Below are 141,356 nucleotides of genomic sequence, written 5' to 3'. Positions count from 1 at the left end.
GTAAAACCAAGCTCTAAAAGAACTCCTTCAGCAGCAGACAGAAGAAAACTTAACATAAATTTTTGATAACCCAAAAAATAATGAGGCCTTTTGAACTTTGCTGACATCTGATAGAAATATGTGGCGGGAAAAGAAAAAGAAAGAAAAAACCAAACCTAAATAGAACCTAAATACACACGATTTAGAAACATTTCTGCTTGATAGTCAGAGTAGAGTGATGTACACCATATGAAGGAGTTTAAAGCTCTTCATTTGCCAAGAAACCTACAGCCTCCTCACTTGTTCCACTGTGAAGATACAGGATAACCCAGCAAAGATCATCTGTGGAGCCTTGCACAGGGCAGAGCAAGATTAATGGTCATGTGCAGAAATCTTCCTGAGATATTGCTTAGCTGACTAGAAAAAAAACACAACACGGAACTCAACCTGCTCTACAGACCCTGCAGCAGCATATTTGTTCTCTATGTAACCTAGAATAGCTTACAAAATACACACTCTTGACAAATTTACTGGCCCGTACTTTATCAGACAAGATTTGGAATATATATTACTTAGAAGCTGTGTCATTTCCCAAGGACAGCTTTTCAGCCAAGATCTGATGCTGTCTAAAAGCTTCTGTCAGCTCAGCTCGAACAACCACTACTCTGCTTGAAATAAAAAAAAAAAAAAAAAAAAAAAAAAAAGTTCCTAGTTGAAAGCTTTCCAGGGTACCAACATCATCTGCCAGCTCTTGTTTAGCAGTCTCCATTATTTACTCCTGTGATGCTTTTTCCTTTTTCACAACCTACTTTCTCACATGAGGACAAATGCTCAAAGAAAAATGAAATAAACACATACATATATACATATACACAGACACAGAGCCTAATCTTGATGTTGCTGCAACCCTTGTAGTTTTGGGTAAAAGGAGACCAGACATACTTTAATCATGAAAAGCCGGTTAGATAAATTTGGCCTGATTTGTTGTTTATATGATAAATTGTTCTAACAGTTTCACCTACTATGGCACATGGCCAGTACAGGCCCAGAGTGGATGCATCACCTCTAGTTAGCTCATGCTCCCTCCTCAGTATTTATTCCAACAGTCATTCCTTCACTCTCCCTGTTCTTCCAGGACTGTGGATACTCACTGTCACAGGAGCATAAACACATAAATGTTTGAGGCTTTAATTTTTGTTTCTTTTACAGCATTGTTGTTGATCTTTGTTTTGTTTAAAAAAAAATAAATTCTCTGCTGTTGTCAGTCCATGCATTTCAGCAGGTTTGTTTCTAACTCCCAGACATGGCTTGATGCCAGCATATTGCTTCAGGAGTCAATAACTGCTCACTCACCCCTAAGGAAGGGTCAAAGAAATGTCCAGCAATCAAGGGGGAAATAGAATCACTTATCCCCTCCTCACAACTGCCAGGCCAGAGATGTGGAGCTTGTTGTCAGGTCACACCCTTATAACAAGGCTTTCAAAACCAAACCTCTGCTCAGCACTGGCCAAGTAAGTAGCTAACCCATTTCTCCTGTACTCTGACTTGCTATCAAAGTTATGATGTGTGAAGATAAAGCTGATCAAAAATTAGCATGGACTTTATGTTCAAGTCAGAAGTTATTTCTAAAGCACTGCAGTAAAAAAAATAATGCTAAATATCAGTTGAAGATTATTATATAATAAACTACATTCTGAAATATGACTCAAAAAACTTGATATATATTTTGCAATATTCCTAAAGAAAAATACATTATAGGAGCTTAAGTCATCAAGTCATCCTCTCAGTACCATTGTAAATTGTGCAGCATCGTGCCTTACTCAAATATACAATAAAAGCCACTGACAGAAAACACTGATGGAGATGGGCCATTCCTCTGCCACCTGAATTATTCCTATACTACATATTGGTAGTACATCTTAGCTTTTAAGTCTCAAGGAAAGGAGCAACAGTTTTATTTCGCCAGTAAAACTATCCGACATTTTAGGCTGACTAACTCTTTTCCTTGTCTTCAACAGATATGAAATTCACTTCCAAATTATTCCCTTTCCTGGAACTGGCCTAGATGTCATTAATCTAAGGAGAGAATTTTGTCACAGCTGGAGTTAGTAAGCATCAGCTGTGGACAGCAAAAAGAAGTAATTTCTAAAAGCTCATGTGCAGACATTCTGGCACCTAAATGCAAACTAAACTATTTCTATACTGTCCTTTCAATCTCACTGTATTTCTTATATTTCACCAAAATAGCTATAATTTTCTTAATCTCTTGATTTGTAGGACTATTTGTGTCTCTGATATCTTCACTTGTGCCTATGTTATTAAGTTGCCCAATAATTCTATTTCAAAGAATAACCAAACCTGCAGAGGCTATGAATCCTGTAATCACAGAACCATAGAAAATGCTCATGTCAGGGACTCTAGGGACTTCTCTTCTGTCCCACAGCAGGATCAGATCTACCTGGCAATCGCCTATTAGAGTTGCACTTAAAAGCCCAAGTGACAGAGATATTACACACTTTCAAATAAATGGTACATTACCCCTATCTAAGCATTAAGCAAAGCAAAGTAGAATCTACCTTATCTACAGCTCTTTATTTTCATATCAAAACTCGAAACTACACAATTCTTTTTTCTACTTTGCTGTAGTTTTCTAGCTATTAAGGAAGGAAATTTTGTTCTCTCAGAGAATTTAGCTTTTTGAGAGAGCACTCTCACTACTGAAGATGAAAGAAACATATTTAGACCTTCTGGGAGCTCCAAAATACTGGTTTCTTTCCTAGCATATTTGACACAGCTGTTTCTACAGCAAGCATTGTGTAGTGACCAAGTAAAAATTACATAATTCATCTTGACCACGCCAGAATTTCAGAAGTGAATCACTGGCCCTTTTCCTTCTATGCAATTTAGAAATTAGTATCTTCTACTTTGTTCTTAACTGGGGTTACTTGTGTACTGGTCCTTCTGCACAAGTCAGAAAAGTGCATTGTGTGACAGTATTACAGGGTTCTGAGGAGCAGCTGGAACACCTACAGCTGCAATTATACCTTTTTTCATTTAACTCCTACCCTTTCTCATTCTGATCAATATAAGGATCAGGACAGAGAAATCATGGTATCAGAGAACTTTGTGCTGGCCATCAGAGCGCAAAAAAGAACTGTTTGGGGAGAACATAAGAACAACAATACATTTGTACACTCTGCAGTTGAAATCACATGTACATAGTGAATCCCTCTAATTTTCCTATGTCATGATTTATGATACATGTCATTCCAAGAATGTTAATGATTTCAAGCCTTTCAAGAACCTAAACAATAAAGAATCATTACCCTGACTGTTTGTAATTCAACCCAACAGATGACAACTCCTTGACAATAAAATGCTCTCTGTGTAGCTATGAATACATACAGCAAACAGGGAGAAAACTGTTCTCAAACCCTGTCCAGTGTCAAAAGAAGCCAAGTCACAGACAATATCCTGTAAAACCCCAAAACTGCAACCACTGGCTCCTATGCCACTCTAGCAAGAATAAACATGTAGTGTTGTTCTCACAGAAAGAATACAAGAATTAAAACCCAACTGCATCTCAAGAAATTGCAACAAAACACTCACATTGATCAGCAAAGATAGCAATAGCATCAGGGAATCAAATTCAGTAGCCCTGAAATTAGTGACAGTTACTCAATTGCAGAGCCAGGTTGTAATGTTTATTTATATCTTTAAAAAACTGAGCATCTGTAACTCGCTGCCCTAAAATACTGTGAAGCTTTACTGTATTAAGATAAATAGTGACCTGGAGTTTGAAAAAATAACTGCTTTGTGGAGTTTAAAGGAAGATCCCTGCTTTTTAAAGGCAAACATTTTGATATTATGGTCTTTCAGTAAGAATTGGCAGTATATTGAATGGGCTAGGAAACACCTCTAAATAAATGCATTAAATTTAGGGAAGTTTGACCAGGAGTATTACTTGTAAAATACATTAATAGAAATATCACCACGCTGCACTCCAAATGGGATATTGAAACACAGAAATTGCTATTGTAAAACAGGCTATTGGTCCAGCCAGATGTGCTATTATTTTTCCTCTTACTGTGACTAATGATAATGCTTTGGAGAGAGACACAAATCCAGCAGATCTTTTGGCCTCACTGACATCTGACAGTGACAAGTTTTACTGTTCATTGATTCTTTGCTCTGGCACAAAAAAAAAACAAAAAAAAAAACAAAAAAAAAACAAACCAAAAAAAAAACCATTCTAAAAGCAATGCATTCCAATCTATGAGAATGTTCTTGCCTGTGTGTTATAGAAAAGGTGAAAAGAAACACAGGTGGGCTATTTCAGAGCATATCAGTACAAACACACCAGTTAGGACTTTTCTCCTCAACAATCACAGTCCTATTTCCCTCTTATGTGTGTCTTTCTGGGACTTGAGGTCACTTTGGTCCCTTTTCATTTCCTCATAATGCATGGGTGCGGCTTAACTTAAAACATTACAAGCTCAATATTGCTTTCTGGCCCTTTCTTTAAACTCCTACACAGGTAGTTTGTGTCTCTGATTGCTGTTTAATGCTGAACAAATAATTTCATTATTTTCATTGAGTCAATGATACTTCATCTTTTTACAGCCAATTTACACAATTGGCTAAAATTATTCTTTCCACTGCATGTTATTGAGCATTTGACAGTTCCACATGTTATTATGGTGCCTGTGACTTCATTTTGTATGTGCAAGTCTTATACAGTTTTCTCCAGTGCTGTGTATTTCACAAAGCATTTTGAAACTTCTATGCCAGCTCTATGCCCCATTCAACTTTCTTCCTTGAGTTTCTTCAAAATACCAAGTTTACAAAAGCCATCTACAATAATCCTGAGATAGTTCTTTAAACACCAGATTCAATTCACTGCCAACTGTCTGCATTCTTTTCCCTAGAGGATCTTCATTCTGTTTTTCAAACTATGCAGTATTTATGGAAAATATAATATGCTGTGCTATGGTTTATATTCAAATTGTCAAAATATAGCACCATTCCTCAGGACTTCAATCCTCAGAGGAAGTTCGAATATGACCATTTTAACAGTTCAGAAAACTACCCATAGTGATCTTTTATTCACAGCACTTCAGAATGTGTGAAGGTGTCTGTAGGCTCCCAGAAAGCTCTGTGAGGGCAATCACTCCCTCTTGGCAGCTGCTCCACTGCTTTGTTATTAAGCAACTGGACTCTGCATCAAGACTTCTCCTGCTTTACTCCTATAACTTCAGATAATTTCCTTCTCTTTATCCTTGTTTACATCAGAGAAATTCCTTATTGCTGGTTTGGATGGATGTGATTGCAAGCTAAGTGCAGACTGTGCCAGATTGATGCCAGTTCCCAAAATGGTTCTGAACATTCTGTCCTTGTATATGCTGGCAGCAAACTCACATTTATCTAGGATTCTGCTGCAATGCTGCTGACAATTAATATCAGCAAGAGATAATTTTCCTAGTATAAACATGTATTTTTTTCTTGCCAGACATGAAACTTGTGTCATTCATAATACTAGGGAAAGCCAATTTGCCACAGAACCCATGGGAATATTTTTGACTTGAAGTCATTTTGCCTCCCACTGTTGAAAGGCTTGAAAATAAGTCAATGAAATAGAAGGCCAAATTTGTCAATGGTTTAAATCTGTGCATTTCTGTTGATGATGTTGATAAGGCCATATGTGAGCATGAAATATATTTTAAATTAATAATAGATAAGTAAGTGTTATTTCAGGGTAAAACACACAAAAAGATTGTTTGTTTCAAGACAAAAAAATATGCTTAGAATTACTTAAATATTTTAAAATTTTGAAAGCAAATTTTGTTGAAGAGGACTAATGAGAGGAACTATAAGACAAGACAATACAACTGGAAATCTAATTCTGCTCCTATTAACAATAGAAAATAACTTCCCCTGGTGCAACACTTATTCAAAGCCTAGCTGACTGATGCTGAATCAAGGACTCAGGGACCTCTTCCCTGTTCCCTAGATGACAGAAAAACAACCAGTATCCACTGTTCAAATGAATCCTGGGAATGAGCTGAGTTCAAGGAAGTTCTTTCCAGCTTTACTATCACACATGAATGACTGCTTTCCCAGAATGGGAGAAGAATGGGAAAACTACCGTTATCTAGCTGATCCAGATTGAAAATACAACAAATTATATATATATATATATAATATATATAATAATTATACATAATTATTATCTTCTTCCAACAAAGTATCATCACATCCTTGAGAACTGCACCAACGGTACCAAATACAATTCTAACTGAGGAATGGCCTGCTTTGATAAATTTGAAGATTTGATAATTATTAATAGAAGTGGAAAGTACAGTGTAAAGATTAGATTGGGTTCATGAGCCAAAATACTCAGCTCTCCTCCATTCTTGGCCAGGTAATTTGTGTGTAATCCTAGTCAAGATATTAGAATACGTAAGAGTAATTCACTGATTTTGGAATTGAAAGTCTAAATACTGTGAAAATTCAGGTGTGGAACAATTGGCAATGTAGGAGAAGGAAGCACAACTGATACAGCCTCACAGCCAAACCCCAAATATGTCATTAACAGTTTCTGGAATGCCTCGTACCAGTACCTGCAGCAGTCAAGAATGTTGGTATGTTCATAAGAGCTTACTCCTGCCTTGCAGTCTCCACACATTCACTTCACAGTTATTCCTTTGAAACTGCTGGGAGACTATCAAGAATATCTCAGATATTTAAAGAACAAATGTCACCATTATGGACTTGGCTCTTAATCTCTAGGAAACTTGAAATGGAAGAAAAAAATACTTTACCTTCTTGTGGATCACTTTGAGGGGAATGCCAGATACAATTAAGTAATTTTTTTGTCTCTCTTCATTTCTTCTCTAAAGCTTGTCCAGTCTGATCCTGTCTAAGCAACAATAGAAGTAATTGCAAAAGGACTGTTGCTGTTACGAACAACTGTCACTGTGCTTGAGAATAACAACAATAACCAGTGCAAAGAAAAATGCTCTGTAAATCTTTAGCAGTTACCTGAACTATTGCTTGGCTCTAAGAACAATGTTTTATTTAAAAAAAAAATTACCACTAAAATTTTAATTACACATTAATCTCCCACATAATTTACTTTCCATTTCCTTGATTCTTGACACTGAGATCAGTGCTCTGAGTCATATTTCATTCACAAGTCTAGCATTTTGAGTATGCAAGGCCTTCCAAGGGAGAGTTCCAAAAGCTTTCTGTTTTGGTCCTACGTGCTGTGCTCAAAGGCTGCCTTTAGTGCTGCTGCTCCCAATGCTCTTGGACAGCTTCCTCCTGAACAGAACCAAGATTCTCAGAGTACCTGCCATTGCCTGGGCAGGAGATAGTGAAATCACACAGACGTGCCTGATGTTGGACAAAACGTTCCAAGTGTAACAAAAAAACCTGAACCAGCATCTAACATGCTTTTTATTCTGTTTCTTACTCCCCCCCACCCTGTAAAATATCTCAAGTTTTATAAGATAGCAGAATTTATGGAAGGACATGGAAAAGACATTACTATACAGTATTAAGCAGAGCAGTGTCCTTGCACATGTATTTATGCTTTAAAAGAAAAAAGCTAAAAGAATACTTTGAGAGTTAAGAGAAAAAAAAAAATCTAGCTTCTTTAAAATAAATTCCTTTACACTCCACTTTTCTTCTTTCACACCTTTCCTTATTTTCTCACTTCATTAAAAGAAACTAACCAAATCAAATCAAATCAAACCAAACAAACAAAAAACCACAACCACAAAACCCCAAAGAACTCTTTGAAGGTTCCCTGAGACACTGGGTAAGCAAATAGAACAAACTTTTTCTTCAAATCCTGCAAAGTAAGAGGAAGCGAATCTTTGTTCTTTGTATGTGACAGCAACCACATGAGCAATTTTTGAAAGCAGGGGAAAATAAATAAATAAATAGGTTTATATGGTATAATAGACAGTGATTTTCACGTCCTGTAAGAGGGGAAAAATGCAATACAGTGTCCCTGAAACTTTCTATTGCAGGGAAAAAGAAAACTAACCAAGGGAATTTTAAAAATCTGTGGAACCAGCCTCAGAATTTCAGGACTGGCTTTGCCTTTATTTTTGTTCCTCACACTTCCAATATCCAATCTTACTGTCTTTGCAAAGTAAAGGTAAGCCTGTTAGTTTCGGGGCAGGACCCTTATGAAGATTACAGTTTCTCACACATACATTCAGATAAAGGCTTTAGGCTGTGATGCTACTTTACCTTTTCCTGTTCTCCTGGAACTGGCACTATGTACTCATTTACTAGTTGTCCAAGTGGGACAATAAATCCTTCTCATTCATTTATTGAAGCCTCCTGAGGAGCTATATATAAGTATTGAACAGTTCTTGAAACTTTGCTTGGAAATTTTCAGGTAGAAGCTCTAGAATGAAGAATTTGGAAACAGTTGAAAATCAACAGTAAACTCAGGGGAACCCTGCTAAGCAAATCATCCTGAAGACAAAAGCTGCAGTCCTTCCTTTGCTGGGCTCAAACAACTACTGCATGACAACTGCAGTTTTTAGATGTATAAACTTAAGTTTTTTTTCTGTTCCCATTAGTTATTTCACTGAAGATGTAGCTTCAAAGCCAGTTATGGATTTTTAAAAAATAGGTATTTATAAATCACACTGAGGTAAAAAAGAGATGACAAACAGAATGATTTATAATCCAATGAAAAAACTGTAAAATGGTGGAAGTCTAAGGATCAGAGTCTTCCATACTTGCCTAAAAGAAAATTGCAATGGCTTACAAGTGACATGTCACAGTCGCTTGCCTATTGAGTGGCCTAATGTCCCAGTGCAAAACTAGTTTTCCTCTTTCTTTCACTTTTTCTGAGTTTGTTCTAGTGTCCTAAATGGCCTATATGTCTGTTTAATAACCCTGTCTCGGATTATAAACTCTACAACTGCTTGGCCCCTGGCTCTAAACAAAACAAAACAAATCATTTTCTTAAGCACTGTCAGTAAATTTAAGGAAACAACTGCTCTCAAATCCCACCAAAGAAGAGAATATTCTCTCTTGTGGTTTCAAATCTGAAAAGTAGAATAAATCTATATCATCCATGTTTATCATTTATATCAAAAAGTGGTTCTGCTTTGCTGTTTTTTGTTGTTGTTTCTTCTTTTTCTTGCAAAGACAAGTCTGAATGTAGGACTGGTTTTGTGCTTTAAGAAAGTACTTAACATCCATTTTACAGTTGAAATTTCTTTGCTGAATGTCAAACTCTGCTTTGGGGAATCAGCTTTATGGAACACATACCTGATGTGTGCATACAACATAGCAGTGCTCTGCTAAGTGCCTTTTTTTCTTTCTTTTTTTCTCTTTTAAGGGATATCAACAGGAAAAAGCTTCACCAGCCTAGAAAAGTTGCATACTGTAAAAAAAATGAACAATTGCAGCAAGTTATCCAGTGAGCCATTAACTTAATTAAGCTAATCAACTGTAGCACAGGACCCAAACAAGGGAAAGTGGATGCAATTTTTTCCTTCCTCACATTTCACATTCACAGATTCATACACATACATGGTCCTATTTAATCAGGTTCAAGACAGTTTATTAAAGCAAAAAGGATTGCAAGTGATAGGCACCAGGGTGAAAAAACCCAACCCCACCAACCAGTCCAGAATTCAGAACCCCTGGAAGAAGAGTTTCAGACTTTCAGACTTGGAAGTGTTTTAACACTTTTCTGTTTAATGTCAGAGCAGGAATGTGGATGAAGTGTGACAGGTTTTCTACCTACAGGATAAAATATACCTTAGAGATACTAAAAATGTAAAATCTCCACTCTTTGGTTCCTATCCTAATGAAGTTTAATGTTGGACTTCTCCTTTATAACACCAAAAACCAGAAGCAATTCCCAAATGCCACTAGCTTGAGCCATCAACACGCCTCCCACCACACATCAAGCTCTGCTGTCTCTAGTATTTTCATTCTTTCTAAAGAATTTAATACTTAATATACACAATTAGACAACTCTGCTAAATATCTGAGCTAATACTCAGTAGAAGTAAAGGTAGTAGTTCACACTTCCCACTATTGTTACAAGCTCTGTGCAAACTTTTGTCTGCATCACCTACATCCAACTTCACATACTTGAGGTTTTCTTTGATACTAAAACAGCTACAATCCAATTTTCTTTAAAAGAAGAATATCAAAGCTGAGGCTGAGGGGAACATAGAAATCTCAAAGATTTATGTGGAAGCCTCCTGGCCCTTTTCAATTCCAGATATAGATCGAGCAAATGAGACACAGACAGAAAGCAGCTCTCTGCAGTATTGTCTGTGCTTAGATTCTCGTGAAAGCAAGACATATTTTTAGCACTTGCACCTCCACTAATAATAAAAACAGAGCACTAGCAGTGTTGTATTTTTATCACACAGTGTCCAAAATGGATGTTGTTGCAGAATCAGCCAAATTTCAGCAATGCTAAAACCAGCTGCATTCTCCAGCTGTACAATTGTAAGGACAAAGTTATGGAGTATCAAACCCAGCAGCAACATCCTTTCAGTAACTGCATGTAATCCCACATGAAGATTGCTTCATATTGGTCATTGATTTTAGTTGCAGCTCCAGACAAAAAGAGTTCAAACAGACTTAATGCCAATGAAGTAGCATTTAAATACTTATTTAGTGTAGAAGCCTTGGAAAATCTTGAGACAAAACCCCTGTACAGTATTGCAAGGACAACCCCCCACTTCAGGATGAAAATACAGCTTCCTTACCAGCTTGGTTAAACAAGACTTAAGATTTTTGTCTCTGTATCAAGAGTGTTGGCCAGACCACACTGAAAAGCAATATGAGTAGATGTTGATGAGAAGACAAAGAAATCAATCAAAAAAATTCAGAAATCAAAGAGGCCAGAAAAATGTATCAACCTGTTTGATCTATAGCCTAAAGCTCAAGTCCTGCCAGAGAAAATACCTTTTTTATTTTTAATATTTGGAAGAGGCATAATGGAGTAAAAGTAATATTTTCTATAAAGTAAATGGTCTATTTAAGAAACATTTTAGGCCAGTTTGAAGATTCTTTGCATGTTTGTCCCTGATTTTCCAAGCCACCACATCAGTCAGTATTTTCAGATAGGATGCCTTTGTTTTGCACAGATTTGGCTTAAGGTCAGCAATCTTAGTGAATCCTGAAATAACAGACCATCCTCTACAATCCCATGTATGAGGAAGACCCTAAGCAATGCTGGCTGATTAGGGAATGATCTCTAAGTCAACATTAAGAGATGAGTAGTCCTGTTCTGTCCTTAGACACTAATATAAACCAGCTCAAACCATTAAACTTTTCCCACCCAAGGGAAATAGGTGTCTCAGCTGGACCCTTCCCTGCTACATATCTGGAAAGGGAAGAGTCAAGCAGATTTGTAGTGCATAGCATTTACCAATAGAATCTTTTCTGCTCGTATCTGAAGAGCACCAAGGAAAGATGTCTGCTGACAGCCAGCTGCTGTCACTCACAACTTCTCAGCCACTTGCACCGCTTTTCAAATTAGGGCTGGGGAGACTCTATCCAGCTATGACACCTTTTATCTCTGCAGAAAAGATCTGCCAACTTTTCAGCAAAAGCAGCAGATGGGAACAAGCTGGTGCCCCAACAGAACAACTGATCTAGCCTAAATTTCTCTTGAGCTTATCCACTCTAACACAGAACAGAACTACGAAAACACCTTCCAAGAAATGTATTAACCCTTTAAAAGCAGTGCAAAAATAACTGCTCCTCTAGAAAATACAAAGATGATGAGTGCCACAGACTTTCATGAAAGCTCAGTTTCTGGTTTTCATAAGAGGCAATGCTGGGAATGGCTCTGGTGGAGGACCAGGAGAGAGACCTCACATTGCAAGGATTATCAGCACTGGTCATAAAGGATCTGTAAAGGGCCTATCCTTTCTAAATTGAGACAGGTATTCATATGATACAGCTATTGTGTCCTTTTATACAATGATCACTGGGTATTCCTGAAGTAAATAAAGGAGTACCAAATACTCAACAGTGATGTAAATCCATGAGCTGACACAGGCCGGAGGAATTCTCTTTTAACACAGCCTGCAGAAAGCTGCCTTGTGGAATGCACTGGGAGAGCAACCAAAGAGAACAGTTAAAGAATGTTATGAGGAAAAGACAAATGTTCACTGAGGTTGGGGTGCACATATTTCTCACTCAAAATTAAAGAGACCTGCCAAGCTCTACAGACTTGAAATCGAAGTTGCAATCCTGACTCCCAGCTAACTCATGCTTGTATCTAGCTCTCCTTCACTCCACTGCAGCACTGCAGGCCTCCCTCCACTCCACAGCACTGTGCACCAGAGCCAGCTGGTTTGACAAATTCCTCATGCTCTCGAGAAGCCCTTCAAAAAGCATTATTTCTGAATTTCAGACTGCCATTACAGTCCCTCCCTATCTCATAGCCTAAAATCCTCTACTCTTGCCACCCCCCATTCTTCCTCCACTTCTCAACTCAGAGAGGTAAAAATGGAAGACCAAAATTACAAATTTTGAGCTAGTTTGCTCCTTATCTCCATTGCAGCCACAAAAATAACCAGTTCCTTCACCTCTGTATAATACGAATGTATCTAAACTTGCAAATGCAGCTGCAAGAATCCATGGCCTTTCCAAGATCCTTCTAAGAAAGAAATAATATGAGTTGCTACCAATGCAGGCAATAATTTCTCAGATCTGAAAGTAGATGCAAATTTTCCAAGAATCACAAATTTTCCAACAATCATTTCCAGGAGATCACTCTGGAGTTTGTCCTTGCCAAAATCTTGATCCCAGTATCACAAGTCCTGCCAAGAACGTGTTGTACCACTAAGCTCTAATTGTCTCTGATGTGAAGACTGATGTCATCACACAATGCTTGAACAAAGGAGAGTCCACCAGCATCTGACATCATACTACTTTAATCCAGAATTATAACAAGCAAAACAGTTACAGTCACCAAGTTAATCTCTGGAACATTCCGTAAATCCTTCTGAAAAAATGTACTTCATGAAAGAAGTAGTCTTGAGCACAGTGCATAACTGTCTTTTGAACACTTAAAGAAATAAACCTTTGAAAACTTTCTCCAAAAGAGATGAAAAAATTTTATCCAAAATTTAGAAAAAATTTTATTTTATTTATTTCCAAGAACCTACTAAAGTTTTGCAAGATTTTTAGCTGTACTGTCAACTGTAATTTAAAAAAAAATAATATGCTGCAAAACCAAAAGCCAAAACTTGGCAATCTTGTAGATTTCTAAATATTCCTGATTAGGAATCACTGAATTGATAACATTCTAAAACAAATGTGCGTGAAATAATCGAGAGTATGAGACTCCTCTAAATCAACAAATATTTCAAAGAGATATTAAATATTCAGCATACAAGTTCACACAAAAATACCTAATTTCAGTGCATTTTGTCTATGACAAATTCTACATATGCTATAGGTATAATGAGAGATCCCAAAACAGTGGCATGATTTCTCCCTAGGACATAAGACAAATTAGTTTAAAAAATAAAAATAAATAAACATGACCTGCGACTGTTACAGGTGAATGTCCTGGTTAGTGGCAGACAAGTTAGGGATTCTCTCATCTGCTGGTTCAATTGAAGTGAGAGCAATAAAAAATTCTTTTAAAAGAACCAGGAAAAAAAAATCCCACTGAATTTCACATTCCATGATGTGCTAGAACTATTTTTCTTCAGATTGACAGATGCCTGTACCTCCAGCATGCTTCTCAGCCTCTCCACAAAACACAGCTATGCCACTTCAGCTCTATACCAATAACTAATGCCACTTAAGCAACAGCCTCCCTGATGCTCTTCCCCATTGTAGAGTTTGGGAAAAGGAAAAAGCTGTCTGAGCCTGCCTTCTGTGGGCCAAACACTGAAGCCACAAGCAATGGTGACAGTATTTGCCTTAAATAACAACTGAATTCACTGCTGCTTGGAAACAAAGGGTGGGTAAAGTGAGAGTTTCCTAAGTGGAGTATGGGAGGGGAAATTAAGGAGTATTTGGCTTCTTATAACAGTTCTCACACCTCCAAAAGTACACAAGACTGCTCACTGTGCAGCTGCCCCACACTTAATACACAGTATAGATGAGATAAACAGCACCTGGCTGCCCTAACACCTTTGTCAGCTCATTACCTAATGCAACAAAGTGTTTTTCTTTCACTTTTGCTCCAGTTAAAATGTAGGTCATGAGGGGATGATCCTCTTCGAGGTATGGATTTTTATCTTATGGTCTCCTCTGAATACCAGTTTGAAGGAATTTAACCTGTGTAGTTTATAAGAAGGAGTCTCTGGAATAAAAACTGAGAGCTAGCCAGTAGTAAAAGTCCACAGATGTCTTACACTAAACATTCTTAACATGAGAATCTTTACAATTGACATTCATCTGCTCCACAGAAAGACATCAAACACATTCATAGATTACATACTGAGATGCACCTTATCAAAAGGCTAGTTTTTCCCTGCAACATGACAAAGTTTGTTGAAGTGAGGTGCTGATGGAAGGTGTGAAAATGTGAAAAATTACTAATCTTAGATTGCAACATACGTTGACTGGATTTGGAAACTGCCCTGAGCACACCTACATCTATTAAAGTATTTTGCTGACACAGACTATAGTTAATCCCTGAGTGAGCTACAGTCAGCATCATCAAACAAGGGCAAAAGTTCATTACCAACAAAGAAAGAGAAATAATACAATTTTCTCAGACCACCTGTGGTTCCATTTTGGTTTCTTCTTCTCTTCTTCAATGAGACACACATTTGTGCAATTTTAAAAACAATCTTAACAACAAAACTAAAGGATCCTTCACATCTCTGAAGCAATTTTTCTTTTAAATAAATCTGAAAATACTGAGAATGATACTCTGCAGAATTCTTCAGAAGAATCTGGTCAACAACTTGAACACCCATATTATCTGCAAATTACCTACTTTCTTCACAGTTGCCCAGCACATAACAATCTCTGAACAGGAGACAGCAGCTCCCTTGCAACCAGTGAGCTCATCACCAGAGAAATGGCCGTGTCTAACAAATGAGATATCTTGGTTATTTTGACATGTATTTCTGACTTGTCACAAAGAACATTTAACATATTTTGCAACACTTTACTACTCACAGACATATGCTATTGCACTGCTTTCAGTGAAAAAGCAGTTACCTACTGTCTAACAATGCCTATGCCAATTTAGTCTCTCACCCTACCCACATAGCACTCTATCCCTTTGGCAATAAACACATTCAAACCAGCAAAGGAGGGAACCTGTGTGCCAGCCCTCAAGATCTTTTCAGACAAAGGGACTTACTGATCTAGATTTCACTGAAGTCTAGCATGCCTTGAGGCATGCAGTTCTCAATTTGGAAGTCTAGGACACTCAAATTTTACCCCCAATCCAACTAGAACCCATATTTGTTCATCTTTAAGTGGGCTACTTCTGTGGGCTCTGGCTGGCTATGAGTTCCTAACCTAGTTGAGGTTCTAATCTGAGACCCAAGACACAACTGTTATCACCATAAAAAAATTTATCAACATAAAAAAATTCTGTCAAATCACTGGGAACCTTGCAACAACTTCAACAGCATCAAGGTTTTAGCTCACATAGATTGTCTAGTTTGGATTTTCTGGTTTTGATAATGCATCCTAATAAAGAGCATGAATCAATGCAAATACCTTTAAGAATCTTCAGCAGCTTGTCAACTTGCATCTAAACCTTGAATTAGTATGTCTGCAGAGGGGACTTACACTCAGCCTCATGGTCAGATGACTGGGAGGTCCAACATAAGCATTTTACCCAGGATACAAGAGTTGTATGCAGCCTAATATACTCAGTTGTCAATACTGAGTTAGAAACTGAGAAAAGCTGTATTCTCTGCTTCTTTCATCACTCTTCAGAATGACTTCATTTTATGAGGAAGCATAGATCATAGAAGCCTAATGCAAATAGGCAGCAAATGTGCCACATATCCAAATAGAACATAAACCACAGCATATATTGTGTCACAGTATAATTTCTTAGTGTCATATAATAGCTAATCAATGAACTCAGCATTTTTTATCACTGTAAAGTCACAGCTTCTCTACATATTGCAATAATTTCTTTTACTGAGTGTGATGTGTGACCACTGTTATTTGCATGACCAAGTAACATGTCTAGACTATGTAAGCATGTAGGACAAACATCACATTCACAGTCACAACTTCTTTACTACTGTAGTCAGAATTAATTTTACAACCTCTTGTCTAATGATATATTTATAAATAGATGGAAGCCATTATCATTCCAGGATATATTCTTCTGTTAAGAATGAAGATTGCACCCAAGATTTTCCTTAGTATGCAAGTACCTATCTAATTGGGAAGATTGCAACAAAAGATGGGATTTAGAATTGTCATGCCATTAACCAACACAACTGATAACCAAGAAATATGATTCTCTTGTCTTGATTACATTATTTTATAGTGTACCAATCAACCAAAGCCCACAGCAATCAGGAAGCCATCAGTCTGGATTTTCCAAAAAGCTGGATAAAACTACTACTCATAAGAGCCTCCTCAAGCCAGTGTATCAGTAGGAAGGACTATGGGGTTACCTTGTACACACACATTTCCTGGGCATGCTGGATGCTTCTAATGCTGGATTTGATATAAATATTCTAACGTTCAGTTTTCTACTTTTTCATACACTCATTGTACTTACAACAGTCAAATTTGTTTCTGCTTGTAACACATCTATCCATAATTGAAAAACACCCCACCAAAACCACACAACTTAAAATTTGAGAAGAGGCACTTTTTACCCCATTAAGGTTTCTCAGGTCTTCACCAATGTTTCCTGATGTTTGATATAATAAGCAGAAGTATCTGCCCATTCCATCTGTACAAAAGTATGGCATATAAGGCTCAAAATACAGCCTGTAAAGAAATGCTGTTTTCACCACAGCAAACAGAGACAAGAGTTCCTCCAGATGAACTTTTCCTTCTTCCTCTGAGAGCAGAAGCCTAGCAAAGCTTGCCAACAAAGTAAATACTTGGGCTGAATAAACAGTCCCTTAGATTCAAATTTTAGATCATGCTCAAGAAAATCCAGGTCTGAGATTATGTGTGTAAGCAGATACATCTCAGCTTTCTGAAGGATTGTCTCAAGTCAGTGTAGCCCACACTAACCCCTTTTTTTTATGCAAAAAATAAATCACTTTATATTCACTTTGGAGTAAAAGCCACCTTATCAGACAGTCAAATGAAGTGATATCCAGTCTCCTTCCCACTCCTTGTTCTATACATATATAGCAAAACACCACGACTTAACAAATCCCCTCAGCCTACATGAGAGGATCAGTCTACTTTGGACAGGGTATCAGTGAGATATTAACAACATCAAATTTCATTTTTATGCAGCATGTAAAGGTTTCTGAAGAACAAAAAAAATAACTGCTTTCACACTGGAAGGTTTTATTAAAAGGTCCCCATCTTCAATATCAATTGCTATTTTAACTCATCAATTTACACTTGTAACCATAGGAAGTTCATATATGTGGCATTTAAGTTTCAGATCTAAGAATCTGCTGCTTATATGACCTTCAAATTTTTAGGCACTTGGGAACTCCTTAATAAACAACTACAGGAATATATCTCATGAGTCTGTATGAATTAAGAAATAATTTGGGTAACCAGAAAAACAACATATACCATGCAAAAAATTTTTAAATCCTGCATCTGCTGAAAATTCTATGTATTCTTAGGTCTAACATCACTTTAATCCATCATTTGTTTCCTAAAAAGAATTAGTGAGAATGTAAGTTCCTTTTTTTTTCCTTCTGCGTTTATGTGAAAAGAACATACGAGCCTGACTTTAATCTTTTCTTCATTTATAATAGCTGCCTACCTACCCTAACTTCAGCCATTTAGCAATCCTGTTATGAAACAGCTGCTATTAGTGAAAAAAGTCCAAACTGGTAGCATTCACAGATCACTGGGAATACAGAGCATTTTAAGATGTTTCTACAACTCCCCATCAATACCCTCCGATTATTTTTTTCAAGACTGTACCTTAAAGCCTCAAACCAGGATTATGCTTCTAAAGCCTCAATATCAGAAAGTCTGGCTTTTCTCTTGATTTTCCCATGGAGGACTTCCTGTTCCTCTAGATCAATACAACCTTCTTAAAACATTTTTTTCCACTCTTTTACTGCTGCTGAATCTGATTCAAAAGGGGCCCATCTGTTCCAGCTACATCATCAGGAGAGTTCTGCACTTTCACACAGCTGCTGAGGTTTCTACCCCTATGCAGAAGCTGGAATTGCTCCACCCACCCCCTTGGCACAGAAATGATGTAAGGTAAATGATAGATCCAAAAACTTATTGCATGACCATTTCTATACTGGCTGTTTCTCCAATGTAAAGTCTCATTTTCTCACATTTTGCAGGGCCCTAATTTGTTCCTTTAATAAAACTTGAGAGTGCAACTTTCCAATGGAAAGGAAACAAAAATCCTGTCAAATAAACAAATCTTATAAATTCCATGAAGCAGTTCAAAAAGCCCAGATAGGTGATTGTTTCTATTAAATTCTATCAACTGCTGGAGCAGTTTCTTCAGGAATTCTAACACTTCCTCAGAATTTAAGTGACTTAACTTCCACTACATTCTGCAGACTGAAAAGCAACTACCTGCAAGTATAACATGGACCAAATGGAAAATTGCTTTCAGCAGTACCCACATCACTGTTAACCTGTCACATCCTCTGAAATAGGATCCTCTCAGCCAACATGGATGCACCAGCTTGACCTGAATGCAAGCAAACTGTACTCTCCAAAATACCTGTGACCACTTAATTCCTGCTACTCATTCAAGGCTCAGGGAGCTTGGTATGTTCAGCCTGGACAAGAGTCATGGGAGACCTTAAAGCACCTTCCAGTGCCTATGAGGGCTCCAGGAGTGCAGGAGAGGGCATTTGAACAAGGGCATGTGGTGACAGGACATGGGGGGATGACTTTAAATGAAAGAGGGAAGATTTAGATTGGATAGAAGAAGAAATTCTTCCTGTGAGGGTGGTGAGGCCCTGGCACAGGTTACCCAGAGAAGCTGTGGCTGCCCCATGCCTGCAAGTGTTCATGGCCAGGCTGGACATGGCTTTGGGTGGTCTGGCCTGGAAGAAAATGTCTCTGCCCCGGCAGAGCACTAGAACTAGATGGTCTTTAAAGTCCATTCCAACTCAAGCCTTCCGTGATTCCTTTATTTTCTGGGCATAAAAACTCATCAAACTGTATCTGCATCTCTGCTTTGATAGAAAATATCTTCTAGATAGAGTTTAAAAGTAAATTTCTTTTTAAATAAAATAAAGGTAGGAAGTTTTCTTTCGTTTCTTTTTTATAAATAAGCCTAAGTAAAATAAGAACAATTTTAAAATGCACAAAGATTTTGGACTGGTTTAGTTAAGATACATTAAACGGCACAACTTTCTACCTGCATCTGAATGCTATCCATGGCAATCAGCTGGACTTGCTAACGCTTCCTAAATTCAATTTCTGGACAGAAGCTGGCAAGCTGTTTCTAGTAGTAGTTACTGTACTACGGAATGGGGTTTTTTTTCTACCCATTCAGTTGATTTTGGGGCAAGTTGTGTCTCATCTCTTCATGCAGCATTAAGGAGAAGGCTTTTCTTTGCACACAGTACTTCTTTACAGTATCTGTGAAAGGTAAAAGTGAAGAATTTATTTTTATTGATAACATGAAATTTTCACACAGTCACAGAAATTAATTACAACTGAATAGTAGTTATCAGTTCCCTACCAAATGTAATGCATGCATTTTAGCTCATTTGATCTTGGCAAACCTCAGAAGTTCTTAAGTTAGTAATCGATAAATAAAAGAAAATATATTAACACATTTTAACAAAATAAAAATAAAGCTCAAGTGAGTATACCTTGGAATCACATTTTACCTATAACAATTCACATAACTTTATCAGTGAAATTAATGAAAAATATTTGAAATTAAATTAGGGCAATTTGTTCAGTTGAGAACTAGGCTGATTAAATGTCATTATTCTAAACATTCTCACATGAAAAAGTATTCTATAATCTCAAAAATTAAACAAAAATAATAAGTCTTCATTGAGTTCAGGGTGTAAAAATAATTTATTAGCTTCTGGCCATAAAAGAACTAGCTACTATTCTTGGGTTTTTTAAACAGCAGCAGACAAAAAAATGACAATTGAAAAGTATTCAATAAAAATAAGGCAAGTTTTGTCAATTTGTAATGTTCTTTAAAAATCAACGCTGTAGCACTACAGAATCAAGGGTAGCAGAAAAAAATAAACAAGAATGTGCAAAACAATCAAGTCATTTTTATGCTATCACTTTAGTTAGCCAAGGAAGCACTGGTAAAGCAGTATGAAAGTAAACTTTTATTTCAAAACCATTAAGAGTTAATTAAGATTTAAAGGCATCCCTTCGGGGGAGGAAGTGAAGTATGTCCTAGTGATGCTAATTTAATATTCTATTGGTTTATGTTTGTAAAACATGAGAGAGCAGAGAACCAAAAGCCTGCAAGACAACACGCCTCGCCTCTACTGTTTGTGATCAGTGATCCGCTGGAGGCAGAGCTTCATGTAGGAGTTTTTATTGCGGATTTCCATCACCGCATCTCGGACGAGTTCGATGAACATCTGAGGCCACAGCTTCTGCAACGACTCATTCTTCATATTGATGTCAGCTGCTTCTTTCACTAAGTTCTCAACGTATGTCTGGCAAAATGCTTTTCTTTCTTTGATTTCCTGCATGACAGAAAAATTACACAATGTATAAGAAAGAGAAAAAAAGGCAAAACAGGAGCAAATCCAAAAAAACCCTCTCAAAAATTGAATGAATTAAAGAACATAAAAATAAGCAGGAAGATGTTACTGTGTACTTCCTCCCCTTGGTTTTAAGTTGCATGGCCCAGGGTCTACATCCAGCTTCTATGAGTGTGTCCACAGAACCTTAATGTATTCATAATATTCATACTATATTAAGCCAATAATTTATCTGCAATTAGCTTTCAAGTAATTATATAAATATCTGTTAACAGCATTACAAATCTGAGTTGCTTTTTGGCATAGCAGTGAAAACTTACAGAAATTATTAAACACTAAACTACTTTTCTTTCTCTCCCTTCCCAGAATTTCATCCTTATAATACAACAATTGAAAAGTATGTGTTTCTCTACCTGCCCTAACAAGAACATTGTCATAGAAAAACATGCCAGTACTCATCCTTCTCCACAGGCACTCTGGCAAGTGCTGGTTCCTAATGTGTGTTACATTAGATACTGAAGTAAGCTGAACCTTTAAAAATAATAAAAATATAATGTGCTTTGTGCAACTACTAGCTCTGCATTTCAGGAACTCAAACTATATTAATCCCTGCTTCTGCAAAGCTTCTATAAATTGCCTTAAGCTTTGAGCAGTAAGTTACACTGGAGCTAAATATCTAACTAGTTTAGATGGTGGCATTGTTAAAAATGTTAGATCATGCTTCAGGCCACCAAAACAAAGTTTTTAATGACTAATAAAGGTGAGAAAATGCTTTCCAGCAGTTTCAAAACCTCAAACTATTAATCAAAGATCCAAGACTGTCATCTTTATGAACACACTTCTTCAGTCACATTTCTGTTAGTTTACTGCAGCTGGAGAACTGGAAGGTGCCTTTTTTTGCCAGGATCTACTCTTGTGGCAGTACCAGCTGCCATATGCACAATGCGACAGCAAAGGACAAGGTGGGAATTGCTGTACTGGGAAGAGAAAACAACACATTTATTTAACGGACTGTACAAATACTAAGCTTATTTTATTTTATTTATAATAGGGCTGGTTCCATGGTAAAGGACATTAGGAATACTTCACTGTCTTACTCCATACAATTCAAAGATTTAAGAGCTACTATCACAGCTTTTGAGCCGAAATGTTTTCTTAATTTAATCTCTCCACACATGCAGTCACTGTCTCCTTTTTATGCTGTGGATCTGAGTTAACAAACCACAATGGAATAACAGAATTCAGTGATTACTGAGCTTGATTTAATTTCTTGCACTAGAGGATTTATATATTTCCACTTAATCGAAAAGCAAACAATGGGACAAATGTGGAAAGCAGAGTGCCTACAGTCAGAACTCATGATGATTACTCAGAAAGGAGACTGTGGCTGAAAAAAATCATATTCTCCCTGGGAACAATTTCCCTCTGCCCAAGCAAAAGAGTTAGCAGATCAGAAACAAAAACTAAAACAAGCGTGACTGATGCCCTTGTCTGAAACAAGCCAGCTTGCAATTTTATTAATAATTAAACGTAATTCATTGCCTATATATTTATTTTCCTGTAGTTCACTTAAAAGCTAGGAAGCAGCCTACACTATCTCACGTGTTATCTGAAGGTGCATTCAGGGAAAATCTAACATGTGCAATATATACATTTTTCTTCCTAAGAAGTTGTGCTCACTCTATGGCTTGTAGGTGAAAATGTATTTCTGAGACTGTAGCACTGTTAAGGAATCACTTCACCAAAGACAGAAACAGAGCATTTTCCAGTATTCTGATAAAAAGATCAGTTAGATAAAATGTTTGATCAGATATGTAAATATGTTAAGCAGTGATCTTAAAAACCACCATTCCCAATAGCACAACTGAAACTTGACATACTGATAAATATTTTACCTCAAGTTTTTCCATATGAAAATCCTTTGTCATGTAATTCAACGTTGCTCGAGCTGTGCTTTCCCCTCCACTTCTTCTGTTATCACTACTTTCCTCACTCCCTACTCCAGATTTCTTTCCCTTTCCCTCCAGCAGAAAATGGAATTGCTTCCTCCTGTGAAATTAGATTTACAGTCCTAATTATCAAAAATTTTAAGTGCAGATGTTTCTAGCTATTTTGGGGGGCTTCTCCTTTTGAACATACACTTTTGAGCTTTGAACTATATTGCATCCTCAAGTTATTCAAAATACCTATGACTCTAGATATCCCTTCATTAATTTGCCTCTAAACAATGGGCTTCAATATCTACCACATAGCATCTCCTAAATAGGAAGTCTTGCAGCTTTAACTTATATTAAGTATTTGTCTATAGAAGACTAAAAATAAAGGAGTTTGGCACTCTTTTTTACAGTACAACTCTTAAATCTGTTAACCGTTAATTACCCACTGTAAAATACCCTCTAAAAATAAACAGTTCTCATCATGAAGGTCCACAGGTCTTCAGCAATCCCAGTACAAATGAAGAATTGAACATACAGATCATTTGTGTGCGTGTTCCTTTTCATCTCCTCAGCAGATTTCATACAAGTTCATACAAGAGTAAACCTCTGGCAACATGAACCAGGAGACGGTAACACCCGTGCATTACACAGAGAACCTATCTTCTAGAATATGATATCTGCGGAATTTTTATCTAAAAAGAATTTATCATAACAGCGTACAAAAGAGTCAAAGAACACGTTTGGGACAAACTCCAGTTCTGTTCCTTGTATTTTACCTGGATTCTCCAAATAATGAAAGCATGCGATAGTGTGGCAGCTCCGAAGATGCCACATATGCCAGAATGCCAAAAAGCCTTTCTGCCTTTACAATATCATTTTCAGTAACCTGTGAGAGAGTGGGAAGAAAAAAGAAAAAAAATTACATTTCAAATTAGCACATTCATATTTCATTACATATGTATATTGAGAATTAACTGAAATTTGTTATACGGAACACTGCACACAGATCTGCAGGCACATCTTCAAAACAAACTTGCTTTTACTGGCACTTCAAATATATTTTTTTAAAAAACAAACGCAGTTCTGGTGCCTGTTTTATTTCCTGTCCTTCTGGATATTTTAATGCATATACAAGCTGACCTGCACCTCATTACAGTCTTCCTGAAATGAGGAATTTTATAACGGTTTCTTACATTCATTTTCTGGAGGCCAGACATATTAATTCTGCTCCATACAGCATGCACTTACAAAAGGTCTACTGGAAAATTTCTGATTAAGTTATGCTGGAGAAACAGAAAGATTCTGGGCATGCACATGTGAAAAGATAACTTACAGACTCTCTTATTTTGGCAGCATCATGGTAAAGGTTTCATAAAAGAGAGGGTTTAGAGGGAAACATTTTTCTCTGCATTTTTCAGGTCCTGAAAGTAAGTGTTCACTCATTATATTTCTCTAAATGTCTACCATACTGTTGTTTCAATATTAAGTTCCAGTCGTTACTTTAAACTAACTTTTAATGGTTGAAAAATTTTCAAGATTCATTTTATACAAAAGTCAAAACTGTAAAGAAGGTGTTCTTTTGTGGTAGTTATTATTTTTTGTTTGTCTTGGCTTGTAATCTCTGGAGACCACGGCCTGTGTTTCTCCTACCCTGATGGCCAGACTATGAACTGACTTCAACTGCCAAAAGTTTGTTGGCACAATTTCTGGACTCCTGGCTTTTTACTGAGTGCAGAAGCAATCTTTATGATCACTGAATCTGACCTGGTAACACTGGACAATGAAACTTACACATTGACTTCTTAACTTCTGGACAAAATTTAATTTCCATTCATCCTACAACATATTTTGGGAAAGCAGCCCATTATTTAATACACTTCAATACTCACAATATTTACTAAGCACTTCCAGAAAAACTTTGAAATGTGTGAGTAAAATGGAATTTTGATCCACATTAACAGATTTTTATTGTATTCTTGTGTAATGTTTAAAGACTATATAATCTACACTTGCTTAAAGTACAGTGCAACAGCATAATGCAGTGGTAAATTCAGTGAAAACACAGATCAGGAAATTAGAAATGTAAAGTCAATTCCATTTTTACAGTGGAATTGTTAATTTTCACTTAATTTTAAGTCTTACTTAGTAGCCGAGGAGTACATGACCTTGCTGAACAGTCGGTAACAGAAGCAAGGTTTAAAACAAAGAGCACAGAAGGCAGCTAGGGAAACAAAGCCCAGCACAGGCAGAAATGCCTGCTGAAGAAATAAGTGGTTTTAATGTATTTATTTATGTTAAGAGAAGCATAAGGACCAGGTCAACAGAGACAGTAACGCTGAATGCAGTCTCCAGCTCACATAAGCCCATGTTCTCTATCTTAGTGCAGTGCATTGTTTGCTCCATTAATCACAAAAAGATTATAACGGTAGTATCACATAAATGTAAGGCTTTATGGCTGCTCCTTGCCAAGGGCACAGAACAGGCACCAACTGTGCCAGCAGGCCCTGCTCAGGGAAAGGGCTGCATCTGTCACGCTCTATTCCGTACCACTGGGTGGACAGCAGTCTGCAGGGCTTGGTAACTTCAAGCCTTGACAATTTAGAATTAATCTGAGATTACTATCACCGGGAAAAACTTCAAGTGATATCTCAATAAACACAATTTGCTTCTTCACAGTTAGTAAATGTAACAACTGGACAAGGACATAGAATCATTGTTAAGGGAAGACCAACACTCAGCTTCTAGCCTGGAATATAAACTGGAATGGCAGGGGAAAGTGGGGGAGAAAATAAAAGGTTTCTTAATGAGGTTTTTTATAGTTTAAAAGTTCTAGAGTGATGCAATTTATTTAGCTCATTCATTTAGTTTATATTGCTTTTACTTTGCAACTTGGCATATCTCAGAGCTGACAAGACAATATTCTCCACAGACATTGCACACAAATGGTAATCAGAATAGCAGAATATGCACATTTCCCTTTCTGTTATTTAGGGCTGATCTAAGGTCTGAGAATCAGTTCAGGGGTTGTGTTCTTTCCATTGAAACAGAATTCTCTATTACTCATGTTAATCCAACAGGCAATACACATCTGCAAAACTGGGTATCATGACTTCTGCTGTAGGGTAATGAAAAACAGCAACCAGAGCTCATCTCTTTCTTCTGCTTAGCAAAGACACTTCTCAAATGATTAATGACACTAAAAAAAAATAATTCTGTATGCAAATCTTCATGTAGTGTGGACTGGCTGAAAAAGTTTGTTGAGGACAAAAATGCTCTTGTCATACATACTGAAGATCTTCTATATGTCCTACATGAAATCATGCTGAACTACATGTACTCCATCTACTAAATTAATCCCCAAGAACTATTAAATAGAAAGTTTTCCCTCAGAGATTGAACTTGCTGACCTTGAGATTGTAACAAAAAGTCATTTTAAACAGTTGTGTTACTTTCTTCCTCTGAAGACCAAACATGCAAGATTTATCTTTGTTTACTTTTCATCTGAAACATTAATGCCGATTTTGAAAATACAATGCAGTAAAAAAAGAAACTATATTTTAAAAATCAAATTCAAAGAGCATTTTTTCAGCAACGTACTAAATTTGAAGTTATTCTATATTTTTCATGGGATTACCAATTATCACTATATTTTTTTCCTTTTCAAGATACTGTGCTGTTGGAGTGAGTCCTATTTCCATTCGTCCTTTCCTTGTTAGTTAATTCATTTAAGCTCTTTGCCCACTCTCACTCTTCTGAGCAACTAATACATGTTTTATACAACTAAAACCAAGTAAACTGCAACACCCAGCTTTGGCTGGATCAGATAACAAGTATATCTAATCCAAAACATATGATGATGACCAAATTAAAATACCAGATCTAAATGCTAAAGCTGTGTATTATTTTTGCTCTAATTAACTTCCATAACATCTCTTAAACTTATTTAGCATTTAAAATTGAATGTGCATTCAAACATTGCGTTGCATTGTAACTATTTTCACCCCCTTTATGATCAAAGCCCAAGTATAAAATAGCTGTTTTATATGCTTGAATAAATTTATTTTCAATTGATGTAAAGGGGAATACAAAGAACAGCAATATTAGTGTCCTAACTTTAAACATAAAATGCATACCCAATAAAAAATGAAACAAAATACTCTAAAGATCTTGTATATAGCAAGTTGAAAAAAGAAACAAACAAACTATTTGCCAGACTTTTCCTGTGACAAGCTTAAAGCAGAAAATAGGATTCTACGATAATTTGTAACATTGGCAATTGTGAATAATCATATACAGTAAATGACTAAGGAGTCCGTCAAACACATTTTTGTGTAAGAATTCAATGTTGGTGCTGTGATTTTATAAAAAAAAATTAAAAAGTGCTTCTTAAAATCAAGTAAAATTGTGCAGTTCTTCAATAATAATTTCACATAATTTTATTAAATAATATTAATTGCATAAGAAGTTACATGGTGAAGTCTACTTAAATATCTTCCCCCTTAATACTGAGAAGACACTGATAGGATTGTGCTCATTTCATTAGGAATTTCATCTCTTTTGAAATCAACACTAATTTACCCTGTAAGAACAATTATAAGAACAACACCATCCTACCTTCACTCCATTTATCTTCTGTAAATTAAAATGGTTCAGTCTGAACAGAACATAGTATTTCCACAAAGTGAAGTTGACAACTGGATTTCCCTGAGGATCAACTGTCAACTGTTCCATGCGATGCATCTCAGCCAATGCATTGAACTGCTGCAGCGCCACAAGATTTGTCTCCTTAAACTTCAGGTGCTAAAAAAAGTCAAACCCCAATAAATTAAATAAGGAAACAATAAAGAGTGAACATAGTGATTCCTATTCTGTGCCATTCAATTTTCAAATTGTAACAGTCATGTGTCTGATGGAGCAACTGAGCTCATTTCATTTGAGGTCTGTGTAGCAAAACACATCAATGTATCAACCCAGTCCTGTATTACATATACTAAAAAACAACAACACTGCAAGCCCCAAGCAATTTGTAAATTCTTTACTTAAAGCAGGAATATTTTCAGTGTTACATAAAGCAATAACATAGCTTAAAAAATGTCTACTTTAATTCTGCAAGTAAAGCACCTGCAATACCTACACATAAAAGTAAGTACAATAAATGCTTTTAAAATATTCTGCTCTTTTTGGGCACAGGGTGCCAGTCTAATTCATAGCCTGCCCTACACTAAAGTTCCTATGAGCATGGTGTATGCTACATAGTAGCATTATTGTGGGAAGAAGAAGGAGGAGAAAAATTTATGGTGAAGATAAAAATTTAGTTGTGATTCTGCTATCACCCATAAATTCCCCTCCGCCCACAGTGAAACAATTGTTTCATTAAGACAGAAAAATTTGTCTTAAGCTCCCCAAAAAATTATCAGTCTTAATTAAACCTCTGAGTTTTGTTAAACTCAAAATCTTGAGAAGCAGCAGGGAGCTCCAGAGCCAATCAATCTTAGCTACAAGTTGTTTATGTTTGTTATCTCTATTTTAACATTTGCATCAAAATGACTGATTTCAATAACAAAGAAAAACAAAAGAGAGACATACTGAAGAGACTTCTCATTCATGTTGCTTTTCTTTATCAACAACTGAGGAATTTTATGAACTGTGCTGATTTAGTTAGCTATTCCTTCTAATCTTCACCTTTTTATCCTGTCAGTAATTTGCTCTTTGAACTCATACAAATGAAGTCTTCATGATACCATGGATCCATAACAATAGTACAGAACAACAATACTGTATTTACACACAAGTTTTGCAACTTAAAAATAATTAGGTAGGTCAAAGGAATTAAAAGAAATAAAAACCAGTCTGAAAAGAAATTCAAATTTAAATTATTGATTTTTAAGTATCAAGGTTAGCATTATAACATAAGGAAATATGCAATTCTTAACTGTATATTTACATGAAAGCACTTTGTGGGGGGGCTATGCCAAAGTAAGGTTCTATTAGACAAACTATATTTCATAGCTGTTCAGAGCTGAAACATGAGGCATGCTTACCACACAATTAGGAAATTTTGTCTTCAGTTTTGCTAACACTTGAACAATTTCATCAAATTCTATGAACATAAAGGAGACTGTGGCAATAATGCCAGCTGTTTGAACACTCCAGTTTCGATCCAGGCACTCCAGTGCCCCAGCACCATACAAGCCAAGAGTGTCTCCTTCTACTTCCACTAAATGAGACTCTAGAACAGACAAGCCTTGTACTGCACTGCTCAGAATTGTATCAAGAGATCTGTAGAGGAAATAAAAACACAGTGATATAAATGAGATGATGTTGAAATAATATCATCACCCTACTGAATAACAGTCCTTTCTTTTACCAAAACTCAACTGTCAAATACAATGGCATTTCTCAGCATTCATTCATTTTCAGTACCCCATCTGGTTCAAATACACTAAAGGCTGGAAAATCCTTCTTCCATCAAGTAACACTGTATTTGTTCTACTTTTTCAGTAGAAAGGCTCTGGGTGTATTTAAGTTGGTGGTGGGGTCGAATTAAATAAAGAGTCCATTCATATTTGAAAATCAGCTTTAAAATTTTAGCTCAGAATGCTAATCTAGTATGTTTCATGTTGCTTTAGATATCTAAACAAAACTTCAAACAATGTATTTATTTAAGGAATGTCCCCTTCACATTCTGTTTGCCATATGAAACGTAGAAACAATAACTCAAGCACTTCCTTCAAATAATGTGACCTTTCCAATTCACGAGAGAATTTTTAAAATTAAGCAATAAATTCCTGACTCCTCTTTTTGTCCTACTTCCAACATGATACACTCAGTTGGCTGGACCTAAAGTCTACAGAGAACCCAAGATAAGCACATATTACAGGTTTAGAAAGTTATGTAATGATTGTTATTATTTTATTCATTACCACATTCTTAGTCATCTTAATGTATTTTGACTGGTAGCAGTCACTTGACTGAGGCTCTCTTAACAACAATCAGAAATCTAAAATTTCACTCAACTGAAAATGTTGAGCCCGCTGCTTCATATGTGAAGCTCTAATTACTTATCTATGCTGAATTTCACTTGCAATTTTATTGCTTAGTAGCTCACCTTGACATTCACTATGATAAAACACATACATCAAAATAGCATAAATGCTCAAGCAATTGGAATTTGCTCATTAACAGAACAACAGTCAAACTAACATAGTAACATGGACTTGGTCATGGGGAAGGGATTACCAACACTGAATTAAATGGCAAACAAACAAAGCAAGCAAGAAAGCAGTGGGTGAATGCATTCAGGGGAAAGTTTTGGAAGTACAAGAATAGAAAAGATGATGGCAATTTAAAAATGCTAAGGAAAAAGTGTTTCAAAAGATGTAGCACTCGACTGGAGATAAGAACCAGCCGTAACAGACTGAAACTCTGATGCATTATACTTGTGAGAGACAAAGACTTTCCTGAGCATCCCTGATATTTCCAGCATTGACCAGGGACAGCAGAAAGCTGTACTTGCTATTGAATTTGTGCAGACTATTTTTTCAGGCATTTGTCTGAGCTAACGAAGGCTGAAGTGCTACACTGGTTTTAGCCAATCCAAGGTATACACTGTTCATTAAGTTCTGCAGTGGGCTCTGGCCACATGGCCACCTTTTAGATGTAAATAAGAAAAAAGCTTTAGACCAAGACTAGTAAAATTTTCTTGAGAACAAAACTAAGTCTGGTAACTGTTACCATTAAAATAGCATGGGTGTGAAAGCAGTCCAATAAAAGATGCTGCAATTCAAACTAAGAGCCAGAATACAACCATGAAACCTCTTGATACACAAAGAGATTACAAATCTTCATAATGCTCGTACATCTTCATTTCATTCATTTAAACTGAAGGCAACAATCTAAGCTGTTAAGGAAATGAACAGCCTCAAGAAGGCTCAGGAATTCACATTTAACATTTCTTGTAAACATGAAGTTGTCCTTTACTTAGCAAAATCACATAATAATTTAGTTTGCACTTCTTTAGGCAATGAGCTGCTGTTCTATTTCTTTTCAAACATGCTTACTATTAATGGTCAAAAGCAAAGTAAACCATCTTTTCAGGGTTGATTTGCATATGTAGCACTTTTGATAATGAAATACAGCAAGATCTCAGAGGTGAGAAGTAGTAACCTGGAACTTAAGACATGAACAGCTAAAGTATCACCTAATAAAATACCTGCTTTCTTCAGGAAATACATATGCAGCACTGCCATTGATCTGGCAGGGCTCATTTTCTTTATCTTTGTTTAAAGAAGCCTCAAGAGCAACTCGGTTCTGCTGGATCTCCCATTGCCGAGCAATGTTACCAATTGTTAACCTCTTCTTTTCCTGAAACAAGATACACAAGTCATCATAAGGCATGACAGGACAAGATCAACATGTTTGTTCTGAAATATGCTGCCTAAGCAAAACATTTTAAATGCTTCAAATTGAAGGAACTGTACTAGTGGTTGGTGGCTATGCATTAAAATCAATGCATCATTCTAGTGCTATTTTGCATACGGCCCAGCAAATAATTTCATAAAATTTGCAATAGATAAAGAAGAAAAGTAACATCATAAATCCACAACTTATGAAAGCATGACATTAAATCCTATCTCTAAAAGAAATTATAAAATTGGCAAACCCAAGTCACTCCATGACAGCTACCAAGGACATGGAAACTGCTATTCCTGCAAGTTTTTCCATTTTAAAGAACTCAAAACTCCAGTTCATGTTCCGGTTGCCCAGGGAGTTTTGATGCTCTTTGGTTAGAGAGCACAAGCAGCTCAACACTTACAGACTTCCACAATGACTGAGCTCCATGTCACAAAAATGGGGGGAAGTTGAAATCATCAGTGGTTTTTATCAGAAAAATCTTTAGAAAATTTTGTTTATTCTGGAGGGTGCGGGTCTCAACCTTAATTACTGTGCAACTCTAGTGCTCTGTTAGCCCTCAGATGTGGGCTGCTGGATTCCTACAGAACTTCAAAAACTTCCATGAATTCCTTTTACAAAAAGCAAATTTTACTGCTAGCAGAATCTTCACACTTGTAACTTTCTCTCGTTCCAGTAAATATTAAGTTCAACCACTGTTGGAAAGGAATAACATTCTCTATACATTTCAAAGCACATCTCAAACTTTCCCAGAAGAGTGGGTTGGAAGCAATAAAAGAGAAGTCTGGAAAAAGAGATTAAGAAATTCTGCTGTTTGGGCAGACAAGTATCAGCAAGGGAAAAAGAAGAGCTGACATTGCTGAAATAAACATTTTCAATGCAATGCATGTAGGAAAACAACAATTGTTTGCTACTGAACAAGTGCCTATAATTTCATTTACACTTCATATAGTGTAAGAAGTGTTGGAAAAACACGATGGTAAAATTGTAGAACATAGTTCTCTAAATATTTTTTCAGATTTAACTATGTAGAAACCTATAGTTGACAATTTTTTTGCTGGACATTGTATCTATAAGCATATTTGTTACCTCAATTCAAATGAGTGAAACAGGAAAAAAGCTGAGTCATAAGAACCCATTTACAAGGGAAAGATCTACAAAATCATCAAATCATATGAAAAATATTGCTATTTGATTGTTATGCCACTCAACTATTTGAAGCTAAGAAATATACTTTGATTAAACTGAAGTCTAAAATGTAATGTTGAAATTGGGTAATGATGGCACTAGGTGTTAAAAATTTTTTTTTTTCTAAGGGAATTTTCCACTAGCCAAAAGCACCTCAAAATCTAGGCCACCAAGTCAAACTAACCCTTTGTTACAAGGAAACATTACATCAATGGCTAAGAACATGAACTACAAATAAAGACCTACTTTTTTTTTTTCTAGTCAGAGAGACATTTCCAACAGCATGAGACAAAACCATGTGTGAAAGTTATTTACTAATTTTCCATTTCTTTATGCTACTAAGATCTGGCACCAACACTTCAAATCTGAAGAGACTTCAAATACATCAATGTCTTACAGGGAAAGAAGAAATACCAAAACCAAACAAAAACAATGCTTTAAAAAGCCCCCAAAACACTCCCCAAACTGTATCTAAGTCTTTTTTTTATTATATCAATTTTTTAAAAAAATCAAATAGAAATAAACAAGGATACAAATATACAGGAAATCAAAACATATTCTTAGTCACTGGACAAGAATTTTTTTCCCCCATTCATATGTTTAGGTCCTTGGGGGGTTTTTGATATACTTAAAACACCTTTTAACATACCGTTAACATTCTGTTTGTGTCCTTTTATTTTTCAGTTATAGGTATTTGCTACACTTCTTATGGCTTCCTGCAACTAATCCAGTCTAATCCCCTTCATGAAATATGATTTTACCTAGGAAACTTAATATGGACATGAACATTTTTTGTTTATTTGACTTCCAAATTGAAAGAGACATTACTGGCTGACAAAAAAATTTAGGCACTTTTTTCCTCAAAGAAAAAGGATTTGGAGACAAATGGTGATATTCACACAGTAAATGGAACATAAATACTCTTCAGATTCTTGAACTTTGGTCTCCTACTAGGAGCAAAGCTCATGTAGTCAGCAGCCCCTTGAAGAGCATTCTGGAGGGCTCCTGGGTCTCCCCTGGTGGGTCACTTCTGTCTCATGTGTGCCAGCACCAACCAGGCCAGCTGGACTGGGAGATAAGACAGATCAGAGTTCTGCTGACAGAGACACAGCTGGAGTCTGGCTCTGGCCTCAGGGTCCCTTCGCTCTCCCCACAGAAAGGAACAATTTCAACAGGAAAAAATGAAGGAAAAACTACTTCAGAAGACCCTGCATGGCTGCAATCAGAGTATTCACCTGAAAAGGGGAGACCAAGGAATGTGAAATCACTGGAGAAGTCCTCTACTTTATCCTGGATTTATGAAAATGAAGTTTGCTTTCTACTGACATGTATCACACTTGTGTTCAAAGTGAGCTTTCTGCTAAAGTGTACCTTGCATATTTGACTGAACAGAGTTTCAGTCATGGAATGCACTGCTGAAGCTGTAAAAATGGATAGAGGCATATTGGGACATATAATATATCTGCAGAAAAAAAAAAAAAAGGATATAAATTATTGCTGTAAACTGGTTTACAGCAAACTTTGAACAGCCACAGACAATACCTTAAGCAAGGTCTGTCTATGACTTTCACGCTTCCTTTCTTCCTCTTTCCTTGCTGCAATAGATGCCATACGTCTTTCTTCTTCCTGGATGAAAAAAAAGAAAAATAAATGCTTGAATCATAATCCAGGATTAATTTTCATTATTATAAACTGTTTCCAGGGCATGGCTTTTCTCAATCAGCAACAGAACTTGAGAAGAACAGAACATTTTCAAAGTTAGCTATTTCATGACCATTATGTCTCATCAGTATTATTGCCTAATCACAAAGTCTCAAGAAGAAAGCCATTGATTTCTAAACAATGAAAGTGAAGCTGTTTCATTTTCCTGGTACAGCAATTTGATACTGCAATACACCCATATTAGGTTGGATGCCCCTTGTTTACAAAAGTCTGAACATTCTCACAGCACAGTATTTTTAGCACATATATTTTCAAAGTAACAAAAGAAATGTTCACTATGAAGCAAAAAGTGTAGAGTCCTTCCAACACAAATATTTGGGAAGCATACTTTAACTTATTTTGATTTACTTCACATGCCATTTGGGCATTTCTATTGAAGTGTCTTCCCAGAACATATGAAAAGTGTTTCCATTTCCTCAAAATAGAAAGCTCCTGTCCAAACCTTTTCATTTTCTGGAAAAAGTTATATGTTAACAAAATTAACAAACAAAAATGAACAGAATGCACCATCAACCAGTAAGACATACTGACATGTCAAAATTTCTACATAAATAAAACATGGTATGTTTAAAGCATTGTAAGAAGCACTAAGCACATGGGTGAGTGCTTACTGGAAGATAAAATAAAACAGGAACTTCACACTTAGCATGGCCACTACATTTTTAAGAAAACAATTTCCAAAGCTTTAGAAGTTCAGTGCATGTAGCAGACTTACTCTGATTTGTATGCAGATCCCCCGAAACCCACTGACACATCATGAATTCTGGCATCAGTCTGAGAAGGGGTTAAAAAACAGGTTTTCAAACTGTTCCCCCATGACTTTATCCTAATATCATACATTACACAAGGAGTACCTCAGTGCACAATAAGGCATGAGGCTTTGGACAGAGTAAGCTTCTCTAACACAATTGTATGCAAGAATTTCCTTGGAGTACTAACTGGAAAGCACCTAATTTTTTTTCCTTTAGATTTATTTATTCTCAAAGCAACTTGTCTTTCACTGGTGAAGTTTTGTTGGCAGGTTCCTCTGCTACTGGGCTTTAAAGCTATTCCTAAACAGGGTATTTCCAAGGGGCTAATGTCATGGAATTACAGCGCAATCCAGGTTGAAAGGACTTCTGTAGGTCACTAGCACACATTAAAGCAGATCACTAGTAACTGAAAAACAAAATAAAAGCACACATGGATACAGAAGGCCTTCTAGATGCCACTGCAACAAAATAACACACAATGAAATCCAACACATGAATCAGAGGATTCAGGGGCAGGCTGTGAAAATCATGAAATAAACCCCATGCAGGTAATATACGACAAATATGAATGCATCATTACTAATCCAAAATAAAAATGTACTGTTCCTCAAAATATAATTCAGAATTTTAAGAACTGCAAACATTAATCTCATTGTAGCTGTTTATCCCAATCATGTATTACATTATTCTCTTAATGTTTTGTGCAAAAAACCACAAGTCTTAAAATAAAAAAATCAACACTAGAAAACTACATTAGTGATATCTTTCTGTAGGGAGCACATTAGATTTGTTTCAGGGAATTTTTATTTTTTAATTAAATTGCTTCATTTGGCTGTGTATCTATGCTTTTAAACGAGCATAAACTAGCATTTTCCTAAAGAAACAAGCTTTTTACAATTTTTTGTCCTCATCTTCTCTAATGACTTTTCAACACATTGAACATATCAAATAACAAAGTATGTTTAGAAGTCTTAAATTAAGAGACTTTTCTCATTCCCTAGGAGTTTGATTATATTAAATTGCTATGTAGAAAGAAGAGAAATGTAAGCTAGTTTTACCACCAAGGAAGAGGAAGCAGAAACTATCCATTCTATTTGGCAGAAAACATCTGGCCATTCATCAGAGCCTCAGTTTCAAATGAACTGTGCTGGTGTTGTGTTTCACACTGGGAAAGGTGAGAACTAGGCAACAAAACTGCATTAATAGAAAATTAGCCTTCATTAATTTTATTTGTTTCAAAACAACTTGCTGTAGTTTTTTCTCAAGCTTTAAGGCAATCATCCATAAAGTTGCCTAAATCAGTTTTCTTTCAGCTTCTACAAATCTCTTCTTATTCCATGTTCCTTCTCCAAGCTTTCCCTTAGGGCTCCACTGCCCCACCGAAGTCAGCCCTGTACCTTCCCTACCAAGATCAAAATCAACCAATGCTAATTACATTATTAATTGAATAAGACTTCTTCCCTTGATCAAGAGTTTGTCCTAATTACAGACATTTAAATAAAAACACTAACCCTTTTCTAAAAGAAATTAGCTCAGCCAAAAAATAAAATACATCCTTAGCTTTACTCAATACTCATAAAGGCAGAGTGATAGAGAAAATCTCATCTACATATACATTTCTTGATTAATCTTACACAACACGTGCAAACAAGCTCAAGAAACAGGAATTCACAGAAAAACCCCCAGAGCACCAAAAAAGTCAGGAAACAAAGCCCTACACAACCTTGCCACAATTCATTTTTACTATCACCGCTTCTCTTTAAGGAAGGATTTGCGAGGAACCGGAGCGCTGTCTCCAGGCCGCTTTTCCCGCCGCGCTCCGTGAGGGCTGTCCCGTGCGCATGGCGCCCCCTGCCGGCCCGCGCCGTCCCGCCGCTCCCGCCGGGGAACCTCCCAAACCCGCGTCGCAGTGCGCGCATCCTCCGCACTGCTGCTCCCCAAACCCGCATCGCAGTGCGCGCATCCCTCCGCACTGCTGCTCCCCAAACCCGCATCGCAGGGCGCGCATCCTCCGCACTGCTGCTCCCCAAACCCGCAGCGCAGGGCGCGCATCCTCCGCACTGCTGCTCCCCAAACCCGCAGCGCAGTGCGCGCATCCTCCGCACTGCTGCTCCCCAAACTCGCAGCGCAGGGCGCGCATCCTCCGCACTGCTGCTCCCCAAACCCGCAGCGCAGTGCGCGCATCCTCCGCACTGCTGCTCCCCAAACCCGCAGCGCAGGGCGCGCATCCTCCGCACTGCTGCTCCCCAAACCCGCAGCGCAGGGCGCGCATCCCTCCGCACTGCTGCTCCCCAAACTCGCAGCGCAGTGCCCACATCCTCCGCACTGCTGCTCCTCAAGCAAGCTCCTTTCAAATGACACCATTTAAGTGTCATTTTATTTCCAGTGGAAAGAAAAAAAAAGAATTAGGGACCCCTCCCTAAAAAAAAACCCCACAGAACACTTTATGGTAGTGATGGAATACAGTCATGAATTATATTCTGGATAAAGCAGTAGACCTTACTCCCTGAACAGCAATGAAATGTCTAAGTAAATAATCAAAACCAAACACAGCTCTCTTACTTTACATTTCTAAACATATTAAACCTCAATAAAAAATGCAAAGCTTTTCTTCTAAAAAGACACAGATTGTCTTTCAATCTGGCAACATTTTAAAAAATTGCTTTATATAATCATATTTACATACACATACAGGAATACATACACACTTAGCAAATTCTCTTGAGGAAGTCTGTCTGAAGTGATCGATAGCAAATGTTCCTTGTTACATAATTCCTTAACAAGGAATATGTATACATTTCAATCATTTTAAATATTTTATATCGTATTTGCAGACAATACCTGCTTATTATTACAAAAGAGGGGAAGAAAAGAAATAGGCCCCAGTCAAACTGTAAGCACCATTGGGCAGGCCTGCTTTTGAAAAAGTTCAAACTACGAAACAGTGAAAAAGCTTCAGTGCCCGAAAAACAACCATAGTGCTAAGTTAACCAAGGTAAATAATCACAAATGCAAATGAAGCCTGCTCTGGCTATAAGGCTCTGCAGAAGCCCATTGCATGGATTTATCCATCCAGCCCCATCACCCTGCAGCTAAGGCGAGGGAAAGGTGAGCTACTCTGAGTTACTGACAGGAACACAACAGGAACCCAGCCAGCCATGGTAATCCAACCTCCAGCTCAGACTTTAAGCCTTTAGAGTGAGCTACCAAAAGTCAAGAAAGCAAAAGACTTCCATGGTGCTGATGTTTTAGATACACAACACCAAGAGGTTGGGTTTTCAGCTGAAAATCATCTTGTGTGGACAATGAAAAAGTGAAGAAGGTTACAGGTGCTTAAACTCCACTGATTTCACCACAACTGGGTCTATGCTACAGTGGTTCAAGAGCATGAATCTTACATTCAAAAATGGCTTAGGAATGAGGTAGCCTTAGAAAACATCAGCTTCCACACAGGTCAGGGTTTAAGAGTTGTCATAATGCAATGCAATCTCTTGCGTAAAGGCAAATCTACCCCAACTTCAATGGTATTAGAACAATTACAATGACAAATGCTTTATTCCAAGTACAGTGTCTTTGGCTTTCATGGCAGCTCTGTGTTTCTGAATAGTGCCCTAAGGCAGAGACAGCTGCCATTAAATTTCTCCATTCTCCAGGGAATCCTATGGAAAAAGCCTGGCACCAAAGAGCATGTATCTTCTTGAAACCAAACATGAATGAAGCTTCCAAGTCTCATACAAACTTTTGGAAACATCCTTCAGTAAAAGAAAAGTTAAAATCAGAACTAATGATTGGGTAAAACCCAGTTCTTGAGAAGAAAATTTTCTGAACAAGTTACTGAAGAATTTCTAGTCATAAAAAAACCCCCAACAATCATCCAACTCTCAGTTTGTTACAAGACAAAGCAATGCTAAAGTTCAAAATGGCCTAAATGTTCTTCAGGCTGATGAAGAAAAGATTTTATAAGTGTAATTACAGTTGAGTTTAGTTTCTTACACTAATCAAGAGTGTAAATCACATACTCAACCCTGCAAGTCCATTCCCCCACCAGGTTAGATCTTACAATGATGGCAAAAGCCTGCTGCAGTGCTAGGCAGAGTAGCTGGATTTGGGATTTCCAGCTCTTTCATTTTACCACAAATCCCATGATACTTGGTATTTTTCTTTAAATCCCAGTTTCTTAAGTCATACAATTACCTGGGTAACAGTTTTTATTGGAGAAAACATATAGCAGCCTCTACATGGAGAAAAATGTTAAAAGGCTCAAAAACCAGAAGGCAAATAAAGAGTGTAAAACACATTATTTTTACAAGTAGGTTTATGAGCAGCACAACTGGTGAAGCCTGGTTTTCTATGGCTTTTTTTCTTTGTGATAGATTCTCTGATGTTTAACAAGGTGCAAACCTAGATTAAGTTCTTCCCGTGCATTTCTGACAACTTTTCTCCCATACAGATCTCATAGAGTCTAAAAAGGAGTTTGAGCTCTTTCTACAGTTTTTCCCAACAATGATACTTCTACCAGGATCCATCCCCTCTTGATAAGGGTAAAAGTGGGGAGATGGAGAGATATTTTCTTTATACAACTCAACTTCCTGAAATAATACCAAAACAACAAGTTTTTAAAAGCAAAGTAATTAGAAATTATTAAGTCAGTATAAAGTCATAAAACATAAAAACCCCTGAAGCTTAGAATATTGTGAACAAACAAGTATTTAGCATTTTCAATGATGGCAGCAAAACTACCATGTCCTAGAGCACTTTCTTTTTAAAATTAAATTTTTCCACATACATGTTATATTTTTCAGCCTAACTGGCTCTGTGAAAAAGCAGCAGTCACAATTTACAATGCAGTACAGCTTTTGTACAAAGCAAAATTTTAAAAAAAAGGTGTATATATCAGCACCTGATCCAAATAGTTACCACTTAACACTGTTTCTTGCTGCTGGACAGATTCCTCTGGTAAGAAATCACATCACTTTTGAATAGACATAGAAGAATTATCAAGACTATTCCTATATTAGAAGACAAGACCCTGGAGATTGTCCTTCATCCTCTGGAGTGGATTTTCAAGAAACCTGTAGGAGACTGAGTTGTGTGCAAGCCCTCTCTCCCTTATGAAGGTTACTTGAACTTGAGCAGCAGAAACAGAAATTCAGGCAGAGTAGGTTAGGAAGCAAGAAATACAGACAGACACACAAACTGTGTGATCACCAGATCTCCCTAGGGAGGCTGATTAAAGAAACCAATTAAATTCTTAAATAAAAGATACCAATTATAGCAGTTTTAGGGCAAACAGACCACTCCTTTGGAAGAAAGGTGCTTTTCCTTCTCAGCTATACAACAAATTAGCATAGACTGTTAGGAAAATTCTAACCAAAAATCTTTGCAGCCTCTCTCATGTCACATGGCAGCTGAACACACAGCATTTGCTGCTGAAGAGCTTTAACACTTCAAAATAAACATGTTAAATGAAGTAAAAATGCAAACCCTTACTTTATACTGAACTAAAAAAAAGGGTTAAAGTTTTAAATATTGTGATGTCTATTCACCATTCAATTCCATACTAAATTAAGAAAAAAGTTCGTATTTTTAAAATATATATATATATATATATATGTACACAGAAACCCCTGCATTTTACTTCTGATTTTAAGTATCTATTAAATTTGATGAAAACAGAAATTTCTTACTGTGATTCTCTTCATATCTAGCTGTCGCAGCTGCATCATATGATGGAGAACAGTGTGTTTGTACCATGTCTCCTGAGCTATTGGATTGCCATCAAGGGTGATATCTGACAAGGATGAGGAATCAGCAAGGCACAGAATATCCTCAAAACTGTAACCAAAAGAGTTTAAAGTTTTAATGTCATGGAATAGGAATATTTTTGAGATGGAAGATTTCATTTCTTAAGGACAGAACATAAATATTTAACTGTACTGAAACACTACAACCATCAACACGAGTATTCCGAAATATCAGCAGCTGCTAGTGGTAAACTTTTTATTCCCTTCATATATAGGTAAAAAAAGATGCAGATTAAGGAGAACTATGGGAGTATTTAAATCAAATTCCCTGCTAGAATATGAGACATTAAATTCATATTCAGAAATATAATAGGTGTATTTGCCATCAAAGGCAGCATGAAAAACCTGGAAAGTACAAGGAAAGAAAGCAAACCAAAAATATCACAGAATGATCCTAGGTGTTTGCATCATCACTAATACTGGAAGTAAAACAACTATAAAAGCATCATAATCTTCAAAACAGATTAGTCCATTACTTTGAGTTCTATCTACAAACTCTAACTTGCTGGCTCCTTAGAACACACAGATTTGATTATCTGCCAAAAAATAACTGACCCGTGTAAAATGCATTTAGACATGTATAACCTCTTTAGTGTTCCTTTCATTGAAAATTAAATGCGAAAAAAGCAGCTCAGATACTTATTATTTTTAAACAACAAAGAACTATTTGACTCAATTTTAACAAAGAAAGCTGAACAGGTATGGTAATAAATAAAACTCCCTAACGTGTTTGTGAAGTATGTGCGACACTGCACCCATCCTTATGTCCTTTGGCCTCCAAAAGTCAAGTCTGCCTTAAGTCAATTCAAACCTTAAGTATGCCCTAAACTCAGTGATCAGAAATTGTACACAGCACAGATGTTCATTTCAAAGACTACCATTGATTAAAGTTACAATAGTATTTTTATACAAGCAGCTCCTGCACTGTACACTCAAAGGGCACAGCAGAAAAGTGACAGTACAAAGGAAGATATTACTGCTTTTGTGCTTAGTGTATGAAAACAACCTAAAAACCAACGGAAAATGAACTATGAGTAGATTGTAACAAAGACAGTGAAAGTTCTTAGAATATCTGAAGAATTGGCTGTTTTGTACATGCAGTTAAATCTTGATTACTATTTTCTGCTTCTTTTTATGATTCTGTTTCCTTCCAGAAAACATTTATTTATGCATTTTTGGAAGGTCAGGCTGACATATTACTTAAAATACACACTAAAAATGTCCTAAAGAGAAAAGAGAATCTTCCCAAATGACACACAAGTTAGTAAGGCAAACTCAAACATGTTAGAACAAAAAACCCTTGAGTATGAATTTCCATTGAGCTAGAACATATCTTGCTTGAAAAATATGAAAATCTTTGGTCTTCAAAATTATTTTTAAGTGCAAGTATATTTAAAAGCATTAAATATATTTATTCCAAGTAATTACCACTAAATAGTCAATCAAAAACTACTTCTTTCATTACATATGATTTACAGATTTTTAATAAAAACAATTTCTTCAGGAAATGACAGAAAAGTTGAAAGCTTGCTAGTGTGTTTTCAAGACCTTCCACTTACACATACTGCTGTGCTTTGAAATTCTCACTGCTTCAGCATGCAGAACATTCATTCTGGACCTAAAAACAGATGTGCTTGCTTTATCCTGCTTTTAGCTGCCCTATTAGCAGCTTAATTTCAGAAATAAACAGTAGTGCAAAAAACACATCTTTGTATACACAAAATACCAGAGCTTTAGAAATCCCATGTAGAAAAGTTTATATACTGTACTCATCACACTGGTATCCCAATCCTAAACTAAGTAAAGCTTTAATGTGCTACATTCCCAAACAGATTGCACAGTTAACAACCAAGCTTCTGTTGGCTTCCCAGCATGCAGACTGCTGGGACAGAACCCCATGGTGATCATTTGACAGCAATCAGAGGCCACGTCTCAAGGCTCTCATTCTGCAGCCTCTGCTCACCAGAGAGCCTTTAACCTGCTCAGGAAACACACAGCAACTCTGGGTGCTGCTGTGTCAGACTGCCTCAGGCAATCCTCTCCAGTCTGATTCTCTTTCCAAAAGACCTTCTCCTGCAAGAGACAACCACCTCTCATTCCTGTTCTTCTTCTTACATAAATTATCTTTGCTAAAATTGCCATTTCAGAAACACAGAAATAAGTCACAAATTTGGGCTAAACTATCGGAAAGTGTTTCCTGGAGATCTTTTCAGAATAGACCAGTTTTCCATCTTGTGTGCATGGCTCCAAGTCCTGCATCCACTTCTCCCCTCTGCCAAACCCACTTCTGCCTCACATCAGAATGTAGCAATTACCTAAGAGCAAGGCACTCTGGAGCTCAACCTGGTCCAGTGATGCACATTCACAGGACACAGGAATATTTATCTTCTGCTTTAACCTGCTTTTTTTGGGAGACAATTGTTCCTTCACTATGCATTTGCATCCATTTTTAAAAGCATGTTGCACAAAGGGGAAAAGTTCTGGAATAGAGAAGGAAGGCAACATACTATAGTCTGAAGGAACACCTGAGAGGGAATTGTTCAAAAATACTCCAAGAAGAAAACTTGTGTCTTTCCATGTTTCTAACTACTAAACTATCTATGAAAGCAGATATAACTACCATCAACCTTTCATCCCCCTTTACCTGTTTTTGTTCAAGCATTTAACAATGCATTTATAAATTTTCATCTTGCTGAGTGAAAAGGTATTTTCTTGTTTTTATTAAGCTAAGAACATTGCTTCTCTCAAGTTTCCAACTCAGCAACCAAATGAAGAACAAGAATTACAGGAGCTTGTATCCAACTTATTTCGTATGCCTACACTAAATGAAAAACCCAACATAGTGCTGACCTGGACAGCAGTGTAACACTGAAAATATGTATTTTGTTTCCAAGACTAAAAACTAGCCTTCCCTGGCTTTACATGTTCAAGTATGAGCAAGAACTTTCTTTCTGAATCTATGTGGCAAACCTTTCCTGCAAATGTTACTACAATCTCTTCCCTGTGACACATGACAAATTAAAAATGGGATTTCTCCCATTTCTTTATAACCAGTTCCATATAGAGATTCTGCCTTCAGCCACCAGGAATAAATGCTTTCAGTGTGTAACTGCTAAGATTTTTTGGGCTTAAGCCAGAAATAGGACTTCCTTTTCTTTTCTATCAGCATCAAGTTCAGTTTTAGCTTACATTACCTTGCCAATATATACTTTTCTACTAAAAGTTCTGCAGAGAAGCAGCAGCATTCTGAGCCCTTCTCTGAAGTATGAGGTAAAAAGAACATAGTGATTAAACCCATGGTAGATCCTCATGCCCAAAATAGTGACAAGTTTTAATGGAATTCCTGAGTCTTCTACTGAAATATTAATTCAATATGTCAGGATGTGTCAATTTAAGACTCAAGGATTTGCACTGACACAAAAATAGAAACAAGAAAATCTTTCCATGGAAGCATCACCTCAAAAAGGCTATTTTAAAAAATTAACATTAATAAAATATTGCAATGAAATAGCAACAAATATATTTAAGTTCTTTACATTTTGTCATTTATTTTCATTTACAGGGGTTTTTTTATGCACCTACAGATAAATTAATTAGAGCATTTGTGCACCAGTTTGCTTGTCAAACAAAATTCAGTTGTATAGACAGAGCTGGTTTTAGGAAAAATAATTTTTTCAAATTACCCTACGGCCCAGAGTAAATGGGGTAAGTGACTCAAAAGCATACAAAACTGTTTAAAAGGGTGTAGGAATGGTCAGAACAGCAGTTCATTGGTGATATGGTTGCATACAGCTTCCTCAGTCAGTCCAAAGAGTATCAAGTCAAGCATGAGAACACTGATGGTCAAGAATATACCTGTAATATTTAATCACTTCCATGGTAGAAAACATATCTACTGCATAACTATAAATAAGGAATTACAGGGAGTTTAGCTTTCAGAACTGCTATAGCTAGTAAGAATTAAAAGAAAATTTTTATTTGCTTGGTCTAAAATAAAATTATAGAAAATATTTTTAATAAATAGAGAGTTAAAGTTATCCATCAACCTATCTACCCATATGCCTATATACAATTTATAGAAGAGCAATAGCTTCTGTTTAACATTAAGTCTTTTTATACCTATTCCAACTGTAACCTCAAACTAAATTATATATTTCTATATATGTTCCAGATAAGTATTTGTAGCTTACATGAAACCTAAGACTAGATGTAGCAATAGACCAACCAAAGCCCCCATGAATAAATGACAAAAATTTTTATATAGTACCAAGAAGCAATCTAGTGATCAGAAGCTTTGAGAAATATATCAAAATCTCACAGAAAATTCCAAACATTTTTCCTTCTTTGAACACTGTAAAAATAGTATGAATTTGCATAAAACAATATGAGAAAGCAGTCAGAAAGCTACACAAAATACACCAAATCCATAAAAAGACACAGCAATTTCCCTGACTGCAGTGATGCTCCCTGACAGCGAGGGAGCCAAGCTGCTGCAGTCCCCTCCTTGCTCCTGCCAACCTGAGACTTTTTTTAGAAAGCCAGAAACAAAGGCAAGTCTCAATTCTGGAAATGATCCAAGACAAGCAAAATGCTAACCCCCTCTGTTCACTATGTCAATTAAAAACATAAAATAAGAAGACTAGCAAATTAACTAAGGGAAGAGCACAAGAAAGACTCCTGCAGTTCATCTCTGAACTGTTTTTAAATGTTTAACAGCCGAGAGTATTTAAATGTACTGCATTTGTACTTTAAGACCCTAAGGAACACAGAGAAGTAGGTTGGAGCTGTCTGTAAAAAACATAATGCAGGTCAATATAAAATATTTGAGTAGCTACTACAATAAAAGCTCCTACTAAGTACATTTTACAGAGAAAGCAGATACCACAAGAACAGCAGGGCATTTCCAGTAATTAGAACATGAAGCATCTTCCCCTACCCCACATTTAATTATTTGATTCTAAACAAAGAAAGCTGCTGGTGATCAAGGGATTAAAAAAAGGACATACCAAACTGAAGATAATGCAGGCACTTGGCTTTTTTTTCAAATACTGGCACGAGTATAAAGGCAGACTCAAAAATGCATTAATATGAAAAGGCACGGAGGACAAACCTTTCTATTTATAACAAAATGCTCTTAGTCACTTGAAACTATAGAAGCCCAGCTTTGTGAGTTGAGCTATTTTGCTTCTGCCATCTGGTCTGAAAGGGAACCATGAATATACCTCTCAGACTTTTTTAATATATGGAGAAGTAAAATACAAGCATGAAATAATTTACCCATAGCAAGTAGAATCTGACTCAGCAGTTTGCATAACTCCAGAAATACAGTCATGGAATGTTGAATACAATCTGCACCTTGCATAATGCTGCTTTAACAAACAACTAGCTTAACAGCAAAACAATGTACTTACAAATCCACTTTTAATTTGGACCACTACAAACAGTAGGATAATCAATTAAAAATATGTTTCTTGGTAGAATACTCATTGTACAACTACATTTAAATGCAAAGGGTTTCAAGAATTTTTACACTTAAAGTAGAAAATACACAATGGGTTGATTGTACTTTTATCTGATATGTTAGGGAAGGAAAAAAGGATCTGTACTCACAGTGTTTGAGTTCAAATTTTCATGACATACAGGTCCAGTAATATACTTCAAATCACTGATAGCAAACAAACTACTATTCCCCTTACCTAGATATATTGTTGAAGCTGAGGAAGAGACGCTGGAGACAGGGCAAAGTATCCACATCTTTCTAGAAGAAAAAGAGACATAAATTCAGCAGCTGAAAGTGGCTTTTGAGCCTCTTTACTTGGCCTGATGAAATGTCTTCATTTCTGAGTGCTGTAACCTTGCTGCAACATTGATTTCCATTGAAGGTGCAGCTCCATCTGTCCCTAATGCAGCCTGCAAGGGAGTGTTCCAGCACAGACCCTGCTCTGCAGAACGCACTGCATCACTGCAAAGCAAATGGTGCTAAAGAAAAGGAGGCTACGGCTGCTGCTGTTCCCTGAACAGGCTTTTGGGAAATAAGCCAAGGTGCTGTCTCAGCATTTAAGCTGCAGGATAAACATGCTTTTAAAAAAAAAAAAAAAAAAAAGCTTGCTGAAATAAGGTTTTTGAAGTGCAATACAGCAGTGCAATTAGCACAGCCAAACAGCAGCAAGTCTCCAGTCAGAGAATGATCTGAAGGACTCCGTCACCTTTACAACCAACATTTAAAAGAAGGTATGAGCTTACAAAGAAACTCTAAATTTAATATTGCCACTAAATGCCTTTGCAGGAAAACTCTAAACAACATACAGCTCAAATACTAGTAAGATGAAACATAGCAAGTAAGATCAAGCTTCATTTACAAAATATAAATCTATATCAGACAGACAGAACAGTCTGCAGGGATTCACAAGCCTTTCACACCTAACCCTTCAGTTCTAACTCTGTATCTCCTTACCGTAACTTGAAACCAGAGGACACAAACCTGGGAAAGGAGCATCAGAGCTCAGTGCCTTGATTTTAACCTACAACTCTTCCACCCTTCATCAGATTTCTGACATGTCTAATGTCTAGCAGTCCAGAACAGTTCATTCCAAAGAGGTAAACAAAGGCATCTCAAAAAAACCCTGTTGCTCCTATTAATGCAACACTACTCTAGCTAATAAAACTTCTGAGAGTCACTGCTGGGTACGATGAGCAGGGCTTATGTGATCAAGTCTGCAGTTACAGAGCTCCTGGTTCAGAGCTGTCCTGAGTCCTCCCAGATCAGAACATGGATAGACTGAGTTCACAACAGAGGTACATTTGGGTATGCCCTCTGTCCCTAAGGCTCCTTGGTATTGATGCCTAAAAGGGTGGGCATGCATGATACAGGTGGATATACACATGAAGACAGGCATTACAGGGCTCTGCACAGTAACGCTTAAGCAGCAATGATTTCAACTGATCACTGGGGAACACAAAGTAATTACCCCTCAAGATAAATTTCCTAGCATGATGTGCTGCTGTCTTGTAAAACATGTTGCAAGTCTCATAGGTGTGGCAGGAACTACTAGACAAGATTGTTTCAAAAACCCCCCAAAACCTCCAGTTACTTCAATGTTGATGCAAAATCTTATAGCAAGGTGGACAGAGGGCAGGAGCTCTTTCCCGAAAAAGTGGTGAACATCTTGACCAGTTCTCCTACAAGTCTAAGATCAAGCTGCACATGACAAAACCCAAAATGCTAAATTTTTAATACCTCAAAGCAAACAAGCAGGTCAGTCTTTCAAAGAAAAATATAGATCATGTTCCTAACAGAGGCCAAACTCACAACTGGATGGAAAATAAATAGATATTTCATAACTCATGGTATGTATAGATCTGTGCTTTTGATGCCATACAAGACTCTTTGTAATAATTTATTCTGTTTGCTATTCTCCTGAACAGTCAGACTCTCCGAATACACTTCAATCCTGTTAGATGCTTCTGCTATAAACCAAGCCCCAGGACTGCCTCTGTAAATCCTACAGCTTTGAATCAACTACAGTTCATTCCTACAAAACAATCCACACTCACAAAACTGCTTTTCATTAGAATTTAATCAGAGTAAAAACCCAAAATGATACCAACAACCACAAGAATTAAAAAAACTCCACAGGCCAAACAAAATAAATATTTCCCTGAAGAGAACATCATCTTCTGAAACTCTGCCTCTGCCAGGAAACACTAAAACATTGAGACACAGCAGACAGCTCAAGCCTGTAAGTCACTAATTTAAATTTCATGCTGACTCTCCACTTATGACAGCAGAAAGTACAAGCTGCACCTGAGAGGACTGAAAAGGCAGAACCTACATGCAAAGAGAATTCTAGGTAACATCACTGAAACAGAGGAAGGTACAGTGACAGAACCAGCAATGAGCAGAAATTTCTTATTTTTGAGATGTAAGACCACTTCCTATTTGGCAAATAGCAAAAACTGAAGAAAAGAAAGGCTCAGCAACAGGGGACCAGGACCTAAAAGAATTATGCAGGCCAGAAGAAGGTAGCTAAGTTAACTGCTTTATTTTAAAAACTCTTGTTTGAATAATCCACTTGCCACATCTGAACTACAACTCAAATTTTAAAGTGAAAAGCTTCATTTTTAGAATTTGAGGACTTAAAATGCTGGGTTAAAGCTTCCATTAGAAAACTCTGCTCTTACCTGTTTTCAATACCGGTTTCTCTGCATTTGCCCCAGCAATATTCCTAAATTGAAATTAAGGATGGTCTTATGGCTTAGCTAACCCAGAGAAATCGAGATGATTTGTTTCTAGAACATGAACTTCTATGGAAGAGTATCTAAATTTCCAGGTAAGAAACACAAAGCTTTTCCAAAATCTCTTCCCTCCTCCCCAGGGGACATCATAAGCTTTCAAGATTTGAAACACTACTAGTCAGAATCACAGAATCACAGCATAGTTTGGGTTGGAAGGGACCTCTAAAGGTCATCTAAGTCCAGTCTCCCTGATCACACTTAAAGAAAATGACACCAAAAGTGAATGTGTTTGTTTCACCTTTATGTTGTAGAATTAAGTATTGCAGCAAAACAACATAAATAACACGATATAAGGAAACACAAGATGTTAAAAATCTGAAAACACATATGGTTTAAACAAGTTAGTTATTGTGCATTTTGTCAAAAAAAAAAAAAAAAAAGGAAATTAAAAAGAAAAAGGAGAAGAGTTTTACTCCTTACTATAGCAGAGACTTGATTATGACGGAGGTTGAGCTCTGTGAGTGAATCCAGTCCATTCAGGTTTTCTACAACAGTTAGGAGGTTTCTGGCAAGGTTTAACACTCTCAGTTCACTTAAATGACTGATGTTTTCTATTTTAGCAATCTGTCAAGAGATACAATAAACATGCACACTGTGTTTTATATGGATATAAAATATATACATATATGGCACACAAGTTTTCTAAAAGCATACATGAACTATCAGCTTCATACAATAGTCTGCCTGTATTTCTCTAAACTATGATACTCAGAGATCCAGAACAAGTATTGATCCACATTTTTCTTCATTTTGCAGTAAAACTCAGCCAACATTTCCTTCTATCCCATCAGGAATCAGCTTAGTCCAGCTGTGCTGCTCTGTAGCAGCAACCTCGAGGACATAAAACCAAGATAACTCTGATGGAATCATGGTATGCCAAAATGGGGGAATTTTGTGCATGGATGAGCCTTAATTTGTCTGCAAAGACAATCAGTTCTCTTCCTGGGATTAGAAAGGGGAGGGATCTAACAAAGACTGAACTACAGTAAACAGGCAGCTGGCAGATGCTTTTTTTCATACTTAATATCCTATTTTAAATACTCAGGTGATAAAGACAAAGCAAAAGAAAAAAGGCACAAATAGCTAATGATCCTTAATTTCAGTTGTTATTTCCTCTTTATTTTTCAGTGTAAGTGTGGCCATGCCAGCATGCAGAAAGTGTCTAGCAGCTCCTGGAGCAGAAGAGGTAAGGCAGCTATTATTTAACAGTTTGAGAACGCTCCATTTTGTTGGTAATTTCCATATATCCGTACACATATGTGTACATGTAAGTCTGTGACTGGAATATGCTGCTGTAAGAAATATTTTAGCAATTTCTCAATTAAAAAGCATACAAAAGTAGATAGCAAGATCAAAATTAAATAACATCTTAAACCTTTGATTCAAGGTGCTTAAATTTTTTATTCAATTGCTAATTAAACTATCCATTCATGTGCATTTGATACAAAAATATTACAACAAGAAGAACAGAAAATACCACTATTTAAAAGAACATATTTATACTGAGAGACTTTTAAAAGGAAGCCCAAGAGCAGACAGTTGGCATGAAGAGCACAGACCTCTGCTGATGCCTGCCCAGCTAGAATTACAGACCAGAATGCCACCGTCTACAATATTAATCCAGGTATTTCACTGCTATTGCAAAAAAAAGATTTCATCAGCAACATGCAGAGAAACTCTTTACCACTTTGTTAAGCTTTAAGATTAGCTCTACTGAATTGCCTGCTTCAATTAGGGATACACACATGAAGGTACACAGGCTTTTCATATGGCCTATTAGGTAAGAAATAATAAAAGCTATTATCACTTCTTTTTTGATGTTTCAAATAATACTTATATAATACCAAAAAGAAATTAGTACACAAGTCAAAGTCTACTCGTAAACAGTGAACAAAAACACTATTTATTTTCTCATTTGCTTGCATCTTTGAATACCTCACTATGAAATAGAATTCAGAAAAAGGTTGTTATGCACCAAATAATCACCCATCGATAATTAAATTGCACAAATGAAAGTTCCACCTTTAAAAAAAAAAAATTGTGATAAATGAAAAGAAGTTCATACTTGAAAAAAAAATCAGGTTGCATAAATTTACTTAAGTCTTGAACTTCTGGAAAGAAAAATAATTCACAGAATTAAACAGAACACAGGAAATTACTCCAACGACATTTCATATTTGAAACATTCTAATGTAAAATTCATGTGTAGAGTCCTTGAATTATCCAATTCTAGGTGTCTATATTACTGTGTTAATAACAGTTAATCTAGTGTATTTCCAATACCTTGCCTATAACTTGTACACAGATTTAATTGTTCAGTGTTCACCTGGGATCACTGGTAACACATAAGAGATACTGTACATAATTAACAATGCTCAATGATAATTGTCCTTTTGCTGAACACCACTGAGATAAATCCAGCTCTAATTCCCTGATCTGTTGTTTAAATTGCTACATTCTTGAACATGAGAACCCATATTTTGAAGTTCTCAAAGTCAATTATGTTGCTGAAGTCTGTTCTTCGGAAATCTGCAATGTAGAAGAAATACCTCTCAAGATAGACTAGAAGACTGCCAAAAATAAAAATCCCACAAATTTAAATAGTTAAAGGAGACCTCTTATTCAGTTATATAAGCAAACAACAACAAAACCCAGCCTCCAAAACAAGGCATTAATCCACTAAGATGTATCCCAAACACAGCATTTCTTCCCTTCATCTCCTCATTAAACCTTCAAAAATAACTAATGCTATGGATGGCAGATTGGTGTTTTAAATTTTTAATTCCTCAAAGACAGGGGGGAAAAAAAGAACTCTAACAGGAAAACTTGTTTATATTTGAGCTGGAAAGGAAGAGAAAGATGATTTATTTACAGAAGATAAGTTCATGGTCGTTATTTGGTCTTTACACGAAAAATACACTAAACCTACCAAAAAAGGAAATAATTAACTCCATTTCCAAACATTCATGCCCCTCACATTTACATTTATGATGGAAATATTTTGAAAACAAAAATAACTTACTGAACTCCAAGATTTAATGTCAGTTCCTGACATAGGGTAATTTGTTACATTTTCTGGATCAAAGTAAGCCTATCATTCTGAAGGTGATCCAGCAACAACCAGCCCAAAACTCCAAGTAAAAGTGCAGTTAATGTAAAGAGAGTTATATACTTGACAACAAAAAAAAGACCAGATCTGCATCACAATCACTTGTGCAAGATGTGCTTCATTTTCATTAGTGATTTCTTCACTTGTGCTGGGAAAGTGTGCTGATTGCCACAGCTGCATCATTAGTGTGCAAGTATTTTTATCAAAAACATAACCCCTCCATCAAATTTCCAAGAGCAATACAAAAAGGATTGTGTTGTTCAAACAAACACTTGTGAATGAGTATGTTTGGAGATGGCCAAGACTCCAAGGGCAATGCCATCACCTGGTCCTAGGCTGCCTCTGCCACCATACAATGTGCACATTGTTTGACTAATGGGATTCAGAGCAGCCACAAACTGATCTCATCACAACAATAAGTCTCTACAGTGCTAACTTGTCCTTTTTTTTTTTTTACATGTATGTAGGGAATCTGGTTTTGTCAGACCACCAACAGTTGCAATCAATCATAACTAAAAATGTTATAGCAGTTCTAAGACTATGTTACTTTACTACACCACAAGTGCTTGTGGTAGGTTACTGTTGTGTAGGTGTGAGTGCCATTTTACTCAGCTAGTGCAGCATTTTAATCACCATAACCTTCCTGAAGTACAGCACTGAAAGTACAAGAGACTGATACAAAGATTCAAAATAAACACCATTTTAACTGACTGATTTCTGTGACCTCAAGAGCTGCAAAACTTGCCACCAGTTCCCTTTCATGAAACAATGTGTCTTTCAGTAAAAGACACAGCAAATACATGATGTCTACACAACAAATATAAGCAATCAAATTATCGTACTGTACCTGATTTCCGTGAAGATCTAAAACATCAAGGTTTTTTAGGTTCTCCAGATTTGAGATCTTCTTTATCCTACAAGATTACAATTATGACAATTATTTTTAATATTAGGTTAAAAGTATCTTTCATTTTCCAGCCAACACAAAATTAAGTCTTTTTTACCTAACAAGGGTAACAGAAAAATAACAAAATTTTGAACCATGAAAAAAAAAAAATTCATGGATAAATGAGTATGATTTTAAGACTATCACCATTTCTGACTGCCAATAATTCAATAGTAGCAGAATTCATGTGGCTCTTCTAGAAAGAAGAAAAGGATGGAATACTTGCTCCACTAGAAACCAAAGTCAACAACTTCATTGTCTTAAAACTTCTCTGTCCTGTCATATTTTGTCAGATTCCAAACCTAAGCTATTGTACACCCAACAGCATCATCTACTGGCTGATGACATTAAACACATGTATTAAACATTTGCTCCCAGAGTAATCAAAGATCACACACAGATCCAAAGCCAAAAAAAAAGTTGGTAACAACTCTGTCTGATGTGTAACCACTCATGAGCAGGCCATATCCTGGCTACCTCAACACCACATTTCTAAGGTAAACTGCACTCAGTGTGGTTATGATAAGGAAAATAATTCCTCAAAGCACTTTAAAATTGTAGTACCCACACCCCAACATTTTGCTATAAATAAAATTGATTTCTACAGGTGAGATTCTTTAATAAAAAAGCTCTTAGCTCTAGTAACATACTGCACTACTGAAACTTGCATTTTTGAACACAGGCTGAATTAGGAGGTACGTTCTTTATTATCTGCACATAACTGAAATCTGGTCACCAGTTCTCACTTTACTGAATATAAGAAAATGAGGAAAATTTTAAAAGTAAGAGCACAGCCTTTAGATATGTAGAGTAATTCCATAGATACATGTATTAAATTATTAAAATTAAAAGCTACAGGACTAGAAGCAATAAATAAGCATTAAAATTCATGACTCATCTGTCTGGTATTTTTCCCAGCTAAATGTATCAGGCAGAAATACTTTTTATAGGTTATAAATAATCAATTAATACTACATTTGATCTTAAAAGACATCCCACAACATGCCACACAAATCTAATAGCACATATTTAATAATCAAAATAGAAGATTAGATGGAAACACGTGAAGTACTTTGGAAATGTTGCTTAAATTTACTAAGAAAGGAAGTTTTGAAGAACACAACACAAAATCTGTGTGCTTCCTCAGTGGGATGTCTGACACTTAACTAATCTTAGGGCTGGTCTCACTGGTATGACAGTAATATCACAAACTGAAAACTCTCACAGAAACAATGGGAAATCACATTGTTACACCATAGGATTTAGAGTGCCTTAGTCAGGTTTTATTATTTTTACCTGTTCTTTCCCAACAGAAGCACTCTCAGGGATCTCAAAGTTGAAACCCCACTTATCTCTTCAATCTGATTATCATATAAATCTAAGAAAACAAGATGGTGGAGATTAGAAATATTTTGGATACGAGTTATAAAGTTATGCTGGAAATTCAAAAGACGAAGGTGATCTTCCCCATCAATAATTGGGCATACTGTCAATTTTTGCCTGGAAGAAAAAAGAGAAAACAACACATAAGTAAGTACCAAATCAGTAATCCACATTCTGCTCACCCACTTTGACTGAACAGAGAAAAGTATGTCATTCATCTTTGTTAAGGTAGCATTAATTAGGCTTGCTAATTAAAATCTATAGATAAAGCAGAAATTCCTACCTATTAAAAAATTAGCCTGAAAATACAGCAGAAATAGTTCCAAAATTTTCTGAGCACCTCTCCTCTCAGAGATTTGCTTGTTACATGGAAACTACATGGAAATTTTGACCACACTAAAACTCCAACAGATGCAGCCTCACAATCTGTTAAGTTTTCCTTCAGCTATCCCATGAACAGCCTGCTCAGATCAGAAATCTGCCTGCCGTAGATGTCTGCTGTATGAATCTGTCACAAGACACTCACAGAGAATTTCTCCATGGAACAGAGCTCTTCTCTCAAAAGCACACACACAAAACCCAAGAGCCCAAGGCCAGCACTGACTGCAGCCATTAGTGGGGCTCTGGTCACTCTGGTCACTTCAGACCAGGGCCCTGAGGCTGTGGCACATGCACTCCCTCTCACCTTTCCAGGGTAAGTCTATCTGAGTTCAGTATTTTTTCTTCAGCAGTACGTTGCAATACAGGAAAAGTTATTGATGAACTGCTCCCAAAATTCATGTTATCTATAGGAAAATCATACAAATATATGAACTACTTCTCTACAGATTCAAGTAATGAACTACAGGTGATAAAAGCTAAATTTTCTTTCTTACATAAAGTAAAGTATGAAAGTGCTTTTTGCCTCCATCAGTACTATGATTTATCAATTTTCTTTTCTGGTATTATATCCATTTCTTTGAGATTTTTTCAACAATTTGTTGTAAGCAAATATTTTGCAAATGCCTTTATTTTGATTAGAATTACCTAGTCATATTTTACATAAGATTGTAAAATTGTTTCAGTATCTGAACTTAAAGAAGGTATTACCCAACTTAAGATAAAGACATAGATCAAAGAGATGTTGATAGAAGTGGAAAATAAAGCATCAAAATATTGAAACACTCCCACTGAGACACAAATAAATGCAGCCTTTCAAAGGTAAGTGCACATAATACCTAGTGATCACTGGTATTACACTCCATTATCAAGAAACAGGCAGCCCTTGAAAACGTATTTATAAACCTATTTATCCTTATGCATTTCATTAATATAAAAGGAAAAAAGGGAGGATGTCTAAAAAACCTGCAAAATTAATCAACAAATGAGTTCTGTGAGCTTGGCTTATTTGGAAAATGATCCACTGACAAATATTAGTCAAAAATAGATCATTGTGAATGCACAGTACCACAAAATATAGGTTTGACTTCTGTGTGCTTGCCCTTTTTTTTTCTTCTTCCTTCAAATAAATATGTTATTATGAAAAACATAAATTCTTGAATAAACAAGACAACTGTTTTTACTACTATAGCAATGAGTCCATTGTTGTCTGAAACATACTATTAGGTATCTGTTTGAGTAAAACAATTTGTTGGTCAACTTAGAATCTTTTCAGCGCTATTTTTTAATTTTATCATTAGCTACTCTAACAATACCCCCTATGCATCCTTCAAAATCAAAATGCTTAGAAAAAACACCAAAAAAATTAAAATCAATTAAAATTGTTGCAAAAATCTTACTTTAGTTGTGTCACATGTTTTTAAGCCAATAAGCATAAAACCAGAAACTTAAAATTATCAGTCTGAAACATGACAGGATGTCAGTAAAGTAACTTTTTTCCCCCACTGTCATCCTCCTAAAGATATGTAAAAGATCCCTATTGCTGCTCTTTCACTAAAGTAAGATTTATAAAAAGCATTCATTTAAATGCCTGTATTATGTTTTTGAAAAAGATTTCAAGTGGTTTCCTGACAATGATCTACTGACCTCCTTAACACCCCAAAGGGAGCACTAGGAAACACCTTTGCTAAGGCATCCAGTAAAAGACAGAGAGACCAATGAGAAGTCTCCACTGTTACCTGAAGCATGTCAACTAAAAATGTGGTTGTTTTGCTGGGCTCTGGATTTTGTAGGAGTATGAAAAGAAGTCTCCCCAAGTCCTGATAAAGAACCTGTACTCTGCTTCAATGCCAAACCAGAAAATTGTCAGACTAGATGGTACTAGGAAATAGAGCTGCTTGTTAATCACTAAGGACTTAATACTCTGGTCTCCTGTGCAGGGAACAAAACCAAACTGCAGACTTACATTTACTCCATATGTTGTATAGTATCCCTAAAAGTAAGACTTGTGAATGGCTGCTGGCCTTCAATTTTTACCAGAATGAATAAAGAGTTGCCATAATAACTAAATGGGTCTCTTACTCACTCCAACCACAGGCAAGCAGCAGCAACAAGGCAAGAAGTGCTATTTCAAGTCTCTTCCAGTCCTCACCACAGTTAGCAGTGAGATCACCAATATTTTGCTTTGCAAACCCAAGAGCACACAAGCACAATAGAAAACCTCTCTCCTAATATCACGGCTCTGAATTAGAAACTAATTTTGTCTAAATATATTAAAATGTTAAACATCCAGTAAAATGTTACTTTAGACAATTGTGTAGCTATTGAGGGAATTTACAGCAGGGCACCTGACAGGTTGTGGCTTTGTAAGTAGCATGTAATTACACTGAATTACTGTAGCCAAGTCACTGTTGCACATTTTCTTATTGTGATACACTGTTTCTTTACTTTTAAAATAATTAAACAGATACAAAAGACAAACCAAACCCCATTGAATATTACCTTGTCTTCCTGAGTAGTTTTTTTCCAGATCATGCTGCAGAAGTCTATTGTGGAAAGAGGACTGTTCTTTATTTATCCTGAATTCCAACTGCAACACAATAATATAGACAAATGTTAAGAGTTTTCAAATGCAAAAAATGTCTTTACATAGACAAACACAACCTCAATACTAACAGCAGTTCTCAGGAATTTCTACAAATGCTTTGAAAAAGAGAAGAAATAATTTCTCCAGTAAAAGGTGTATTCATTCTTTTAAGACACTAAACTAAAAAGCTTCACTGTTGGAAACCAAAATGAAAATATGGAAGTTACCAGTACATTTATATGCAGTTGACTGAATAAATAAAAATCAAACCCCACCCTGTGAAGAATACTGCAATTACAGAAGAGAGGTAAAGACAGAAGATCAAGATATCATATATACATATATATATATATATATATATGTACATATATATTAAATTTGTGGCAAGCTATAGTACAATCCCATGTTTTTATGTTATATGTTTTAACAGGATTAAATAAATTAACATAATACTATTAGATACATTAGATACTGTAAGTCAACAGATGAATACTGAAAAGGCAATTCCTATTTGACAGCATGCAAATTTGTCTGTATCATACATCAGTTAATATAACTATCCAAGAAAAGGTAATAATTACTGGTTTGCTTTTTTCTGGTATTGACGAGGTCTGGATGACCAGCTGGAAGCCACAATTATTAACCTGCAAATTGGAAGGAAATGAAATTAAATGCTACATTTCTCAGAAATATCAATGCAATTGTTGATTGCAATATTGATATTGAATATCAATACAACTGCTCTTTAAACAATAAAGCTATTTTCAACAGCAAAATCTGCCAAGAAAGGTACTGTTTTGCAAAATACTATGAAGAATACAACACAGCTCTAAGGAACCTAAATTTTTAGTTTACAAAAATCACACTGTTTCAGTTTTAAAAATACACTGAAAGCGTGACTTCCATTGGGCTACAACTCTCAGTATGAAGAAAACAAGTGTTTACATTAAAATACGCCTTGTATTTTCAAAAGGAAAAACATGCTGGTCTTTGAGCTCGATTTATGCGACAAAAGCGAAACGCCTCAGGCACGCAGCTCCCGGCACGGCACAGACGATGCCGGGGGAGCTGCGCCCGCCCGGCGCCCCCGGCCCCGGCAGCACCTACCGCTGCGGGCGCGTTCCGCGGGCCCCGGCCCGTGCGGCCCCTGCTGGGCACCATGGCCGCGGCCCCTCGGCCCCGCACGGCCCCGCTCCGTCCCTCGGAGCTCCGCGGCCACAAACAACCCCGCAACCCGCACCGCCGCCGCCCTGTCGGAAATGGCGCCGCCGTTACCGCGGAGACCGCGGCTTCCGCCCCGCCCGTGTGGGGCGGCGCCAAGGGCGGGAAACCGTGAGGGGACGGACGGATGGATGGATGGACATGGTGCTCTGTAGCCATCCTGCTGTGCCCGGTGTCACTCCCAGCACGCTGCCCCATAGTAAAAATCCGCTATTATGACTGTATTTTTCTGAATTCTACAAGCAAGCGGCTGTGTGTGAAAAGCCGTGACTGATGCTTTTAAATACACACATCAAGAAATTGGTGGTTAGAGAAGTAACAGCGTGGCTGTCAGTCCGTGGAAGGGCTGTGAATTGCTTGGGTGTCTTCCCCAGTTAGAACCATGGAACCATCAAGGTTGGAGGAGACTTTTAAGGTCACCAAGTCCAAATGTCAACCCAGAACTGCAATTGTAGCCCCTAAACCATAAACCACACACCATAAACACCTCCCTGGGCAACCTATTCCAAATCCTGACTACACAAAAAAATAAATATTCTAGGTTTTAGTTTCCATCTGCTGAAAGGCTGACAGAAGAATAATGTAATTACAGCATATTTTGTGAGAAATGCAAAATACGTGGTTGGGTTTTCTTGGTGGGGTTTTTTTGTGGATTTTTGTTGGTTTGTTTTTAATTTTTTTATGGTATGTAGACAATGCTGTACCAACAATAAACGCACCATAAGAAATCTGTGCAGATTTTGGTCATGCAGTTGAGGTTCATGGGTGTATGATGTTTACTGGGTACCAGTGAGCTATGGGTTTCCCTCTAAGGGCCTTGTCTACATTAATATATTTACTCCTAAGTTCTGCTATGTTTGAAAATACTGCTTTGTCTCTACTGGAAGTTTAGCATTATAGAGCACTGTTATATTAACAGGAAAATAAAACAAACCAAACAACCCAAAAACATTAGTCTGGTAATTTCAATGGAGATCTAATCAACACAATGTTTGAAATTACATCAGTCTTCATCTGGCCAAAGAACAGTTCTGTGCTACACCACTGGTAGAATAAATAAACACATCTAGCATCCTTTGCTATAAAATCAAGTTCCCTTCAACTTGACAGAAAGATATACCATATAAACTGGAAGATCTCTCAAGCATCATTTGAGTTAGCTGTAGCATAAAATAGTTCTTTGTTCGTAGTCCTTGTTTGTGCCCAGGGAGACAAACAACCTCCATGAACTCATACAAAATCTGACCCACAGTCCCTGTCCATATTCTTGCCTAGAATGTGTAATTTGTGTTTGCAGTTCTGTGTCTGCTGAAATAAATAGCAAAGTGATGCCTTACGCAAGACATGTTACAGAATGTTCCACTAGCAGAGAACTAGAGATTTGCTTAGTGATGCTTGTAAGCATATTTCATAAACAAAATATTGTGTTGCTTAAGGCATATTTAAAAATCAGCCAAAGCCTGAGGCAGGGCAATATCAGAATGTGTCCATGCCAGCAACCCTGACTCATGAGGATAGTTTGCCTCAGTGATGGGAAGAACTGGCCCTGACTGCAGTCTCACTTTCTGTTCATCCACATTTTTAAGGAAGTATTGAAGTAATGCAGACATAAACAGGGATGCTACAAATGAAGTTGTAATTTAAAGATCATTTAGCGGTTTGGGCACAGAGTAATAAAAAAAAGACCTTCCTTGAGTGAAGAGTAAGTATTTACATAGCAAATCGAAAAGCCTTTGATTCTAGTATTTAGCACATGAATGTTAATTTCACTTTAGTAGCTGAAACAGTCCACTGAAATATAGTGAAATAGTCTAAAGTTCAAAAAAATCATAGCCTAAGTGTTTCAGAAAAAGGGCCTCTAATTAAATTAGTTCTAAGGGGGAATGTTTTTATTCTCTGTAAGTGCCATGTAGAACTATAGAGGAAACTCCTCTGCAAAACCAACACGTCCTTGTTGACTCGTGTATCTTATTTCCAAATTTCACCCTCGGCATTTAAACCATACTTACCCCGGTAAAACCTTTCTGACTCGTAAAACGCAACGCTCTGGTCAGGGAGCAGCGGCGAAACCCCAAGGCTGTAGCAAGAGAAGAGAAGCTAAGACGCTGCTTCCCGGCGAGGAGCCCGCTGTTTTCTGAGGAAACCGAAGCGGTCTCTATTGGGCCGCCAAGGAAAGGGACTCAGCAGCTGCCCGGGGGCGGCAGGGCTGGAGGAGGGTCGGACCCTCCCGCTGCCGTGCGGGGGAGTGGAGCTGGGAGCGCCGCCCCAGCGGGAGGGGACGGGGGGACAGCAGGGGAGGCGGCCGGACGCTGTCGCAAGCCGGGGCATCGCTGGTGCGGCGGCGGGCTGAGCCCGACCGGGCAGCGCCATGGCCCAGCCGCAGCCGGCCGAGCCCGGGGCCGCGCCCGAGCTGCGGGCGGGGAGCGGCCCCGTGCAGATCCGAGTGGCCGTCCAGGACGGGGACGAGGAGGACGAAGAGGAGGAGAGGGGCGGCGGAGCGCCGTGCCCCAGCTGCAGCGAGGAGGATTCGGGGCGCTGCGGGCGCTCCAGGTGAGCCCCCGGGCAGGGCCGCGGGCGGGGCCGTGCGGACACCCCCGAACGGAGCGGGCCCGGCTGATGCAACGCCGAGGGGCGGGTGGGAGACACCGGGAACGGCAGGGACACCCTGCGGGAGGAGCTGCCCGCAGCAGCGATAGCTCCGCCCGGGCTGCGTCCCAGAACCGCCGGGCTGCGGTGCCCGCGACATTTTCAGTTCACTGCGTTTTACAGAAGGATTTTGGGGGTTAATTGTAGCTGTGTTTTGGAGTTTGATGTTTTGGGGGTTTTCTCCCTTTTTGCCCGTTTTGGCTTGGTGGCCTGAAATAGTTTTGATGCTTACCAGAATCTCTTACTTGTAAAACGATCATCCAGGATTTTTGTGCCAGCAAATTGCAGAGAGACAAAGCTCTACTAGTTGTAGTTCATCCTGTGGTTTGTACTAAAGCTGCAGATGGAGTAATAAATTGTCACATAAAGATTTAGGTACAGTAGCAAGAAATCCACTATCTTGTTTGAACATTTATTGTTTCTAATTGATTTTCTAAATTCATACCAAGCCTTGACTTAGAATGAGCTGCAATATATTATTTTAAATTACAGTGGGGTAGTAGAGGAGTGAGAAATTTTCTGTAGCTGCCAAAATTGTCAACTGTGGACTACAGTAACAGGAGATGAACATAGTTAGCCACAGTTAAGGTTTTTAAATTGAGTCAGTTATTCCACAATCATATCTGACTGCTGCATTTTTATAAATACGTACAGCAGCCTACAGTATTGCTTTCCAATTACTGATTTCTTAAACTCGGGATATTATTTACATTTGTTATCTATGATAGTATTACTTCTGAAGAGCTTCTAGAACTGGCGTAGACTAGGGAAAAAAATTGTTATTTTTTCAATCTTTGAAAGACAATAGCTGCTGTTAAGTGTTACTTATTTAGTCCTCTGCAGTAGGTGATGTCTTCAGAAATGTTTGCTGACATTGTTGATGTATATTCAGTCCTTGTGGAGGTTGCCTTTTTGTAAATGGCCCCTTCCTGACCTAGGAAAGGCCAGAGGTACAGCCATGGAGAGAACTCTAAAGACTGCAGTAAAAGTAGGTGAATGGAGTTTACACTTCCCATTTACATATACCTTGTATATATACATATACACTTACCATTTACATATAACCTTACCTAAGGATTTCCTTTTTGGGAATGCAGCATCTGATAGGAAATTGTCTACAAACATTTGGAAAATTATTAGGGATGATCTAAAACTGCTGGGAAAGAGCCATCTCACTCTCCAGCTGAAGCCTGCAGACAACTTGCCATCAGTAGGCACCCAGTACTGTATTCATGTTTTTGTTGACAAATGTGGATTGCCTTTGAGTGACTGTACTCTTGGAAGTTATAAATTAGATTGCTACATAGTACTCATTAATACAATACTTTATTCACTTGGAGACTCAGCTAAAAATTTTCAGAAGGTTAGATGCTATCCAAATAATTTAATATATTATTTGTGAGTCTTGATATTTAAAATTCCAAATCTGCTCTTTCTGTAGATGTGTTTAGTTTCTTGTGTGACTAATGGCCAGATGAGTCACCATGTTAAAAGATTGTTTTTCATTCTGTTTTATAAGCACATCATAACAAAGCTCTGAATAAAAAAATAAAATTGTGAATAATTACTAGGTTTTGGTTCTTTGTCAATGTCAACTGAAATTATTAACAACTACTTCTGTGATACAGTTGATACCCTAGACGTGCTACCAGTTGATCATTATCACAAATTAATATGGAGCTAGTTAGAAATTTCTGCATTTATTGTAGGTGCTATTTTCATACAGCCTTTAATGAGGACTGTTGTAACAGCCCACGAGATTTTGTAAAAGCTGGCTTGTCTGCCAAACATAGAAATAGCATTTAGGTTAAACTGTGACCAATATTTGAGAGGTGAAATGAGGCTCGTTTCACCCTGAATCAGTGTGTTAAGGCTGTAGGTAGGGATGGTGCCGATCTCTGCAAACGTGCCATTAAATTTTGTTGTTTTCCAAAGCACAACACCCCTTTTTGTCTGTAAACAAACACCTGCAAATATCTGTGCTAATGAATCCCTAAAACAAAGGCATCCTTTTCCTTGCAGAGTGTGGATATGTAAAAAGGCAGAAATGTTCCAAGCTTCTTGTACCCAGACTGATTCTGAATGGGTAGTAAATGAAGTAGTGGGATGGGACTATCATGAATGAAAAATAAACACCATTGGTTTTTGCTTCCTTCTGAAACCAGAACCCACAGCTGGGCATTAGATATTTTTTACCATCTTAATCATAACTTCATCTATTATCCTCCACTTCTGGCTTTGCCAAAAAACATAAATTCTTTGTCCTGCTCTCTCATTCTTGTCATTCCTTTGAACCGTACCTTATTAAAGGCTACGGAGTTTTTTACCAGGGAGACTTCTAGGATTGTGCAAGTGAGTATCCACATATATCTGATGTGTTGTCCTATCATCAGAAGAACCATAACAACTGAATGACAACTAAATAACAACAGAACTGTCCAGGGCAGGGGATACAGCAGCTGCATCCTCCCTGCCAGACTGGCCTCACAGCACTCCAGTGTGATGCCTGCTCCTCTCCCTAAGGATTTCAAAGGCTGCAAAAGCCACTTAAGACAATTTTGGGGAAATGCATGGCTGCTTCTTTTCATTGCTAACATACCTGGGAGACCAAACTAATACATTATTTATGGGGTACTTAGTGGATGATTTTATTTTTTAAATTTTTTTAATGATGATCCCACAACAAAACTAGACCACTAACAGCTTAAAAAATGACTCTGACTTAAGAAAGACTTTTCTATTTTAGTCATCTCTAAATGGAAATTTCTATTTCAGCAACAAACATGTTGCTGTAACTGCATGTGGCAAGACGTTTATCTTGAATCCATGGCTGCAGTATTTTTAGAGGAATAGGAAGCCCAACAGTGCTCCATTTTGCCCAGGAACCCAGACATTATGATGGGAGGTAAAGAGAAGAAATGAGAATGATTTCTGAGGAACCTGCATGTGTGCATATAAGCCTGTTCCTGAGCTACATGAGCTGGCAGGTTTAGCCTCTGTGGTAAACTGCTGGATGGTTATGTTACTCCATCACTCTGGAAGTGACCTGTAAAACATGCATGTCAGTCCTTCTTACTTCCTGGATATCAGCTCCTGCATTCATGCAGTGAAGAGGCTTAAGAAATCATGACTGCATCAAATTGGAATATCCATTCTCTGGTATGTGACTACTCACAAAAAAAGATTAGGCCTATGTTTAATAGCATCATACTGAAAAATATAACACTGTCACAGGAGGAACTTTGTATAGTACCAAGTGTCAGTGCATCTTCATTACATGTTTTGGTGGAGGATTTGAGTTGGCAGTGCTTTCAAGCTTAGGGTAGATGTCTCATTGTTCTGCACTGAGATCAGCTTTTGGAATGAGCTCAGAAACTTGACTCCCCATGCTGACTGGAAAGCTTCATCCTCTGAGCTAGCCTGCTGGCTCAGCTGGGGGGTTATACCTGTCCAGTGCCCACAGCTAAAGGCAGCTGGAACCAGCATAATGGTTATGGCCTTTCATTTTTGAAAGGCTATTTGAATCCACTAATAGAAGATGAAGAGCTGTTGATAAAATGATTTAACTGTTTTCCAGTGGTGGGGAAAATGATGATGACTCTGACCAGAACTGGAAACCACCAGAAAATGACCTGATCCAGAAGTTAATAGCACAGATTGAATATTACTTCTCAGATGAGAACCTTGAGAAAGATGCCTTCCTTCTGAAGCATGTGAGAAGAAATAAGATGGGTTATGTCAGTGTTAAACTCCTCACTTCATTTAAGAAGGTAAGCTAATTTTTTAAGACTTGAAGGGTCTCATGCAAGCCTGATGAATCTAAAAACAGTAGAAGAGATTAAAGTAATATTTTATACAGGCAATTTTATAGTCTTTATCTGCCTGGTTTTGCTATGATGGTTAGGTTTGTATTCATCCAGAACCTTAACTGCTGAACTCGTTGATGACTGGCTAGGGAAATAACTGGTTTAAAAGCCTGTATGATTTTAAATGAGCATTCTTGGAGACAGGAGGATATTAGATAAAGTTAATTTCCATGGCAACTACTCATGAACAGCTGGGTAGTCCTGGTAAAGTTACATTCCTTTCTCTAAGAAAGGACAGTGGACTCTCCAACTTTTGGACGGAGAACCAAAAATGAAGTGTAGTATAAAGTATCTGGTAACTGAAGGCCCTTAATCTTGAAGTGAGTTTTATTTATTTTTCTTTTTCCCCTCCTTACATTAGAAAGACCTGTGTAAATCTGTATGTAACTGATTTCTAGAATTACACCAGAAACACTTTGTCAAGATTCTAAATCTCATAGTCCTGCAGAGTTATTCAGTCTAGAAGTTAAGGCACTCTCAATTTCTTCAGACTACTTCAAACAGATTATACTGGTAACAGATAAAACTCTTTATAAACATTTAATGAAAATTGAAAAGTTTGAGGTGTTTTTTAGACCAAGATTTTTGAGGGAGGAAAGATAGTTCAATACAATGAAGGCCTAAACTTAACAAGGCTTCTTGCTTGGCAGACATAACCTCCCTAGAACACACATTTTGATCATGGTTCAAGTCTATGTAGCAATGATTTCCAGTTTGAGCTTTAGTGCCAGTTCCTGTTTTCATTAGTTTCAACAGGACATGAGCTTTATAGGAGCTCACTGATGCCCATAGTAGCATGAAAACTGTTAACTTTTTCACTAAGTCTGCTGAATGAATCTTAAATCCAGGGTTCTGTTTGTAGACTGAAGCCTGTACCTGCCTTAAAATTCAGTGATTAATTTGATTGGGTTGTTCAGTTGTGGTGCTTAACCTGTGTCTGTCCCAAAGGTGAAACACCTTACCCGTGACTGGAGAACCACAGCCTATGCACTGAAGTACTCGAACACTCTGGAGCTCAACGATGATAACAAAAAGGTTCGAAGAAATACTCCAGTTCCAGTGTTTCCAAGTGAAAATATCCCTACCAGGATGCTACTGGTATATGACATCCACATGATTTCTGAGCTGCAGGCCCTGAACAAAGAAGAAAACGGATGCATGCAAGAAAGGATAATGGAGCATCTCCTCAAAGCCTTTGTAACTTTTGGTGTAATTTCATCAGTTCGTATTCTCAAGCCTGGCAGGGATCTCCCACCTGATATCAGGAGGGTCAGCAATCGATACACTCAGCTGGGAACCCAGGAATGTGCAATTATAGAATTTGAAGAAGTAGAAGCTGCCATACGTGCTCATGATTTCATGTGTGCTGAAAACAAAGAGACCAGCATGAAAGTTGTCCTAATAGGCATGAAACCACCAAAGAAAAAAGTTCCCAAAGACAAGAATCGTGATGAAGATACCAGCAAGAGCCTTAAGAAGACTCGATCCCTTAACAAGAGAGTTGAGGAACTTCAATTTGCTGGTGATGAATCTTCAGCAAACAGCTCCTCTGACCCAGAGAGCAATCCTACATCCCCACTGTCAGGACGCAAATGTACCACAACAAATACTACGAGGAATTTGAGCCCCATCGTCCACCCAAACAACCATTTGAGTCCTAATTTGTCACCCAGATCAAGTCCTTGGAACAGTCCATCTTCACTAAGAAAAGTAACCAAAAAATCTCCGCTGGCTGAAGACAGCAAGCTTAACCCAAGCACTAGCCCTGAAATTCCAAGGAAATACACTGATTATTCCTCAGATAGCAGCATCACTCCTTCTGGGAGCCCCTGGGTGCAGAGAAGAAAATCTCAGAATCTGACACAAGAGAAGAGTCCTGTCTGCAGTCCCATGATGGCTCGGAAAATACAAAATGCAGACGGTCTCCCTGTAGGGGTGCTGCGGCTGCCCAAAGGTCCTGATGGCACCAAAGGATTCCACAATGGCTGTGAAAGAAGGAAGGCTATGAAGGGTGAATAGACTATTCTTTAAAGACAGTTTCACAAATCAGCCAACTGCTGGTGACCAAGCCTGGTGAAAAGTTGTCGCTTGAATGACACAGTTAAGTCAGTATTTAATTTTAAAAGCTTTTGTATTTATATAGAGACTTTATCATTTGTATATTTGTATGTTTTCTTCACAGAACAGATGAGGTTGGAAGGCATCTCTGGAGATTGCCTAGTCCACCTCCTTTGCTAATAGGTTTGAGTATCTGCAAGGACAGACTCCCCAGCCTGTCTGGGTGATGTGTTCTCATGTTCAACCACCCACACAGAACCAGTTTGTGCCCCTTTTCCTGTTACTGGGTATCGTTGAGAAGTGCCTGGCTCCATCCTCTTTACTTCTCATTAGATATTTAAAAACCTTGATGAGATCTTTCCCCAGAGCCCTCTCCACTCCAATCTAACGAGTGCCCACTCTCTTGGCCTTGCAGGAGGGACGTTCCAGCCTTTTAATCAGCTGAATCACTTAGCTAATGCAGGGCCCTTACCTGCATCCATTCTTTTTAATGTATTATTTTGAAACACCTAAATATTCAAGCAAGCATATAGATCATTGATGTAAGTACATTTTTTGCCAAGCTAGGATCCTGAGGAACAGTGTGTACTTACAGTTTAGTGGTTGTCTTATGAAAAGCTATGGAATGTTACTAGTCTCACCATGAGGAACTGAGGTTTTGAAGACTTCCTCTGTTTGCCTGAGAAGCCAATGCCACAGTGAGCAGTTGTTCTCACATACATCACCAAAGCAGTATTGTTCAATAGGACCAGTGTGCATTTTAATGAGTAAGACACTGAGCACTGGAGACTGCTCTGTATATGTTCTCTTGTATAATCAGATGAAAATAAAAATATTAACTCTAAATCTATTTTGTTTACTTTAAAAATAAGTTGAGCTACACATGAATAAATAACTTAAACCTCATCTTTTACCACATGAAATTCTAGTAGCAATTATTTAAAATTTCCATTGCATTCAGGGAAAAAAACCTTCTCTGCCCCATTACTGACGGTTAATTCTGTGGTCATGCTCCACTCTGTGTGTCAGAGTCATTTTTATACAATATTATAAGCTAAACAGTGGTTATGTCACTGCTAACTCAGAATGTGACAAGCAGGCTCAGCAAGAAGTACTTAAGTTAAAATTAACTATAATGTTACATGAAGTCAAAGAAAGAAACTGCAGTTTTACTTACAAAAGTTAAACTCTGGAAAACTAGCCCAGGGATGGAAAGAGCGTTTCAAGGTGCAATCCCAAGTCAGCTGGGGAACTGTGCATGACAAAGGTCTCGTCATATGGTGATTCTTCATTCCAAAAGTCCACATCCTGTCCAGCTTCCTAAGTGTAACATTTCTGCTGTGTAAATAACTGTAGTAACACACAGTTGACTCCTATATACAGAAATCCCAGTTCTATGTGTTGCTCTTCAGCCACCCACATACATTCCTGGTTCTTTTACTGCACCCAAACGGAATCCTCCAAGTGACCTCCCAACTCCCATTACACAAACTGCAGCATGTGCACATTCACAGACTTTGTGAGCTCTCAGCACTAGGACACACAGGCCGGTGCTTGGAGAGGGCAGAGTGAACCCTGTGGCTGCCCAGGGCAGGGAGAGACAGGGGCTGCCAAAGCAGCAGGGGCGAGGCTGGCAGGCAGGACTCACCCCACAATCCTGCTTCTCTTCTGCAGAGCTCAAACACACATGTGCACACCTTGAAGTGGTTGTTTCAAAAATGGAGCTTGAGGCTATTTTTATTGCTTTTTTTTACACAACAAACAGCAATTCTAAAAAGCATTTTAAGAGTGAGACCACTTTGCCAAGTAGCTCAGTTACTGAAGGCATTCAAGATTTTTAAATGCCTACACACTGCCAGTGCCCAGAGCTCTAGCAGAGATCTCCACGTGCTACTCAATCCACACAGCTTCAGTCATATATGTACAACAATAAAGCCAGATACAATATTAATTCCTTGGGATAAATATTTTGTTCTCCCTGAGTTTGTTTCTGTCTTCACATTCAATCAATAGCTCAAAACCTGAAAATAATACAAACCCCAAAAATACACACCACACGTTCAAACTGCTTGGTGGACTGCTGACAACAGAGATGTTTTAGACACCAATAGCTCTGCCTTCATTTTGTTCCAGCCCTCAAATGTTTATATTATGATGACATATTTCAACTCATTGTTTTTTAAAATGCCATATCAGCTCAAGAGAAACAAGGTGACAACACATTTGGCATTGTAGTCACTAGTTGAGTGCCCTTCTCAACTACCAAAAGGACACTTACTTCTGTCCCCAGTAACAAGGAATGCATTCCAGTTGCCTTAATTTTACACAGGCAGTTTATAGCTGGAATTAAAACCCTGAGGTCTGAAAAAAGCCAGGGACTTCATTTAAAAAAATCTTATTAACTCAGCTAATACAACAGAGCTATTTAGGACAACAGTTTGATTACTCAAACAGAGCTGGCTTCAGCTTACACCACTGTTCCCTTAACTTGGATTTTACTGCATGTGAAGCAAAAATATAGTTGATTGATTCGTAGGAAAGATCCCACATCTGTGATTGAGTCAGATTAAATGTTTTTGCAACCAGCTCATATTCTTGCGATAGATCAGTTGCAAAGACGCCTTTATCATCAGTCTAGAGTTAAATTGAAAGGAAAGAAATAAAAAAGTTTAAATTAGTTCCTCTATTTCAAAAAGGTTTTTTCTATACATACAAACCAGTTTTACCTTGCTGTCTCACATTTTATTCCACTGTTCTTTTATCTGTGCATAGTTATTTTATTCTCTATTTGCCCTATTTTCACTAAAAATTAAGAAATTATTCAAACATATAAGAAAACTTCTTAAAATGATAGCATGATTTATCAAGGAAATAGGATTTCTTACTAAAATTGCTAGAAAGATGGCTAGCAAATGCTGCATATATTCAAGGTATGTCAGTATGTGCAGGTCCTATTCCTCTTTTCCCTTTCCCCAGATCAGCACATGTTTATATATACATACACACACACACTTGGACAGTGCTATGGATTATGGGGGTTAAACTAACAGGAAAATAGTAAAACCCTGCCAATAGCAGCACAAGTACTTTAATGATTAAAGACCTTAATGAACTATCAAGGGAACTTAGGAGCTCTCACCCAACACAATGAACAGTCAGGTAATCACAGGTTCATATGCAAGCACTGCAGCCATGGCTTTTAAGAGAAATCTGCCATTGTGCAAAGAGCTATGAAGTTCATTGCTTGTCCTACATCTTATCCTACAGAAAAAAGGCCTGGCTTTACAATAGAACAGTAGCATACAATATACAGTAGTATAATTTACAATATACAGTAGTATACAAGATAAATACTAGCAATTCCCATTTGAATTAAAAGCACTTCTCAAACAGAATATTATGATTTCCTAAAAGCAAATTATTTGCTACAAGGTTAGAAATTGTAAGTCAATTCTGATCCATAAACAGATAAAGACTTCTCCAACTTAGTAAGTTTAACCCTTTGCCTAAATACCTGCTTAAAAATCAAAAAACTTACACAAAGCACTGCAGGATGGCCCATGTTGTACCAGTATCCAAAATGGTGTTTGTCACAGGAAGGCACTGTCTGAGATTTTATGTTTGATGTCATGCAAAATTCTAAAGGAGAAACAGAAAAAGAAATGAGGACATATATTAAAACAAGAGACATGCTAAAATTGATTTAGAAAGGTCCTGAATAAAAATTTAAATCAGCTACTGTTGTTTCCTTGATTTTCTATGCTTCTTTGGTAATTTCTTTAGAGGAAAGTTTGGCAACCAATTTCTTTGGGGTATAAAACTGCGAGGGAGCTTGCAAACCAGATACAGAACCACCACATAGTCTTGTAATGACAGCTTATGATTTGCTTCCGAGACATCAGCTGTTGTCTGCTGCCATAGAGGTGCCAAAAACCCCACAAGTGTCATGAGTGTATCTTTATGGGCAAGTCTCATTGTCACATTTGTCCAAGCCACCTCTAGTCAGAGACAAACTGGTGTCACTAGATCAGCAGTACAAATCCTGTTCTGATATCCAGAGATCAAGTCATGGTAAATATGTTTTCCTTACCAATAGGTATACGATTCTGCTGAACCAGTGACACTATCTCTTCAGAACCTGCTGCTGTAGAATTGAGAAATGTTCCATGTCCAATTCTGTCAGGAGGCAGGCCCAGGAGAATCCTGGTCTCCTCTTCTTGATTTGGAATCTAGAAAGGATATATGTCACATTCAAGGCACCATAAAACAGCACATTATATAATTACAATGGACTTTCAGTTCTACCTTCACAGCATCTCTTTCAGATAAGAGTGTTAGTGAAATAGAAACAAGTATAAATATGCAGATGACATCATAGGTCCTGCTTAATTTTCTGAAAAAATAACTAACAATCTTCAGTATTTATTGGACTGCTTGGAGCTAATTCCAGCCACCATTTGAGGAGAAGGTCAAGTCTTCCTACTCATACCAGTGGAACTAACAGAGCTTGCTGTTCATGAAACTGTGGATTTCACTACACATGATTTCCAATAAAATACCAGGAAGAAAGCAGTGAATCTCTCAGAAAGCTCCTAACTTCAATTTCACACCTAAACCCACAATAGATATAGTACAGGAAGCAATAATCTGGCTGTTCAGATTTAGAACAAAAGGTTGAAGATTTCTGCTTGTTTTCTTGTCTCTTGTCAAATGCCCCGAACCATTAATACTTTGGCCTGAGAAGTTCAAAATGCACAGAAGGTAATTTTAGTTTCATTGAGATTTTCACAAAATGACCATCACAGAGAAGCACCAAAATAAACAAACCTTTTACCTCAGAAAGATGCAGTGCCAGCTTTAGACCTGCTTTTTTTGCTTCTGAGAGTGGTTCCAAAAAATCTTGACCACGTCCTGCCTGGAAAACAGGAACACATCACTATTCTTCAGTTTATTTGACAAAATCCCCGTCATTACCGTAAGAAGTCTAGCAATATCCAAACACTACACTCAAATACAGTTGCATTTAGTTATTCCACTTTACCCATTACTTCAGTTTGGAATGCAGCAAGTCAAACAACCCTCTGCCACATGGTTTAGACCAATGGATCAAACACCAGTAGCTCAGATGATGCCCAAGACTTACAAGCCAATTGTGTTTAATTTTATACTTTTACACAGCTACCACCTAGAGCTAATTTCACTTCAGCTTGACAGCTGTCCTCAAATATTTTTGCTTTCTTAATACAAAACAAGCTAAACAAATTTAAACAACTTGCCTCCACCCAATTAATCTGACTGGCACAACTCAGGTACAGACATTTTCCAGATAAACACTGTTTTTCAGTGGTTCTTTTCTCAGTCACATATTAATCTAAGGATTCTTTGTTAAGAGTATCTAGCTCTTACAGCAACAGGGATTAACCCAGTATCAATCCATTCCAGGCAGGCAAAAAAATTAGACAAAAACTTGTGAGAAAAAACTATGGCTAGAAGCACCTGCTGTTACACAACATTATACATTTATCTTCTGAACAGGCTAAAATAAAGCAAAAACTTACAGTGGGATCCCCACTGAGGTCAAGTCCTACCAAAACCCCATCACTGGAATGCAGGAACTCTTCAGCAAGTTTAACAGTCTGCTTAGCAATTTCTGGGCCATCTCTTCTGTTTATTGCTATTAACAGCCTGAGACAGAAATGTATTAAATTATTAAATTATATACAAGCTGTAATAACAGGAGCTCAACAGATCTGATATCAACCAAAAATGGCACTTCATATCCTTCATGGCTGAGTATAGAGAGTATTTTTATAGGAAACTGTTCTAGGAATCAAGGTACTAAAGTGCAGAAGGACACAAACAGATAAATAGTTGGCCCATGACATGCAATACCACACATGAAGGATGAAAATCCTTCAGCTTTCACAAACAGATCTAGTAAGGGTTTCTAGTGAGGGTATAAAAGACAGGAGAGCAAACTGACTCCAAACAATCACTGACACCTTCTGAAACTTCTCTGCTGCTCAGGACCAGCTCTTCTTTACAGCAGGCTGCTTGTACAGCTAACCAAACAAAATCTTTGCAATGAAGCTAAGATGTGAAAAAGGAGCCAATTCCATGAAAAACACTTCTTTTCTGAAAATGTTGCAAAGAATGGACAGTCTTAGAGATGACAGGTTTCACGCAGTTCTCTTCTTCAGCAGTAAAAAAGAAGACAAATAGTCAGGTTTCCATATGAATTATCTGTTTCCACTTCATGTAATCTGGTTTAAGAACAATTTTCTTTCCTATACTGATGTTTGTAAACCTCTCCGCAAACATAAGCATCAGACTACACAAAACCTTGAAACAGAGATATTCAGATATTCCACATGCTTTATTTACCTTACATCTATATCCAAGCCTTCTTCTTGACACTGCTTTATACCCTCAAGTACAGTTTCAACATACATCCTTTTGGTCATACCTGCAAACACATGCACACGTTTGGAACAAACATATTTTAAATAATTTCTATCATATTGCACACCCAGGTCTCTAGTCTCCTAGGCTGCACCTGTGATTTTAGACCATATAGTTTTCTAACTCACATAATTCTAATTCTATCTATAAATATAGCTTTATTGTGAAGCACACATTTGAACTAAGCCTCCTCCTAAGTATGTGGAAAAATTAAAATGACTGTGTGAATCAGAGAATCTCAAGAGGACTTCTATTATGTGTTTCTGCTAAAGCACACCTAGAAGAAAAAAAACCCAACAAAATAACAAAAGTAAAATATATCAGCTATTAAAAATATTAGCAGACTAAGATGGCATACTCAAGTGAATAACCCCATCTTGTGGGTCTTAGAGTTCTTATGACCAACATACTTTTGTCCTCAAAAACCTAATAGAAAAGTGATATGCTTTTACATAGTTAAATCTTAGCTTTCATATTTAAAGTATATTTTTATTGAGCCAACTACATTTTACTTTACTTGTTATTAATATAGTCTTTAACTAAGTTTTATCATGCAAGAAGATCACGAATTAAATACCAGAACAGACTGTACCTGTGGAATTTTCTTCTCTTGGAGTGCTTCTCAATTCCAGATACTTGACACCATCATCAGCAAATTCTTTAATGACATCTTTAGTTACCTGATTAAGTAAAAGTGCATTCAACATAATAAAAGTCATACTTATAATTAGTTATATTTTCCTTCACAACTAAAAGACCCAGTTATTTTTTGTTGTGAAACACTTTCAGTGTTTTCAGGCCCAATGTGCTTTTAGTCATCCCTTTTAGTCCTTTTTAGTGTCTGTGGAAATACTACCACACAGAAGCACCTTTGATTCCTTCAGGGATAGTGAAGAGAGCTAGTGAGGATAGTGAAGAGAGAAGTGTTTTACAATAATTATTCTGACCTTCAATTGAAAGGTACTATTGTTGATATTGTAACTTAGAATCATCTGGATTAAGAGCATTGAGTTCCAACTGTGTGTATTGCTTGCTTGTTTTAAGTGAACTTTCAATTAATTTACCAGTAAAATATCTTCAGTCCTTGTGGTAACCCGATAGATGATCTGAAACATCTGAAAACATCTAAAATAAAATTTTAAAAATTAATTGGAAAGACACTGAATGAGTATTTAGGAAAAAATCTACATTTTAAAAACACCTATCCACTGAAATCAACTAATCAGATTGCAGCTTGAAATACAAAGAACCATCTGAACGGAAATTTCTAATTTTAGATACTAAAAAAGCATTTGCAACAAAAGTTGTTACTACCACAAAGTTCTTTGAAAGAAAACATGAAGTTTCCATAAAAGGAAACTATGTGAGTCAATATTCTCTGAAAAGCCTATGATCTAAGAGAAAAACTTCAATCCTTTAAAGAAGGAATTAATCAATGAGACTTCTCCTTCTAGTTTGCAAGCACCTGAGAAATTACTCTGTAGACACAAATATCAAAAAAATCTATGAGATTCCTAAAAACATATTTTCTGCAGTTAGTGTATAAAACCACACATTTCTGTTTTCAACGTAATTAAAAAACCTTTAAATGTCCATCACACATATGCATATACTCACTCATCTAAAGTTCTTTTCTTTCCTTTGTCAATCACAGTCATTCCATTCTGGATCTGAAGGTTTGGCTTCTGGGCCATGAGTTTCTTCATAGTAGCAGAACTGATACAGCCGTTCAAATGAGCATGGAGTTCCTACAGAAATAAAAATTCTATGGACTTACAAAAAGGATAGCTTCTGCACCTTGTTTGTACTATTGTTCTCAAATCCTACATCAGTGTTTCACTCTGAGTTTGAAAATAACAGTTATCTGCATTTTGGCTAATAATAACCTCCTTAGGTTTTTGCAAGCACTGCTTCAAGTGAGAACTACTCTATTTCTTTTCTCTAACTTCGTGGCTGCAGCTGGCACTGGTCTCCATGGGAGCACAGCTGGTTCAGCAAAGAGCTCTCCAGACAATTCTTTTGGTGGTATGACCCAAGGTGAGGAGGAAGCCAGCAGGTGCCTCAGTAATGCAGAAAGTGCAGTAAGGATTCAAGAACCCTCTCCATCCACTGCAAGTTAAATTGCACGTCCATCACTCAAAAAATAGCAAAAGGTGTCTACCCACTCCCCTTCCTTTTGTTCATACTCTGAAGATCAAACACACACCAGAGATGCAGCAGGACTCGATCATGAACAGCAACTGCAGTAACTGCACTCCTTTGCCTGAGGCCTCTTTCTGCCTGACTTCCTATGGACATCCCGACTTTGAGCTCCAAGCCTATGATCCTCAGCTCCATTCCTTACTTCACCTTTCCTCATTATCTCCTGACTTAAGGAATAAGTCTCTAGTGCCCTCCCAACTGATTCAAAATGTATCTACAAAGCATCTACTTTGTTACCCACATCTCATTTCCCTCTACACATCCATTCTCAATAGGAAAAGAAAAATTCAATACTTCTCTTCAAGCTTCACATTGGAAAACATGTTGAAATTGTAACTCCAAGCACCAGGAGCTGTGGCTGCTTACAGTTTCTGGTGACTGAGCCAGATACACAGTGCTACAACTGCCTTACATTTTTCACAAGCTTACAATTAACTCACAGAATTCCGTCAGACATTAAACATACACCCTGAAAAGCAACACAGTAAAAAGGAACACTGGAATGCAAGGATGATGCGGCCTGGAGCGGGTCTGCGGTGCGCCCGTGCACCGCCTGTGCGAGATCTGTGCTGGAGGACGTGCGGCACACGAAGCCCGATAAATCCGCACGCACTCCTGCGGAAGGCTTGCACTGATATGCCACAAGTACGGCACACCCCTGGAACATGGAGAAAAGCGTTATCTGAGCCAGACTTCTTGGCTAGACTGAGGGGAAATAGGACAAAAAGAGAAAATGAAGATCGCGCTCAAAGGATTTAATTGCAATTAGATTAGTCAGCAAGGTCTGTAAACAAACCGGACAGGCAAACACCCGATTGCATTTTGCGGAGGGGTGAGGCCCTCAGCAAACGCGCGCTGGGGAAGAACCCCGAGGCAGCAGCAGCTTCTGCCGCTCTGTGTCTCTCCGCCTGCAGCCCGAGCCCCGACCCGGAGCCTCCGGAGGAGGGTCCGGGCCCGCCGCTCCCCGCCGCTCACCGCTTTGGGCAGCCGCCGGTAGAAGCGCAGCTCCCGCTCGCGGTCCCGGTCCCGCTCTGCCGCCATGGTGGCTGCTGTGCCGGCGGGGCGGGACGAGCCAAGCCGGGCCGGGCTGGGCGGTGGCACCGCCCCCGGGCCCGCCCCCGGCACCTGCACGGCGCGGGGCCGAGCCGAGGCCACGGCAAACACTGACAGTAATAACACCAGGAAAGCTGCAAGGCGCAGTTTATTCAAGCGATAGCATTTCCAGCCCCGACAGCACCGCAGTGCTACAGCAGCGGCGGCTCCGGTCCCGGGCGAAGGGTGTGCACGGCCGGGCATTTACCGCGAGTACACAAAGTTGGCATCCTGCAATGGCACTACTCTGCTACATTATAGCGTCACTAAGTCCTAAGTGGATAAACTCATCGATTATATTGCCAACCCTTTTTAAAAGTAATTTGGCAAGCCTGATAGCACAAAAATAGGAACTGTAACTTTCACTGATGTGTAGGTCAAACCCAACCAAAACAAAGTTATTCTGAACAATCAAAAAATCCTGCTTCATTATTTCATATTTAGCCTCTACTGTTACTGCAGTCTAATTCTAAACCCCCCACAATTTAAAGTCGAGTCCCTAAGCAGATATTAGCTCTTGGTATGTTACAAACCAAGTTAATGTAATTAACATCATAAAACATGGTGATTTACATTCTACCCACATAACTCTGGCAAATAAATTATCCTCCCACAAATACAAAAGAAAATTACAGACATATTTAGGGAAGTTAGCTTTAGAATTAAATTCAAGCATAGAGATATGAAGTAAACAATTCAATATTCAAATAAGTTTGCAGGTCTTTGGGGGCCTTACAGATCATCCAAGCTCAAGTGGAGAATTTGGTTAGCTGCTCAATTTTTTTTTCATAGAAAAATACCATGTCCATAGAAGAAATGAAATTAATTTCAACTTACTCAGTGATCCACTCTTTTATTTGACCTTAGTTAAAAAGGCAAACCAAGTACAGATACTGTACATTAAAATGTATGCATATAGAACAAACAGCTGTTCTTCATTCTACCTCAAAGGTTCAAACCTCCACTCTTGTTTATTTAGAGCCCTTTGCAGGCAACGACTCCTCTCCGAAACACAATGCACCCACATTTAAATATAGAGAGATCCATCTGCAGGTCCCACATAGCCAACACCTATTAGCAGCACATCAATTAGTGTCCATATTCCAAGTCCACCGAAGCTGAAGAGTTTTCCCAGACCTTCCCGCCACTGACCCAAATAGAAACGATCGGCACCAAATCCACCAAGGGTGATGCTATAAGAATAAAAATATGATTCATTATTATTATTTTTAGAGGAACTGAGCTTTGGTACCCAAGTGTTTTTCTTTCAGCTGTGTCTGCTGAAGACAGCCAGCATTGCTGCCTGTGAACCCTCATGCATTCTATGCCCACCATTTCAAGCTAGACTATCTGAAATACTGGTTATTTGGCACACCTTTCAAAAATACCAAGGACAAAACCACAGAACCTGAAGATTTTAAAGAAAACTAATCTATTTTAGCTTGAAATGATTCAATAGTTCCTGCTTACCTTAGTGCCAAGGCTGTAGACCACTTATAACCTCCAGTCCAGTTGCAATAGAGCATCTTAGGAAAGACACGGTTACCTAAACATTGGAAAATATCAATGCGATAAACAAAGACTGTAAAATAAGGAAGAAAATTATAAGAAAGAAGATACTATATTTTCCCAAAGGGAGTCTGAAAGGATTGACACTAACTGAGAAACAATTGTCAACACAAAAGCTGACTTATACCCTACAGTTCTCTGTTCCTTCAATCTTGGTCCCATAACAGAAAAGTCAGTGAACAGAGGGAAAATTAAGCCTAGTTAGATGGAACCAGCATAATTTTATTTATTTGGCCTATGGAGACATTTGATATTGATTCTATTAGTGGTCTGAGAATCAGACCACTAGTAGGTTCAAGTAAGTTCAAGTCACAGAAGTTGACAAAAAAAAAACCTGTTTTCTCTGGCGTGATAGTATACAACAGTATAATAAGCCAACGTTTGCAGTTAGATGTCACTCATATGCTAAAAAATAAGATGTAACAATAAAAATATTCAGTAGATTCATCAAGGTGCAGGCTGTTAATCCAAAAGGACATCAACAATCTTTGTATTCACCCACTACAATATATGTGAAAAATTCTTTAGAGAAATCTGGCTTTGCCCACCTTACCTAGGCAATGAATGTGATCCCGGACCGTGCAAGTTGCATTATATCGTTGTCGAGGGCAGGAAACTGTCATGCAGTTTGTGGAATTGGTACAGACATAATCACTTGTGGCAAGCTGCCAGCAAAACTGGCACGTCATGTTAATTGTAAAGTTCTCCTGCTCGTGGTTATTCTCATCCTGTAAAAGGACAGCACTATCACTTTAATAGTATTAAAACCAAAAATCAATGTGCAGTATCAAATTAGATTTCATGAGTAGACATTTTGGGCAAAAGAACAATTGTTCTGCTTGCTACCTCTTAGAGAGTAGAATAGAAAGCCACCAAAGAGGCATCAAAGCCAGGTTTAACATTCCTGATTCCCCCAATCTAGAGGCAGCTGCCAAAAGGAGGACTCATTTCGTCTCACCTGTAAGGTCAGTTCATAGCTCTAACAGATATTTAGCCTCCCCACTCTCAAAATGTTTGGAATGGTTTAATTCAAAGGCATGGCCAGGTAATGAAAAGATCCAAGGCAAGAAAGGCAAACTAGGGAAGGGCAGGCCTGCCTCTTCAACAGCCCACAGTGAGTGATCAAACTTATTACAGAACCTGCCTACATCAGAACCTGGAAATCAATATTCTGCATTTTAAGACAAGATGCCACAGTTTAATTACTTACATCTGGGATTAAGAGTAATGGATTACTTACAACACAGTGAACATGTGGCTTGACTTTGCAATCAAAAGTTGCCGTCTTCCCATATACACAGGAATAGTTTGTGTTACATGTCATGCAGTCTGGTGGCAATCTACTGCAAAGCCCGTTGCTGGGACAATTAGTCAAGTAAGGTGGAATTTCTGTACTTTCTGAAAGGTGTAATAAGTGAATTAAGAACCCAAGTATAAAAAGCTAAACAGTCCAAAGTATATATACATGTTTTTTTAAACAAACACATGCACTGACACTGTATAAAGGCTTTTCTTCACTGTACATGGAGCAGCAATCCCAGCCTGTGCTGTGAGAGCCACAGGTCTCCATACAGGACACCAGCCAACACTTCACCACAGCACCAGGACTGAGCTTAGGAGATTAGTGCTGCCTCACCCAGTGCTCCTCAGCAGAAATAATCAGTTCAGGAATAGCAGCAGGGTGACACGGGTAACCTACTTTGAGCTGAGCTCTAATTAGGGCCACAGCTACCTCAGCCATTTGCAGTTTGCATGTGTACAGTATCACCTCTTAAACTGCCAGCAAGAACAGCATTTCTGCCAGTCCTGATACACCCTCAGCGAGCTACAAAGCTGTACTGATGGTGGACAGGGAACAAGTTCTTGCAGGAGGCTGGAGTTTTTCAAGAACCTCCATCATCCTGAGGGGTATAAACCATATATACCACAATGGTACTTTAACCTACCATTGTCTAGTTCTTATATGGACCAGTTTTCTAATTAGATAACCTAAAGTAATCGTTATGGTCATTGAAGGGCAATTCATAATGCATTACACTGCAATGCTTCTTACCACCGTACAGATTTCTAAGACTTGATTCAAGAACTTTTAGACTCAAGACTGAGAAGGATCCACAGATAACAAACAAAAGAAAGAACATAATACCTTACCTAACAGTTTAAAATAGGGAGCATTTGTACTTGTTGAAGTTAGGCTTTTTGCCAGTGTAGACTGTGGCTGTGAAAGCTTTGTTGTCATCAAAGATCCCGCTACAAGACAAAAACATGCAGAAAGTGAAATTTCTGGAACAAAATTCATCTTCAGAAACAGTTTGATTTCAGCACTCTGATATGAAAATGCAAGTAGAAGAAAACCTGTTTTCCTGTTCTACTAATAGTGGGATATTTATGTTAAACGCTGGAAAGAGCATTAGAACGGAACTGTTCCTTTAAGACAAGGAACTACATTTATTTCCATTCAATCTTATTTTTTGATTCATGAGAATTAAAAGGATGCTCAGAAAGCAGATTTTACACGATGTTTTCTACAGAACAATGCCATTTAACGGAGCAATGCAAGCAGTTCTCTGATGGAAGATGGAATAGAGGAACGGCTCGGGAGGCGCGGCAAGTGTTCAGTGTTCATGCCGGCGCTACGCGCGGGTTCTGCGGGGATCGCTGCCCAGGGCTCGGGAGAGCCGCGATGTGCCAGCCCCTGCCGAGCCCTCACGGCAGCCTCCGGCACGGGTGGAAGGAGGAGAGGCAGCTTTGTTCGAGGTGCCCCAGGACGTTTTGAGCCACACACGTTCGCGACAAAGAACAGATACAAAAGGTGCTGTGTAATAAAGCAGCAGACGAGTCGGCGAGCGAGGCCTGGCCCATGTTTTGCCTTGACACGGAGCACTTCAGCCCCAACCGCGCAAGAGCCGGCACATGAAATGCGGCCATGTCCGAAACAGCCGCTTCGCCCTCAGTCAGGGGAGCGGCAGCGCATCCTCACCCCGCCGCGGTCACCGCCACCTCCGCGCCGGACCCGCGCTCAGCCCTGGCCGCGGGGAAAGGCCACTGCCGCTCGGGGCAGCCGCCCCCACCCCAGACCCCAGCCGGAGCCCCTGCTCCTTCTCCCACCCCCGCCGCCCTGTCTCGGCCCGGCCGCCGCGCTCACCGCGGCCCGAGAGGACGGAGAGCTGGGACAGGAACAGCGCGGCCCCGCAGAGCCCGCGCAGGGCGCGCCGCCACCACTGCGCCGCCATCTTGCAGCACCCGCCGGGCCCCGCGCCGCCGCCAGGGGGCGGGATGGGGCGGGGCCGTCCCTGCTGAGGGGCCGCCCCTCACGGCAGAGGACACGCCCAGGGCCGCCCCTCACGGCAGAGGGCACCGCCCAAAGCCGCCCCTCACGGCAGAGGGCACCGCCCAAAGCCGCCCCTCACGGCAGAGGGCACCGCCCAGGGCCGCCCCTCAAGGCAGAGGACACGCCCAAGGCCGCCCCTCACGGCAGAGGGCACCGCCCAAGGCCGCCCCTCACGGCAGAGGACACGCCCAGGGCCGCCCCTCACGGCAGAGGGCACCGCCCAAAGCCGCCCCTCACGGCAGAGGGCACCGCCCAAAGCCGCCCCTCACGGCAGAGGACACGCCCAGGGCCGCCCCTCACGGCAGAGGGCACCGCCCAGGGCCGCCCCTCACGGCAGAGGGCACCGCCCAAGGCCGCCCCTCACGGCAGAGGGCACCGCCCAAAGCCGCCCCTCACGGCAGAGGGCACCGCCCAAGGCCGCCCCTCAAGGCAGATGCGGGCACCGCCCAGGGCCGCCCCTCACGGCAGAGGACACGCCCAGGGCCGCCCCTCACGGCTGAGGCGGGCACCGGCAAGGGCCAAATTCGCTGTAAAAACCTCAGAATCCGAATGCTGCGGGCTGCATATATCACACATAGAAAACGAAAGCGATAGTCCATAAAAAGAAATGTATTTATAAAATACGGAAATAGAAATTAAAGTTGCCGTGTTAATCAGTCACAGAACAGAAAGCTTTCCCAGGACTTGCTGCTTCAATGTTTGTTTTTTTTTCCTTTTTCTTTTAGAAGCAGGAGATAAAAACACACCCACAAAACCAAACATAGACCTATTAAACACAGTACGAGTGTTCACAAGTATGAGGCAGAAGTAAAACATAAGCTTTGTATTTGTGTTAATATTTATGCACTAAATTGTAGCTTCTGCTTCATGGCTGTGACATTTAAATCACAACTAGAGCTGTATAGCTTAGATAATTGAGCAATACACTTAACATTATCAAAGCCTATTAGCTAAATAACAGCATACTAAAGTAAAAAACAAAAAGCAAAAATTAATCTCTCAAAAAGTCCAATTCAATTGCCTGCAACAGCAACTTTAAAATAATTTCTAAGCATTAACAGAAATACAGCCAGTTTCAAGTCCAACATACCACTCTAACTAGTCCCAGCAAATAAAGCAATAAATTACACACAGACACAGAAAGGTTTTTCAATTTTTTTGGTTTTACTAAAAAGCCAAAACAACAGCAGACAGAGGAAAAAAATAAAACACTTCACGCAGAATCATAATATTTCAACTGCATTCTTGGCAACCACCATTACAGCAACCAGTCACCACACCAACTCCATGACTGCCTTGTCACACTGAGCCTTCCAGCAGACACCAGTGCATTCAGTCTGTGAACACACATTCTGAAACAACCAAGCTATTCACAACCCACCCCCCCATCCCAATTTTTTGTTACCATCTGCTAGCAAAAAACCTACTCTATACTGCCAAGCTCTGGAGGCCAGGTCACAGTCAGCTACCTGCTCTGTGACTGAGGGAGCTCAGCACTCCCAGCAGCATCCTCTGCCCTTCCCAGCCTCCTGATCCCCATCATCATACAGCCCTGACTCATTTCCACAGCAAACCCATCACATCAGAGGGGTGGGACTTGCTAAATAAGCATTCTGTGATTCAGGCAGATTGGAAACCCATGCAATTGTTAAAGGAGTTGGCAGGTGCATCTGTCCTCTCATGCTTTTCCTGGAGCACCAACAGTGCTACATTTGCTTATTTTGTGCATCCATTAATTGAAAATTCTCTCCGATGAGCATCACTGCTCTGCAGGAAGAAAGAAACATTTCACACGGGCAGCTAATAATTTTTTTCCCAGCAGCAACATCAGAATTCTTCTTCTGCATTTGATATTTGTGAAGTCTTAAATTTCTTGAGTTTTTCAATAGCAGAAGATACTGAAATCTCCCCATGAACTTTGTTGTCTCTTGTTCGTACGTTGACAGCATTATTTGCTTTCTCCTTTTCTCCAACCACTGCAAGACATAGCACAAAATATTACAAAAATCTACATTAGAAAGTGAGCCTAGAACAAACTTAGTCCAACATTAGAACTTGAATGATATTCAGAAATGTAAGATGCTGCAATTACCTAAAATGAAGTTATACTGAGCCAGCTGTGCATTTCTAATTTTCTTGTTCAATGTGCAACTTTGATCTAGATCCACATCTGACATAAATCCCGCTTCAAAAAATTGGCTGCAAACCTAAAAAAACCCCAAAGAAAACGAAACCCTCTTAGTATTACTATAGTTTACAACATACATTAGTAAATGCTGCAATTATTGATCTCAATAATTAATGCATATGCGTAATTTTGTTCTTGTGGATGATTATAAAGAATTCAATTAAGTTATCTGAAGAAACTTGCACACACCTGGGAGACAACACAAGATAAGATCTATATCAAACATGTGCTGCTGCATGGAAAAACATGTCCTCAGTTTGAGAAAGAGGAGAAGGAACAAATACACTTTTTCTTTCATTAAAAGGAATGCATGGGACAGGGGTAAAACCAACCATGGTTCAAAAGTGATGTAGTCAAGAATATACGTGGTGAGAAATGGAAGAAACTGGCTCTGCCTACTTAGAGCTGACAGTACTGTAATGAAGCATTACTTATATGAGGTTTGTCATCCAGGATGCTTTTTCCTTTAATAATTACAGATCATTAAAGAACCCAAAATACCCCTCATTCAGACATATAAAAATTTTGGACTGAATTTTTTTTATTGAAAAATTTATCTCTCCCCCCAAACATGTCTCCAGAGTCATCAAGCATTAATTCCCTGTTCTAGGACAAGTACTTATGGATCTATGAAATCTGCCTGCTGCCATAAGGAGGCAAGCTCTCCTCTCACCTGCTGGGCATATTGCTCCGAGGTGGGGCCCACAGGCACAACCATGACCTGCCGTGGAGACAGCCAGAATGGCCTGGCCAGCATAGGACAAACAGGAAATAAAGGTGCATTTTACATTTCCAGTCACATACTTATGTTCCACAACAATATTTTCTGTATAGAATTATTTGCATTAGCTAAGGATGTTGGATAGTGTATTTTCTCCCTCTTTTCAAGCTCACATAAAATAGCAAATGGATTGATTCCAGTGAAACATATGGGGAAGTTGGACCTTCTGTTTTCTTCCTAACTGACTTCACAACTTTAAACAGAATTTTTTCTGCATGATTTTCACTTTTATCTATAACTTTACAGTGAAAGGTAGACAGTCAGAAAGGTGACTGAAAATAAGAATTAGCCCTTCCTTTAAAGTACTTTAAATATATTCATGAAGAAATATTTCCAGATCTTAACCAAGATAAAATGATCAATCTTAGAAGTACAAAAATATTTCACATAATAGAATTAATTAATGTCTGTGTATACATAAAATACTGCTTTATATACATCTGGCATCCTCCTGGTACAAAAGCATGAATTTTAAGAAAAAAGAAACAAGAATAATGCAGGACTTACACATTCAATTACAATTCTTATTTCTGCATTATTTTTATTTTTTTCTGCAGTTTCACAAAATTGTATGGATATCATATAACTCAGACCAGAAAACTGGACTTTCCTTGTAATCTTACTAATTCTGAGAAAATTTTAGGGATATTATTTGCATTATAATATATGAGACAAATGGAAGGATATGCAATTAATGTTGTTAATGTCTTCTTAGAATTCCATTTGTGCCACATACCACTTTCCTCCATAATTTTCTGCTAGAATAGCTATCATTCTCTCCACAGATCCCAAAATAGCTCTGTGAATAATCACTGGCCTTTTCTTGTCATCGCCATCCTTACTGAAAAAAAACAAGGGTTTTTTTAAAAATCAAGTTATCTTAGCTCACACACATGTAATCCTACTAATATTTTGTTATTCTACTTTTAACAGAAAGACAAAACTTAGTTATACTTATGAAAAATCTACTGGTTTTATTAAAAATGTACTTCAAGTCAGTTCGGCTTTTAAAGGAATTCTAAATGAAAATAATCATGCCTATAGCTAGTGGCAGAGACACTCCTAAATTTGAAAAGACAGTGACTCAGCACCATTTTTGTGCATTTTAGTATTTTATGTTCTTCATTGCACTCTCTTTCCATTAGGATTTGCTTTTATTTTGTTGCACAGGATCTTAACCTGCCCTTATTATTCATTACTTCACTTAAATTACAATCCTGAAATTCAAAAAACCTGGCTTTTTAAAAAAAGCCAGTTTATAGCAACATTATCACCTATCATAAAAGCTGTGACATCTACTGTAGAACATACCACAGGACCAAAAAATTACGAAGATTCCGAAGAAATACATCCCAGAAAATGAGTCAACATGGCACTAAGATTAATTAGCCCAGTGGCCCTAGCTGGAAACCAGCCAGATTTTCACTTAAAGCTGTTTGCACTTGGTTTATGTTCAAAGTTAACTACTTTAATCTGATAAAAATAAAGAACCATTTAGTACAAACATACTTGCTCCTTAGGGCATATTTGAATTTGTGTGCCATTTCTTCCAAGGAGACACAATGACTAGGCTGAAAATGAAAACTGACTCAGCTGAAGGTTTTTCAGCATAAGTTATGATCAATTGTCTTCAGAACTGGCAGACAAGAAAAATAACGAGATTTTCCTGTATCTACAAATAAAATGAGCTATCATTACATTGAGAAAATATCAAGTTCATGACTTGCAAACACTCACTGGGGGTGCCTGCTCTCCCTACCAGCTGACTGATTCACAAGCTAATCACTTGTTAAATGAGCAAGACAGCATTAGTACATAATGGGAAGTACAGATAATGAAAACTATTGTTTAATTTCATTTTAAAAGGAAGATATTTAGCTTAACCACTTACCCAACATAAGTAAGATTAAACCGAATGGGTAGCTGGAAGTCAAGTTGGATGGTAGCACATTGATGGTACCTACCAATTGCATCTTTGATTTTAATATCTATCTGTGAAGCAAAATAACACAGTTACTAAATATAGTTTGTCTGCAGTACATCTGCATTTCTGTCCATCCCAAAGTTAAATTGAAATGCTGAGTCACTAACCTTAGGACCGTAAAATGCTCCATCTCCTGGATTCAAATTCCACTGCTCTCCAAAGTTATTCAAGCTGTTTTGAAGTTGCTATTCATAATATTGAGAGAGTAATTAAAAGGGGTATAGAAGGGCCTCTCATTACTGGAAGTCAAAGCATTTGCCTTTGAAATTCAAAAGGAGTCAAAACGCAGCACAACCTTTATGTTCAAGCATTTGTTCATTTATGATACACAATCTGGAAATAGTAGTTCCTTGTATAAATATTATGATTAATCAGAAAGAAAAAGATTAATAGAAATCTAACTAATTCAAGGTAAGGGGCTAGGCAAAAATCTGAAAGTTCTGGTTTTCTACAGAAACTTCAGATTTAATTTGATGTTTTCCTACAAGAATTTCCACTAAGGGCAGTATGCAGCATCTGATTAAAGCAATTTCACCATGTAGCATGGAAGAACTCAGTTAAATACCTATCTGTAAGTACAGATATTAAGGGGTTTGTTTGCTTTTAAATTAATTACCTATGATGGATTACCTTTTCTGCATGATCCCAGATCTCTGAATCTCCAAGATAATTTTCTGGTCTTGTAGAAAGATGTAGTTGAAAAGTAAAGCCAAAGACAGCATACACTGACTTCAAGAAATCAAGACAGCCCTTAATTTCTTCTTCAATCTTAAACATAAAACATATTAAAATAGGTTAAAATTTACTTACATAAACATGTAATTGTATCTACTGAATTCCTCATAACTAGAGCATAAGAGTCCATTAAATAAGAAAGAATTACAGATCACTCAAAAATTACATCCAACTAACCCGAATCCATTTAATGGGCAAAGAGAGATCTGAGGTGCTGTGGCTTCAAAGCAAGAAAAGTAGTATTTTTGTTAAGCATGAGCTTCTGGAGCCAAATTGTATCCTGAACTAAAGTACACCAATTTACACACGTAGTTCCATTAAAATCTACGGCATTAGATAAAGTTTTTATTCAGCATTACTACAGAAAACAATGGAATCAACTGCTTTTTTTTTTTTGCAGAGGGAGATGGAAAATGCAACAAATCTTACTTTCTGTGATTTAGTTGCCCAATTCATCTTTCTAATTAAAAGGAAGCACCCAGGGAAAAAAACATCAAAAGCAGTATTACACTACACAATGGAAGAATCAAGAGTTGAAATACTTCAGGGATTTTTTTCCTTGTTTACATTTAGTTTGCACTGGGAGAGGGAAGGGGGTTTTTGGGGGTTATTCTGGCTAACCAGTAGGGATGTGGGAGGTGCCTTTTTTTTTTTTTTTTTTTTTTACCTGTTCCATAGTGCAAAAGATGTGAGCATCATCTTGCTGGAAGCGCCTTACACGAGTTAAGCCACTCAAAGCTCCTGAGAGCTCATTTCTGTGAAGAACTCCAAAATCTGCAAGTCTAAGAGGCAATTCTCTCCAGGATCGGGGGCGATGGGCAAACATCAAGCTAAAAGAACATGGAAAAACTTTCCTTTTATCCTTCTTATAGGAGATTTAAGACAACACAGAAATAAACAAAGCTCAGTACAGACAGTAATCACATTTTTAAGTATTTACACATTCAGGTTGTCTACATTCTGAAAGACAGGCAAACAGAAAACGCACACCACTCAATGTACTGCTACAGACCACTGAGGAAAAACTGAATGAGTAAATCAAGACTGGTTCACCCGTATCCTTCTTGGAACACCACATCTGATGCCCACTTCTGTCCAAAAGATCTGGTATTTACTAACGGTCCAGACTAGTATTAGCATGCACAAACCCAGCTCAGTGCAGACTTACTGCAAAGGTCTGCTTTGGAACAATGTCAAAGAAGCTCTCTGGACACACTGGCTCAGCAGCTGACCATAAACATACATGACAGTATATATTAATACTCCTTTTATTTGCTCCTCAGCCCCACAAAGGATAAATGACATAAAATAAGACGTTTTCTATTTGAGAGTACAAACCAATGTCCTGGACAATTCATGGGTTTAAGGGCAAAAGTTTCCTTTTCAATCTCAAAAGAGAACATATTTTCACTGTAGTGCTGCCAATGTCCTGAAGCTTCCCAGAGTTTACTGTTGTAGATGTTCGGAGATACAACTTCAGTAAAATTACGCCTGCGATATTCCCCCTATAGAACACATAATGCAACACATAAAAGGTGAGAAAGCTTTTGACAAGCAAAAGTTTGATTCTTTTAAAGTGTGATATTATGATGGCAATTTATAGGGACATGACAGACTACTGCACACATAGATTTTGCACAATTGGAAAAACATAGCTTCACCCTGCCTTATTTTCAAAAAGGTTAAATTTGTATAATCCTCGTGAAAATCTTGTATATGTTTACATACACTTATGTACACTTACATATACTTTACAGATATTTCTCTTTCTGTGGATAGCTCATCTCAGCACTATGAATTTAAGATTTTAACATTTAAGATCAACAAATTATAATTAGGACTTATATCAGTAACATCAGTATACACTCACCCGTATGAAATCCGTGAGTGTGTTATAAAGAAAGGCACCTCTAGGGAGGAAAAAGCAACTTCCAGGACTCAAATCATGAAAGAAGAAGAGTTCTTGCTCCTAGGTAAATTAAAACCAGAATGCTCTAATAACAATTCAGAGAGAACTGCAGACTGTAACTACTTCACACACATCGAGACACTGTTTGCAACGATGGAATATTATGGCAATCAGATGATTTATGGTCTACAAATTCTCAGCAAGACCAGTTAATTGATCTGCAGGTTTTACTCTTAGAAATTTGTAAGAATACCAAACTCCATTGGATTCTTTAACCATGTAAACACATTTCTGCAAATTTACACCTGTTATAAAGAATGATCAAACCATGTTATTTACACAATTTCTAAATAAATTCTCTTCTGTGAAAAGCAGAGTGGTTTGGGTAGGATCTGCAAAGACTCTAATTAATAGGGTTAAGATTTATATCACTAAACTAAGGGACTAAAGCCATTAACTTCTTCCCAAGTTTATGCAAGTGACAAGTTGAGTTCATAGAATTAAAATTTTAAAATGTGACGTCAAGAAGCACATAGAAACGGCTCCCCTTAAAACTGTCAAAAAACAACAAAAAATCAAACCAGAACTAGACTACAAGGGAAGAAAATGAATTCTATAATAGAAGTGTAAAAGAAGTAGACAGTGGAATAGTGTACCTTTCCAATTTTCCTATGATCCCGGTTTTTGGCTTCTTCCTGGACTTTTTCCCATTCCTTCATCATTTTGTTATCAGGAAAGGATATTCCATATATTCTCTGCAGAGTTTCCATGTCAGATTTTCCTTCCCAATACGTAGAGGAACTCTGATAGACAAAACCCATACTTTAAGATAATATTACATAATATCCGGGAAACAGGGATAAACACTAACCCACTCAAATATTATTATATTTTTCCTTGGGAAAATAATTATATGCAATCCTTCAGCATTGTTTGTAATACAAAGAGACTTGCAGTGCCTTTTAGTCAGCATACTAATATAGAAGACAAACAAAAGTGACAGGTCAAATCATATTTTATTCTGTTTAGGTACCTTGTTTTAACTCACATCATGGCATATTTTATTATTTCATGTTATGGCTTCTAAGAAGGCAGGACTTGTTTACATTGAACACATAATGCAGCAGGGAAACACAAAAGGCCCAACAAACCTAACTCACAGTGAAATTTGAGCAGTTTTAACCCTCTACCCACTTAATCTCTGCAACTCAAGAGTTTCATACACTTCACTTAAGAAGCCAGCAAAAGCCACAGTGACCAATGTTCCAAAAGCTCAGTCTAATAAGGTTACCAAAATTAGCATCTGTGAGTAACTTAAACTACACCATAAATTCAGAGGCCTAATATAATCGGCTCAGGAAAAATAAATATATAAATAAATCAACTGACAATTTATTTCCATTTCAATGCACAGTTAATTGAAACTTACCTTAATTATTTTAAGGGCCTTAATTTTTCCAGTGTGTCTCACATGTGGACCCCTGCAGAGATCAATCAATGGACCACATCTATATGCCAGAACAAAAAGAGTGTTCATTTCCAAGCAATCCAACATTTTTCAACACAGTCACAAATGGCACATGAGTTCATGTTTAACACATTCAAACATGCCAGCAAATACAAATATGCAGCATGCAGCAAATTCACTGCACCTTAAATGTAACTGTGCCTTCTACCCAAAGCTGAATACTCACTCAGTAAATGCTGAGCACACTTGATCCATTTTGGAGAGCATCATAACACATTGGCCAATTCATATAGTTCTATACGTGAACTTGCTCAAGCTGGCCAGGAAATTTTAAACTATGCACATCAAATGGAAAATGGTTTTGCCATTTTCCAACCAACTAAAAAACAAGTGAATGAGCAGGTTCCTCACCCCACACTGAGCTAGAACTAGCTTTATCCATTATGCAGCAAGCTAATGTCAGAGATGGCAACTTATTTTAATCAGTCTACTGAAACCAGAGATAATAAAAACTGAATTTGACATTTGCCCATAAATTGAGACCTAATCTGTCCCAGAGGAGAAAAAAAGAATCTCACATTACCTAAGTAGTAATATTAAGTACAAACTTAAGTCCCAATCACACAAGACTTCAGAACTAAAAAAAAATAAAATTCTCTCAAATTAATTAGCTATAAAAATTATTTATAACACATTTCAAGTATATTTCTTTACCTGTATACTGTGGTAGTTGGTGTCTTCACCTTCTCATTAAGGATACGACACTTAAACTTGTTATACTGTGTGTGGAAACATGAGAAGCCAGAAATGTTAATACAATGGACAATAAAATTCTCTTTAAAAATTATATTTTAATAATGCAAGTGCACCAGTAAAAGACACTCTTAACTAAAAAAACAACAAAACAAACAAACAACAACAAAAAAAAAAATCAACAAAAGCCCCCCATATGTATTTCTCAGAAGAGTTGCAAAGGTAGAGGGGAAAGAGACAGAAACATCTTAACTCCCCTGAGAGTGTGTTGAAGATTGTGGTTACTACCTGAACACCACAAAGCACTTGTGAAAAGCAATTAGACAACACAGTGAGACTGGTGATATTCACAGAATAAAACAGAACCAGAGCTAAAGCCTTTTCTGACCTGTGAGCCAGAAGAACTGTATGCCTTTCATTTACTTATTTGTTATTTCATTGAGCTTGAGGTGTGTTTTTGTGGAATACAGAATTGTTTTATAAGTGCTTGAAAACATCCTAAATAATTAAGAGGCATATGAAGAGGGCGAAAAAGATGTTTTTCTTTGTTTTACTAGGCAGGTACTATTCTGATGAGTCAGTCACAGCACAGCTGGTCTGTAGCTGCACAGTTAAATCCAACTCGACCAGCCCAGCTCGTTAGAGAATGGAAGGGACCAAGTGCTGGGGTAAGACAGGGATAGGTTACATTTGAACTCAAGCAGGACCCCAGGCAATCCCATTCAATCCTGAATGCAGACACATCATGGGCCAGGGAGCTGGGTGCTGCGGAGATCTCAACTAACCAGATGTGTAAGTGTGAGAATTTGGACCCCCTAAAAAAGGGGATGCCCAACAATAAACTAGAGCTGTTTGTCCCATGACCCTTGGTGTATTTTGTGGTGTGCCTGCCTCCAATCCACGACAGTAACATAATAACATGCAATATTTCATAAAAGTTACATTTTAAAGGATCATTGTACCAGATCCACAACTACTCTAAAGATTTACCTTAAACATGTCTAACAGGATCTCCTTTTTGACTTCCAGCCTTTCAAAAGCCTGTTTCTCTTTTATTATAGTTTTACAACGGTTCTCTAGGAGTGGGAATTCAGTACTAGATACACTTCTACATAAAGACACAGGCAAAAGAAATAGAAATTATTTATTTTGATACTTCCATTTTCTCAAATGACTACTTTCTAATGGTCTAATTTGAAAAACATGGAATGTGTTGTGATTTCTCACAGTATTTTTTTTTCTTAGTTACTTACAATCAGCTGTATTTTCAGACACTAAACGCAGAAACACAGATAGTACCACCCTGAACAAACTCATTGCAATAATTCCTGGAACAGTCTTTGACATGATTAAATGTCTGGAAGACCTATAGCTCAAAATATACATATGATTTGAAAAGAAAAACAAACCAAGGGGAAAAAAGGCTCAACCCAGCCACAAGAACCAGTTTATCAGCTCATGCAGATTCAGTATTCTCCCTGCCTACAGAAAGATAAACCAGGAAAAAACAAAATTGTAATGCTGTGTACAAGGATTAGAAAAGTAGTAAACACCTAGGTAAGTTACATGCATTTGGGCCCTTTCTACAGTGACAGTGGCCCCTGGAAACCAAACCTGAATGACTCTTCAAGGAAACCATCCCCTTTGCCTCACAGAAACTTCAGAAAGTTCAACCCCAAACACTGCATTTTTTCCACAGAATAGCTTCAACTATTATGGGGCAGATTTCTGAACACTGCTTCTGAATTTAAATACATACACAGACTCAATTGAACTGTATACATAGAAGGCTATGTTTCAAATCATATTAGAGACACAATTATACTTTTAACATGCAGAAACAAACAAAATAATTCTAGTACTGAGTTTTAATATGTAGTATTAAAGTTTTAAGACACTGTAATTTTACCTATCTTCCATATACATGTCATAATGAAATCCATTCTCAATTGGTGGTCCATAGCATAAGCAGCCCCCAAAATATCCTTCCATGGCCTCTCCAAGAATGTGAGCACTTGAATGCCAATAAACCTGTAAATGAAGTCAGGAGAGCAAACCGTGAGGTCAATGGCATTGTGTAACTAAAAAGAAGAAAAAACAATCTAGAGATATATCTCTCTATATATATATACTGGAACCAATGCTGTTCAGATTTTGAGAGCAGTAAAACAACTTTATCTTTTCATTCTGAAGTACGGTAAATGATCAAAATAACGGCAGACGTAGCACTAAAGGCCCACCATACTTCTGAAAAGTCTGAAAGAGGATGACTATACCTCTGCACAATTCCTTCAACTTAGTACTTGCTGTACCTTGCTCATTTTTAAGTTAATTTCATCAAAGTTAATTTCACCACAAATCACATCTAAAGCAATGTAGCTAATTAAGTTGCCATTGTTCATCAGTACTTTTATTAATGGGCCTGTAAACTACATTATCTGAAATGTCAGAGGAGGGAAGCCAACAGTAGATCAATACTAGTCTGATGTTCTGAGTTCTTATTAACTCAGACTATTTCAGAGCTACTGCTACAAGATAAAGCCTTTACAGGCTCCTGAAATGTCTCCAACAAGCTTAATCACATGAATAATTATTTGAGAAAACTGAAGTCCAATCCTAGTGTATAAAGGTAACATAAGCTTCAGACTGAATACTATTAAAGAAAAATCTTGGTCATGTTGCTAAGCATATGTATAGTTTAATTGACTAAGATATGTCTACTTAAGGATAAACAGTGCCACTACAAGGAGGTGTAGATTTTATTTATGACTCAAGTCTAATATTGGACAGTTTTTAGAAAACAGTAGAAACTGACTTACTTTGCTTTCACTGTCTGATATTCAAAAGCACTGAGCCAAACCACAGACTGCTTCAAGTTAACATACAAATCAAGGCCTTCTGTACAAACTCTTTTGAGAAATAACTTGTTTATGTAAAAGAGAAGAATGAAAGAACACAAAGATTTTACTCAATCTCAGACTACAGGCACTTTGTATCTAATCTTCTTTGTTGAATCATAGGAAATACATTTCTTCAATAGTTTTGTGGGGTTTTTTTTTTTAATTCAATATTTTAAAAGCTTATTGCTGCAAACAGTTTTATGTCATTAGTTTCTTTAATCAAGCAGAAACCAGAATGTTTACTTACAGCTTTGGCTTCTTCATTATCAAAGGTGAGCAGCTCTAGAGTACAATCTCCCTCCAGTGGACGGTCCAGGTCCCAGAGTTCACCGTTCACTTTGGCTATGACTGCATTTGAAGCCAACACTTGACTAAAGAAATAGAAGAGATAACAAGAGACAAGAATATTTAAGTTCAGATTTATGAAAGACTTTAGATTTCTAAAACCCATGAGACCACATCCACATCTTGCAGCACCTGAAGACCTTCTGAACTTTTTTCTGAACTTTTTTTTCTGTGGTCTTCTTAAACACTTGCCTACTTTTAAGGTACAGAACCTTAAGGTCTTGAGAGGTTTTGTTCAACAGCTTTCAGTGCTGGGGATCTGGAGGAAAGGCCGCTCCTTACAACAGGTTCTACTGCATCTCCTAACTCACAAAATTTCCAGTGTCTCTTAATTTCTAGCAGTGTCGCAGATTTAATTGGAAGCAAGCATTATGATCCCAGCACAGAACCCCAAGCATCACTCAGAACTGTAATTGGCTGTTTCTGCTACATGAAGTCAAAGTGCCAATGCTTCCCAAGCAAATCATCCACTGACCACAACACATATTTTATACAACAAGGTAAGAAACAAATGACAGTAACACTACAAAATCACTACAGAAGTACAACTCCTTGAATGTGCAGGTTACCTAATTCCTACAGCTAATTGATATGGCGTGGTTCTCCAAGATTCCCCTTCAACCATCTCTCCATCTGTCAGAGTAATTTTGATAGATTTGCTCTGGTTGGCTGCTCTGTAAGCTAGCAAAGCATCATGTTCTTTCTTCAGAACTTCATAAAGCTTCAGTCTGTCTTCTATGAAGCTTGGCACACACTGGAGCTGTAACACATACATTTGATCATACACATACATTTTCAAGACAGAGAATAGAAGGATTCACAGTGTTGGTGCATCCCCAGAGATTCCAACTTGTCCAGATTTAACTGAACTAGAATTTATACTAAAATTCAGTAAAGCATTTATAAATAATTATGTACAGGATAGTCCCATCCAACTTACTATTTTACAGTGATTTTCCAATTTTCCATGCACTTTCATCAATCTGGGCCTAAATAGGCCTATGAGTTAGGCCAAAGTATTACAGCAAAGAATTCTGGATTTGAGCACCTTTTCTGAACCTGGCCAAAAATCACTTACATTATTATGTGGTATTAAAGAACCACTTACATCATTCTGGTGTTGGTTCACAGCTTCATTTTCCTTGGTCTTTTCCTCTTTAATTTGAATCACTGCATCAGTTGGACTTGCACTGGAGATTTTCTGAAAATAGTGAAAATACAAAGTATACCCCTACTATATCTTTAAGATTTTTTCCAGCAGCCATCAAAACAAACCAAACCAGTATAATATTGGGCTAAAAAGGAAATTACAGGGAATAAGGTATTTAATAAGGTCCTTAGTACAAAGACTTCTCATGGCACATCTAAACTGCATCCTTTTGACGTTCTGCAAACACAGCAATGTTGTTCACCAAGCAAAAGTCCTCTCAACACAATTTCCCAAATTTTACTACTACAACTACCACCAGCAAAATCGCCCCAGCGAGGCTGCTGGAGATCAAACCGGAGCAGTGAGCAGTCACAGAAACTTTCAGTGGTGTGACTGAAAGCTTCAGTCAACCTCGAACAGGTTTCCCGGTGATGCTGCGGATGCCCCATCCCTGGCAGCGCTCAAGGCCAGCTTGGATCAGTCTGGTCTAGTGGAAGATGTCCCTGCCCACGGCAAGGGGGCTGGAACGAGATGATCTTTAGGGTCCTTCCCAACCCGAACCATTCTATGATTCTGTGAACCCGCCGCCTTGGCGCAAAGGCAGAGACTGCTGCCCAGCGCTGCGGGCACACACCGCGACAGGCCTCTGCTCCCGGGGGCGGGCAGGCGGCTTGGCTGTGAGTGTCCCTGTCCCTGTCCCTGTCCCTGTCCCATCCCTTCCCGCCCGGGGTCACCGGCCATACCTCTCCGCCGGCCGCGGGCTGTGCCGGCGCCGCCCGGCCCAGCTCGGCCGCCAGGCTGCGGCGCAGGTGCAGCAGGCGGTAGCGCAGCTTCTCGTTCTCGGCCCGCAGGCGCTGCAGCTCGGGGCTGGCGCTGGCGGGGCAGAGCGGCTCCTGCGGCTCCTTCAGCCGCCCCACCTCCGCCGCCAGCCAGCGCAGCTCCCGCTCCTGCCGCGCCAGCCGCCGCTCCGCCGCCTCAGCGGCCGCCGCCATCTCGGGCCGCGCTCCGCCCCGCGCGCCGCGTCACCCGCCGGTCACTGCGCACGAACAGCGCCGGGGCCGGGGAAGGAGCGGCTCTGCATCGCCAACATCTCATACCTTGTGCGCCCGTGGATCCCTTCATCTCAAACACTTCCTTGGCACCTGCAATTTATCTGGTTCCCTCCCTTGATTGGACTTCACGCTCACTTTTCTGAGATCAGTTCTGAGAACTCACACTTTCAAATTTTCACCTTTAAGGTGTACTCGGACTTTAAAAGGTGTTAGCTTGAATTACCAAACCGGCAATTACCAAATCGGAATTTTAGCATTTTATTCTTCTATTTACAAGATGGGAAATAACAATATGGTATATGAGAAGGCAGAGGGACAAATTTTGTAATTGTCTGCAACTTGATGCATCCTAAAATCTTTGTGATTTTAAGATTTTATAAGAACATATTTGAGGTTTTAATTTAATATATTCTTTTACTAACAAAAATAATGGGAACATTTCTGGCTCAAAACATTTTGTTCTTTAGGATAAAAAAGTCAATTATTCAGTGCATCAAGTCCAAAGACACTCCTATAGTGTATACTCAATATATACCTCAGCAAACTTATACCAATGCACTTTTTTAATTTGCACCAATTCTTCCTTCCTTTTCTGAAGAGATGCAACTTGACAACACCTATGTCAATCCCTCACTATAGAAAAGCTGTGTATCTTTGAGTCTGAATTGGCAGGTGTGAGAACAAAACATAACCTATAGCTTCCTTTAAAAATCCATTTCATTATTAATTAAATAGGTTACCTGTTATTTTAATTTTTAAATTCACTACTGTGCAGAAATAATTACTCTGCCTAGGATACTGATTACAAGCAGTGCAATCAGCACGATAAAATAAACACAGATTTGTTTTTAAATTAAACTCTGAGAAATGTATTCAGGTTACATCCTGTGTGTCTCATCTTTGGGTAGTGCCTTATGAACCCAAAAACATGTAACTTTGGGCTTGCTCTAGCATGTAGTGAAGTAGTGGGAAAACTTTCCCTCCAAAGTTGTAGAGGCTGAGGAGGCTGATTCAGAGGATGCTGTCTAACGTGGAGTACCAGCATCCTCGATCAGGATCTTTTATCTGATGAGATAATGTGATGGTAATTAGTAGAATGTCTGAGACAGAAAAAAATTGAAGAAAGAAAAAAATTGTACTACCTCTATGTATGTTCAAAACTAGAGGGAATTTTGAGAATTAAAGAGCCCTTCCTTTCAAAGGCTGCCTAGAAGACATGGCAGACAGGTTGGCTGCTTTCCTAGGCAGATGAGCCTGGTTTAGCTGTGCTCCCTGGCGCATGGTTAGGATGGCTCCTGGCTGGGACAGCAGCTGCTTTGTACCATCACTCCCCACAGAGGGTCCTCTCTGGTGTGTGCAGGGAGCTCTACCTGAGATGATCACAGGAGTGTGAGAATCCCATTGCTATGGCCAGTAAGCCTTAATGTTATGAACTAGGACCATTACACACAATCCCATGGTTCTTGCTCCAGATGATGTGTCACACAGAGGCTTGTTGTATCTGCAAACAACCACAAGGTGACAGGCAATGCTGCCAAACAGCCTCGCTGGCTAACGGGATGCTCAAATGCACAATAAAATTCCTGCATTATGATACGGTCAGTGGTCAACTTTAATGTTAACTGATAAATACTTGAAATTTTGGAAACAGAAGAAGCCTGACAGGAGGATACAGTGGTTGCAACTCAAGATCACAAGAAAATATTGTAAAATTCGTTGGACTAAAAGCTTGGCAAAATATTTTTGTTTGCTCCACAACAGATAAACTAACCTTTAGAAAAGTGCAGGTAAGGCCACATGAGCAAGGCCAAGGATGCATTATCAGTTGGAAGCAGTAGAAATAATAAATATAGACTAAGAAACAGGAGGAGGAGGAGGAGGAGGCAGGAAGTATTCATAGCTTTTCTATGCAGGGAATTTATGTTGACAGAAAGTATGAAAACAAGACCGAGAAGCCCATGCACTAAGGAGCATTTGCATAAGGGAGGTTATGTAATGGTTGATCCTCAATGAATGATTATCAGTGGCAGAACACCTCCACTGGGATTGCAGTAATCTCCACTGTTAAACCTGGCTCAGGAAATGGACACTACGTGGTTTATTTTGCTTGGAAACGGCATTAAAATCTAGACATGCATAAATGTTGTTTATCTTAGTAGCTGTGTATTTGCCTTCATAGAAAAGGTCTTATTGTGTAACTTTTTTTTTTTTTTCTTACCTTTCGCAGATAAGTTTACAAAATATATATAGAAACATGCTTTCTAATTCCATTGCATATCAAAGTTAATGTTTTATGGAAGAACAAGAAGTAGAGAGCATTTGTACTGTGGTTTGCGTATGGCCTCTGAGGAATATAAAATCAAAGTGTACAAAGGATGCTTTATTTTATGTCTTGGACCAGCTTGTACAGATTATTTCAGTTTGATCAGCTGTCTTCTAAAATGAATTATTTTTTGAAGGGATATCTTTGAAGATCAGTTACAGAATTAAAAAGTAACAGTAACTAAGCAATTCTCAGTCTCATCATTACGGTTCAGAAGCTGTTAACAGTTGTAAAGGGCTAATTAGTGTAATGTAATCCTCTTAGGAGGCTGCAGGCATTGAGCTAGATTTCTTTATAATTTGTATGTAGGCCTTCTTTATTCCATTGGAATTAGAATAATCACAGACAGCAGTATGTATTTGCATTCTAGCTATCCACATTATGTTTATTTTGCAGTCTGAATACTGGACAATAAATGTAGAATTTTCTATTTTCTACTTAAATATCAAAATGTTTGGAAGAACAGCCAAGTCTTGGTTTTACAACTGTGCAAAATCTACCCGAAGAGAAAATGAAAACAGGAGTAAGTGGCTTTCTGAAATCCCAAGCAGTCAGAGAGAGAAAATACTGGAAGAGCTGGATGTGAACAAAGTGCTGTCATATTTGGTTTACAAGAGAGTCTTTTCCTTGGAGGAATACAAAGACATTTGGTCCCAGGAGAGCTACAAGAAGAAAACTGAATATCTTCTAGATAAACTGTATTTAAAAGGCCCAGGTGCTTTCTCTGCCTTTTGTTCCATTTTGGAGGAGGTCTCTCCTAACTTGCTGACATGCTTTCTCCTTGGCTATGAAGGTAAGGTCACTGTCTGCTCTGAAATGCTTAAGTGTATATTGGTAATGTCTTGCAATCCTTTGACACTAATAGTTATTTGCTATAATTAGTGTTTACTTTCTCTCTTGCACTAAACCAGAGACAGTATTTGCTGCCTTTATGGTTCTTTGTTATAAAAGAGAAAGTAATCAGGAGAAAAAAAATAGTAAATATATTTTATTGTTATATTTAGAATATTTAAATTGATAAAATGCTGAGTACTCAAATTGCTGCTACTAATAAATAAAAGTCAGGATAGGGGAAAGGATTTCTAAGTATTACTGATAACACTTAGATAAGAAAGGTAGCACTGATCATTTACGTTCTTTCTCCTTTCTGAAATATTTAAAAATAGATTGAGAAGTTCTGTAGGCATAATGCCTGAATATGTGATCCCTTTCACATTTTTCATGTAAGTCCCATTATTTACTGTATCTGTCCGTAAACAACGGTGTGAAAAAGGATTACTAAATATCAACAATACAACTGAAGTTAATCAAAAGGTTATTTGGACATCGGGCGCTATCCTTATTTGCGGAATGATATTTTGCAAGATATTAGCACAGATAATGCGAAAAACGGGTAGAGTGCTTACAATTATATCTTCCTGACCTATTTTTATATTTTGTGTCTGTTATATTCTAAATTTCAGTCTATCAAGTCAGCTAGAGTTTTTCTCAGCAATGACTGCAGGGTTGTGCTCAAAGGTTATATAGAGAATGTCCTTTTAGAATGTAATTAAAATAGTCACATCTTTCATTGATCTATTCAGTACCAGGTTTAAACACCTTAAAATTATAACTATTTGCAAATAAAAGAAGTAAGTCTGAGCCTTGTAAAATATTAATAAACTAACTATGAAAAATTGAAATATAAAAGCATTTTGACCTTTAAAATAACTACATTATGCCCTCTCTTGACAATCTAATTTATTTTAAAATTGACAGCTGGAGTTCTAATTACATGAGAAGGCAAGAGACATTTTACCCTAATTTAATTATGAAAAGATGCCCACTTAATGTAACTTTTCATGAGCAATTTACAGTAAGGTTTTATGACAGTAACAAGAAAATCAAAGGACTTTCACAAATGTTGTTGGGGAATTTAATAAATGTACATGTACTTCACAGATAACCATGTTATAAAAAGGGCCTCTTTATGCTACCATTTTTAAAAGCAAGCATAAAAATATAAATACACTTGATTATAAATATATTATAAAACCAGGTCTTTTGGAATACACTCTTTGGGATGAAGTTTGGGCTTCCTCTGAATTAACTGAAGAGGCAGCGCAGGGAGATTTTTATTCTATGCCACCTGAACAGATTGTGCAGGGGCCTGTCATAGAACAGGTTTCAATCTTCCAGTGGGTTTGGGGGTAGTACTGCTCTAAAGGGGGATGGCCTCAGCAGTGGGGTGCAAGTCAAGGACTCTCATCCTGACTACATCACAGGAGATACAGAGGAAAAGGAGTAAGCAAACGCCGTACATTTCCAAAAGAGTAAAGGATACTGTTGGAACAGCGTCCCCAATCCATTCTGTCTGTCTGTGCCTTGTGCAGGCAGAAAAATGCCTCAGGCTGCCTTAGCTCAGCCACTATTACACTCTTTCCTCCTTCCCCTCCCCCAGCAGTGCATATCAAATGTGCAAAGCTAGTTCTAGAATCTGTTTTTGCTAGTAATAATTGACTAGATAACAGGCAAAGAAACATGCTATATATTCACATTAATTCATGCAAATGATCTGTTTAAATTCATGCATGCATATGTTGCAGATTCAACTAAACTGCATTATGTGTTATGGCACTGTGGATTTTTGTAGATCGATTTTGATAAATCATGTTACAAGGTGCACAGAAAGATATAATGAAAAAGAACATTGTTCATTATTTCCATTACAATAATTTTCTTCTCCACCCTCTAAAGGCTGACTGATAGGGCAAAGGAATCAAAAGGAAGGAACACAGTCTAGGTGCATGGCGAGAAGCTGCTGTGCCTGTGCTATGTGGCATCAACACCCAGCAACCAGAGCAGTGCCATCCTGCCCACTGCACTTGTTAAAGACACTCTTTATGGCAGGCTGACTGAGCACACAGAACAGAATCAATTCCTGTTATTGATCAGATGCATGTACAGTGGGGGCCAATTTCTGTTCTCTGGACCTGCCCCTGTTGGCAGCTGTGGTTATTTTAATGTGTTTCCATTGTCTGCATGCCCTGCAGAAAGAACCATTTGACAGGTGCTGGCAATGTGGCATGACACCAAGAGGTCACTCAGGCTCTGGACTAATGTAGCTCACTGCAAAAACTGTGAACTGTGCTAGTGAAATGTGGCCACTGCAGGATGTATTGTTGCCTGCACATAACTGTTTTAGCACCACTTTGAACTCTTCCACCTCATTGTTTCAAAGAATTACCCTCACAGTAACTTAAGAGGTATTGCATCACCACTGATGCCTCAAGATTAGTGACTTGATTCCTTTACTTACAATTTTCATTATAATATAAAACAAAGCCCCTAGTGATTTCATGGGGAGAAACAGTTGGTTACTACTTGCTCATACAATACAGTAGAAAGTCAGTTCTTCACTGGCCAGACAGAATTTCATATGGAGTAAGACTTTTTATTATTTCCAAATTTCTATAAGTTGTCTGATCAGTATATCTCAGGTCTATTGGAAATACGAGTAGAAAAAAACTTTATATATAGAAGGTCAAAAGAGATTGTTTTTACCTAAACCAGCCACTTATCCAAATGTAACATCACTAACAGAATTACATCAAACTGTAGATGTCATTTTGTATTATGCATCAGCTATTAGAGAAATTTCTTTATTGTTATCCAGACCGTATGCATTTCCCATGGTTATCAGAGCAAACAAAACTGAGAGCTGTAGCAGAGATGGAGCTTCATGAAACCTGTCAGATGAGTGACCAAGAAGGAAGCTTTTCTGCTGAGGAGCAACTGAGCCAATCGTTCAACAAATACAGGTTAAAACTATCACTGTCATGATGTCTTTAATAGTCACAACATTTCCCATTACTTAGTTTCTGTATAAGTGAAGTACCTCTGAAGCTTTCAAGGCTTTAATTGCATTTGATTTTACCTGGCACTTGTAAAGTACAATTCTTCTTTGTATAAGGAACATTTTTGGATGTTGATTTTCGGATGCTGTTGAATGCTGGGGATCAGCCCTGGTCTTTGCTACAGGTATTCAGTAATGATGTAATGCACTGATGACACTTCTAGTTTTCAGTGTTCAAAGGCTAAGTACATACGTAGAAGTATATTTTACTGATACATTTTATTGGAATGTGGCAGACAGCCTAAGTTAATATCACAGTTTCTATTATTTTTATTTACTTTCAGATGAATAGAAACTGAGGACGACCTAAGTAAGATCAGCATGTAACCTGATATATGCTGGCATACTGGGATTTAAGTCCCTTCTTCACAGATTGAACATAAAAAGAAATAAAACCTTGGAAAATCCCAAGATGCTTAATTTAATGTAGTTAACATTCACTTCCAGCATTTGCAGTTGTGTGTTTGGAGTCAAGCTTTGCCTAATTCAATAAGGAATCTAGCTGAGAATGGACTACAGCTCACAATAGCTCATCAGCTGTTAAGAAATTCTGTCCAACTGAGAATTTTCTGAGAAAGGTCTTGAGAACTAGTTACAAGCTGTCCTGTTTTGATGTGTCAGTAGCATATAAAGAGTAAATTATGAAGACTTTAATACCTTTGCATGCCTAGGTTAGTTTTGTTAAGTTTCAGCTAGTGACTGGATTACATTCGTTTTTAGAAATGTAATAAAAATTAATGACTGTGAAATGATTGTGAAAAAATTGCAGTTGTGTGAGATTAAGTTCATCCTGAGTAGCAGTGAAACACAAAATGGTAATAGAGTATGAAGATACTTTTGTACAGTAGAGTATGGGCCCAAATTTTACAGTATGGGCCCAAATTGTATAGCATGGGCTGATCTGTACCCACAACTAGATCAACCCAATCAGAACTCATTTCTCCATAGACATTCACAGGAGTTCCAGGAGACTTGTAGCCATCCACTATCTGAATATGTGCCATTTAGGTTTTAAAAGATTCATTTTGTAGCACTGGCCCTCTAACTACATAAAGCAATCCACTTACAAAACCAAACCAATTAAAAAGTGCCTGCAGCTAAAGAATCACATTAGGGAAGTAATAGACATATAGGAAAGCTTTCCTGAAGTCAGCTTATGCTGCAAAATAAGTTCGATTGTAAAGATGACAGTCTCTCCCTTGCTTTAAACAACAAAAAATAATGTGTTCAAATCATCAGCATTTATTCAGAAAGAAGTGCAGAGTTAAGCCACAGTACCAGATTTTTATGATTTTTTTGGACAGCCACATATTAGCATCTGACACCTCTAAACATCATCACTAATTTAGGTAGAGTGTTTATGTCATTTTTTTCATGTGTTTTTTGTTCCCTCAGAAACGTAATAACAATAACAATAATAAAAAGCATCAGTAAATGCAGCATTTGGCAGTTAATACTGAACACCTGTACTGGTTTCCAATAAAGCCCTGTTCAGTGGGGCCACTAGATGGTACTGCACCACAGTACAATTCCTTGGCTGCCTATTCGAAATTGTAACTATGAATGATAATTAGAATTGCAACAATAGCATAATGACTTGTTAGGCCAGTTTTCCTAGACACAGTACACACACACACACACACACACACAGATGCAGAGGATACACATGGGATTCTAGAAGCCATTCTTGGTTTGACTTGCTGGCATCAATAATGAGCCTATGTTCCTTATCAACCCATACAAATGTAACTTAGACGTTTCAAAGGCAGAGTGGCAAATACTTCCTTTCCTTCATTAAATGTGAAAATAATATTCAGAGACTGTATGCACCTGAGAGGAATAAATGGTACTCAAATATAAACCAGTGAAGAATATGAGCCCAAATTCAGAGATATGATAATTTTCACACTCTAGGAATCTGGAATTCCTTGCTGATTTGGAGACATTCATATCCATATGCAAACAGTAAAATTCAGTGCACTGTAGTGGTAAATCAAGCCCATGAACTCCAAACCAATTTAAAAAGCCATATCTTTTCAAACATTTCAATTTTATTTGTTTGGCTGTACTCATTCACTTCCAACAGATTAATATACAATTCCTTTTTTTTTGCATATGTTTATGAAAACAAACCTTATTACCATGGACTTGCTACTCATCTTTTACAATTTCTCTATTGAGCTGCTGTATTGGGTCCTGAGTACTGGGTCATAAGGCTGTGTACTGTTAAACTTTCTCTGCTCTAAAGCACTTTTTCTATGCCCCAAAACATTCCTTTAGCAAAGGCTATTAGTGTCCTACCTTCTGTGTGAAGTTAGACTTCTGAAGTTCTTTCTTTCTTATGTGTGTCTGACCAAAAGAAAAGGGATATGTAACACGGGGGTGAAATCACGTGACAAAGAACCTAATGGATTATGCACCTCCTCATGATGGTATTCTGCAAGAGAGGATGCATTGTGCCAGTGCAATCAAGGATCAAGAAAAACAGTCATTTCTTGCCAGCAAATACTGAGACAAAACCTTGACTGGCTTCCTCCAAACACCTGCTACTTGGCATGCCCAAGTCACTACCAGTATTTCTGCTTTGAGGATGCCATCCCTAATTTTGCATGTATTTTTAGAGCAAATACATTTTGCAAAGTGGGAGGTAATATTACAGGTAACATACATATGGAAAGGTTTTATTCAGATTATGCCTGATCACTAGTGTTTATTGAGGTTGAAGAGATTAGATTTTGATGAACCAAGGGACTCCACTCCTCTGTGTCTTTACCACCTGGTATTTTTATGACATGCATCAACAATACAAATCAGCCATGACAACAGGTAACAATGTCACCATTGGCTTGTGGCTTTTGGCATCACAGCAGTCATGTCAAGGTCAATTCGTCCAGCAGCATTGGCTTCTTTGACAGGAAGCTGCTTATCTCAGTTTGGAACCTGGAACAGATAAGCCATGGCTATAGACAGCAGTAGAAAGCAATGTAAAAGAGAAGTGAAGGGAGAGAAAGAAAAAGAAAGAGCAGAGAACAAGTGTTTTTCCCTGTCTTTCTCAAGTATTATGGGTATTTCCACTTTAGAAATACCATTTTAAGTACTTTCCAGTCTCTTATTGTAATTTCTTGCAACTGTTGGCACATTAGTAGCTATCAGACCCTGTAGTTAATTGTACTGTAAGTACAGTATGTCATAATAAAGACCAGATTCTTTCTGTAGTAACCTGTTCAGCTCAGGGTAATCTACATTTCCTCTATATAAACTCTCGCTTCAGTAAACTGTTCCCTTTGCTATGTAAAATGTAAATATGGGAAGTTCTGTGATATTATAGATAACTAAATGGCTCTTGTGATTGAAGTAACAGTTGCTTATGTAACTACACTTTTACAGAATTTATTTTTTTTCCACAAAAGATACCAACTGTGGCAACCATTACCATAGCAATGCATTATGTATGCTTCCTCACACAATATCCCATGTCTCAGAATATCCAGACTTCACTTGTCTATTCTCCCTGAATTTTGCTTCCAACAAAACCTGAAAGCAAGCTTTTGATCTTGAAAAGAATTTTTCTGATCTTTGGATTTCCCTGATTTTTGGCTTTTACATTTTATTACTGCAGTCTCTAACTTATTTTTGGCTATTCTTGGCAAGGAATTCCCAAAATATTGTTCTTTGCATCAGAAAACATCAGACTACAATGCTATTCCAGCTAAATCCCACACTTTGGGAGCTGTGATGGGGCTTCTATATGCATCCTTGGCCATCTCTTCAGTATGCAGGGGAGCCTTTTTTCAATTTCTTGTGCTTCCCAGGTACAGTTGGCATTGTTAGAGCAGACCAGACACAGACAGGGGTTGGGTCTTACAGCTGCATTTCCAGCCACCCAACAGTGTTGTCTTAAGAAGATTCCTCCCTGCTCTAATGGTTTCCTAAGGGTTTTGATACAGGCTAATGAAATGGGACTCTTGGGGTTTAGAAGGGCTGTGTGAGGGATGAGCTGGAGGTGGCAGTGTGCATTCCCACTGTCACTGTGCTCATCCATCACTTGGGGGATTTATATATTCTTGCTGTAATTTAATTTACATTTAAACCAGTCTTTGAGTAAGAGACCATAACACAATGACTGCATCTTAGTAAAATCTTCTCATAGAAGCCTTCTGTCTTAAGACTTGGCTATACTTAGGAAGATTACCTCTGTAATATTAATAACATATTCTTTGCTACTGCTCAGCTCCAACAGCACTGCATCATAAAATTGCCATAAAAAATATTTCTTCTATGAGTTCTGTTGGCACATGCTCTGCTTGTATACTGAGGAAAAAATGCATTAAACTGTATGTAATAACATAAATTTGACCTTTTTGTCATAACAATATTCCATAAAGACATACTTAGATTGTAAATACTTCTAGTCCAGAATAAATCTCTGCCAGTGTTATCTGGGAACTCCAGGCATTGAAGTCCTGAAGTAAAAATAGCATCAAGAAACAGATACTCCGTTTATAAAGGGGGGAAAAAAATCATTGTTGCTTTTAGTATAATTTCCAATATATGCATTTAGTAGTGTTTGGGAAAATTTGTGTTGTATACAGCATGAACAGTCTTGCAGAGGTCAGCACAAAGTTTTTACAGTTCCTGCAATGAGAGTGTATGTAGCTGTTTGCTGTGCAAGCTAATGATTTCTCAAGAGGCAGAGAGCTATATACACAATCACTTAAAGCACCATTTCAATTAATCAAATTACTTTTGTTTCTCATGTCTTTTAAGACTGATCTGGGAATAAAGCAAAGCATTAAACTGAGAACACTTTTATACCTGTATATTGACCCCAATGGCCATTCTTCACTATGTTTTTAAACCTAAGGGGAATGTTGAACCAACATCCACAAAATTGCAGTACAGGCACTGCAATCTTCAGGGTGTTTCATAATGCCAGAAGAAAACTGATAAATACAGAAACAGAATTATGAACTGATTTTAGAAGGGATAATAATAATTCATAACCAGTGTTCAATTTCATGATGCATTAAATGATTTTTGAGACAGCTATACATGAGTCTATATTGGCAATGCAACACTTGTACAGAAATGGCCCAAATAAATTTTCATTAATAGATCACAAAGATTATTATCTTTTACTTATGTGGTTTTTTTACAGTGTATGTGTCACAGCCAAATAAATGATCTTAAGTTCTTAGATTCAAGATGGTTTCTTTCTACATCATACCTTGATTTCTCTGGTGTATATTGAAGAAGATATTCACCTCCTGTTTAACCTAATTTACTGACATAAGTAAACTTATGTTAACAAACAAAAGTACTGCTTGTATTTTAAAAGTCTTACTGGACTGGAGTAGTAACCATGATGGTTTTAATCATTGGTTTGCATGTTCATTTATGACACAGTTATAAATGAGATAAATGGAATTGCCTGCAAGTTAATTTGGCCTATTATCTTTATTTTTAAATTTATAGGCCCCACAGAAGGAAAAAAAAAGAAAAGTATTTGCCAATAATACAGAAAGTTTAGTAAGAACTGGTGGTTGGTTGTCCAGACAGCCAAAGCATTATGATGCAGAAAGAATCAGTTGGAAAACTCCTCTCTAATACTGTTCACTGTTCTTTACACTCTATCCCAGAAAAGAAGAAGAAGAAAAAAAAAAGTAAGAACAAAATTAAAAATATCAGGCAAAATACATTATTAGTTTAATAAGCAAAGATATTTTTTTATCTAAGCCTGAAAAAGGCAGTCTTGATTTAGACTAGAGATTAGGATAAGGCAAAAAATAGGTAAGAGGACATGAACAAAACAATTAGAAATATTTATTTCTTTTTGTTCTGTGACAAGGCAAAATGAAGTCTGAAAGAACAGAAAAATTCAGTATTTATTATCTTAGCAAAATCATAAGTAATCTGTAGAATTAATTACCACCATATATGATCAAAACCATTAATTTAATGGGATTCAGAACTGGATTTTTATTCTTGCATGAGTAACAGGCACTTCTATAATCTTGCTAACAGTACATTTCATTTCCCTACCATATTGCAAATGCACATCTATCAGAAGAGTGTTTAGAAGAAAAATCTAGAAAGAGTTTACTCTTACTGAAGTCCAAAGATAAGGCAGCTGTACTAAAACAGGTAGTACACTCCACAAATTCTACAGGGCTGATGCAGGAAAATAAAATCTGTGATACTCTGCAACATCTGCACCACTTCACAAGACAACTAAAACCAAAAATGCAGATTAAAATGACAGCATATGAATGACCATAGCCTATGCCATATTTGCCAACATAACCCTGAAGCATTACCTGAAGAATTTCAGAATTCAGTGAATCCTTGTCTACTGGCTCTGCCTTCTATCAAGATTTATGTTCCACTGTGCCAACTACTCCCATGGCTTCAGTAAGACACAATCAATCAGCTGTTCCAGGAACCATTGGTTTACGCACACTGGGTCTTATCTCTTCTTTTCTTCTCAAGGCTACTTTCTCAACTCTAAATTAAAGGAGTAAAGTAAAAACACTGATTGGAAATTTTTGTATGCTTATTAAATTTATAATGTCCCTAGAAACCAATCATGTGATTTTGCATAGAAAATAAAAATACTTAAACTTTTCACCAGATTATATTTCAAAATAATATAGTAAGGTTTAAATTAGTTATTTAATGTTAAAAATTAAACACTTTTTGTCCTAGCATTACTAAATAAGTTGGGGTTTTTTATGATTTAAATACCACAGAATATCTTAAATATGTTTTCTGATAGATCTGGGGCAGCAAAGCCCTTCTGGACATTTATCTCTGAAATTACATTGAGAGGAATAAACAGCTGTCGGGAATATAAATGCTAACTCATCAGAATGCTGACTCAGTGCTGTAGAAATCAAAATATGTTCATCTACTGCAGAGGTAACATGTCATATACCAACTAGTCATATTTTATCTTGGCCAACTATAAAACCAGTTGAACAAAAATGCTGGAACAGGGGAGTGGAAATCAAATTGTAAATGTGAATAATTTTAAGGTCCTTGTAAAGATCTGCTATAATACCATAAAAACAGAATCATAGAATAGTTTGGGTTGGAATAGACCTTCTAAAGGTCATCTATTCCAAACCTCACTGCAGATCAGGTTGCTCAGAGCCCCATCCCTGACCTTGACTCTTTCCAGAGATGGGGCATCTACCACCTCACGTGGCAACCTGTGCCAGTGTTTCACCACCCTCACTGTAAAATTTCCTTTCTTCTATGTTTAAAACCATTGCCCTTTGTCCTATCACAACAGGCCTTGCTAAAACGTTTGTCCCCATCTAATAACCCCAAAAGTAACAGTCAGGATGTTTGTTGGTCACCTTCAGTGGCAAAAGCCCCTACTCTTCTAGGACTGAAGAGATAATTCAAGAGACAAGGATTGTCTCTTATCATGTGATTTAAGGTCCACTTCTGCTTTCTCTGCAAGTAATAGAATTTCTTTGTTTTGTTGAAGCAGGATTTAGCAATAAAGGACCTGAATTCTCTGCAATGCCATATTAACATGCCACTAGAGACATTGGTCCAATTTTGACACTAAGTATGAGCTGAATGCTAGGGACTTTTTGTATTAAGATTTCTTAAGGGTGGAAATCTGTTACAGGAGAAAATGACTGAATTTTACTAGACATACTGATGATCTGCCAACAGATGTGAGAAGGTTGGAGGTTTTTTTTCAAGTTTTGTTCTGGTAATAAATTCTGTTAGGAAAATAACTGCTATCTAGGCATTATTTCAGGACTTTTTATCCAGACTAATTTTATCTTTTGTACTTTGGGTCAACTCTCTTGACTTCAGTTGAAGCTCTCTGTACTCTCTAGTGAAGATTTTGACTCAGTCTGGAGTTTTATCCAAGCAAGTAATGACCTGGACTACTATGGTTTTCTGGTAGAACAAATTACTTTAAATTTAATGCATTTTTTGCTTAATATTTCAAAATTATATATACATATGAATGAATGTCTATATATTCCTAAAACCATTTCTACAGTTGCTGATATTCCCTTTTGCATTTCTTCAGTGATCTGCATCTGGCACTCTTCTGCCAGATATCAAGGTTGATCTAAGGCATCAATCTATATCTTATAGAAGGATGAGCACCTAGTTCTCCTAATATGCACTCTGCCATAGGTCCTGCAGCAATGCTGCAGAGGAAGAATTTGCTTTTCAAAAGTATGACTCTGGGCATTACTCAGCAATGATGGCTGTCAAAAGGAAAGAGCAAAACACAGCAAAAAAATATTCTTCTGAAATATGACATTAAAGATGATAAGTCTTCCCATTGAAAAAACCCACCCCTCTGCAAAAAGATAATCTAAAAGCAGAAAATATTAAGCACTTCATGCAATTAAATCTTTCTAAAGATAAAAGATGAAAGAATACAGCTCTATTACATAAAGAAGTCAAAATATTAATAAAGAGACACAACAGCACAAAAGTATAGCCTTCCATTTTTAATTTTGTAACCTCAAGCTTAATTCCTTTATTTGTTTCAACTCTTCAAGCAATCAGAATTTCTCAAGTCAGAATCTTTCCAGGCAGCTGAATTTCTCTGCTGGGCTCCTTGAGCCTGTGACATCTTTGTCATGCTCAAGTAATCGTGCAGTTTCAGAAGGAAGCCCCGGGTTCTGAAAAACCCAATCCAGAGGCATTGTTTTATTGCCCTAGGTAAAGTAGTCTTGTTTCATAAAATGAGTGAAATTTTCCCTGTACTGGCATGTTAGGCCTTCTGGTTCCAAATCATCCAGCTGTTACTAATCTGTTATGTAGCTAGTATCTCTTTGTGCTGTATGATCTATGAGCAGCCAACATTTCTGCATATTTTTATATATCAAAATGCTTAATAACCTGTAACATTATAAAATACACAGATAATATAGAACAAGACTGCAGCTTAGACCTACTTAAGACCACAGTGTATCTACTTTTGCATTGAGAACTTACTTACACAAGGTACTCAGTTCCTGGACATAATTTGTTAAAAATCTGTGAAGAAACTTTTAGTTACTTTAAAATAGTTACCATAACTTACAATTTTTATTTGTCCTTAATATATTTAGTCTCTTCATTAAAAAAAAAAACAAAACAAAAAGATGAATCTCTCTTCACATAATCTTTTTTTCCATTTTTATTGCTATAATCTTATATGAGAAGGTTAAAAGGAACTTTTTCTGATTACACTCATAGGTACAATGTCTCTGATCTTGCCTCCTAAACCTCCCGACTTATGAAAGATTTGGTGGTTTCAAAATGGTTATCTCACCCAGACTTTCACATCTGGCACCAGTATCAGCACAGATAGAAATAATCTGAAGCAATTTAACCCGCATTCTAATTCCAGCTTCTGTTAACAGCCTTTCTTCAGCTGTTCTACTTCTAAATTAGCTTAGGATTTCTTATGTCATGGTAGTTCTAATCCTTCTAGTTAGGGGCATGTTATCCAGTGGCAGCCCCAGGACTAGATTTGCACCTTATCTGCAAACATTCTTGCTGCAGAATTCAGGAAAAATGATGGATTTGTGTTTATTTTATATTAGCAATTTCATAGCTGCTGTAAATATAGATGTGATAGTGGTTTATTTCTGAAACAGATTTTTACCTTGAGCAGTCCTGCAAAACATAATTTATGCAGAACTGGCCCACGGCTTCTGATCCTATAGTTTAGCTTTCTTGTTTGTATTTGACAGTAAGCTTTGGATTTGCTACCAATCTTGGTGAGACAAGGCTCCTCTTCTCAGAGCAGTGCCTGGATTACACAACTATCTTCCATCTTTCCTCTTGACTTTCTACTGCTCCTTTCATTTACCTCTCGCAGTCATGAAACTATAGGAGTTCCATAAATTTTCCAGGTTCCCTCAACCTTCTGTTGTGAACTTTATGTTCTGAATTTGACATTCTCCATATCAAGTTTATTCTCTATCCCTTTGGCAATCTGGTCTCTCCTGGGAACATACACCTTGGGAAATTTTACCCTGCACAAGAGCAGTTAATGACTACCCAGTCCCAGTTCTTGCACTTCCATTTGCGACTCTGGAGTATGCAGTAATGAAGTCTGATTAAGTATGGTTGTAACTGTGTGATACTTCTGTACAATAAAAATACAGATTGAACATCATTATTTGGGATCAGCTCCTCAAATAAATCTGTTGCCTTAGATCTTTCCTTCTTTAAAAACTATTTTTCTTCAAATCAAATTATTTATTTGAATAGGAAACAAGGTTGATACTAAGGTCTGACTAATCTTTTTGTGATAGCTGTCTTTAAAAATCCAGCAAACAAAACTGTTTTAAATCAATGTAAACTCTCTGAGTAATAGGAGTGCCAGTGCCGCAGGATAATAAAAACCTGGCACAGAGACATTGCTGTCATGGAGAAATGTTTGGTTGTTGCATTAACTAATAACAATAGATGAATTAATCAGTTTGCTTTTCTTCATTGCCAACCTGGTAGACTGTGATTAAGTTTTCTACTGCTGGCTATGTTGAGAGGTTTATTTTTGTCTTATTTGCTTATATGTCTATTTTCCTTTTGCCAATACAATCCTCAATCTATTCTTAGGTCTCCATAGACATCTCCCTATAAGTATTACACTTGTTATAAAGAACTGTGTCAGAACAGCCGCGGTCCCTTGGGAGGCATTTGATCATTCTTTTTATCTGGATCACTTAAAATCTTCAAAGACCAGCTGTACCTGGGTATTAATGCTCTTTCAGAACCATATGTTTCCCTTTTTCATAAAACCCATGTAAGGGGGACACTTACGTAAAAATCTTGCTGCAAATTATTGCTACTTGTTCCTTCTGTAGGGGATAAAGGATAAGGGACAAGTGGGAACACATGATTTTAATCCACCCATGGAGGGCATAAGAAAGCCCACAGGACATTTAAACGTAGCTAGATTTTTTCCCTCCCTTCCTCAAACCCTCCCCCAAAGTGATAGAAAACACTGCCTGCAAATAGCCCCTGTCTATTCAGCTATAAGAAATACAGAGAGTACTTTTAGAAAGGCACAGGTTTCTTGCTTGATGTGTTTCTCAGTTACAGAATTCAGAATGTTATATTACTGTGCTATCTGTTGCTACAGACAGCATACAGACATATGATGGCCTGATAAAGAAACATTGCATTACACATTTAGCCCACTCTGCAGAAGTCTGAAACATACTTTATACATTACTTTGGCCCATTGGTTTCCTCTACTTTTCACAAGCAAATATGCCATCGTTATTATAGAGACACAGAAAAATCAAGGCAATATGCAGCAGACAGGGACAAGAGGATCATTTAAGTTCAATTTCAAAGTTGTCTGATTTCCTGGGTTTCGTTATCCCTCTAGTATCATTCTCTTATTATTCATGTGAATTTCCTTAACTTCATTTGAATTCCTGTGAATTTCCTAATAACTTTACAAAGTTATTACTAAAACATAAGTGAGAAGATATGTATTCCTTTTACAAACAGATGCAAAAAAAGGAACAATCTTTATAAACCACATGTAAACCTTGTTAATATGAACAGAGCTCAATTATATGGTTCCATTATTCAGAAGATTATATAAAACTGGCATGTGCAAATCAGGTGAGGGTGCTTCTCTTTTCTCTGGGTTGACAAGAGTAAGTAGGAATAATTATATGTACCCCAGTAACTAGCAGTGTCTGGTAAATACAGTGAAATTATAGAATGAAGAATAATACCTGGGGAGGGGTGAGTTTGCTTCTTCCAGTAGTTGGCTGTATGTCAAATGCACAGAACAATTTATGAGTAACTTCAGCACTGCTGCTGCTGCAAAAAGTGGAAGACAGCATTGCCACTTTGTGTAGGTGATACAAGATGAATTTGTTCTTTGTAGAACACTTGCAACAGAGTGTAAAGAAAAAATTAGCTTATGATATTGGAGAGGAAAACATCAAAAAAAGAAGCACATCACAAGCTAGCAACAAACTCCATGAAAATGTCTCAAGATGTCTCAACATTGGGTCTGCAGAAGAGGTTAAGATTAAATCTATAGTGCTTTTCTATGGGTTACTGCCTCTTTCTATTCAATGCTAGGCAGAAAAACATGTGAAGAACCAAAATGTCTCTTCAAGGTCTCTTGACTGAAAATAGCAGAAAATAGTCTTCTACTGAAGGCCAATTGAATTCAAAGGGCAAGTAGCTGGTTGCTAAAGCATTCTAATGACATTTGGAGAAATATAAACTGAGACAGGAGGTGATAAGATTATGTACTGTAGGTCAGGAGAGGATGTGGAGTCATTTTAAAATAATGCTGTGTACCAGAGCAGGAATGTTTGTCACTGGTGCATGTTAGGCGTGTGAACAAACATTATTTGTACAGTAGTACGACAAAGACTTTGTAAGGGAAAAGCAGTGTCAGTTATTTTGGTGTTCTTTGCACTGTAAAAGACCTATGGCAAAGAAAATGGAAAATGCAATTTCAGTCTGAAGATTATACGAAGATTCCGATAACATTTGCAGCCAACTCTCCCAGAAATTCATCACTCTTGAGGTTGGAGATATTCACCATTATAGTCCTTCAGAGACACTCATATAAGAGATGACAAAAATGCAAATGAAATTCTATACATTATATTTAATTTTATCTTATAATATTATAACTTAGAATCTTAGCTATGACCTTGAATTTGGTTGTATTTGTAATACAGTTCAGCAGAGAGAAGCTGAGCTTCAACAGCATCAGATTTTTCATGAGATGTCAGATGTCTGCATCAAGCAGGATGACAAGTAGCTGAGAAATGACATTGGTGCTACTTAATCTTAAATCCATCAAAAGAATAAAATTCCCTGCAACCAGAATAGCATCAGGATACTTATGTAGAACTACTTTCCTTTGCTACTGGACAACTCTATTCCACTGCTATGCTGAGTAATTTTTCTTAGTGTGTTTTCCAGCCATCAGAAATGTTTCAGATTTGATTGTATAACAGAGTTTATTTCTGAGAGTTTTATTCTGGTGGAATAGTATTATATTGTAAAAATTTACACAAGTCAGTAGGAATTACATAGATAAGTACCTTTGATCAGGTGACCAGGTAAAAGGTGCAATACAATGCTAACAGCTATGCTTTCAGAAGTTGTAGTAGAAGAGATCATTTAAAAATAATGCATATTTCTGAGAGATGTAATATATGAAAATATAGGAAGGCAAGAGAAGAGTCTATTTCTATTTTGCTCACAGTGTAGATATCACAGTAGTAACATTTCATAAATGCTCAAGACAGATGGTATGTATGTTTTTTGCATAAGATAACTAGAAACTTACCTATGGAATGGAGTGAATCCAATATCATGTGATCCACCTTAATCTTTGGCTTCAGGTTCACAGGAAACCTTCCCTCTGAACAGTTGCAGAGCTTATGATTTATTGCTGCTGTCACAGTGATGTGCACAGATCACAGAATGTGTTTTGCAGTGACTACTTGCAAGTGTTGGTATTTTTGCTTTGTTCCTACAAACACTATGTCTTCTGTCTTCTACAGAGATCTGTGTTTTCTTTCAGTGTCAGTGTACTCTGGTACACATACAAACTGGCAGCACTGCAAAAAACTATCCCCAGCCACTGTGAGGCCGCTCACAATTAGTGGAACAGCATCACTTTTGGCTACATGAGCAGATAAGAAGCTTGATTTCATTAATTCCATTTGAATATTCACTGCTGTTTATCTGTTCTGTTGTGTGGTCACTGCTTATTTAATTGTATTTGCTCGTCACTAAGGTCCAGCAAAGATCTGGAGGAGGAATATCACACTAGATTTGTGTGAGAAATCAGCTGATTTTCTTTAGAGAAGTTCTCTGGCTTCTGTAGTGTTTGTATCTTTCACTTGGAAGTGAAACCAATGAAGAGGTGAAGATAGGTGCAGTGAGTTTGAGAATGTCCTTGATTGTTACCCATTAAGCAATGGTCTTTTTTCTGTGTTCTGGTTTTCAAATCTCAGTAGTGTTGCAGATGGTTCTGAGGAAGAGTTTGCACTACTGCAATAAAATGAGCAGATTTGCAGAGATGTTCGGGGTGCCAGGAGAGATCTCTATTTATGGCTCTTAGAGTTAATCTTCAAAATTTGTCCTTTGCATATCATTAAAAAAATTCACAGAAAAAACCCCCGAGGTTCTTTAACTCAAAAACAAACAAACAAACAAACAAGCAAAACAAATCCCAACAAAACTAAACCCACCAGAGCTTTATTTTAATTTTTGTTGCATCCTTTCTTACTGCTCCAAAGTCCGTAGAGCCAATGAATAGCTCCCAAGAAACCACAGTGCTGAGTAAGAACCAATCAGTTTCCTAACCCACTGCTTGGGTGCTCTTTACATGCAGATGGTGTGCAAATTTATTAGCTGGCAAGAGAGCAAGTGAGCTCTCAAACCTGCTAGTGTGTAATGAGAGAAAAAAAGGAGTAGGTTACAGTGAGAAGAATAATTGTCCTGTAACTGTTAACATGGTGCATACTGCTATTGCAGCAGTGCAGATCACAGCATGACACATCTCAGGACAGATACAATCCAGGTCACCTTCAGGAAATCACTCCTTAGAAATACTGTTCCCAACACTCACCAAAATGCATGGATTGGACCATCATGGATTGGACACCCACATGGTATAAAGTGATGACTTCCATGTGGCCTTGTTATTTTATGCCAGCTGAGTACACCTGACCCCAACATGGTCTTTCTTATTCTTTCAAAGATCCAAGCAAACGTTAAATAATTAGAGGCAAACAAAGGGAAAGGACAGAGTATATTGAAATATAATTTCATTTCACATCTTTTGCTAATTTGTTTTTGAAACATGATAGGAAGTAGAGATATTGCAATATCAGAGAATACTAATGCAATGACCAATTTTAAATTGGACAAATAAAATCTAGACCCACAGTATTGTACAGGCTTCTGCTTTTTTAATTTCTAAAAACAAGCAAGAGAAATATTATATAAACCAGAAAAATGTTACATAAACTGCCATAACAGCAAAAGCTAAGCTATTTTCACTACCATACAAAACCTCACTAGTGCACTGTTTGTGTAATTCTTCTGCTTAAAACCAGGTGACTGACTCACACCAGACCCCACAACTCAAATCTAAAACTTTGTGCTCTCTGCTAAGGGGTGAATAGCAAATTGCTTAATTACTCCCATTTTCTCTTTTGCTTTTCATGCTTTCCGCAGGATGGATGGCCTTATGCAATTTGATAGTGTAACATCAGGAATGCCAAAAAGGCAGTTTTATTTTTATACTGGGGCAATTAAAAAAAAAATTGGTCTACCCACAGCAAATTTGGAGCCAGATCATTTATGCCAAAAGTAGCAATAACTGCAGTGTATAAGAGAAGCTAGAATTGATTGTGTTTTCTCTGAAGCAGAGGACAGAAATTTGCTTATTTGATATAAAAATCTGATTTGTAGCAAAATCGTTGACCTGCACGTGAATTTTTATTGTTTAGAAATAACTGACAAGAATCTAGAAAAGTCTTGACACTGGTTAGTAAAAAATAGATTAATGTAAATCCATTATTTATTCAATGCAGTAAAAAAAAATACTTGCTTAATATTAAAATTTCTATCGTAATAGATAGTCTTGAAAGAAACTAAAGTGTTTTATATTCTTCATTTGCATATACCTGAAAGAATGACAAATCTTAAATTTTTGTCACATTGAAAACATTGGTCCAAATTAATATAAAATATTTTTAATCAAACAAAGTTGAATTGGAATACCCAGACATATATTGTCCGAAGTTAGGGTTTCATAAATTGAAGCATTTTCAAAACTTTGGCTCAAGAGTTCTTTTAAGCTGATTTTGATCTCTCTTATGTCTTTCTTTTTTTAGTATATAATCCCCCCCTTCACATGCACATCCTTAATGGGAGAGCTCTATCTCACTGGAATGTTATAAATGCTACCTCTGCTGTATTCCCAAAATTAAAAATTCAGTGACTAAAAGACCAGATCTTGCAGATTCTTAACAGCATGAATAGTTTTTGTTCCTGAAAATCGTCACGCTGGTCTTTTGAATGCTTTGTAGATGCACACTGTAAACCAGCATTGCATTATGAATCCCCAGTAGGATAGGGTGCCATGGCACTAGAGATGGCATCAGCTAATAACTGATGACAGCAAAAATGACATCCTAGGAACCAATCCTTCACCCTGCTGGGCTCAGGCTGATTCTTTCACCTCATGGAGTCCCAGATACTCACTAAAAAAAAATAAATTTCCCTGCAGTATCAAAGCTTTTGCTATTACATTTAGCTATAGTTTAAGTTAGCTTTTAATTTCCTAATTTCCACCTGTTATGTTTCATTTGTGTATCTTATGTTCTATGGTCTATGAGGATGCTATGAGAGAAGGGTATATAATAACAGTATGATCATCTGGGATTCCATCAGATCTGGAATCTGAACCAAAATTGCATGTAGGCTTCCCTACACTGAAATTACAGGAACATTTGGGGTATACTAATACTGATAAATATTGAACACTTAGTTTCTTCATCTATGTTGCAAAAATCTTGTTTATCTCTATTTTATAATTTTTACTATTTGTTTTCATTATATCTTTTATTTGGACAGGACAATTAAAAGAGTAGCTTCTATTCCATAATTTTTAAAAATTATTTTAAATAATGCCATAATAATGCCACTTCTTTCCAGGCCAGAAAAGAGTAATACTTGAACAGTAGTAACATTTTTGGGTTGAATTGTTTTATTAAAGTTGTGTAAAAGAGAAAATCTGATTAAAATCAGACTTTGCATGATTTTTTAAAAATTTGAATAATTACCATAAACAATATCCCCATAATGAGTTCCACTGACATTTTTGTGTTCTTTTCATAGTAGATTACTATATACTTGCCTCTAATTATAGCAAATCCTATTACATTAATTTTCATTGTACTGCTAATCTGATTAAAATAGTATAATGTTAACAGTCACACACATGATAATGAGAACACTCTAATCTTTATACACTCTAATGAGAACAACTTTCTTCTTGAAAGTGAAAAATAGCTTTCATATTTGTGATACGTGTGCAAATATACAACTAGATAGATAAAACAGTCCTCAACTCGGATTATAAACAATTTCAATACATTCAGGAAACATCCAGCTAACTTTCAGACTTGTATCTCATCAATGTGGAAACATTCCTATCAGCATTTAATTAAAGATATTGAAGATGCTAAATAAGGCTCTGAACTTATAAATTTCATATTTATAACATTGTAAATACATTATAGTTAGACATTTTTATTTATAATATAAAAAGAATTTATAAAATTAGGCATGTTTATAAATTCTGGCAGCAAAAACTCCTAAAAATTTAGTAATACTCTCTGTCATTTTGGTCTATTTATTGTGATGTGTACAGGTACCATGCACAAAACTCACTATTGAGCTGAAAACAAAAGAGGCAAAGTAACAAACAGTTTTCTAAACAACTGAGTACAACCATATGAATGGGTCTTCATTCCAGCTTTTTCACAGTGGTTCTATAACACAACTACCACAGTAGTTCAGGCAACCATATTTCTTTCTCAGCCTGCAATATTCTGAATTTTTGTTTTATAGAATTTTACACCCCTCCTCCAGGGAACAGTAATTATCCCCCGCTTTTCACAATTTTTTATTTTCTTTTAACTGTTGTGTGCTTGGAGGCTTGCCCATCAGGCATAGCATCTAAAAATGAAAACTATTAACAACTCTACATCCCAAAATCATAGCAAGGTCTGATCACACCTCACCTCAGAGCTACAGAGCCTTGCAGCTCTACCAATATGCAGTTAGCAAGATTAATTAATTAGATCTTTGTGTACTAAGACTGTGATGTGTTGCAGATGGCAGTCTCTTCCTTGGAATCTTTTCTGGGAAGCAATGTTACTTACGCTTCTCTCTCTTTGCATCTCACATTGAAATTGTATGCTTGGTGATTTCTTCCCTCCAGTAGTTTTCTACATGAATAAGCCATATCAGAGAGCACTAATGGAATTCATGCATATGCTTATTTTTTTCTACATTAAGCTTATTTTGTCCTGTGAGAGGGTCATGCTTGTCAGGCATAATGTGATATTTGGATAATTTTGACTTAGGGTGGTTTTCTTTTTTTTTTTTTTTTTTTTTTAAGAGTAAAATCTTAGTATTACAAGCTTGCAAGGAAAGGGTATAGCTAAAATCACTGGACAGAGACTGTACAAGTCCACTTTGGTCTAGCCTGAATTCCTCGCTTTAACAGTATTCTTACTTTTGCAGCAACTTAAAATTTGCTTGTAATAGTATAGAGCAATTCCACATCAGACTTGATAGAACAGCACTAGCACTGTTTGTATGGAAAACCACTTCCAAATGCCCTGACTGTAGTGAAACAGGGACACTTGCTTGCAAGTTTCGGGTAAATATTTAAATTTCGTAATCTAGAAAACCCTTTCTTCTTGATAATCCACAGTAAAGTTATTTATTCTCTGAATATATTTTCTTAAAATAACCTCCTCTTCTGAGAATACAAGTTGAACATTCTTTACTTCCAAAGTAAAATTAGTCATCTCTTTTTATTTTGGCAGCCCAAATAAACGATCAGGAAGAACAGTTTCAGAAAATGCAAGCTAGTTTTAAATGACTGTGTCAGTTCATTACTGAACCCACAGTTCTCTGCCACCAGTCAAGCCAGCTTACCATGAAGGCACTTCAAAGAAATTGTAAACTTCCCTTTGTGTACCTGGTCAATTATGTAGTAAAGTGCCATAGGAAAATTCCTTCAAGTGTTTCTGTTTATTTTTTAGGATGGTACTGTATGTATCTTTCTATATATATTTATGTAATCTTTACTTAAAATGTATTATATGAAAAAAGCAGGAAGAGACCAGAAAAAAACCCTGTGCGTTATATTCAATAATACATTAATGTGAGTACAAAAAAGTCCTAGTGGATCAGAAAAAGCCACAGAATTCTGTATTTTAAATGCAGTTAGGAAACTTACACACTTTTTGCTTTCTTTTGAGAAGGGAGAAAATAACTCCCAAAGTCATTGCATCTGAAAAACTTGTAGATTCTAAGGAATTGTTTTGTCTTTGACAGATATGATTCCCCTCTTTTTCTTTCTAGAAAGAAAATGGAAGCTGTAACAAGTTTACAGATGACAGACTGAAATAGCAAGGAAGTTGTTACTGTAGCTTTAATGGAAATCTTTATTAATATTATTACTATAATTGACTGCCTTTACAAATTCTCATTACTAACAACTCTTGCAGAAGAAAACCTTCCTTAGTAAACAGGAACATTTTGGTTAAATTAGAGATGGAGATCAGTCAACTAACATCATGTTTTAATGTCACTACTGTATTCTATCAGTCTCGAACTCTGCCATTTTACCAACTGAACTGTGTAATAAAAAATTCTCAAATCATATAAAATACCACAGAAAGACAGAACATGACATGTATCAAGATATTTTTTATCAATCATTGGAGTAAAAGTCAGCAAGGGGAACAGGTTCATCCTAGAAGTAAATAAAATGCTTATTCTTCAGCATACACAGTAGCACAGTATTGAGAACTATATGGAATAGATGATGTAATGTTATGAAATGTGTCCATTATATGCACAGTACACCTAAAATCAAGACTATCCTAAGATTCAAATAAAATAAGTTATTTAATATTCCATGAAACCAGCAACAGGTTTATTTAATGTTTGATTTAGCTCTAATAAATTTTGCAAACCTAAAAATCAATGAAACTGAATGTTTAAAATGTGCCATTAAGGTCTAATCTGCTCTCAAAAGTTGCTGACGCGACCACTATGTTACTAATAAAGATGCCAGTTATTCTGGTAAGATTTTTTTTTTTTCATTTTTACCAAACAGTAGCTTATACAGATTTGTTGAACAAAATAAGCTACATCAGCAAATAAAAAGTATTTTTGCTTGTTCACCAGTACAACTATGCCAGTTAGAAGTGCAGTTTCTTTTTCCTCACATTCTTGCAGAAAAACACTATCTGAAGTTACTTAAGCGTAGCCAAGACTTTAAAAAATGTATTTCTATAGTGTGTCCAAAGAGTCTTTTGAGTCAGACCTACATTTCCCCTCATCCTGTGAGCACAGTCAAAACTGACACAGGTGAGAGTTAGAAGAGGATGGCACTTAGTGACAACTGGCACTACAAGGTTGAGTGATGGGCTGATAATAAGGGAAAGCAAGATTAGGTTCTGCAATCCCAATGACAGGCTTTCTGAAATCAAATCTAAAGTCTGCAGGGGTAGATAATGCTGCAGAATCTTGCTTTGCACTCTCTGGCATTTCATATTTATGCTATCGATATTAAGATGGAAAAAATGTGAGGCACAAAATAGGATGAAAATAGTTTTACACCACAATTACACTTCCTCAGTCTTAGCAGCTGATGGGATCCCCTGAGGTCCAGCTGCCTCAGTGGCACCCTCTAAGTTGCAGTGAGTCAGTCTCCTGCTGCTGACAAGAGTCTAAAATCAGCATGGCATATGCCTAGCCTGTCACACACACTGGCATTAAACTCTACCTTCTCGGGCTTCTTCCATCAGTTTTCTGGATACACCCCTGTCCTGGTGCAAACACACAATCCTGAGTGGAGTTGTGCCAAGAGCACATTCACTCAGCGTAGCAGCCACACGCAACATTGCAACTTGTAACTGTGTGAAAGAGCAGTCTGCTCCTCTGAGCCAAGAGGTGCATTGGAAGGTCATTCTGGAGACAGGCTTCAGGAGAGGCCAGGGCACCACAGACTGTAAGAAATAGATTATACAGCTTGTTCTAAGGTAAAGTCTGCAGCTGAGTTACCTGAGCAAATAAAATTAAAAAATTAATAGGGTTCTGCTTGGTCTGTACTGAAAAAAAAAAAAAACTATGAAAGAGCTATATTAACCTAAAATGAATTAAATTGTTTTTAAAACATAAACTAGGTTCAAAAAGTGTTTCAGCTTTCTGCAGTGAAGGAGAGTGTACTGTTATACAGAATGTGTTTGCATGGAAAACAGCAAATAGCATCAGAGAGCCTCTCTTGCATAGATCTCTACCTTAGAAATTTTGGTCTTAGCTCAGCAAACGGGCCTTGGAGATAACAGTGGATACTTCCCCCAATCTGGAATTTACTGATTGAATCCTGTTAAAAGTAGCCTGTTCTTCTAAAAGGCAAAAAAGACAGGATCTTTCTACTCTTTCAGCATATATGTAAAACATTGGTGCTTAAAGCAAGATGTTCTGAAAGGCAATGTATAATGGAGTCACACTAAGAAGGAACAAGTACAAGAGAAACAAAAATAATGCCAATTGAAACTAGAGGATAAAATAGCTTCATTAATAACTGGTTTTTTATCTCCGTAATGCACATCAAGAAGTACAGAAGATTATGCATAAAAGTGACATAAGGTAATTTGTTAATACCAGATGGATAGAATATAATAGTAGAAAACTAAAGAGCTAAATTTGAAATAACTTTCATTATTCAGAAAATTTAAATTTTAGATTTAGAAATCCCTATTGAATTAGGAATAGGAATCACATCACAGACTTTTAAAGAAGATTTGAATGTACACCCATATTCCACTGTAAGTCTTTATGGAAGGTACTGCAGTCACATTTCTTAAGTCTTTTGTACATAAATACTTAAAACAAATTTATGTCCCAAACTTGCTAATTGAAAAGTGAAAAACAATATTTTGAGCTTCTCTAATACATAGTCCTTTTATGAAGAAAAAACCTCTAATAGCTTACCTGCTTCTTCCAGGTTTATCAGCTTTCAAATAAACTTCACCTCCCATATCCTTAGATTGTCTGATCTACAAAAATTTCACCACTACAACCATATCAAGACTAGACTTTTTTGGATTAATTTCTATATGAGATGTATTTTTCTAACTAACAGATGTAACATCCAAATATTTAATAATAACAAAAAATAACACCCAATATTTAAACTAATACAGTCTCATAATTATTTTCATCAGCACTCCCTACCATTTTAAGGTGTATATTATTTTCTTAATAGTATTGCACAAATATAAATGAGTACTTCAATTACAATGTCACTAGCATTCTGTTAATATTGTTAATGTTAAAAATCAAAACCCAGCCCATGTTTACTCTCATGTACATGGGCAACAAGAGTTTTTTCAGCCAGCTAATGATGACTAGACACAAACAAGGAGAAAGCAACGTGTTTGTTTTACAGTTCTTGGTTTTAAGGCAAAGTAAGATCTCTACAGGTTTTCAAACTAATTTGATATACTGTGTATATGACACAAACTTGCCAGTTAGTATACTAATAGCATTGTTTAAGAACAACAATTAATGCCACCTCCTTAATCTTCTTAATCATTTCAAGTTAGCAATCTCTCATTGCTTGTAATGCCTGAGCTCTTCAAAGTCAATGCACTCATTAACAGTATCTTGAGAGCTGGAGATGTGTATATTCATACTGTACATCAAGCTGCCATTTGAATTTTTTAAAGCATTTATGATACAGAATTTCAGGACATTTGTGCACATGAGATTTCTTGGCTGAAAATGAAAGGCCATTGAACTCATTAATTGCAGTAATGCAACTACTGTGTTTCTAATTAAAATCTGTTGTGCTTGTTAAGTATTGCATTCATCTTCTCTCCTTCCTGTGTAGTGAACAGGCCTAGGCAGAATGCAGCCTACTGTAGTCTTGAGGTATATATTATACATTCACACGCACAAAAAAATCACTGAAATGCTCATCTCTGAGCCATAAAGTGACAATATTATTCATATTATTTCTTCTTAGCTGACAGTGCCACTTTAGGACCTCAACTCTGGGTAAGGATTACAACTCATCCTATTCATGTTACAGCAATTTAGTGAAAAGTTGTCACTTTAGCATAGATTTGTTCTTATCTGCACTCTGCAAAATATCTATCTACATGCTTAAACAGGGTATCCCAGGCCAAAGGATTTCCATAAATGTGTCCAGATAGGTGTTACCTTTCACTTCAGGGATGCTTGCCCTGAGGGTCTCTGACTGTACTGTACAGGTTTTAGAACTTATTCCAAATGCACTTCTCAGACACCACTGCCTTCTGCTGTTAGTGTTGAGCCTGAGGAGGAAGGCACAGAACAGATTAAAGCCATGACAACTGTGTCACACCTGAGGCCACGACACAGTTACGTGTTCAGCTATTTGTGCTTAAGCACCCAGAAGCTGGGCACCCCTCTAAAATAATTTAATACTTTTAGTTGGGCTTCATCATCATATGATTCTCAAACACACCTCAGTTGTTTTCCTCGCATGGAAAGAAAAAATAAAAAAGAGGTTGCCTTGCTGTTCCCTGTGGCCTCAGCAGGGTTTTTAGGTGCGACTGCCCGCGCAGGTGCTCGGGGCGGCTCCTGTGGTGGCAGCTGCTTTCCAGCCGCCCTTCCTGAGGGGACTGGGCGGGATGCGCGGTCCCCTTCGCCTCACCCCGAGCTCACCCGTACCTACCCTCGCCTCGCCTCACCCCACCCTCTCGCTGACCTTCCCCTCACGGGGCCGCCCCGGCCGGCAGTGAGCCGTTTGCCCCGCGGCTCGGTTACTGCGACCCCACACCCGACCCCGTGAGCCGGGAGGGCGATTAAAATAACATGGGGCTCCTGTGGGCGCTAATGGGATTAGAGGCGAGGCCGGCGAGGCGCGGGCAGCGCTGCGGCCATGGCGCGGCTCTGATGGCGGGAGGGCAGCGCGGCGGCTGCGCCTCATGGGCGGGGGCGGGATACCCCAGGTAACCGGGGAGGGCAGCGCGGCGGGGGCGCCCCGGCGGCGGGCAGCGATGGTGGGGAAGGCCTGCTCGCCCCCGGGGCGAGGGGAGGCGGCGGCCGCCCAGAGATAGCCCAGGTGAGGAGAAAGCGCAGCGGGGGCCTGGTCGGGGGCGGGGAGCGCGGCGCGGTGGGAGCGCGGCGGGGAGAGGGAGGCGCGGCAGAGGGTCGGGGGAAAAAGCGCGGGGGGCTGCGAGGAAGGGAGTGCGACAGCGGGAGGAGGAGAGGAGCGCGGGCCCGGGGGAGGGCAGAGCGCGGCAGGAGGCGGAGGAGAGCGTCAGCTGGAGCGGGGATAGCGGGAGCGCGGCGGGAGGCGGAGGAGGAGAGCGTCAGCTGGGGGCAGAGATAGAGGGAGTGCGGCAGGAGGAGGAGGAGGAGAGCGTGAGCCGGGGGGGCAGAGAGAGAGGGAGCGCGGCAGGAGGAGGAGGAGGGGAAGAAGCGCGACGCAGGGACGGCAGATGCCTGGAAATAAAAATTTGATGATTGCATGCAGCGGCTGGAGAGACTCTGTCGGTGGCGGCGGCGGGGACGAGGCAGGGACAGGGGGGGCGACGGCAAAATGAAGTATCAGAAATACCTGACTGTCTTGCAGATGGCCATAGGGGTGACCGCCTCCAACAGGGGCAGTCTGATGCCCTTAAAGAGGAAGCTGTGGTGAGTAGGCACAAACGGGGCCGCGGGCACTGCGGGCCGGGCCGAGCGCGGGCCGCGGCGGGACGGCCGGGCGCGGCGGCGGGGGGTCCCCGCGGGCATGAGGGGCGCCGTGCCCGGAGCCGGCCTGCGGCTGCTGCGAGCATCGCCGGGGCACAAAGTTCCCGGCGGATTCGCCGCCGGCCGTGTGGAAGCGCCGGGAGGCGCTGGCGGAGCTGTCCGCGCCCGGCGCGGCGGAGGACGCGGCCGGAGCAGGCTCGGCCGGAGCCGGCACAGCGGCAATGGCAGCGCGGGCTGAGGGCGCGGGAGCGGCTCCGGCGGGGGCACCGCTTGCGTGACACGGGCAGCCCGAGTGTTGCCGCCGATGTAGCGCAGTGTGCTCCCGCCCCGGGCTGTGCAGAGCCGGCTCCGGATTCCCTGCCCCTGCTGCTGCTGACAGGTGTACCGAGAAAATGCGAACCGGGAGACGCAGGTCTAATAGATTAGCGAGCGCCAGAGGTAGTGCAGTTCAAATATGGTCATTTTCCCTTAAACCCTGCGTTTCCCCTCACTGATTCTCACTCCTTTTGTGCTCGCTGATTGTGTGCTGAACTGATTTTTCTGGATGAATCAACAGCACGTTATGAAAAATGCATTAAAGTGTAGTGGTGTAATGTGGGTGAGTAGGGCACTGACAGGCGTATGGCACTGCAATACCCAGTCACTCGTGGGCGGGCAGGAGCCCACTGTCAGCTCGGTGGGAGCAGCGGGACGTGTGTCAGCATCAGGACAAATCATAAGGAGGAAATATGTGAACTTGTCAGATCTTCTGAGAGGAACATGTCAATCACAAATTTGGGCACTGAGAATTTCTTACCTCTAAAAACCAGGAGTGATATTAAGATAGTAATGGTCATACTGTATTCTTTCACTGTGCTTAACTGGTCCTGGTGAAGCAAAGTGTCACAGAAGGCATGATAGGTCATTTTATTTAAACATAGATAGTTTGCAAATAAAATATTTTCATGTCAGCAGTTGTAACAAAAATGGGCCTCATATGAATTGTAGAATGTGGATTTTTTTATACTTGACTTTGTCCCACAGTTTCAGCTCGTATAGACAGTGTCAAGAAAATGTATCAATTGAAGAAACATAATGTGGAACTAGTAAGCTTTCTGTCATTAATTCCAGATCTTGCTATTCCTTGCAGATGAAACACAGTTTGATGAATTTGTTCATCCTGATTGTAATGAAAAAATCAAATTAACTTTTAGACAAAAATATCTTGGCATGCAGATAAGTTTTATTACATTTAGTCAGAGGTTTTTACAATGTATTCGGTAGTTTGATTCTGATTATGTAAGTTACATAAAGTGTACCATACCTATTTTATCCTCCCCAAGTGCCACTGCTGTCTGTGTGCAGCAGTGGATGCAGTTGTATGTTACCTCTTTTGAGAAGTTTAATTATGGGAAGTGTAATGATGGCAGTTGTTCTATTTAATATTTCGTATGTCTTCTTGAAAGTGTTTTATTTGCTAGCATGCTAAGGGAAAGCTATGTATATTTGTGTGCCTTAACAGTATATCTGAAAGAAGCTAATTCAACTCCTACTTTGTCTTCAGCTGGAGTTAGATCAGCTCTATATTGTCCTGTTTCATGGTGAGATTCTGTGCTTTTTGCAAAATATTATGGTGGCTCCAAACTAATACATATCACAAGCATTGCATTTCATAACACTTCTAACTTGACATCATGTTGCTGCAATACAATGCTGTGTGAAATTTTAATCTGAAAGTGTCAAAGAAAAATAAGGCAAACCTTTTTTAAAAAAAAAATTAGGGAGATGTGTGAATAACTTAGCATTTGAAAGTATGTCTGGGATATTCTTATTAATAGGTGACATGATATGTGTTCTCATTTGCTTTAAGAACTTTAATAGCATTAGGCATTATATGTATGGATAGATTTTATGTGTATGGATGAAATACAATTTTCTGATGCACTTCTCTAAGTGCTTAAAGATACTTTGTCATGTCAATGTTTTCTTATTTGTGCACAATCTTTATCAAATAATACATTAAGAAAATCTGAACATTAGAGAGAAAATAGGTTGTTGTTACTCAAATCAGGTCAATATTTGTGTATATTTACAATACATAAACCAAAAGCATATTCCAATACTGTATCACTGAAAATCTCAAAAATACCTAAAGGAAACTTACAAATCAAGTCCATCTATAGTTACAGGGTGCTTTTCAATCTATTTTTATTTTCTTATATTTAAAAACTTTAAAAATTCTGTCTTACCAATGAGATTCATAAACTCTTTGATGTGTGGATCCGTATTGTAACTTGAAATAAAGACATAATATAATAAAAAAGCGTTAAAAATACTCATCCTTTTGTTGTTGGAGATAATCTACCTGAATCCTACTGAAAGAAAATGAAAAAGGTAACAGCAATGTTTTATTTCTTTAGAGAGCATCTGTCACTCCAATTTTCTCCTGCTTTCCCCCCTCCACAAAAATTTAAATGATTATTCTGTGATGCATGGAAGCACAGCTACGAATTAAAATACCAATGTCTCACGATGGTTTAAGAATAAATAGTTATTAAGTGGCTGGGAATAAACCAGGCAATTAAACAGAGAGAAGGAAGCTCTGCCACAGGCTTTCAGTGGGAGGTGGAGGAGACAGAAACCTGCTTTGTGTGGAATTTATAATTTTATGATGAGGTTTACTTGGGGCAGTAGTTTTGGAGTCAGTGCTGGAGGAAGCTGCTGGAGTCCTGAACTGCTGATTCAGACCCTTTCCTGTGTGTGTGCAGTGTTGTAATCTAATATGTAGGAACCTAAACGAGATGAGTAGGATGTTTTTAATCCTCTTGCTGGAGGGACAGTATTTGGATACAAAACCCACCATCATAATTCTGCTAGTACAGGTAAAGTGCAGCAGGGACTAACATCTGCAAAGGTGGTCAAGAAAAAACTAACAGCTGACCAGTTTAAAACTAGTAGATTTTTATAAATATTTACTGAAATCCCTAAATGTGGGATCTGAGTCCTTTTACAGTAGGGAAATGCTAAATCACATTATAAAGGGAAGCTGCACAGGTAGACCATAATTTCTTGTCAGACTGATTGTTTTGTTTCTCTGCTGCAAGGCAAAGGTAGCGGGCAAATAAATAAACAAATGAAAAAGAAAAAACAACAAAACCCCCAATGGGATATCCTATCCTTTTTAATAGTTCTTCTCACTAAGATTACCTTCTGTGTCTTACAGCATTTGCCTTTACTCTGAAAGAGTTCTGTCCTTTGGTGAACACCCTCTCTGCTTCCCTTGGTGCAGGAGAGTGCAGCATCAGGAAAAAAGGCAAAAAGCTCAGTTAATGAGAAGTTTTCATTGGGGAAATTATGGAAATAGCTGAGACTATTCCATATTTACATTCTTTCAAGAATGATTGGTAGTTGTCTGAGGCAATCTAGGTTACAGAAAATAATGCAGATGCAGTGCACTACAGAATTTGAATTTTGACAGGATGCACTTCCCCTATTTGGTGCTGTTGTTAAAAGAATGTGTGACATAGAAGCCTGGATGCTAAATGATAGCTGCTTCTTGTAAGATACTTCACAGGCACATTTATTTTCAGGCGTAGGAGTAAACTTACCTGAAATCAGTGAGGAGCAACCAGCATGTCTGGAATTAAGCACTGATCTGAATACTTTGTTGTCTCAGAGTCTTTGCATTTAAGCTGGTTCTTGGCTGTAGGAGCCCAGGCTTATAATGAAGAATGTCTGTTTTATCATTAGGACCATCCCTAGGGAGAAAAGTGCCATTGTTTGTTTAGGTTCCAAGTAGTGTCATATTTAGTATAATTAAATAATGGAAAATGTCACCCTAGGAGAAAGAAAACATCTAAGATTGATCTTCTTTGTGTCTCTACAGTGCTCTGTGGAAAAGTACAGATCCTCAGAATGGTTATTTTCCATTTTTGGTTACTGGTTCCAGTTAATATTGTTTCAAATGAGGATAAAGATTTCAGTTTAGCCCACTGTAAAGCTTGATTTTGGCTGGAAGTTAATTTTTTTTTTTCCTGAGGAAGTCAGGATACCATCCTTAGAATCAGCATACTTGCAGAGGAGCACAAGAATTCAGCATAGCAGCTGAGTGTGCTGTGCCTCTAACATTGTTTCAAACTTGCCTTTTATTTTCTAAAAAAAATACTAATACTGAGTAACTGTAATTGTTAGGATTTCCAGTCTGATCAGTGGGAGTAAATTTCTGATTTTCCAGCCTTGTATTTGAGCCAGTGATCACACTGAGCAGAGCCCAGTCTCTATCCTCATTTTCAGTGGTGCTGAGGGCTTCTAATAGGAGGTATAATAATTATAGGAATTTTATACTTCTCTCAGCTGAGATCTGTGTAGCTACCAGAGGCAGGAGTTTCCAAAAAGTTTTCCTTCAATGTTGCTACAAGAATGTAAATGCTTTCTTTATAGGCTAGGCAGGCAACTTGCAGTATACGAAAAGTATAATAATTCTGTCACAATTGAAAGTCTTGTTGAGGCTGCATAGTTGTCAAAACCTTCTCCATTCTGCATTAACTCTATCACTAGTACTGCACTTGGAAAACAAATACAGAAAATGTGTCATTTCACGTTTTTTAAACATTCTGGTGCTGACTTTTATGAAATTGTTCTGAACCCTAATCACAGAACAAGAAGAGAGTTTATGAAGTTCTTGAAAGATTTTCAATGTACCTGGTCTGTCTAGAAATTAAGCTAACATTAGTAATTTCAGACTTTATTTAACTACAAAAAACTATTAAGTAGTCTTGAAATTTGTTATCAATAGTAATTATGTGTGAGTATAATATAAATACAGCTTTTATTAATAAACTCATACTATACTTTTAACATCTGATTATTTTATAATACGTAGTAAGTGATTAGCCCTTGATTTGACACTTCACCTTGAAGTCACTGTTGCACATTATTTTGTTAGGCTACTGAGCTTGTCAGTGAAATCCAGATAGTGAAAGTTTAGGGTTTTTGCTTATTTTACAAGCTAGAGAAATAATTGAGAGTCATGGTTATGTAATGTGATATATGATCAGGAAGCAGTCAAGGTCAATGAAACCATTGTAAGAATTGTGGATAATAAATCAGGGCCTCAGACTCCAGGTCTGAGGGACATACAAAATGGTTTACTTTTTTACTTCACTAAAATTTTCAAAAGTTAGTGAATTGTGTGCCTTAATTTAGCATTCCTGTGATGAGCTCCATTAAAAAGGTGTTATGTTTCCAGAATATTAAACACATTATTTGAACAGAAACAGCAAATTTGGAGCAAGGCATCTGGAATTGTTCATTACTTTCAAAGATCCTTATGCTATATCCTACTTTTGAAAGCCTAGACTTCCTTGAACATACCATTCCTAGGTTTTTGTTCAAGAGTACTTTCTTTAAAGTAGTTGATGGCCTGCAGATATTTTAAAAGGGCTCTTATATATTTTTCTCCTTTAGTCTGTGATAATTCCTCTGTACTCCTGATGCAGATATTACAGTGACTTAGCAATTCACTTATTAATTTGCTATTAATATTGTATTAATGTATATTCAGAAATTCAAATAAAAGTTGAAAGGAGGCCATCAGATGCAGCAAATTTTAATAAGTATTTTTTTTAACTTAAGGTTCAGATGCCAGAACCATGGAGCATTTCATTATAGTTTAGTATTCACATAGAAAGAATAAAGTTTGTTTCTCTGATTACAGTGAACTCTTTGGGAACACAAAGTATGATTAAAAAGAGAGGAGGATTTTAAAATTAGGTTTTTCTGATGTTTTAATAATTTCGTTCCGAGTCAATCTCAAAACACTTTAGACTTTTTCTCATGAGTTTGCATTCATGTGGGTTTATTTTGCAACTTTATGGTCTGAACTTTTTGAGGTATATTCACTGTGGAAATATCTATTTGAAGGAGTTCCTGTTGCAGTACTACATGAGTGCTACTGGAAATGGATTCTTGACAGTCTCATTGCTGCATCCGGCATTCTGCAAAGCCTGGGTAATATTGATCCAAGTCTGTCTCAGGTCTGTTATTCCTTCCCTTTGATAGAGCTGTGGGAGTGGAGGCACCAGAGAAGCTGGCAGTTAATTGGTTTGCACTTGTCCCAAAGTTTCCTCCTCAACCACAGAGTCAAAAACCCCCATGATGCTGTCAGTATGGATATCTCTCCTCAGATCCTTTCTTTGGTATACGTACAGTGCAAAGCTTCCCAATTCCCAATATCAATGATATTGATTGGATTTTTCTATGGTTGGTTAAATAATACTTTATTTGCTTGTAAAGAGATCTAGAAATTGATGATTTTATATTGGATAATTGGATTGGAGGGAATAGATAATTTGTCATAATCCTTCTCATATAATTATATTTTGAAAGTTACATTTAACTTTTAAAATACTTTTCTGTATCCGAGAAGCTAACAAGTAAGTCATAATTTATTCTCTAGCAGAACGATATGATAGCTGGATTCCAATGGCAGCAAGTTAGTTTTCTCAAATGGGTATAAAGAGTGACGCTCCTAAACAGAAGGGCCTTTAAAACATATCACTACTATAATTCTTTATTAAAACTTTGTAACTTTGATGAGCTTGTTATTTGTGTTTGTTTGGGCTTTTTCCCTGTAAGTAGTTTTCTTTTTTATTATTTTTTTTAATAAAGGCTTTTCAGTATCAGAAAACATTAAAAGACCTGTAGCTTAAAGAATACACATTGGTGGGTAAGTCCCTAAAATAAATGGCTTGAAATATTATTCAAAATAAGGAAAAGCCCAGTGTAGCTTACAGCTGTTAAGCTTTTCTATTAAGTATGTAATTCTGTTCTTCCATCTACTTCTATTAAGTATAAGGAGGGAGTCCAATGTGCCAAGCATTTAATTCATCAGAGGTGCATTTGAAGATTAATTAACTCAAATTATAAGTAATGGAGTAGGCAGCCCTCAAAGATTCCCTGTAGAGAGAATAAACACAGACTCTGACAGTAGGGGAACAATGGATCTCTCTGAGGGCTCCAGCATCTGCATTTGCTATGGACACAGAGTGTGTTCAGTTAGGTACTTGAGCAGAGATGTTTGGAGTGCTCTGTTACAGAAGAGACATTCACACAATAGCAACGTGCTGTCATCATAAATGTCACTGTCTGTGCAATGAGACAGAGATTGAGCAGTTGTCTTTCTCTGGAAATCTGTGCTGGTAATTCTTGAACACATTTTAGCAGGGAATCTGTGGTGGTGTTGAAGTTTCTGTTGTGTGAACAAATGTGTTCCTGTAGTAGGCAGGCATGGTTCTCAGAATTCAATCCATATATGATTAAATAAAAAAATCCAGTGCAGTCTCAGCAGGAGCTTCATACTATAATTAAGATGTATAGACATTATAGTTTCCAGGTAGAAATTTGCAGTCTAAAGTTGGCAATAAAATAACCCAAGGGGAAAAACCATCTAAACCAAATTGCTCTGTTATCAAGAGAACTTAGAGCAGGCTGCTTGTGTGTGTGTCAGTGCATATGCATAAAAACCCCCAAAAATCAGGCATCTGAAAGCAAAATAGTGATTTGGTAGTTGCAATAATTGAATAAAGGAATGAAGGGCATTATCTTTATCTTAAAATTGAGTAAGATATTTGAAAGGCTTTGCTTTAATTTTCAAGTTTGGATATTGTGACTTAACTGTCCTATGGGCGTGTTGTCCTGACCACGATGTTGTGCAGACCTACTCAAACAAGTGTATTCAGCATGTGGTTATTGTATTTTGTATTTGGAATTGTGTATTTCAGGAGTTGGTGTGGCCCACTATGCAATGTCCTGTTATGGTGATGCATATGTTTAAGACATCTCCACCTTTCTCTTTTGCAGTAACACTTATGTGCATACTAAAGCCATTAATTCTAAGCAAAATAACAAAAAAGTCCTAAAGTTTTGGGGTTTTTTTTTGTGAGAGGAATCTTAATGGTTTTTGAGAGGAATACTGAGCTGCTGTCCAAAGACTAGGGAAATGCAAAAAAGTATATTTTTTTTCTAGTTTAAGCTGTTTTTTGAAATCTTCTATGGCTGCAGTTGAAAAATAATATGAAATAAGTGTAAATCTGGACATGAAGATTTCAGGTTTTTAGGTGATTTTTGGTGAGTATATTTGCTGGAATACAGTTTTCCTAAAGTGCCAGTCTGACTAGGAACTATTTTGTATTTAAAATATTCATCTCACAAATCCTAATGCACTTAGTTAATTGTTAACCCAAATTAGTTCTGCTCATTAACAATTTCCAACAAGCTCATTGAAATATGGATTGCTTCCTACAAATATTTTTGTTATGGACTCCCCCTAGGACTATGTGTAGATTATAATATGATGAAAGGTCTTATCAAGTGTAGTTGCTTAATATATTACCCCTATAACATTAACAGATGCTATTAATGTCATTACTGTTGGTTGTTACTCACTGCTAGAATAGCTGAAGCACCATCAGCACTCCAACTGGAAAAGGTCAAAAGCCAAATGCTGCCAGGCCTCCTGATGATTTAACTGACAGACATCAATGTGTATCACAGGACTTGGGTTTCCATTGAAGAAATAAAGAAAAATAGTCCTTTAAAATTTTCAGAAGTTAAATATATTTTTCTGTAATGTATCTTTTGTCTGATTTCTACTCACTTTTGTACAAAAAAGATAACTTCAGAATGCTTTTGGCAAAATCTGCAAGCAGTGTGGTCTTGATGAGAGCTAGACTTGTGGTCGTATTTTGGCACTTAGTGATTGGAAACTGTCACTTGGAATGGCATTTCTTATATGTATAGCATGATAATGTGTTTTCCTTTGTAAATTTTTTACTTTAAGTGAATTAAAGAACATATTCTTCGTCTGATATGTGGCTCTTTTTGTTTGGCAGGGTAACTCCATCTTCCGAAAATCCCAATGGTGCTACCTGTAGTGTAAGTCAGGGAAAGCCCTCTTTAAGAAGAATAAAGGGGAGAATACACAGAAGCAAAAGTCTTGATAGCATTGATTTCTGTGAATTCACTGTAAGTACTATATCTTTTACATTTATCCCATATGAAGTTAAGAGAATCTTACTAATAAGGCAGTTTGCTTTTTGCATTGGGTTTGCCTGTTTGTCAGATTAGCAGAGGTATTGTACTTCATGTTTTAATTGGCTTGCTACGCTGCCAAATATTACAAGCAGTGCTGTCACTTATATAATTAGTGATGTACAACTACATTGTTGTTCTTCAGCAACCATGAGACAGAAATTCCTATGTCAAAATTTAACACTGTTGCCTGCATAAGATTAAGAAATTGACTGGAAATGGAGTAAATATGAAAAAAGAAATATGATTTCAAATTTTATTTTTATATCGAAGTTTTGGAAATAGCGTTTAAAGTCAAACATTGCTTTTTGCAAAACCCAAAAAACTATTTCAGTTGCATACAGCTACAATAAAGTGCTAGAAAAGAAAATATATTTTTCCAAAGATGTGTATGTTTATAGCACTTGAAAGCTGGTGTCACAGGTAATAAGTTACTATAATTAGACTGGTATATTCCTTTTCTCTTCGGTTAGGGTGTAGATGTGTTTGTATTACAGTTTTGGAAACTTTAGTGTGATCATTGTAAAGAACCATGGCAACCTTCAAACTAACTAGAGGGAATTTGGTCAAAACAAGTTACATTCTAATAAACTGAAATAATGTACTTTTTAAATACTTAAAAAATGTCAAAGAATATGTTAAATTCTAAATTGGTTATGTAATACAAGGATGAAAGAGCCAAAAAATATGTGCTGTCTTTAAAATGTAGAAATCAATAGTGATGTGAAGATACTGTCTGGCATTGTATGGTGCTAGAAACAATGAACTAAAATGTTCAGATAGGATTTGGGGAAGCATCTTTAAGGCATAACAGTCCTTTGAATGTGTTGTCTTTCAGTGGGATGTTTTTCACAGATGATTAGGACATCTTTGTTTCTAATTGCAAAGTCTTGCAGCGCTATCTTTGGGACAAAGAGCTTGTTGTTTGCTGTTCAAGGAAGTAATGAAGTTACTGGGAAGGATTTGGGATGGTGTGTGTTGTGTGGTGCCTAGACACTTCTGGATATGGCCAGTCCTGCGTGGCCGTGTGCCCTGGCTGGGGAGCTGTGCTCGGCAGTGCTGCTTCATTCCCAGCTGCCTTTGGTGTCTCTGTGCTGGCTGTTGTCACAGCACTGATCCTGCTGCAATCATTGCTCTCCTGAAGGTTACAGATTCCCCTAGGGAGCAAAATTTCCTTCTGCTGTATGGGTCTTTGTCTGTGTGGTCCTATTAAAGAGTTTTATCTAAATCTATTTCTACTCTTGGGGCCTTCAAAGAAAAAGAGATTATAGCCAACGGTAAAAACAATTTCTTGCATGCCATAGAACCTTTGCAAAGAGATTTGAGACGCATAATAATGGGCAAGTCTGCATCTATAGCATGCAAATGTGTAGAGTATGTACATGTATAAATTCACACATTAATAGCTAAGTATCGATAATTAGGATCAGGAAAAGAAGTTCACTTTTTCTGAGGTCTCATGTTAAAGGATGATACAGATTTAAATAGCTAAGCACACAAATCAGAGTTAAAAATACGGATTTTCTTGCTGCTACATAATTTAGAATCATACTGAAATATTTCTTAATATTGTATAATTGCGGTTTTATTGTTCTCAAATTGTGATTAAAAGTGGATCTAAAGAAGTAATTGAGTAAATTAGTATGTCTAAGTCTTTCAAGAGTGCTCTCAGAACTGAACATTTTCTATGTTAATAGTCTTCATCTAGTAAAAACTCAGGCACTGGGATACAATTAAACACAATTAAAAATAAAAACTAAAACACAAAGGAGCTTTCTAAAATGTTATCTTTACAGCTATTTTATGCCGTAGTATATTTATTTAATGCACAGCAATGTTGGAAAGTTTCATATTTAAATAGGTGGATAACTTACATGCTGACAGCATCCAGTGAACTGTTGGTTCCATTCATCATGTAATGAGAATGAGATCCATTAATAATTCTGAATGTTTCTGGATTTCACTTTAAAATAAGTAATGTCTACATACATCCTAAACTAATCTTTTTTGGAAACCTTTTGTTTAAAGGTTTCACTCAGTAAATTCTTACTGAGGACAAATTCTAACAGCAGGAAGACATAAAAAATAACTTATGCTTTTTTTTCTCCAAGTGAATAAATGTGTCCCCAGTGGGGAAGTTCTGCATTTCAATGCAGTATGCCCATAAAAAAATTCAATAAATGAAAATGCTGTATTTACTACTTTACTGTGACTTCACCTGAAGCTGGGGACAAACTGTGGGAGCTGTGTTAAACTGGGAGGCTCATTAAAAAATGGGCGTGTTCTTTGCAAGGGAGGGAATAACCAGTGAAGAGCCTTTTGCATGTGTGAAATTTCAGCAGAGGCCAGGTGCTCTCAGAGGGCTGTCTGGGCAAAGTGATGCTGCTAAGTCTGTTGTTTACTGCAGTTAGTAAAATAGGAAGTTTGTGATATTAATGGCTTTTGGTTATACCTGTGGCTCTTCATATGGTGATCTGCCTAGGAGTGCAAAGAGGTCCTTGCCTGTGGAACTTCAGTATCCGATGGCCTCCTGCTGCAGTGACTGATTGCAAGCCTCAGTATTTGGATGTCCTTGCTCTGGAAGTGCTCAAGGCCAGGCTGGATGGGGTCTTGGGCAGCCTGATCTGGTGGATGGCATCCCTGGCCATGGTCACAGATCTAGTGACCTTAAAGCTCTGTTCCAAATCCCTTCCAAACCAAGCCATTCTATGATTTGTGTGAGACTTGAAGCACATGATTCTCAGCTGGTGCATTAAAATACCTGTATTAACATCCCATACCTGTTAAGCTCACAATACCCTTCCAGAAGGTATAAATTCTTCCTGATTACAAGTGGTAAGAGTCTGCAGGACTGCTGACAAAATCTCAGTTTTATTTCTTAGTGATACCTCTGCTTTCTTAAGTGGGTGATGCTGGGGTTTGTAAGTGTTGCCTCCTTTTACCATTTTGCTAAGGCAGCAAGTGAGAAGATAAAGTGAAGAAATTATGTTAAGCCACAGAGTGATAGCACAGCAACTCCCTTAAAATGTGTATCCATTTCAACTTCTTGCACCCTTTTTCTTTTCTTTATCCTCTCCATGTATTAGCAGTACCACTTAGTCAGATTAGCACCTGTTCATCCAAACTAGGTAAAATCTGTTTTATTGCCCTTCAGTTCTTCTTTAAAGGAGTCATCGTGCTATGCTGTGCAAGATATTAGCCCTTTAAAAACTCATTTTTAGTGGTATGTATAAAAAATATGCCTGTATTTTACGTTGAATATTGGCAAATGGTAATTTTCAACCAGAAATGTTGCAGAACTCCTAGACTACATTGCAGAAAAAGGGAGAAAAGATAAAGAATAGCATTATCAGCTCTTGGAGGCACTTGTGAATACCTACTACCTTGTAGATTGAGCTTGTTGTATTAAGGTTCCATTACATCTGTATTTTAATCTTTATTACTCTGAAACAAACCCTAGCTTTGTACAAGCTACCCCAGATAGCCGTAGTACTTCTGAGCCCAATTCATCGACAGGGTTTTTATTGTACTAGGCATTGTGCAAACATGAAGTGTTTATTCGCAAGGACCTTACAATCTATTTCTAATAATAGGTAAGATGTGACTAACCCTTGATTCTTGAGCTGCATATGCCTCTGAAGCTCTTCAAGTGCTGCACTGATGCTAGGGCTTCTGAAGGTCACATTGGGATGCAGGTGCATTTTGGGACTGCCCTGCTTGATAGAGCCTTGAGAGTTTTCCTCACTGGTGTGTGAGCTACAGTGGGAGGCTGTGTGACAGCTTGGAGGTGTTTGAATGGATCTCTTGGTTGCTGCCTGTATGACAGATTTTGTGCAGGTCTCATAGCACTACAAACACTGACCACCCCTACAATGTGTGGATGCACAGAAACTATTACCTTCTTTTCATTTTAGTCAGTGCTGATGTTTTCTGGGAATGACTGAAAGGGAGACTTTGAAAGCTTTTATAAGAGACTCATGTAATATGAGCCTGAGATACCAAAGATACCTTTTTTCATTTTTAGTTTTGTAACTCCTTGATTGGACTTGAGAAATTACTGAAATTACTTGAAAAGTGAGTTTTTAAAAGAATACGGATTTATGCCTTTCCTGCTAAAATCAGCCCTTTTGGACAAAGGAGCTTCTCTTGGAAATCAGAGCACTGCAGTTATTTCCAATATGAACAAGTCCAGTGCTGGAGGCAGCTGGTGCTAGCCTGCTCTCTCTAAAGATGCACACAGCTAGGTTCAGTTAACCTGCAGCTGGAGCAAAGCAGAAAACCTCCAGTGTACTTCTGTTTGCATTGGAGTTAAAATTCGAGGAATAATTTTGTGAAATGTTATAGCAATGCAGGTTTCTTTTTCTCACTTTCTCATTCCTTTCTAGAGATTCTTTTTTCAGGTGCATTGTTCTGTCTCTTCTTGCCATGTACTGCCAATGAAGTGATGTTGGCCAGAATCGCTGTGCACTAATGCTTTAGAGGTCTGTGATGTCA

The 141,356-nt window shown here is 37.9% G+C and overlaps 5 protein-coding genes across 8 annotated transcripts; 1 reads left to right on the top strand and 4 right to left on the bottom strand.

Annotated features, from left to right (window-relative positions):
• Nucleotides 1–19,704: 19,704 nt before the first annotated feature.
• Nucleotides 19,705–58,589, bottom strand: LRRC49 (leucine rich repeat containing 49). Its single transcript, XM_056499518.1, has 16 exons — nucleotides 58,428–58,589; nucleotides 57,902–57,964; nucleotides 57,236–57,323; nucleotides 55,041–55,140; nucleotides 54,269–54,472; nucleotides 52,874–52,940; nucleotides 49,338–49,481; nucleotides 46,319–46,380; nucleotides 40,506–40,653; nucleotides 33,887–33,970; nucleotides 30,957–31,108; nucleotides 28,786–29,023; nucleotides 27,359–27,544; nucleotides 23,521–23,630; nucleotides 22,703–22,856; nucleotides 19,705–20,789 (listed from the first exon to the last, which is right to left on the bottom strand). The coding sequence occupies exons 1-16, from the start codon at nucleotides 58,479–58,481 to the stop codon at nucleotides 20,583–20,585; spliced, it is 2,061 nt and encodes a 686-aa protein (XP_056355493.1). The 5' UTR covers nucleotides 58,482–58,589; the 3' UTR covers nucleotides 19,705–20,582.
• Nucleotides 58,590–60,576: 1,987 nt separating this feature from the next.
• Nucleotides 60,577–67,957, top strand: LARP6 (La ribonucleoprotein 6, translational regulator). Its single transcript, XM_056499520.1, has 3 exons — nucleotides 60,577–61,091; nucleotides 64,765–64,957; nucleotides 66,002–67,957. Exons 1-3 carry the CDS (start codon nucleotides 60,910–60,912, stop codon nucleotides 67,070–67,072), a joined length of 1,446 nt encoding a protein of 481 aa, XP_056355495.1. The 5' UTR covers nucleotides 60,577–60,909; the 3' UTR covers nucleotides 67,073–67,957.
• ADAL (adenosine deaminase like) lies at nucleotides 61,168–77,611 on the bottom strand. 3 transcript variants are annotated; one of them, XM_056499523.1, is made up of 11 exons: nucleotides 76,751–77,611; nucleotides 75,191–75,321; nucleotides 74,638–74,698; nucleotides 74,166–74,253; nucleotides 73,496–73,577; nucleotides 72,670–72,796; nucleotides 71,946–72,026; nucleotides 71,202–71,340; nucleotides 70,650–70,750; nucleotides 68,289–68,431; nucleotides 61,168–61,524 (listed from the first exon to the last, which is right to left on the bottom strand). In XM_056499523.1, exons 1-10 carry the CDS (start codon nucleotides 77,069–77,071, stop codon nucleotides 68,309–68,311), a joined length of 1,254 nt encoding a protein of 417 aa, XP_056355498.1. In that variant the 5' UTR covers nucleotides 77,072–77,611; the 3' UTR covers nucleotides 61,168–61,524; nucleotides 68,289–68,308. The 3 variants fall into 3 exon arrangements, with proteins under 3 accessions (XP_056355498.1, XP_056355497.1, XP_056355496.1); XM_056499522.1 differs by lacking the exon at nucleotides 61,168–61,524 and having other exon boundaries at nucleotides 68,107–68,431; XM_056499521.1 differs by lacking the exons at nucleotides 61,168–61,524; nucleotides 68,289–68,431 and adding an exon at nucleotides 68,815–69,745.
• A 93-nt stretch (nucleotides 77,612–77,704) lies between these two features.
• Nucleotides 77,705–81,719, bottom strand: TM2D3 (TM2 domain containing 3). The gene is made up of 6 exons (XM_056499524.1): nucleotides 81,582–81,719; nucleotides 80,588–80,686; nucleotides 79,677–79,834; nucleotides 78,990–79,164; nucleotides 78,338–78,413; nucleotides 77,705–78,060 (listed from the first exon to the last, which is right to left on the bottom strand). The coding sequence occupies exons 1-6, from the start codon at nucleotides 81,667–81,669 to the stop codon at nucleotides 77,895–77,897; spliced, it is 762 nt and encodes a 253-aa protein (XP_056355499.1). The 5' UTR covers nucleotides 81,670–81,719; the 3' UTR covers nucleotides 77,705–77,894.
• Nucleotides 81,720–83,474: 1,755 nt separating this feature from the next.
• LOC130257467 (threonine--tRNA ligase 1, cytoplasmic-like) lies at nucleotides 83,475–96,979 on the bottom strand. 2 transcript variants are annotated; one of them, XM_056500001.1, is made up of 19 exons: nucleotides 96,724–96,979; nucleotides 95,939–96,031; nucleotides 95,400–95,590; nucleotides 94,733–94,856; nucleotides 93,495–93,616; nucleotides 92,576–92,693; nucleotides 91,547–91,611; nucleotides 90,794–90,872; nucleotides 90,021–90,167; nucleotides 89,326–89,424; nucleotides 88,794–88,960; nucleotides 88,123–88,285; nucleotides 87,351–87,488; nucleotides 86,828–86,905; nucleotides 86,628–86,728; nucleotides 85,473–85,577; nucleotides 84,629–84,701; nucleotides 83,860–83,974; nucleotides 83,475–83,743 (listed from the first exon to the last, which is right to left on the bottom strand). In XM_056500001.1, the coding sequence occupies exons 1-19, from the start codon at nucleotides 96,970–96,972 to the stop codon at nucleotides 83,595–83,597; spliced, it is 2,376 nt and encodes a 791-aa protein (XP_056355976.1). In that variant the 5' UTR covers nucleotides 96,973–96,979; the 3' UTR covers nucleotides 83,475–83,594. The 2 variants fall into 2 exon arrangements, with proteins under 2 accessions (XP_056355976.1, XP_056355977.1); XM_056500002.1 differs by lacking the exons at nucleotides 83,475–83,743; nucleotides 84,629–84,701 and having other exon boundaries at nucleotides 83,866–83,974; nucleotides 96,724–96,976.
• Between the last annotated feature and the right edge of the window lie 44,377 nt (nucleotides 96,980–141,356).

Source organism: Oenanthe melanoleuca, chromosome 10 (assembly GCF_029582105.1).
Source record: "Oenanthe melanoleuca isolate GR-GAL-2019-014 chromosome 10, OMel1.0, whole genome shotgun sequence".
NCBI classification, from domain to species: domain Eukaryota; kingdom Metazoa; phylum Chordata; class Aves; order Passeriformes; family Muscicapidae; genus Oenanthe; species Oenanthe melanoleuca.
This window is presented reverse-complemented; position numbering and strand designations above follow the sequence as displayed.

Bases quoted from the DNA above. Each gene is read 5' to 3' on its own strand.
- LARP6 (XM_056499520.1), top strand. From the start codon at position 60,910: ATGGCCCAGCCGCAGCCGGCCGAGCCCGGGGCCGCGCCCGAGCTGCGG. The intron at 61,092-64,764 runs GTGAGCCCCCGG...ACTGTTTTCCAG, and splicing joins GGGCGCTGCGGGCGCTCCAG to TGGTGGGGAAAATGATGATG. The intron at 64,958-66,001 runs GTAAGCTAATTT...TCTGTCCCAAAG, and splicing joins TCCTCACTTCATTTAAGAAG to GTGAAACACCTTACCCGTGA.
- LRRC49 (XM_056499518.1), bottom strand. From the start codon at position 58,481: ATGGTGCCCAGCAGGGGCCGCACGGGCCGGGGCCCGCGGAACGCGCCC. The intron at 57,324-57,901 runs GTAATTATTACC...ATTGTGTTGCAG, and splicing joins TACCAGAAAAAAGCAAACCA to TTGGAATTCAGGATAAATAA. The intron at 29,024-30,956 runs GTATTTTATTAG...TTTCCTCTACAG, and splicing joins GTATTTCCTGAAGAAAGCAG to ATCTCTTGATACAATTCTGA.
- ADAL (XM_056499521.1), bottom strand. From the start codon at position 77,071: ATGCCCGGCCGTGCACACCCTTCGCCCGGGACCGGAGCCGCCGCTGCT. The intron at 72,027-72,669 runs GTAAGTTTTTGC...CCTGTTTTCCAG, and splicing joins ACCTCAGTGGGGATCCCACT to GCAGGACGTGGTCAAGATTT. The intron at 71,341-71,945 runs GTAAAAGGTTTG...TATCCTTTCTAG, and splicing joins TGGCACTGCATCTTTCTGAG to ATTCCAAATCAAGAAGAGGA.
- TM2D3 (XM_056499524.1), bottom strand. From the start codon at position 81,669: ATGGCGGCGCAGTGGTGGCGGCGCGCCCTGCGCGGGCTCTGCGGGGCC. The intron at 80,687-81,581 runs GTGAGCGCGGCG...TTTGTCTTGTAG, and splicing joins CTCCGTCCTCTCGGGCCGCG to CGGGATCTTTGATGACAACA. The intron at 79,835-80,587 runs GTAAGGTATTAT...TACACCTTTCAG, and splicing joins TCCCTATTTTAAACTGTTAG to AAAGTACAGAAATTCCACCT.
- LOC130257467 (XM_056500001.1), bottom strand. From the start codon at position 96,972: ATGGCGGCGGCCGCTGAGGCGGCGGAGCGGCGGCTGGCGCGGCAGGAG. The intron at 96,032-96,723 runs GTATGGCCGGTG...CACTATTTTCAG, and splicing joins AGCCCGCGGCCGGCGGAGAG to AAAATCTCCAGTGCAAGTCC. The intron at 92,694-93,494 runs GTAAAATTACAG...GTCTTTATGTAG, and splicing joins GACATGTATATGGAAGATAG to AAGTGTATCTAGTACTGAAT.